General features: G+C 36.9%; 10 protein-coding genes, 2 long non-coding RNA genes and 2 pseudogenes across 19 annotated transcripts; 7 read left to right on the forward strand and 7 right to left on the reverse strand.

Annotated features, from left to right (window-relative positions):
* Positions 1-9,886: 9,886 nt before the first annotated feature.
* On the forward strand, positions 9,887-12,295 carry LOC106422222 (TLC domain-containing protein 4-like). Of its 4 annotated transcripts, none has more exons than XM_048773978.1 (8): positions 9,887-10,088; positions 10,178-10,374; positions 10,462-10,550; positions 10,703-10,760; positions 10,836-10,910; positions 10,982-11,179; positions 11,294-11,353; positions 11,472-12,294. In XM_048773978.1, exons 2-8 carry the CDS (start codon positions 10,261-10,263, stop codon positions 11,607-11,609), a joined length of 732 nt encoding a protein of 243 aa, XP_048629935.1. In that variant the 5' UTR covers positions 9,887-10,088; positions 10,178-10,260; the 3' UTR covers positions 11,610-12,294. The 4 variants fall into 4 exon arrangements, with proteins under 4 accessions (XP_048629935.1, XP_048629936.1, XP_048629934.1 ...); XM_048773977.1 differs by having other exon boundaries at positions 9,892-10,088; positions 10,619-10,760; positions 11,472-12,284; XM_048773979.1 differs by having other exon boundaries at positions 9,887-10,374; positions 10,706-10,760; positions 11,472-12,295.
* Positions 12,296-26,029: 13,734 nt separating this feature from the next.
* On the forward strand, positions 26,030-26,834 carry LOC125602205. The gene is made up of 2 exons (XR_007334689.1): positions 26,030-26,426; positions 26,485-26,834. It is a non-coding gene; the product is annotated as an uncharacterized LOC125602205 (long non-coding RNA).
* Positions 26,835-39,469: 12,635 nt separating this feature from the next.
* On the forward strand, positions 39,470-60,347 carry LOC106422211 (annotated as a pseudogene).
* On the forward strand, positions 45,485-49,492 carry LOC125602203. Its single transcript, XR_007334688.1, has 2 exons — positions 45,485-46,229; positions 46,855-49,492. It is a non-coding gene; the product is annotated as an uncharacterized LOC125602203 (long non-coding RNA).
* On the reverse strand, positions 60,163-63,881 carry LOC106422264 (cyclin-T1-4-like). 2 transcript variants are annotated; one of them, XM_013863076.3, is made up of 8 exons: positions 63,756-63,881; positions 63,415-63,474; positions 63,058-63,308; positions 62,532-62,613; positions 62,046-62,180; positions 61,628-61,803; positions 61,397-61,548; positions 60,163-61,295 (listed from the first exon to the last, which is right to left on the reverse strand). In XM_013863076.3, the coding sequence occupies exons 3-8, from the start codon at positions 63,282-63,284 to the stop codon at positions 60,472-60,474; spliced, it is 1,596 nt and encodes a 531-aa protein (XP_013718530.1). In that variant the 5' UTR covers positions 63,285-63,308; positions 63,415-63,474; positions 63,756-63,881; the 3' UTR covers positions 60,163-60,471. The 2 variants fall into 2 exon arrangements, with proteins under 2 accessions (XP_013718530.1, XP_013718533.1); XM_013863079.3 differs by lacking the exon at positions 63,415-63,474 and having other exon boundaries at positions 63,756-63,875.
* Positions 63,882-65,488: 1,607 nt separating this feature from the next.
* On the reverse strand, positions 65,489-66,277 carry LOC106422210 (dnaJ homolog subfamily B member 14). Its single transcript, XM_013863028.1, has 2 exons — positions 65,658-66,277; positions 65,489-65,576 (listed from the first exon to the last, which is right to left on the reverse strand). Exons 1-2 carry the CDS (start codon positions 66,275-66,277, stop codon positions 65,489-65,491), a joined length of 708 nt encoding a protein of 235 aa, XP_013718482.1.
* A 369-nt stretch (positions 66,278-66,646) lies between these two features.
* Positions 66,647-68,491, reverse strand: LOC106422209 (dnaJ-related protein rsp1-like). Its single transcript, XM_022697920.2, has one exon. The coding sequence runs from the start codon at positions 68,105-68,107 to the stop codon at positions 67,157-67,159; it is 951 nt and encodes a 316-aa protein (XP_022553641.2). The 5' UTR covers positions 68,108-68,491; the 3' UTR covers positions 66,647-67,156.
* A 3,884-nt stretch (positions 68,492-72,375) lies between these two features.
* Positions 72,376-73,596, reverse strand: LOC111204111 (dnaJ homolog subfamily B member 12). The gene is made up of 2 exons (XM_022698309.2): positions 73,220-73,596; positions 72,376-73,063 (listed from the first exon to the last, which is right to left on the reverse strand). Exon 2 carries the CDS (start codon positions 73,035-73,037, stop codon positions 72,417-72,419), a length of 621 nt encoding a protein of 206 aa, XP_022554030.2. The 5' UTR covers positions 73,038-73,063; positions 73,220-73,596; the 3' UTR covers positions 72,376-72,416.
* A 16,538-nt stretch (positions 73,597-90,134) lies between these two features.
* Positions 90,135-90,608, reverse strand: LOC106422207 (curved DNA-binding protein-like). The gene has a single exon (XM_013863026.1). It carries the CDS (start codon positions 90,606-90,608, stop codon positions 90,135-90,137), a length of 474 nt encoding a protein of 157 aa, XP_013718480.1.
* Positions 90,609-91,379: 771 nt separating this feature from the next.
* Positions 91,380-93,782, forward strand: LOC106422206 (annotated as a pseudogene).
* Positions 93,107-93,688, forward strand: LOC106422205 (probable galacturonosyltransferase 10). The gene is made up of 2 exons (XM_013863025.2): positions 93,107-93,187; positions 93,230-93,688. Exons 1-2 carry the CDS (start codon positions 93,107-93,109, stop codon positions 93,686-93,688), a joined length of 540 nt encoding a protein of 179 aa, XP_013718479.1.
* A 6,140-nt stretch (positions 93,783-99,922) lies between the features above and the next one.
* Positions 99,923-101,789, forward strand: LOC125602204. Of its 2 annotated transcripts, XM_048773982.1 has the most exons (7): positions 99,923-100,180; positions 100,373-100,492; positions 100,624-100,687; positions 100,860-100,940; positions 101,038-101,160; positions 101,276-101,326; positions 101,421-101,789. In XM_048773982.1, exons 2-7 carry the CDS (start codon positions 100,482-100,484, stop codon positions 101,670-101,672), a joined length of 582 nt encoding a protein of 193 aa, XP_048629939.1. In that variant the 5' UTR covers positions 99,923-100,180; positions 100,373-100,481; the 3' UTR covers positions 101,673-101,789. The 2 variants fall into 2 exon arrangements, with proteins under 2 accessions (XP_048629939.1, XP_048629938.1); XM_048773981.1 differs by lacking the exon at positions 100,624-100,687 and having other exon boundaries at positions 99,937-100,180.
* LOC106422165 (iron-sulfur protein NUBPL-like) lies at positions 101,692-103,996 on the reverse strand. 3 transcript variants are annotated; one of them, XM_013862993.3, is made up of 9 exons: positions 103,653-103,994; positions 103,393-103,569; positions 103,187-103,295; positions 102,984-103,106; positions 102,815-102,912; positions 102,605-102,731; positions 102,426-102,511; positions 102,220-102,345; positions 101,692-102,144 (listed from the first exon to the last, which is right to left on the reverse strand). In XM_013862993.3, exons 2-9 carry the CDS (start codon positions 103,462-103,464, stop codon positions 101,956-101,958), a joined length of 930 nt encoding a protein of 309 aa, XP_013718447.1. In that variant the 5' UTR covers positions 103,465-103,569; positions 103,653-103,994; the 3' UTR covers positions 101,692-101,955. The 3 variants fall into 3 exon arrangements, with proteins under 3 accessions (XP_013718447.1, XP_048629937.1, XP_013718445.2); XM_048773980.1 differs by having other exon boundaries at positions 102,225-102,345; positions 103,393-103,996; XM_013862991.3 differs by having other exon boundaries at positions 103,393-103,994.
* Positions 103,997-109,611: 5,615 nt separating this feature from the next.
* On the reverse strand, positions 109,612-110,997 carry LOC125602202. The gene has a single exon (XM_048773976.1). It carries the CDS (start codon positions 110,995-110,997, stop codon positions 109,612-109,614), a length of 1,386 nt encoding a protein of 461 aa, XP_048629933.1.
* Positions 110,998-119,383: the final 8,386 nt, after the last annotated feature.

Consider the following 119,383-nt stretch of genomic DNA (forward strand, 5'->3'; position numbering starts at 1 on the left):
TTTTGAATGGTTCGTGGCGTATCACGGTGGCCCTGATGTTATGGCCGCTGAAATTGATGTCTCATTGAGCGTTCGTGTCTTCGAGGAGTTGACGTCCGTCAGCTCGTTAGACGACGGGCTTCTGTTCATAAAGATGCATCCCAGCTACAATGTGATAGGAAGGCATCCTAACAAGACGCCGGATTGGCAGAGATCTTATTTCTTCGTTAAATGTGATGACTCTGCCTTCGAAGACCCGCCAGATGACGCTACCGTATCTTGTGGAACACTTTGCTTGGTAGAAGAACATCTTCGTTAACTCGTACCATTTCTTCGTATACTACTGCTTTCTGCCTTTGTTGTTTTTTTATGCAGCCGCCATCCGACTTCTCGTGACTATCCAGAGACTTTCTTACAAGCACTCGGGCTGTTGAGGGACTTGCTCGAAGCATTGGGGGAATATTTCTTGGGAGAGGGTTCACCGTTCGATCGATCGTATTTCCAGGAGTAAGTCCCTACTTTTCTTTTATTTCAATACGACTCTTTGACTTTGCGTAATGGTCGGGATTCTGGACTCGTGTTCTTCGCAGAAGATTGGAATTCGAGTTATCCTCTTTCTGCCAACAAGACTAAGAGGCGGATCTCGCTATTCACAAAGGAAGAGCAGAAGAGAATCAACGAGGCAAGGAAAATGAGAGGGCTTCCAGATCTGAGTGCGATGATGACGGTCGAACTTAATCTGCCGAGTGTCGAACTACTGCACCTTCTAACGAGATGGCGATTGCCGACACCACCGACGCGAGCCCTCATATCAAGATTCCTCGGCTGGTACCATTACCTTGGCTCCTAAGAAGAAAAAGGGGGAGACGAGACCCCTTGACGACCTTCCTGTCAACGTAGGCTCAGAAGCAGCTCCTGTTGAAGCTGAGATTCCTAGTCAGGAGGAGACGGCTGAACCGTCATCAAAAAAGAGGAAGAAAGGCAATCAGCAGCCTCAAGCTGCGGGGATCGTGAGGCCACGAGAGACTGATGTCGCCAATCCCGTGCATCGGAGTGAATCAGCTGGTGAGCCGTCTCTCAACTTAGCCTCATTGGATGATCTTGAAGACGCCTCTCCCGAAGTTACGCTGCGGAAGAAGAAGAAATCCAAAAAGACGGGTGATCGAGAGATTGTCGCTAGTGCCCTAGTTTCGTCGATCCCTGGAACATCAGCCGTCGGTGCTTCATCTCGGAAGAAGACTCCAAGGGTCGAGTTTCCTGATCACATTGTTCGAGTACGGTGGTCCCACCCCGCTTATTTATGCTCCTTATAAATGTGCTGCTCGCACTAAATTACTGGTAAGTACTTCCTTTGACTGTCTTCCATTTATGTGAAAAAAAGAAACTTAATTATTATGTTTTCATGTTAGGGCGACGGGAGCATGAATTTCGTTGTTGAGAAATACGACACAGCCTTGAAGAAGACTCGCGAAGCCTTGAGAAAGTCGGAGAAAGTAGTGGCGGCCAAGGGTAACCTTCTCCGCCGGAAGAGAGCGGAATGGAGGGATGAGTTCGTGAGGATGGCCGAGAAGAGAGAACGAGCGATTGCTTGGAAGAAGATTCAGCGGGAGCGAGCTGACGCGGCCGAGGCCGAACTCTCCGTCGCTAATGTGACCATTGCGACTTTGGAGTCTCGGAAGGCCAGTCTGATGGAAGAGATGGGGGTCAAAGCCGAAGAACATAAGAAAGAGTTGGGTCGGCTTAGGGATTCGCGTGTCTATGAGGTTACGAAGGAGAGGATGAGGGTTGAGACCGAGATGATCGCGAAATCCAACAGGCACTTCAGAAATCTTCGCAAATGGTGGACTCGCCGCGGCCCTTTCGACACAGCACGGTTGCTTCAGAGCCAGGCGTTTGGAACTAAGAGATGCCTTGAGGCTTTAAAGGCTGGTGGTCGTGATATCCCTCAAGATGTCATTGATACGTTCACGGCCCGCGAGAAGCAGTTCGAGGAAGAAGCCTCGAAACTTGATCCCGGCGAGATCCCGGAGATTGACTTGACTCTTTCTCCACTTCACCTTGATTCTCAGTTCGTTGATATGCGGACTTTTGTGGGCCTTGACCCATATGGATCTAACGCAGAGCTGGTTGATCCGAGGACTGCTGTAGTTCTCTGAAGCCCCGCTAATCTTCCCGGAGCCTCGATCTCTCCATCTCGTTCCGCAGGAGAGGGATCGTCGAAAGCCGATGCGCCAGCCCTCGCTTCTGAAGCTCTTAATGAGGGAACGAAGTCCGTCGGGAAGGATGTCTTTGAGATCTCTGACTCCTCTGTTTCGAACCCAGAGGGTAATCAGGGTGAAGGGTTGGATAAAGATGATGGTGGTGAGGCGGTTAATAAGGAGCATAGTGGGGAGACGACTGGTTCCGAAGCTCACCCTCCCGAAAGTCAGCCGGAGGTTCGTGAAGGCGAGGCGACGATTCGTGTTGAGAGCGTCGATGCGGAGTGTTCGGTGCGTGCTGATCCTTCGGAGCCGTCCCTTGGTGGTGGAACCGTTGCGCAGGAGCGGGCTGAAGACCCCGAGAAGTAATCTTTGTCGCTTTGTTTCTTTTATCTTTTCACGGCACTTTTGCTCTTAATGTTTTCCTTTGCCCTTTTTGTTAAGACTCTATTTATTTCTTCTCTTTACGAATCCTGCATCACTCGTCTTGCTTTTCTTTTGAGTGTTCGGTACTGATCTCGTCGCGAGAGAAGATCGGGGAGTTGCAAGAAAATAGGAAAATGATTATAGAGTGTGTGACTTCGCGCCGTATCGAGATAGCGATATAGTACGGGCTGTGAATTTCAATAACTCTTGTTCGAGTTTTGTTTGGTCGTTTTGTCAAGTTCCCTTGTTTGCTTGACGTACATCGACTAGGTATGAGTCAATATAGGATTGCTTTAGACCGGGAAAAACATCTTTTAAACGACCACGGTTCCTAACTCGATCTCTAAGTAATTTCCAAGCGTTCGGTCGGCCAAACCTTACTTAGCAAACCATGAGATGGTTAGGAATCAACGTCTCGGTCATATTAGTTAATACTACGATTATGACCGGATTCCCGTGAGTATGTGTCTGATCAGGACATACTCGGCCGTGGGGTGCGAGTACTGGTACGTTTGTTTCGAGATGCCGGGGCGAACTCACGTAGGTATCACATGGGTTGTACGACTTCTCGGGAAGTATATTTTTTTTGTTTTGATTATAGCTGGACCCGTTAAGGCTGCCAACGTACCTCCTTTCCGAGTAAAAGTGGCTGAGAGCGCATTTACTCGGGTTTTTTTTTTTAGAGTGAACGTGACCGTTGGTCGTTCACCTGTCTTTGCTACTTTTAGTTGTGGAAGAGGCGAAGGTGCTTCGAGTTCCAGGCTCGTGGTACCGTTTCGCCGGTTGAAGTTTCGAGGTGGTAGACTCCAGGTTTCACGACCTCGATGATCTTGTAGGGTCCTTCCCAGCTGGCTCCGAGTTTTCTGGCTTTCCATTCCCTAGTGTTTTCAAACACCTTCCGGAGGACCAGATTTCCCAATTCGAGGGGCGGGACTTGACCTTCTTGTTGTAGTAGCTTTCGATCTGGTGCTGATAGTTTTGGATTCGAAGCAATGCTTGGTCGCGTCTTTCTTCTATATCATCCAGTGCGTCGAGGAGCATACCTTGGTTAATTTCGATGTTCTGCGGCATTTTGGAATGTCGTAAACTCGTCACATTTACCTCAGCAGGTGCCATTGCTTCGACCCCATAGGCCATCGAGAAGGGGGTGGCTTTCGTCGCTCCGCGAGGTGTTGTTCTATAGGACCAGAGGACCCCATCCAGTTCGTCGGCCCAACAACCCTTCTTCAAGTCGAGTCATTTCTTGAATCTGTCGATGATTATCTTGTTAGTGGACTCGGCTTGACCGTTGCTCTGCAGGTTTCTCGGTGTGGACATGTTGAGCCGAATTCTCCATCTGTCGCAGAACTCTTTGAAGTTGTGGGAGATAAATTGGGATTCGTTGTCTGTGACTATCTCATATGGGAGCCCGTGCCTGCAGATGATGTTTTTCCAGACGAACTTCTGCACCTCCTTGTTGGTAATGCTGGCGTAGGCTTTTGCTTCCACCCATTTGGTGAAGTAATCTGTTAAGACTAGGATGAATCTCTTCTGTCGAGAGCTCGACATTGGCCCGATGATATCCATTCCCCATCGCATGAAGGGGTATGGCGCCGTCAAGGTATGGAGCAATTCCGTCGGGCTGTGTATGGTTGAAGCGTGTCGCTGGCACTTATCGCATTTCTTGACATAGGATTCGCAATCTGCGTTCATTGTTGGCCAATAGAAACCGAGGCTTTTCACTTTTAGTGCGAGAGCTCGTCCTCCTGAATGATTGCCTGCTGCTCCTTCATGTGTTTCGGCCATGACCAGCCTTGTTTCGTCTCCAAAGATACACCTAAGGAGTACTTTAGTTGCAGTCCATCGATGGAGTGTTCCATCCATGACGACGTAATGCGCACTACGTCTTTTGAGCCATCTTGCTTCCCATTTCTCTGTAGGTAATATCCCGTCAGATAGGTAAGCGATGAATTATGTTCGCCAATCTTCGAGTTGCCCTTCCGTTGTGCGAGGTTCCCCTTCGTCGATGTCCATGGCGTCGGTGATAGATGCTGCAATGGCAGGTTGTTCCGTCGGTGGGCTGATGCTTGGCTTTTCAATCCTATGTATTGGGATTGTCCTTTTCACCTGATCGTGTAGCTTACTCCCAAGGGCTGCGAGTGCATCTGCACATACGTTCTCTCCGCGAGGGACTTTCATTAGCTCGAAGAATTCAAAATCTTGTGTAAGATATTTGACGAGTTTCAAGTAAGCATCCATTCTGTCGTTCCTGACGTCGTAGTCTCCGAGAAATTGGCTCACCACGAGTTGGGAGTCACAGTTTACGTTGACTCGTTTAGCTTTTACTGCTTTTGCGAGACAAAGACCTGCGATGAGAGACTCGTATCGGCTTCGTTGTTGGACGCCGGAAAATCAAAACTGAACGACTGTCGGATTAGTTCGCCTGTCGGTGACTGGAGTTGTACGCCTGCCCCTGAACCTTTGTTCGTAGATGAACCATCTACGTGCAGTATCCAGTTCAGACTTGGCAGCACAAGATCTTGTTCTAGCTCCGGCGTTAGCTCGATCAGGAAATCAGCAAGAACTTGCGACTTAGCTGCTGTGCGGTTCTTGTACACGATGTCGTGTTCGCTAAGCTCAACTGCCCACTTTGTTAGCCTTCCTGATTGGTTGGCATTTTGCATTACCGTCCTAAGGGGCTGGTTGGAGAGCACCTCGATAGTGTGTGATTGGAAATAAGGTCTGAGTTTTCTTGCCGAAGTGATGATAGTGAGGGCCATCTTTTCCAAGGTTGGGTATCTCGTTTCCGGTTCCGTCATCCGCTTCCTGGTGTAGAAAATAGGTTTCTGTTCGCCACGGTCTTCTCGTATTAGGACGCTGCTAACGGCCGAGGAGGTGACGGCAATGTATAAGGATAGAGTGTCCCCGACTTCGGGCTTCGACAGAACTGGAGGTGTCATTAGGTAATGCTTGAGTTGATTGAAGGCTTCCTAGAATTTCTCATCCCAGACGAATCTCTTATTTCCTCGCGGGAGTTCATAGAAGGGGAGGCACTTGTCTGTGGATCTTGAGATGAACCTGTTTAGTGCCACAATCCTTCCGGTTAAACTCTGAACCTCGCGGGTGTTCTTCGGGCTAGGGAGATCGAGGATTGCCGTTATTTGTTTTGGGTTTGCTTCGATGCCTCGCTGGGTGACAATGTAACCTAGGAACTCTCCAGACGTGACGCCGAAGGTGCATTTCGCCGGGTTGAGCTTCATCCCGTACTCGTTCAGCGTTTTGAAGCAGTCTCGTAAATGGTTGAGATGGTCCTTGGCGCGAAGTGATTTGACCAGCATATCATCAATGTAAACTTCCATAGTGTTGCCAAGTTTGCCGGCAAACATTCTATTGACCAGACGCTGGTAAGTCGCTCCTGCGTTCTTTAGGCCGAAAGGCATGACATTGTAGCAATACGTCCCTCTGCCGTTATGAACGCCGTTTTCTCGCGATCGTCCGTATGCATCATGATTTGATTGTATCCGGAAAAAGCATCCATAAATGTTAGGAGCTCGTTGCCGGCAGTCGACTCCACCAGACGGTCGATATGCGGGAGAGGGTAACTGTCTTTTGGACATGCTTTGTTCAAATCCGTGATGTCAACACAAATGCGCCATTTCCCGTTTTTATTTTTAACGACGACGGGGTTTGCTAGCCACTCCGGGTATCGTACTTGGGCGATGAAACCTGCGTCGAGCAACCTGTCAATTTCCTCATATACTGCTTTGGACCGTTCGGGTCCGAGCTTCCGCCTCTTCTGTCGAATAGGCTTGAACGTCGGATCGACGTTTAATTCGTGAGATGTTATTGCGGGGTCTATACCCTTCATATCAGAAGTTACCCATGCAAAGGTTGAGGCATTCTCTTTGAGGAAGGAAATGATTAATGACTGCAGATCGTCGGAGAGATAAGCGCCAATGCGCACGACCTTCGATGGGTCAGCTCCATCGATGGGAACCTCGTGGATTTCTTCCTTCTGAGGGTAGATCTTATGTATTGGTTTGGTGACTACATTGACGAGAGAAGGTGATTGTTGTAGCTTGACCATGGCGATAAGTAGCTCTCTCGCGGCCCGTTGGTCCCCGCGAATCGTCTGCGTCGTTCCATCTTTCCCAGGGAACTTAACGCATTGGTGATAGGTGGAGGGAATGGCTTTCATGGAGTGTAACCAAGGCGTTCTGAGGATTGCGTTGTAGGGCGCCCTAGCCCGGATAACAGAGAACTTAACAGTGCGGGTCACATCACATGCGTAAACTGGGAGACGAATTGCCCAATCATCTGTTCTGAGGAGCCATTGAATCCCGTGAGAGTGCGTGAGGAGGGCTTTATGTCGCGCAGGTCGACTCCCATCTTATCGAGCGTGTCCCGAAAGATAAGGTAGACTGAGCTGCCTGTGTTGACGAGAACCTTCGTGACCTGGCATTCGCCAATTCTGATATCGATTAGGAGTGGGTCGTTATGCGGCATGCTGATGCCGTGTGTGTCGGCCGCCGAGAAAGAGATTTGATGGTCTGCTTCGACTTGCGAAGGCCACTTTTGGGCGGTGATGGCTTGTCGCCTGTAATCTTTAACTGCTCTTACCGAGTCCCCGCAAGGAGGTGAACCCCCCATTATGACGTTGAGGTGCGGGGTGTTCGTAACTTTCATCAATTCCTGTTGCGCTTGTTGTTTCGCTTCGAGGCACGGTCGAAAATCATGTTGCTTGGGCTGACTAAGCTTGGCACGCAAGTCTTCGGCTTTGGAGTTGATCTGCTCACGTAAATTTGCGGGCTGAGGTTGAAGGTTTAGAGCAGCTCCGGTGCGGGTAGTCTTTCTTGCTTTAGACTCGTCGAGGGACGTCCTGAGGTCTGCCTCGTTCTTTTGTACCATTTCGGCCTTCCGCTTCAGAAATGTGCGTAAGTCCTTGGAATCTATTTTTCTGCCCAATTTTACGCGCAAGTCCGTTGGTACCGGCGGAATTTCGTCATCCGAGGAATCAGCCTGTCGGGGGAGTATCACTTCCACTCGTCACCGGTTCTTAGGTGGTTCTTCATCAGTTGATTCGCCTTCGAGGTTGAGATTGTGTACTGTGGCTTTCTCTGGATTAGTTTGCTCTTCTCTTTGAGAGGCTTTTGGTTGAGACTTCTGAATCTTCTTCTCTTTGTTTTTGCTCCAACTCTTATTGTTTTTCGGCTTATGCGGAGATTCAATCTCGATTTTCCCGCTTTCGATGGATTTGAGGAAGTGTCCATATAAGACTTTGCAATCCTTCGTATCATGTGATTTGACCTCATGATAGGAACACCATTTACTCAGCTCGACGGCGTTCGAGTTTGCTGGTTCGGGGGAGCTAGACTTTGGCTGGCTGGTATCTTGATCCCAATGATTCCATCCCTTCTCTCGCGCCATTGCGGCGGAACCCGATGGTTCTCCGTCGTCTATAGCATTCATGTAGCCCTTCTTCTGGTTAGGCTTGCCACTTGTGGAATGTTGGCGCGGTTCTTGACGAGCGTCGTTCGTCTGGGCGGGAGTCTGTTTTCCTGCCGCTTCTTGGGCCGCCTTGGCCCTAGTATCCTCCTCCATTCGAATGAAGTTATTGGATCGAGCGATGGCATCTGGTACTGATCTCGTCGGGTGTCGGTAAAGGTCAGCCCAAAATGGTGACTTAATGTGGAGGGTGTTCATCAACGACTCCACGGCTATATGATCTGGTACGTCGACTTTTGAGACAATGGATTTGAACTTCTCCATAAAATCTCTCAATCTCTGCCCGTTTGCGTGGTTGAGATTCCAAAGATCCGTGGTGGTGGCTTCTTGTCGAGTGAACATGATGTAATTTTTGAGGAAAACCGTCGAGAGGTCGTGAAAACTATCAACGGAGTTCTCCTGAAGACCGGTGAACCATTTAAGAGCGATACCTTCTAGGGTTTCGACGAAAAGTTGACAAAAGCCGGCGTCTTTTTCCTCATCAGAGAGGTTCGCGCGTCGCATCGCGATATTGAAGGATGTGACGTGAGCAGAAGGGTCGGATACACCGTCGAAGGTTGGAAGACGGAGCTTTTCCATCTTTCGGAGGCGGACCTTCGTTATCTTTTCGGTGAACGGTGTCCGGAGAGATTCTTCTAGGACTCGCTCGAACTGAGGGGTGGACGTGGTGACATGATGAATCTTGGAGTTTATATCCAGCACCGATTGTTTCAGCGCGGCGAGCTCATTTATCGTCTGCGCTTCAAGACCAACCGGGGTTTGGGCCACGTCATCATCGGCGACATCTTGGTTGGCAGTCTGCGTCGGTGCTGCACCAGTCGCTCTCTCTGTGTTAAACAGATGTCTTTGGTACTGCATCGTCGAAGCTTCCACGTTCGCAGTGAGGGGGGCTAAGATCTTTGCGAGCGCTGCGATTTGGTCGGTCGCCGCTTTATGGGCTGCATCTTGCTGCGCAAGGCGCGCCATGATAGTTTCTATTGAAGCGGGTTGGAGTGGTGTCAGAGTCATGGGGAAAGACGCCAGCGTTACTTCAGCGGCTTCACGATCTTCTCCAGAGGAAGAGCCGTCGTTACTCGTCGCCATCTTGTCGACGTTACTTTGCTAAAATCCCCACGGTGGGTGCCAACTGTTTGATCGGAAAACGGTATAGAACGAGAGAACGTTCGGTTTTAGAAGTGGGTTTAAGCAAAGACGTCTTATTAATGGTCGGAAGAACGTTTCGTCGGTTACAAGGAAAGGAAATGCGTGAAAGGAAAGGTACCGGAGCCTCGAAGGCTTTACCGGAGAGATACAACAAGGCAAGATAACAAAGGTAAAACCCTAATCTAGCCGTCCAGTGGGTATCAGTGATTTCGGATCCCCCCTACATTGCCTTTCCTCCCCCTTTTATAGCTGACCTCACGCTCTTCAGTGACCTAGTTTGTGTCGTCTCTGTGGGCTTTAACTCGCTGGGCCGAGAAGCCTACGTTGTCTCGTGGAGTCGTTTCCTCGGGTGTTTAGTCGAGAAGCCCATCGAAAGCTCTCTCACATTACGCCGAGAGATCGACCCTTCCAGCCGCCGCGTCGAGCCGATGCTCCGCTTCATGTGGGCCGGGCCGTCTGTTCTTCGGGCTTTGAGGGATGGTCGAATTTACCATCTACAATTTTTCTTTGTTGATTAATTATTGGAGTAAATAATTGAGAAGCGGATATTCTCTCTCTGATTATTAATCAATCTTTTGATCAAAAAAAAAATCTATTTATTATTATTATTTATTTCTCTCTCGATTATTCTTAAGAGAACTACTTGTGAGTTTCAGTTACTTGGATGAGTTCTTGAAGTTTCGGAAGAAAGACCATCTTTTTCGCATCGTCTCTGTAACACCAATTCTACTTCATCTTCTTGGCGTTTCTTCTGCAGCTTTTTGCGGTTCACGTGTTATTTGCTTTTGGTTCTATCTTTTTTTTTTGGTTCTGATGTATTTCTCACAAAACCATTCCTATAAGCTATATTGCTATAAGGTTAGATTTTCTTGTAATTTTTTATTTAATATGTTAGGGAGAATGACTTTGATTGATTCTCTTTCTCTGTTCTTGTTTATGTATTTTAGTAATGAAATGAATCTTTAAAGACGTTAAATTTGAGAGCAAGAGAAAACCATTCACCACAAAAGATCAAGAACTAGAGACAGTCATGGACATCAAGTCTTACCAGAGTCATGCAGAGGGTTTTATTAAACACTATCTATTAGCAGATCCGTTTCTTCCATACACTTCTGTTCTTGCTGGAATCTTTCTCTGCAAGATGGTAATCATGCTTCTGTTCACATGCAACTGCAAACTCCACTATTTTCATTCTGTTTTAAACAGTGTGCTTATGCTATTCCGATAATAGGCCTATGATATTACCCAGTCATTCAGCTCAATTCATATCAAATCATACTCAGCTCTCACAAAAGTGAAGAGAACTGAATGGAACAACAGGTGAGTATCCACACATATATGTTGTGGTTTGTTTCTTATCACTTTGGCTTATAATACAACTTTGACAGGGGAATTTCTACACTCCATGCGATCTTTATCTCATTGATGGCACTCTACTTTGTGTTCTTCTCTGATTTGTTTTCTGACCAAAGAAGTCTTCAAGGCCTTATAGTGTTTCGCAGCTCGTCTATTTCTAGCTTTGGTTTAGGGGTAAGTTTTCATCTTATTCATGTCTCATCTTTCTTCATAAAAACTGTCCTTATGATCATTCATCTGTTTGAATAGGTATCCGTTGGTTACTTTCTTGCTGATCTTGGAATGATCATTTGGTTATACCCTACTTTAGGAGGATCAGAATATGTAAGTAGTAGGTACAAGAATTAATTCCTCAAAATCTTGATTTGGCTAATAATTACCGTTTTCCTTTCTAGATTTTCCATCACTGCTTATCTGGAGTAGCAGTAGCTTATTCTCTGTTCTCCGGAGAAGCTCAGCTTTACACATATATGGTTTTACTCTCTGAGGTGACTACACCCGAGATCAATCTTAGGTGGTACCTTGACATTTCTTGTTTGAAGCGATCTAAGGCTTATCTTATTAATGGAGTTGCTATTTTCTTGGCTTGGTTGGTGAGTTTCTGTAGAGTATTAAACATTTTTCTTTCGTTTTGAATATGCAAAATGTTTTAGAACTTAATTGGATTCAAATTCTCTTTTTATGAAAATTCATGTTTTTGTTTGCAGACAGCAAGAATCCTTCTCTTCGTCAACATGTTTTACCATGTCTATGTACACTATGATCAGGTAACCAAACCCGGTTTATAGACCAAACGGTCTAGCCTCTATGACAAAATTGAAGAAATTACTCTGTTTCTGTTGTTGTAATTGTTAATTATAAAGATGATTTTTGGATTTTTGGCAGGTGGCAATGATGCATCCATTCGGTTATCTACTGGTTTTTGTCGTACCGGTTGCATTGAGTGTAATGAACTTGATGTGGTTTGGTAAGATAGTGAAGGGACTGATGAAAACTCTTGAGAAAAAAGACAATAAGGAATGAGCTTTTTTCCTGAATGTAGAGTTAGGATTAGAGGGGGTGCTTAGCATAAAAATAATATAATAGCGGGTGGGATCCACACAAAAACTAAGCACCTGTGCTTATTCTGCTTAATTAAGCACCGGTGCTAGCACTGTTTCTTGGGCCCCACTGATACGTGGCGGTCCGCGATTGGTTCGTTTTTAATTTTTTTTTTTTTAATCAGAAAAAAAAAAAAAAAAAAAAAAAATTAAGCACCTCATTTGGGGTGCTAGGGGTTAATGGTGGTAAAGTTCTTATGAAGAATCTTACAGGTTAGAGCTCATAATCAATAGACCACGCTACAATTTTCGGTGCGGTTACCGTTTCAATTTTCTTAAAACAACTCTTTGTTTTGACGTATTTAACTAAAACATACTCCCATTCATTAACTTAATATTTGAGAACATACAATGAGTTTGTCCTTTTCTGTTTGCACAATACTAAGCAAAGCACATGGGGAAAGAAAGCATTTTCGTTAAAAGATTTGTGCCATGGTTCTTCTTTGGAATGTAAACAGATGAGTTCAAAGCTTTTCTTCTTCCAAGAATCTCCCTAGCGTAGCTCTTTAGCTTCGGTCAAGCTTGGGAAATACTTTAGACTAGCTTGGAAAAGAATCCAAAAATCATTTAAAACACAAAATAAACTATGATGATTCTATGTAGGTTTCTTTCTTTTTGGTTAATTGATTTCGGACTAAAATTCCACCAATTTTAAACAGTATATCTGGATCTGAAAATATATTTTCATATCCTTATATATTAATTGAGAAATATTACAACATTTTCTTGTAGCCACGTGTCATCATTAAAATGATTTTAGAATCCTTTGAGAAATAGGTTGGTACATCTAAATATATAATAATATTTTTATTAAACTAACCATAAATTCATTATTAATGTTTTTCATTATTTCTTTAAAAAAATAAGAATTGCCTAAAGTGGCTAAAATATATATGACAATTAATGATTTTGAATAATAAAGATTTGATAAATATAAGTGTATCTTCTATCATATTTGTTTAATTTTAAACTAACTAAATAAATTAAACAATCATATTAACCATATAATAAAAATTTAGATTTTTTCTGTTTATGTTACATTTTGAATTTTTTAAAACGGCTATAGATTATTAAAACTGTCAAAAATCTCACATTCAAATTTTGTGATCCATGGTTTAAAATTTTTGTCATAACTAGATACAAATGATTACAAAATCATATAAGTAGAAAGTCTCATTTAATAAGTATTAAGATTAAAAGATATATCGTTTTAAATTAAACTATATGTCATATAAAAATATATAAATATTTGAATTTAAAAATTTACTTTGAACATTTTTTTTGATAAAATCTTTGAACACATATTGGCAAATTATTTTTAAAACATTATAAGTACCAAAACCATTAATCCCACAATAAAATTTTTATCATCAGTAATTTAAAGTTTTTGCTATAAAAGCTACAAATGATCAAAAGAACCATATAAGTAGAAATCATCATTTAATAGATATTATATAAAATATACTATATATATGTTAATATCGTTTATATTTAATTATATACCATATCAAAATAGAAAAAAAAATATTTTGGATTAGTAAAATTTATTTATATGTTCGCACCAATTTAATTATATATATAATAGTTACTGACTTTTTATTTATTCAATATATTCCTTATATACTAATCATGGAGCATTGGTTACATGACAATCTTGAGAAGCATGCTTATGTATCAAGCTGAGAAAGCTCTTCACCCCTTTTTTTTAATCGACCGACTTTACGAGGATAGAAAAGGCGAAACATTTAATGGATGACTAAAAACTGTGATATATCAAACCTTATTCGAATATGTAAATAACTAACCTTATAAATCTTTCCTTACATGTTTTACCACTTTTAATGTATTAAAAAATTTTGATGATTGTGTATTCAAATGTGTGAAATTAATAGTGGAAATCAATAGTATATTTGTATTCTGGGGGGGGGGGGGGGGGGGGGGTAATAACTTGGTGAAGTAGAGTGCATATATTTGAATTTATTATATTGTATTTTTGACCTATAATAACTACGTAAATGTTTATATATTACTTGGGCGAGTTGGGCTTAATATGGTCACATCTATACTATTAAAAGAGAAGTCATGACTTTTTTCATGTGTGATATTTTAAATTGATCATTCTTAAAAAATTGCTTACATTATTTTTTTTTTGTATTTTCATAACAATACCCTAACAAGATATTTAATTCTCTTTTAATTCCATCAAAATATTATTAGATATGGATAATTTCGAAAATATATTTATTCCATCAATATATAATTATAGTTGCATATAACCATTTATAATATACTTAATAATAATAACATTTAATTATTCTAGAGTTAATACCTGCATATGATATAATTAGTAATAATAATAATTAATATTATTATGCAAATAAAATGATGTTAGAATTTCACCATGCAAATAATAAAATCGAATCAAATATTAAAATCCTAACATTATTGTATTTGCATAATAAGTGTTATTATTATTAATTATGTTATGCATTATATGTATCAATATTTGTTAAGTTATTGTGTTAACAGACATGTATTGATAAATATATAATATTTTAAAATACATTTCTATGGATTCAACCATATACTGGTTTTGTAATAAATTGCTTTTAATATATATATATATACTGTAGTAATGAATTTTTCATGTGTGATTTTTTAATTTGGCCCATTCTCTAAAATTTTATCAAATTTTACATGAAGTAATTATTAATATTATAGTATTTATCTTTTTAATTGAATACAAATAACTGTTTTTTAAGAAAGTTCTAAACAAAATCTTTTAAAAACATTTTCAGAATCAATTTAAATTTTATATACAAAAGTAATTAATTTTAATTTATTTATCATAAACTATAATTAGAAATTAAAATTTATTTTATTTTTGATTTATATATGAAAATTTAAAATTATACAGAGTATTATAATTATATATTCAATGATAATAATACTTTCAACTGATTAATTTTCAAAAATAAAATTTACAAAGATTTGTTAGAAAGATTCATTTCTATTTCAAATTAAAAGAAGATATTTTATCCAACTTAGTATATTTCTCAATATGATATTTACTACAAACTTATTTTGAAGTACAATGTATTATAGTTTTTCTTCAAAAGAAATTCTTTACAGTATCTCAAAAAATTTCTTCTCTACTATATATATCTAATTTAATTTGCTTTAATATAAATTTTAAATTTTAAATAAAAAGTATGTAAAGTAATATTGTTACATAATAAAGTTTCCAAAATAAGTTTTGTTACAAAATACAAAATTTATAGTAATAATATATATAAACCACGTAAACATAGCTATTATAGAATTACATAATATATAACACTTAATTATATTAAGTTATTGGTAAATTTTGTTATATAAACTAAAATATTTTAGTATAGAAATAAGAAACCCGCACGGTTGTGCGGGTCAAGATCTAGTTAATTCTTATAAATTAACTATTCTTTGCAATTGCGTCCTTTAAACCAAAACCCCTATGTTTGCTAAGGATTTTAATGGTTATTTTGTTAGCTGGTCAATCTAACAATTTTTCAAAACTTTCACTTATGTTTAAAGACTTTTGTGGATCAGTTATTTCAACCCATCGTTTTCCTTAAATTGGCCAAGAACAATTTTTAATGATTAACTAAATAGACCGCGTACATAGTAGAATGTGTTTGGTTTAAAATTGTTACATACCCAAAATCAATATAAGCCACCATCATTTTCGTTTAAAACTTTGTTACAATCAAATATAGGGATGGAAAAAAAAAATCCAAATCCAGAAAATTAAATCAAATCTGATCCAAAAACTTATTACTGAATCTGAATAAAATTGTTTAGATATTCAAACGGATTCATAGTTTTGGTATCTAGAGAACCGAAACTGAAACCAAACCCGGCCCAAACCAAAATATTTCAGGTATTCGAATCGATATGAATCAGATTTATATACTTAAATATATTATTTATTTTTAGATTTAATATCTAAAATTTTCTAAAATATATAAGATGTTTTTAAACTATTCAAAATACTTTGAAATATATACAAATACTTTAAAATACATGTCTAAATAGCTAAAAGATATTCAAAATACCAAAGTACTTGAAAATATCTATTGATTTCCTATCCAAATATTTAAGCTGAACCAATTTTTATGTTAAGTTTAAGTATTCTAGCATACATTATTCAAATTTGTATGGTATATATTATTTTAGTTTTAGATTTTCAGAAATTTAAAGTACATATAAATTATAATTAAAAATAATAATTTAAATGTGTTATCCAAACCCGAACCGAACTCGCAAGAATCCGAACCAAACCCAAAACAAAATTTATAAATACAAGAATATGGCTAAAATATTTAATCCCAAAAATCTGATACCCGAATAGACCCAAACCGAATCCGAATGGTACCCAAATGCCCACCCCTAATCAAATGTAAGAAAAGGGTATAGATAACAAAATGTGTATTGTTCATAATAATGAAATACAAAATATTTTAAAAGGGTCATCCAGCGCAGGGCGCGGGTTCATCTAGTTACCATATCTTTTTTTTTTTGTTTGGAACACAACTTTCATTCATCTAACTTTCTTCGGTACAAACATAAGAGGGAATTATCCATCCTCTTAAATCAAAAGCAAAAACTACAATAAAAAACCAAATTAAGAAAGATAGGTCTTCAAAGGAATATGACTGCGAATTCAAGACAAAGCTTGGATGCGTCGATAGAGCATTCCCGACAAAATCGGGCAGCTGAAACTTAGTCACATAATGTGACGTTGAAGGCCAACCCTCACCTTCGAGACAACACATAGTAATCTCGGTGGTTGCATCTTCTGGCCCCGTACAGACCGCTAAGCAAGATAACAAACCGGTGGTAAAGTTGAAACCAATGCTCAGGAACGCCGAGGAAACATCTTCTTTCACAAGAAGAATGTATGGTAGAAAAGTACTCTCCTCCAGAGAAAAAAAAGAACGAAATAAATCCCGTCTCAATGAGTCCACAGATAATATCTTCTTAAAAAGATGATATGCCATTATACGCAAGTTAAAGGCCCCGATGAATCCACCAGAAATCCTTATCAAAAAAGCCAATACCAATACCGCATTTGTATTTAAAAACAATAGCGTAGGTTTCAGGTTTGGGTGGCTGGTTTGTGGGCTAGCAAATATTGTAGACTTTGTAGTCCAGGCCCAACTAAAAGACACTCTCGGCCCAACCCTAGACAAACGCTTGAGTGGGTATGGCGGAAGTGAGAGCAGACACACGCCGGAGATGGATCTGCCGCCGCCAAAGGGAAGACGGTGCATTTCAGAGCGTGGTGAGGTGGGAGCTCCGGAGTAAACGGGTTCTTCAGCAAGATGCACTGGAAGATCGGTACGTCGGGTCTCCTCGGAATCCCAGAGAAGAGGACCGTTAAAACATGTGTTTGTCGAGCTGGATCTGGTGAGATTGGTCCGGGAGGAGCTCGTCTTTAGCAAGAAGTGTGCTATCGGAACTGAAATCCTGCAGCACGGTGGAGTCCCAGCTACACATGGTGAAAGAGTATCACGAACAACTTGATGCGGAAGAGACGGCGAAGCTGGTGGAAGACCATGTCGACGAGACATAGATCTAGAGATTCGAAGATGGTTGAAGCTGACAGGCATGATGGCGAAGTGAGAAGACCCCCAAAAGACGAGTCTGGTGGTCAAAACACTAAATTGAAAACTCCAAAGACGGAGCAGAGTAGAACACGATGAGGAACAAGCAGAAGAGGGTGACGAGCACTGGACGGAGCAGAGGGCCCGACGCCGGCGGCCGGAGGCCTCACCGGCGTCGAGGAAAATGGAGGCTGACGGCTCCTCGGTAATAGTGCCTGAGAGAGTTTGAAATTAAATCAATATTCAAACCCAAATACCCAAATACCCCATCTAGTTACCATATCTAATCTATTAAAACAAGAGTACAAAATTGAATTTGCCCTACCTTTTCTCCAATATTTACATTTTCATGCCATTGAAGTATTAAATAACCCTAACATAAGTAATCATTGTCTTTTCCCATTTTATTAAATTATTCCCTAAATCAAGTTTAGAAATTTTTTGGTATTCAACATATTTTCTAAAATGATTTAGCTAAATTTTAAGAAAATTCAAGTTTAAAAACAATTTTTAATAATATTATGTAATATTTATCAAGAATCATATAATCATTCTCATATTTAGCTTGTACGGCCTAAAATATATGTATTTTGAATATTCCAAAAATATATGTTTAACTATTAGGGTTATCATTAATTATTTTCAACAATAAAATCGATGGGGTTTTTGCAGAATTGACCTATAACTTAAAGTCAAACACAAAACTAACCTCCTTTTTTTTGAAAATTGGTTTTGCCCTATTCACCCCACAAGTTCATATAATTTACGAAAATGCCATCAATTTTTTTTTTTTTTTTTCGAAAATGACATTTTTACTCTCTCACCCTCATCATCTTCAAGTAATTACAAGATTGCCATTGTCATCAATACCACAACCACCATGAACAACCAATTTGAAGCTCTTAATGCTCCCAAAATCGATTTACCCTTCTTCTTTTTTCATTCTTGTGAACTAAACACAACATATCTCTCACTTTCTCTCCACAATGAGCTAAAAAAACCCAAGATTTTGATTCTAAATTTTTTATGGTTCATAGAGTCATAGAAGCTAACGATTCTGGGTGGGTTACTTTCGTTTGTGATTCTGTGTGCTTGGAGAAGCCTTATGTATGCTAAGGAACTTATCTCACCAATTTAAGGTATGACATCGAGTTTTTTTCCAGATCTGTTCGTCAGACGACTTACTTGGGAAGTCGTCTGGCTGTAGACAACTTACCTGGAAGTCGTCTGGTCAACGCAGAGGTTATTTTTGCAATTGACTTTGAAATCTGTAACCTGAGACGACTGAAAGTTAAGTCGTCTGTTTTTGTTTGGTTTCAAAAAAATTTCCAAAGAACCTAGACGACTTACATTTCAGTCGTCATAGGTTAGTTTTGCATTTGACTGGATAATTTCAGAAGTTTGACTTCCCCAGACGACTTACATTTCAGTCGTCTGGCGAAAATTAAAATAATAATATTTTTTTAAAAGTAGACGACTTACAGTTAAGTCGTCATAGGTTAGTTTTGCAATTGAAAAAAAAACTTCAAAATTTAATTATACACAGACGACTTATACTTCAGTCGTCCACGAGACGACTTACTTGTAAGTCGTCCAGGATTTTTTTCTGAGATTCTGGTCAAACCTCGTAAATCCTGGACGACTTACATTTCAGTCGTCTCGTGGACGACTGAATTATAAGTCGTCTGTATATAATTAAATCTTGAAGTTTTTTTTTTCAATTGCAAAACTAACCTATGACGACTTAACTGTAAGTCGTCTACTTTTAAAAAAATATTATTATTTTAATTTTCGCCAGACGACTGAAATGTAAGTCGTCTGGGGAAGTCAAACTTCTGAAATTATCCAGTCAAATGCAAAACTAACCTATGACGACTGAAATGTAAGTCGTCTAGCTTTTTTGGAGTTTTTTTTTAGCCAAACAATAGTAGACGACTTATTTTTCAGTCGTCCGAAATAACAGATTTCAAAGTCAATTGCAAAAATAACCTCTGTGTTGACCAGACGACGTATAGTTTAGTCGTCTGGACAACTTAGATTGAAGTCGTCCGCGTCTTCTCCGCTAGTTTTTAAGTCTTCTACGTTAGTTTTTGAATAACTTGTATTTTTAAGAGTGATAAGTAACTTCAAGATATGTAAAACTCATATTTACAAAATATGTTCTCTCCCTTAGTTTTACTAAATTTGACTAAGTTTTTCAACGCAAACTTATAATAAAATATGATATGCTTTGACTAGTTACTATTGTTTGTTTCCATCTCTTAAGTATTATTGTTATAGACAATAATGATGACTATTGTTATGAGTTGGAAGAAGGGTTAAAATACTTCTTAAAATGTTGTATCAATATAAAGCTACCAACATTCTTGTTTATTAAGATGAGAAAAAGGCCATTGGAGTTTATTATTGCATATGAGAGATCCAAAGATAAGAAAAAGGCTACTGAAGTCTATTATTTCATTGATTTGTAAATGTGTAAACACATTGTTAGCACATTAAATACATCTTGGAAAACATTATTACTGATTTTACAAAAAAATTCACAACTAAAAGAGTAGACATGCAATTCACAAAACAGACCACAAACAAAACTATTATAGATCATTCCTCTACAAAGACAAGCTTGGATTCCACTTGAGTAGACAAGACCACACGACTTTTAAGAAGTCCAGACGACTTCTAAGAAGTCCAGACGACTTCCAAGAAGTTTAGACGACTTTGTCAGAAGACTTTTAGGAAGTTCAGACGACTTCCAGACGACTTTACAGGAAGTTCAGACGACTTTACAGGAGGTCCAGACGACTTTACAGGAAGTCCAGACGACTTTACAGGAAGTCCAGACGACTTTGTCAGAAGACTTCCAAGAAGTCCAGACGACTTCCAGACGACTTCCAGACGACTAACAGGTAAGTCGTCCCAGAAGTCTTCCAGATCTGAAAAACCTGCATATTAAATCCAGATCTGAAAAACCTGCATATCCAAAAACGTTCAAATGGCTTAAAAACAGAAAAAATGAGTGAAAGATTAGATAAATCTACCTTTACAGAACACACAAAAATACATATCTAAAAATAATAGATCTACCTTTAAATTAGTGGAAGATGAGTACCATCTAATTAAAAACCTGCAAAAAAGATAGATTAGTAAGAAAGACATGAGACAAAACTGGAAAATTCATATAAAGTTTGGTGTTTTCAAGTCAAAGAGATTAGAGTGGGTTTGGAGAGTTTTAGTTTGGGAAAAAAGTAAGAACTTTATACAACAAGAAGTTCCAAATGAAGAAAAATCAGACATAAGAACTTACCAAAACGCTCAGATCTATTATGAAAGGGAGACTTCGTCAGAAGACTTCCATGAAGTTCAGACGACTTCCTGGAAGTCCAGACGACTTCCTGGAAGTCCAGACGACTTCCTGGAAGTCCAGACGACTTCCTGGAAGTCCAGACGACTTCCTGGAAGTCCAGACGACTTCCTGGAAGTCCAGACGACTTCCTGGAAGTCCAGACGACTTTGTCAGAAGACTTCCAAGAAGTCCAGACGACTTCCAGACGACTAACAGGTAAGTCGTCCAAGAAGTCTTCCAGATCTGAAAAACCTGCATATCAAATCCAGATCTGAAAAACCTGCATATCCAAAAACGTTCAAATGACTTAAAAATAGAGAAAATGAGTGGAAGATTAGATAAATCTACATTTATAGAACACACAAAAATACATATCTAAAATTAATAGATTTACCTTTAAATTAATGGAAGATGAGTACCATTTGATTAAAAACCTGTAAAAGAGATAAATTAGTAAGAAATACATGAGACAAAACTGAAAAATTCATATAAAGTTTGATGTTTTCAAGTCAAAGAGATTAGAGAGAGGTTGGAGAGTCTTAGAATGATGAACATTATATTTTTGTTGCAGCCATTTGAGAGGAGAAGAGAGAATGTGTAAATTTTTCTTTATATAGGGAGACAAAAAATCCAATTAGATTAAATATTTTTAACTCAGACGACTTCCTGGACGACTTACATTTCAGTCGTCTGGTGAAGAAATTAAAACAGACGACTTACATGTAAGTCGTCCAGAAGAGTTTAATATTTTTAGCGGGAAATTAAATATTTTTAGCGGGAAACTAAAATAGAAGACTTTCCAGACGAAAATTATTTAAGCGGGAAAATAATTTTTTTAAAAAATTTTAGGCGGGAATATTTGGACGACTTACATGTAAGTCATCTGTTTTAATTTCTTCACCAGACGACTGAAATGTAAGTCGTCCGAGTAAATTATTCAACAGACGACTAAAATATACGTCGTCCGAGTAAATTATTCAACAGACGACTGAAATATAAGTCGTCCACACCCTAAACATAACCCCTAAACTTAATTATCTAATTAAAGACTTCATAAAATCAAATCAAACTTGAAAAGTGTTTACTATACACATAAATAAACACATATAGGTGAAAACTAATTTTTGAAAAAAATATTTTAGTTTTCCAAAATCTAACCCTAACAATACATACAATACTACAACATATGTTTGCCAAACTCCTAAACCAAAGTATTTCATGATTCACTACTTCCACTCATCTATCTTCAAAACAAATCAATTTTATCGTATCTTAATTTATATCACTTAAAACTGTTTATAATTACTTGATTTTTATTTTTCACGCATCAAAATATTTTTTTACAAGATTTATAAATTATTTTTAAAATAAACCGGTACAAGACGACTTACACTTCAGTCGTCCAGACGACTTACACTTCAGTCGTCCAGATGACTTCCAACATCTCAGACGACTCAGACGATTTACTAGGGCTATATTCGTAAAAATGGCTTCTGTTTTTTTGTTTGGTCACAAGGGGCTGAGCTGTAATTTCACTAGGCTTTTAGGTTAGTTTTGCATTTGATTCAAGTTTGGGTATAAGTTTGGAGTTAAAATCAAGTTGTGGGTTAGTTTTGGCAAAAACCCCAAAATCAATCTATGCTAAGATTAAATATTTTGAATTATTTGTAGAATAATATGGATTGTTTATAACCAAATATTCATTTTTAATCTATCTAAATCTCGCTTTATATATATATATATATATATATTATCCAATATTTTTAAAATATATTTTAACCTTTTCAGTTACTATTAATTATTTTCAATGATAAAATATATCTTTATTAAGATTTAAATATCATTGAATTATTTGTAGAATAACATTTAATGTTTATAACAATATTCATTTTCTGATGTATATAAATCTCGCCATATAACATATATTTAATCAAAATATTTAAATATTATTACATTTGGGAAACAATTTCGTGTTAAGATAAAAATTACTCAAACATTTTAATGGGTCAATATTTGTCAAAGATTTAGTATAGCGCACAAATCATATTTTATACAACATGTAAAATATTTAAATATTATTTTTATAAATATTTTAAGATATGATAAATACTTAATATATTAATTAATAAACATTTAAATAATATTCATGTATGAAAGAGAAAATAAGTACCCACACGGACATGCGGCTCAAGCTCTAGTTATAAAGTTATTAATAGTAACAATTTTTTACAGCATGTGAAATATTTAATATTATTTTTACAAATATTTTAAGATACGATAAATATTTAATATATTAACTAATAAACATTCAAATAATATTCATATATATAAAAGATAAAATAAATAACCGCACAATATAATAAGCTTTTTATTAAACTCACCATAAATTTTTTTTTATTATTTTCTTAAATAAAAATTTCGGAATTGCCTAATGTGGCTAAAGTATATATGATAATTAATGATTTTGAATAATAAAGATTTCATAAAAAATAGTGTATCTTTTATCATATTTTTTTAATTTTAAACTATTAAAATAAATTATACAACCACATTAACCATATAATAAAATTTAGAATTTTTCTGTATATGTTATATTTTGATTTTTTTTTAAACAACTATAAAATACTAAAACGATTAAAAGTCTCACATTCAAATTTTGTGATCCATGGTCAAGAACTTTTGTTATGACAAAATACAAATGATTATAAAATCATATAAGTAAAAAGTCTAATTTAATTATTTATTAAGATTAAAAGAGATATATATATATATATCGTTTTAAAATAAACTATATACCATATAAAATACATACATATTTTAATTTTTAAATTTACGTTGAACAAATTTTTTTGATAAGAGCTTTGAACAAACATTAACAACTAACTGTTTTAAAAAATATAAATTGCTAAAACTATTAATCAAAAATGAAAATTTTGTTATCAGTAATTTAAATTGTTTTGCTATAAATTATACAAATAATCACAAAAATTATGAATAGAGAGCATCATTTAATACATAAAAATTAAAAACTATATTATGTATGTTAATATCATTTAAATTTAATTATATCCTATCAAAAAGAAAAAAAAATTGTTTGGATTAATAAAATTGATTTATAACCAATTTAATTATATATGTAGTTACTGATTTTTATTTATTTAATATATATTTATTATTTGATAATATGTAAAAACATTTAATACATAAAATAATTTATATATATAATGCGGGTCTTAATCTAGTTAGTTATTATTTGAAAAGTATATATAGCTAAGATTTCGTGTGATACTAACTTGCCGTGTAATATTTTTTCTAGTTCTTTTTATAAGAATCTCTATCCTTTCTTCATAGTCCAATGGCGAGTTTAGTTGGTTTTTGAGGGGGTCGGTGAAGCAGAGGAGCATTGGAGGCACAATCTACAGCAACGGTTGTCCATAAACTATCAGGCCGGTTTCGTTCTCTCTATGGCTGGGCTTGAGTCTCGTCTAGGGTGTTTAGTCGTTCGTTTTTTTTTCTCTTGTCTCTGTTCATGTGGTCTATGCTTGTTAGTTTAAGTGTTTCGTAATGTGTTTTGATCTCTAACTATGAACTCAAAGATCTCAATAAGAACAACTCAACTTCTTATTAATAGCTTAAGAAAATTTTCTCAAAAACTCAAGCTCTCACAAAGATTTCTCATAACTCATAAGTTATGTCACACAATTGACATCTCCTTATATAGATCTTATAAACTCCTAAACTCAATAGATAAAGCATATTTCATTTTCTCCTAATCTTAACTTAAATAAGACTAGTATTACTTGGTCTCCAAGTTAACTTTAAGTTTACTTCCAACATTCTCCCCTTTAATCTTAAAGTTCACTTCTTGTACTCCGATCAACTCTCTCATCTCTTTGAACTTAATCTTCCAAGTGTTTTGGTTAGTATGTCAGCTTTCTGCTCGTTTCCAGGAACATGTTGAACCTCGATTTCCTCGTTCTCGACACATTCACGAATGAAGTGATATCGCTTATGTATGTGCTTGCTTCGACCATGAAAGACTGGGTTCTTTGTAAGCGCAATTGCTGATTTGTTATCAATGTAGATAGCAGTCTTCTTGCATGTCTGGTCTGTAATCTCTTCACTCAAATCCTACAACCATATCGCTTGTTTAGCTGCTTCGGTAGCCGCCATAAACTCTGCTTCACAGGACGAGAGAGCTACTGTTCTCTGCTTCTGAGAACACCACGAAATTGGACAGTTATTGAGGTAGAAGATATGGCCGGTGGTACTTTATCCATCATCTTCATCAATATTATGCCCACTATCGACATAACCATTCAACTCTCTCACACTTCCTTGCGCGAACGTAAGACCATATGACGAAGTTCCCTTTAAGTACCTAAGTACTTGTTTCAGAGCAGCCGCATGTGACACTTTTGGCTCCACTACAAGAAAAAGAGGCTTTAATAGCAATAGAGGGTAGTGTTTTTTACCTTTCTGCTATGGTTGACATACCCGTTAGTTTTAGATAGCGTTTGTAAATTCGGAAACACTATAATAGAATTATATATTTAAAAACGCTATGATAGCGTATTTTTAATAACACATTATTAAAAACACTATCTTTGAATTTTAAATCTCTAAACCCTAAACAAGTTTTTAAACCCTAAACTCTAACACATAACTTCAAAATCTAACTATTTTAATATCAAATCTTAAATTTAACCTCAAATATTAAATATAAACTCAAAGCTATTTCTTTTTCGATAATTAATTTTAAATCCCAATACCCTAAAACTTTAACCCTCAAACCCTATACTCAAACCTTTATTTTAAACTCATAACTTTAAATCTAAAATCTAAATTAAAAAAAAAAATCAAACTTAAATCTAATTGTTTAAATAAATTCAAATTTATTTTCGAATTTTAACTTAAAATCTTAACCTTGAACTCTAAACCTTATATACTCAAATCCTATATCATAATAAACCTTGAACCTTCAATTTACACATTTAAATATTAACCTAAATCATTAACCACAAATCTAATATTCTCAAAGTTAAACACAAATATTTAAGCATACATTTTAAAATTTTAATTTATTCAAATTTTAAACCTTTAAACTAATTTCATTTACTATACTCTTCTGTTTTAAACCTTTAAACTAATTTTATTTTACATTTAAAGTAAATCATAACTTATAAATAATTTTAAAATTTTCAATCTATTATTTGGAACATTGACACCAAACTATAATTAATTATATATAATTTTTTGGTCGAAATTATATATACATATTTTAACTAATTATTATATTAAATGCAAAACAGTTTTCTAATGGATTAAATTTGGCCTTTGATTGATTTCAATCCAAAGGCCATAAATTAATGTTTTGTTTATCTTTTTCCTTCTTTCTCATTGGTCTATATCTCAAACACAAGGATAGCAATTTTGACCACTGAGTAGTTTTGATACTGTGGCTAGAAATCACACATCTCTGTCTCTTCCTTTCTTCGTTGTCTCAAGATATCTCTCTCTCTTTTTTTTTGGTTACAGATCTAAATCTAATCTCATCTAAATCTTTTTTAATCCTTTGGATCTGTATCTTCCTTCATCACCATCACCACCACACGACCTCCGTTTGTTCGCCGTCCCAGCATCACAACCACCACCATACGAGCTCCTTTTGTTCGCTGTCCCAGCATCACAACCACCACCACACGACCTCCGTTCGTTCGCCGCCCCAGCATCACTACCACCACCAACCACGGTTAGAACTCTCTCTCTCTCTCTCTCCCTCTGTTTTGAACTGGTATTATTTGTTTTAGGGATGGAGGAAGCAAGGCAAGGCAGGCATGGCGGCTGGAGGAGGCAAGCCCAAAATTTTGATAAAGATGAGAGACTGATGAAGATGACGGCTTCGGATTCAAGAGGTGGAAGCCGACGGCGAGCTGGTCATGAGGCGACGAGATTAGGTTTAGATGGATGCGACGACCAGTGCGGCGGGGTTTAGTTAGTAATTAGGTTAAAGCCTGGTTTAGTTTTTGGTTTTTGGTTTAGTTTTTGGTTTATTTGGTTTGTTGGTTTATTATTTAATTAGATTTATTTTTGTATTTTTGTAAACCAATTTAACTATAGATAAATTTAAGTAATAAAGAAAATTTGATTTTATGAATAATTTTAAATTTTAATTTTAATTATGTTTTTATTTTTAAATAATTAACTAAAAATAATTCTAAAATAAATAATTTTAATGTAAATAATAACAAAAAAATACATGCTATTAAATACTGTTTAATTGCATACTAAAAACGTTATAAATTGCATACTAAAAACGTTATAATATATGACAATAAGATAATAGCGCAAAAAACCGTTATCTAAAGTGATTGACCTATTATGACAGACGATGATACAACGCTTCATAAACCGTTATCGTATCGATAGATAACGTTTTTCGTTCGCTAATAAAAACCATTTTTCTTGCAGTGTTCGTGCATATACCGACTTAACACTCCCACAGAATATGATAAGTCTGGTTGTGTATGAAGTAGATATCGTAAGCAGCCTATCTGTCTCCTATATTTCTTCTCGCCAACGCTTTGTTCTTCTTGAGCTAGAGAGAGTTTCAGACCCGGTTCCATAGGAGCATGAACCGCATTGCAATCACTCAAAACTGCTTCGTGATACCAATCAAATTACCCTAAGGAGTGATTTATACTCTCTCAAATAAGAGGTCGAGTTTTAGTACTTAAAGATCGAATTTACAGGGAGCTAGGGAACCTAAGAAATCTAATATGATTTGTTAAGCTAGATGGTTTTAGAGATTTAAATGTAAATTGCAGTTTTATATTGAGCAAGTGTTTGTTCAATATATTGGTTGAGGATTTGATGCTTAAAAAGGAAATAGTTATACTTAGGGTTTTTATTCAGAAAACTTGAGATTATAATCTTACAGATGTCTAATGAGTTGCATGCATGATAATGTAAAGCTCAACTACTTAGTCAACAAGTCTATCGGCTTTCGCATGTTTGGTCTTGTCTATTAACTAGATCTAATGATCTCAACTATCGTATGTCGACCAATTAGAAAGTGTCGATCGATGATCCTATAGGGATATCGATCGATACACCTTTCGCTTTGTCGATCGATTATTCAATAATGATATCGATCGACGCGCTTCTAGTAAAGCTTTATGCGCGGGTTGAATGATAGCTTACTAAGCTCACTAGATCACTCATAGCAAGAAACTTAGCTCAGTTAGAATGTTTTCAGGATGAGAGTGAAGTTCTCGCTTTTATCTATCTATCCTAGGGCAAGTTCTAAGTAGCTAATCTAGAGACATACATTAATGAACAATCCTAATGACAATTACCACAACTCAGCAATCTATAGTTGGGGCTAATTCCTTCTAACCTATTTAAACCCTAAAATCTAACAATGAAACTACTCAGATATGGCTAAGCAATTCATAACAGCAGTTAGGTAAGAAAACTTCATTAAAATAGTAAATAGATATTAATGGAGTTCCAATCACAAATTATAACTTTGGAACCTCTCTCCAATCTATCAAAATCCTAGAAAACCTTGCTGTGAAAATAATAAAACAAGAAAAGCACACTCTGCCTCTAACATGGTGACAAATCTTATATAATTAGGTTAAAACTCGGCATGGGTAATCTTGTAAATTGGTGAAGACTTGGGCTTCAAGTCGGCTGTGACCAAATGGGCTTTCTTCGCGTTTCGTTGTCGATCGATGTCAAGATATGAATATCGATCGATTATTCCTCTCCAATATCGACCGATGGTCGAGCTCGATGGTCATCTCGGGTGTCTGCTCCAAATATATCCAGAATGCTCCAAAATCATCACTTATCTCCAAACCACTCATGATCTTATAAATATAATAAATAGACTCTATAATATAATAATTATTAGTAAAAACACCTATAAACCATGGATGAAAATGGGTCAAATCCATAGTCTATCACTTCGTCTAATATCTTCTTTGCATATCTTTATTGTACAAGCTTAATTCCTCCCTTATATTGGATCACTTCGATACCCAAGTAATAGGTTAACAAACCAAGATCACTCATATCAAACTTCGTTGACATACCTTTATTGAACTCCACTATAATATCTATGCTTGATCCGGTGATGAGAAGATCATCGACATAGACTGCCACTAGAAGTAAATGTTCCTTCTCACGTTTTCGATAAAGTGATGCCTCCTTCGTACATCGTATGAAGTTTAACTCTCCAAGCACTTTATTTAACTTCTCATTCCAAGCTTTTGGAGCTTGCTTCAACCCATATAACGCCTTGTTTAGCTTATAAACTTTGCTTTCACTCTCTTTGATTATGAATCCTTCAGGTTGTGTGACATACACGTCCTCTTTTAACTCGCCATTGAGGAAAGCTGTTTTGATGTCTAAGTGGTAAATCTCCCAACCACAAGATGCGGCTAAGGCAATGATGAGCCTGACTTTCTCGATGCGCGCCACTGGAGCAAACTCCTCTTAAAAGTCAATCCCATATATTTGTATGTATCCTTTAGCAACAAGTCTCGACCTGTGTTTATTTATGCTTCCATTAGAGTTTATTTTTATCCTGAAGATCCAGTTAGGTCCAATTGCTTTAGCTCCATCTGGTAAGTCTACTAGATCCCATGTTTTATTTTTGATAATTGATGATATCTCATCATCAACACGCATCTCTCCAGACCTTCTCTTTGATAGCATCTTCAAAGTCATAGCGCTCTTCATTGATCAAGAGAAGTAAACACTCTCCTTCAGCTTCTACTAAACAAACATAGTCCTCAAGATACCCAGGCTTCTTACTCACTCTCGTCGATCTTCTTAGAGCATTGCCTTCAGCTCCGTCTTCTCCTTCATCATCGTTTGAGACCGATTGCTCTGTTTCTTCTTCGATGGCGTCAGAAACATCGTTACTGCTTTGCTCTGTTTCTTCTCCATCGTTGTCATCATCTCTTATGCCCTGATTCCCGTGATCTCCAAGAAACATGATTTTAAATGTTCCTGGTTGCTCAAGAAGTGTTTCGTTGGTGGAAGTCCATTGCCATGTCTTCTTTTCATCGAACGTAACATCTCTACTTACTACCACCTTTCGGTGAGTGGGGTGGTATAATCTCTAAGCTTTTGATCCCTGTTCAGTCCCTAGATGTACTAGAGGTCTTGATCTATCTTCAAGCTTCTTGGTAAACTGACTATCAATCTTAGCGTATCCGATGCAACCGAACATGCGTAAGTGAGCTATGTTGGGTTTTTTGTCCTTTCATGACCTCGTATGGCATTCGATCATTCAATGCTCGTGTAGAGACACGATTTATAAGATATGTAGCATGCCTTACCGCCTCGCCCCAAAGGTGATTCGGTATTGACATGTGTTTCAAAAGACTTCTGGTCATCTTCATGAGCGTCATGTTCCTTTTCTCGAGTACTCCATTTTGTTGTGGAGAATAGAGAGCTGTCAAGTGTCTCAATATTCCACGTTCCTCACAGAAGTTATTAAACTCCGTAGATGTAAACTCACCACCCCTATCGGTTCTGAAGCACTTGATCCTCGTCTTTGTCTCTAGCTCAACAATGGTTCTGAATCGTTTGAATTTCTCAAATGCTTCTCCCTTTTCTTTTAAGAGAATGGACCACATGTATCTGGAATGGTCGTCTATGATAAAAAAAAAATATTTGTTTCTTGCTGCCGTAGACGGTATAATTGGTCCACAGAGATCACCATGTATGAGCTCTAATAGCTTTGATGCTCGATACGTTGTGGCTTGTGGAAACGGTCTCCTAGCTTGCTTGCCAAGTAAACATGACGCACATGTGTCTTTGTTGATTGTAATCTTTGGTAACCCGACGGCAAGTTCTTTTCTGATCATCGTCTTTATTGATACATCTCCAATGTGTCCGAGCCTCTGCCAAGTTGTAGCTTCGTTTGAACCGACCAATTGTAAACACTTTGTATCGACTATCTCCATAATGACCTTGTATAAATGATTCCTTGTAATCGTCTCTCATTCTTATATCACAACCCGACTCAGTGGCTTGTCTGAGGCTTATGATGTTACTTTTCAAATCAGGAATGTAATATACATCTCCCAAGGTCTTTGTTTGCCATTTTTGCAGCAGAACAAGATCGAGCCTTTCCCTTTGATGTCAATATGCTAGTCGTCTCCAAATCTTACTTTCCCTCTGATTACTTCGTTGAGACAATTGAAGTAACTCTGATTCCCCGTCATATGATTGCTTGCACCATTGTCTAAATACCATATATTGTCTCCATTCGAGCTGGCTTCAAATTCCTTCAGTTTAACGTTGTTTTCGTTGAGATACACAATCATGCATCATCAATGCATCTGCCTCTCGTGTATCCTCCTTCTTGTTCTCATAAGTCTCTTGTAGCTTCAACAATCTCTCTGGATAACTTGATGCAAAGTGTCCCAGCTTATCACAACGAAAGCAAATCATCTTCGACATGTCAATGTCTCTATATGATCTACCACGTCCTCGTCCTCCTCTTTTATAGAAACGTCCTCCTCGGCCTCTGTTTCTATAGTCTCCTTGTTGATCTCGATACTCTCGACTCGACTGTGATTGTGGCGTCTCCATATTAGCATACATCAGCTTGCTCTGATTGTCTTGAACATCTTCTTCGTCTTCGCGTACTCGTTCTTCATAGGCTTTGAGTCGACCAATGATGTCTTTGAATCTCGTTGTCTTGAGATCCAAGACTTGTTCAAGTGAAGCAACAATGTGGATGTATTTTTTCCGTGGGAGAGAAGACAAGAATTTTTAACCAACTTTGATTCTTCGATGTTTTCCCCCAACGCGCTTGATTTTGATGCAATCTCCGACAATTTTTCTACAAACGTATCGATTGTATCATTGTCTTTCATCTTTAAACGTTCGAACTCAGCCATTAGAGTTTGAAGCCTAGCTTCCTTGACTCTGTCCGCTCCCATATGTCTTGCTTTGATTGCTTCCCACACCTTCTTTGCATTCTCCAGATCGCCAACTTGCAAGATAAGGGCCTCCGGTACTGGTTGAATGATCAAGGCGATGGCCATATCATTCTTCTCCGCTTCATATGTTCCTTGTTCAGTCACATCTCATGCTTTGTGTCGTTTGAGAGTATGTAACGCTAGTATGGTCGTGGCCCTTGCGGGAAACAAATCTGATTTATTAGATGCAAGGAAAGTGACTTCAGAGGTATGAAAAATCATATTCTTTCCTGGCTGATTTCTCTCATTGTGAGGTTTGAATTTTGCTGTCAAGTTTAAATTTGAGCTATCATGTCAAACTTGTTGAGCTGCATTTGGGTTCTCATGAGTCATGTTTTACAGGACCAAACCATGAGCTTGCATCTATTTGTTGAAAATTACAATGTACCATCCATATTAATTAACCTGACAACCCTAGCCACCTTACAGGACCCCACACACTCAACAAAACATAGTATAGCTTCTTTTATAGATGGTTAGGCTGTCATCAGGCATTAATAGTATCTAGTCATCTGTGGAGAATGATTTAGATGTTTCCATATGAGTTGAGTACTTATCCTGCTACCATGTGTCTCGTTTCTCGAGACTGTCCCTTTGAAGTTTCAGGTCGAACCATTTACGTTTATGAGTTATACATGCATCCTTAGTCAAGTAGGTATTATTTTAGGTTTAGAATAGCTCACTGCTCAAATTGGGGTGTTCAACCACATTAAAGACAACTTCTAACACTTCTGGTATCTATCGAGTTTAGTGTAACTTCCAAAATATTTTCCTAAAGTTTCGACAGCCTTATTCTTAGCTTCTGAATTTTACTGCTAAACCTAATTCTTGATACCTGGCATTAATGGTCTTCCTTGTAGGAGGTATTGAATATGGAAGATAATTTATTCACAAGACCAAAGGTCTATACTTATACAAAGTCTGTAGATACAAGGATGGAAGTAAATATATACGGGGCTTGATTAGAGGAATCAGCCCGTTAGTGATATCAATCATAATAATAAGAGTACATGAGGTGTCTATATCTAATATGCCCCCTCAAGATGGACCGCCTTTGGCGAGACCAATCTTGATCGATAATGTCTGAAATCGTGAGCGGTGAAGAGGTTTCGTAAGTGCGTCTGCGAGTTGATCTTGAGAGGCGACATGAGATACCCTGACATTGCCTTGCTGAACCTGATGTCGAACAAAATGATAGTCTAGTGCAATGTGTTTCATTCTAGAATGAAATACCGGGTTTGCAGCAAGGTAAGTGGCTCCAATGTTGTCACAATATATTGCTGGTGTTCCTGTGGTTTTGATTCCAAGCTCGGATATGAGAGAGTTGATCCAACATATTTCAGCTGTAATTGAAGCTATTGATCGGTATTCATATTCTGTGGATGATCGAGCGACTCCGGTTTGTTTCTTTGAAGACCAAGCTATTGGATGACGCCCAAAGTAAACAATATAAGCTCCGGTGGATGTATAATCATCCTTGTTTCCTGCCCAGTCAGTGTCCGTATATGCATGAAGTGAAGGCGTGTTGGTTGTAGGGAAGTAGATGCCTTGGTTCTGCGTCCCAGAGAGATAGCGCAATAGTCTTTTAACAGCTTGCCAATGCTCAGTCGTTGGTTGATGCATGTATTGTGAAAGGCGATTGACAGCAAAGGATATATCTGGTCGGGTTAGAGAAAGGTATTGTAAGCTTCCTACTGCAGCACGGTATTGAGTTGGGTTTGTCATCTGTTCACCACTACGAAACGTGAGAGGCGTGTTGGGACACATGGGTGTTGCTAGTGGTTTAGCTCCAGTCATCTTCGTAGGCACGAGTAAATCTGCAATATAATGTTTCTAAGTTAGTAATAGACCCTGCGAATTGCGATGAGCTTCCATACCTACGAAGTAAGAAATATTTCCCAAGTCTTTAAGAGAGAAACGAGAGGAAAGCAAGGTGACGAACTTCTGGAGATGTTCATTGTTGTTGCCGGTAAGAATAATATCGTCTACATAAACGAGCATGTAGAGGAGAACACCATTGTGGTTGTAGATAAATAAGCTTGCATCAGCTAATGAATCTTGAAACCAGATTGCAGGAGGAATATTTGCAGCTCGTTGTACCACGCCCTAGGGGTCTGCTTCAAGCCATAAACTGCTTTCCGAAGCTTACAAACACCTGCTGGATTGTCTTGATCTGTAAATTAGGGGGTTGCATCATATAAACTTCATCATCTAGTTGACCTTGAAGGAACGCATGATTGACGTCAAATTGCCGTATCGGCTAATTGCTGGAAACAGAGACACTTAGGACCAGCCTGATTGTTGTAGGCTTGACCACAGGGCTGTATGTTTCTGTATAGTCGAGGCCTGGTCTTTGATTGTAACCTTTCGCAACTAGAGGCGCCTTGTATCTAGCAACAGAGCCATCAGCATTACGTTTTATGGTAAATACCCACTTGCAGCCGACCAAATTGATGTGTTTGTTTGGCGTGACTATGTCCCATGTGTGGTTTCGTATTTGTGCTTCAATTTCCTCATACATCGCACGACGCCATCTTGGATCTTTGAGAGCTTGAAGTACTGTTGTGGGAATTTCATCTATGGTCGGTGTCAATGGCGACGTATACTTTGCCTTCACTTCCTTGAACCTCAAACCCCTCTGGTTGTGTAACATATACTGTCTCTTTTAGTTCACCATGAAGAAACGCTGTTTTTACGTCTAAATGATGCACTTCCCAACCATTGGACGCAGCCAGTGCTATGATGAATCTCACCGTTTCTATCCTTGCTACAGGTGCAAAGACTTTTTCGAAATCAATTTCATACCTTTGAATGTATCCTTTAGCTACGATTCTTGACTTGTGTTTGTTTATGGTTCCATCGGCATTGCGTTTGATTTTAAAAATCCACTTTAATCTGATTGCCTTTGCTCCTGCAGGAAGATCTACTAGCGTCCAGGTATTGTTTTTGATAATTGATGTGATTTCATCCTCACATGCATCCCTCCATATCTTATTTTTTAACGCTTCGTTAATATCCCATGGTTCTTCATCTACTAAGAGTAAGAGATACTCGTATTCTTTTTCGACAATTTGTACATAATCGTCTAAGTAGCTCGGACGCTTTGTGATGCTCTCAGACCTTCTTGGTGCAACGTCATGATCGTTGCTCTGCTCGGTAATTGGAAGATCATGACCGGGTTCTTCATCATGCTCCTCGTTGACGTTGCCATGTTTTTCTTCTATCTCTGTATCTTCTTCTCTTATTCCATTGTTCCCATAATCTCCAAGGTTACTTTGAACATTCCAGGTTGCTCTTCTACCGTCTCGACACTCTGATGGTTCCACTCCCAGCTCCTTTTCTCGTCGAAGTTTACATCTCTGCTCACGACTATTCTTCGATGTGTAGGATCAAGGAGTCTGTACGCCTTTGAACCTGGTTCGGTTCCAAGGTGCACTAGTGATCTTGACCGGTCATCAAGCTTCTGGATATGTGGTGTATCTACTTTTCCGTAACAGACGCACCCGAAGACCCGTAGATGAGAAATACTTGGCTTCCGCTTCTTGAATACTTCGTATGGTGTCTGTGACGTGAGTACACAAGTCGATACACGGTTAATAAGATATGGGGCGTGTCTCACCGCTTCTCCCCATAGGTAGTTAGGCATCTTCATGTGTTTTATCAAGCTTCTTGTCATCTCCATAAGTGTTCTGTTCCGTCTTTCTACTACGCCGTTTTGTTGAAGTGTATATGGAGCGGTTATATGTCTAACTATGCCTGCTGTCTCGCAGAACCTGTTGAATTCTGTAGATGTGAATTCCCCTCCTCTATCGGTTCTGAAAGTTTTGATTGATGCTCTAGTCTCACTTTCGACTTTTGTCTTGAATTTCTTAAATTTCTCGAATGCTTCTCCTTTGTTTTTTAAGAGTATAGACCACATGTATCGAGAATGATCGTCAATCAAGACAAAAATATATCGATAATGAGTTGCAGTGGGTGGTGAGATAGGACCACATAGGTCTCCATGTACGAGGCCTAGTATCTCTTCGGCTCCATATGCACTTGCCTGCGGGAATGGTCTTCTCGTTTGTTTGCCATACATACATGATACACACGTCTCTTTCTCAACCGAGATCCTTGGCATGCCGATCACAAGATCCTTTCTTACCATTGCCTTTAGCGTTTCTGCTCCTATGTGACCAAGTCTCGCGTGCCATAACGTTAAATCGCCACCAGTAATTAATTGTAGACACTTATTATCCACGATCTCAATAGTTTCTTTGTATATTCGATTTCTTGCTCTTTTGGCTTTGGTGATTAGAACCCCATCTTTGTCATGTAAGGTGAGATAATCTTCTCTCATCCGGACTCAGTTGCTTGTCCAAGACTGATGATGTTGCTTTGCAGTTCCGGGATAAAGTATACATCAGCTAATGTCTTCCGATCTCCATCATTGCCTACAAAAATAATTGAACCCTTTCCCTTAATATCAATACGAGAATCGTCGCCAAATCGCACCTTTCCTGTGATAGTTTCATCAAGCGTTTTAAAGTAGCTGTGATTCCCAGTCATATGGTTGTTGGGTCCATTGTCTAGATACCATATATTTTCTCCATTGCGGCTTACTTCAAACTCTTCAGGCTTGATGTTAATTCTTCTCATTTAAGTAGACTACTTCATGCATCAATAAGCCCTCGGCTTCATGAGTCTCATCTTCTTTACGGTTCTCGTATGTCTCTTGTAGTTTTAGGAGACGATCCGGACAGCTTGCTGCGAAGTGACCGTTCTTATCGCACCTGAAGCAAGTAATCTTCGACATATCCATATCTCTGTATGACCGTCCTCGACCACGTCCTCTGCCATAGGATCTCCCTCCTCTCCCCCTGTTTCGATAGTCACCATATCCTTCTCGGTATGAATTTTGTTGCAAAGATTCCATGTTGGCATACATTAATTTGTTTTGATCGTCGGTGCTTTCATCCTCTTCGGTGTTTACTCTTTCTTCATAAGCTTTTAGACGTCCAATTATGTCTTCGAAGCTTGTTGTTTTAAGATCCAATACCTGTTCCAGCGAAGCTACTATGTGTATAAACTTCTTTCGAGGAAGACTTTTGAGAAAATTTTTAACCAACTTTGTTTTTTCAATATTCTCTCCTAATGCAGCTGATTTTGATGCGATCTCTGATAATTTTCCCACGAAGTTATCAATTGTATCTGATTCCTTCATCTTTAATCGTTCAAATTCAGCCATTAGAGTTTGTAACCGAGCTTCTTTAACTCTGTCGGCCCCCATGTGCCTTGACTTGATAGCTTCCCACACTTTCTTCGCATTATCCAAGTCGCCAACCTGCAGTATGAGTGCTTCAGGGATCGATTGGAAGATCAGTGCTACCGCCATATCATTCTTGTCCGTCTCATCTGTTTCTTTCTAGATCACATCCCACGCCTTATGTATTTTGAGGAGGGTTTTCATCCGGATTGCCCACACGGTATAGTTTCTCGAGGTGAGCATCGGACAATTGATGGATGATGAGCCTCCATCCTTCTTTGCGATCATACTTGAACTGGTTATTAGGTCTCCCATGGTTTTGCTCTGATACCAAATATTGTTATAACCTCAATGTATGAACTCAATAAGATCAATAAGAATACTCAACTCTTATTAGCTTAAGAAACTTTCTCAAAACTTAAGCTCTCACAATGATCTATCTCAAACTCATAAGTTATGCTACACATTAGCATCTCCTTATATAGATCCTTAAATTTCCTAAACACATTAGTAAAACCTAATTTATCCTAATCCTAACTCAACTAGGATAAATATAACTTGAGCTGCAAGTTAACTCTCAAGTTTACTTCCTACACTCCTTGTCTTTAGGCCGGTTTGATACACTTTGAATATCTTTAGTCTGCTCTTTACTTGTTTTATCCTCTTTCGAGGAAACTACATCATCCTGAGTCTGCGTTTCCGCTGGTTCTGTCACATCTACTGAATTATCTAGCTCCTTTGATTCATATCCAAGCTGTGATCCCATGCCACAACAATTTTCATCTGAACTTTTGTATCAACCTCTTGCGTGTGAGGGGTTTCCTCCCTTTTCTTCACTTGGCAAGCTTTTGATGAGTGACCCCACTTGGCACAGGTCGTGCACTTCGTAGGTAACCAAGGATATGTGTATTCCACCTTTGTTTCCTTCCCTTGGAAGGTGAAAAGCATCGTAAGAGGCAACTGTTTTTTTAGATCAGCTTTCATGGTGATTTTTGTGTCCTTTAAGTCCAAACACTGAGCATTTGTTTCCTTAATGTTGAGAATGAGGGTGATTAACAATTATTCGAGAATTATATATAGCTTAAGATTTCGTGTGATACTGACTTGCTGTGTAGCATTTGTTTCCTTTCATTTAATGTTTTCAAGTTTTCTTTTAATAGCTTTATTGTTCTGTGCTTCTGGATACAGAGCATCAGTTTTTGTTGACAACCTCGTTTCGAAACCTTTTCTGTTTCATCCGTCTTTGCTCTCCAATCTCGTCCTCATCCACGACCTCTCTTTCACTGAAGATTCTCAAGCTGCGAGCATCTCGGTTCGAGTCCGAGTAGCGGCATAACACTTCTGGTATCTATGGAGTTTAGTGTCACTCCAAAAATATTTTCCTAAAGTTTCAACAGCCTTATTCTTAGCGTCTGAATTTTGCTGCTAAGCCTAATTCTTGATACCTGGCATTAATGGTCTTCCTTGTAGGAGGCACAAACATATGCTCAGGAGAACGGTCTTCTCTTCATGGAAACTTCAGCGAAAACCGCAACTAATTTCAAAGAGATATTCTATGAGATCGGTGAGCTTTCGTGAGAATCAATTTTTTTTTATTTTTGCTTCTAGTACTAAATTCCGTTATACCTTATTTTTCTTTTGGCCGGTTACAGCAAGAAGGTTACCGCGGTAACTATGGAGATATAGTGTGTTTGTATATCCTTGCTTTGTTTTGCTTGTGGATTTTTAATTAATCATTGAAAAAATGTTGTAGATGAAGAAAGTTCATATTGCGATATGATTTCTACGTCATTTGGGACTATGGATCCAATTGTCTAAACATAAGTATTTTTAAGTTCTTGGGACTCCAGAATATTCCTTTTTTTAATGATACCTGCTAATCTACTCAAGTTTTAGTAAGGGTTTATCTGTGAGAAATTTCTTTTGGAGAGAGAGGATAGAGAGAAATAGGAAGAGAAAGAGGAGAAAGTGCGTGATTTTGTTAGATAATGAATTTGGGTTTTTTTTTATGACAAAAAAAAAATGAATTTGGTTTTTTTTTTGTGTACATAGAGGCAAGATTCTCTTTCTGGGAACTCTTAAAATAAATTTTTAACTAATGTTTTTAAAACCGGAGCGGAAGCTGAACCATATAGTTTTTGGATACGGTTTACTCTGGTTTGACCGGATCAAACATGGTTCACTATTTTTTAAATATTGAAATTTAAAGTAAAGTTGATAAATATGATACACAAGTTAAAATATAAATAAATATCAATTACAAAACATTATATATAAAAACTATTTTTGTTAATATATTTAGTTAATATATTTTTGATAGTTCTTATGATTTTTATAAAGTTCATCTAATCCAACTATTTGACCGGTACATGGTCGAACTAGTTATTTGATCCACCCGGAAATGTGACCGGTTCATGGTCAAATCTGGTTCGACAAACAATATGTGTATCCTAAAACTCCAATAGTCTAGTGATGTAACTGGGGATTTATTAAACATGTTGTTGAATAAAATATTTGTCTACAAATACATTGTAAAGGTGAACACTGTCAATAAGAAAGCAGTCAATAGCTTCTCTCCTTACATATCCATATTATTGCAGGAAAAATGGAAACTATAGCAGTTTTTGGTTCAAAACTTGGATTTCATCTTTCTCTTCCTTCTCGGAACCATTTATTTCTGCCTCCGATATTCAAATTCCATGGCTTTCCCCTGGCGGCATTTCCAGATAAGCCTAGATAGCATGTTTGTTTGAAGACCACTACTAGTGCTAGTCCGACCTCTGATGGTCAATTAAGTAATCGCAAGTTCAAGAAGTTGCCACCCTCTGAATGGACTGATCACTTTCACTCGGTTCCCCTCGATGTCTCTGTGAGCTTCTAGCATATATGTCTACATATATATATATATATATATATATTAGTTTTCTGTAGGTAGATGTGAATAAGGTTAATATGTGTGATTTTCTACTTCTTAAGGAAATGGATGCGCTCAAGAGAGAGATTGAGACACTAAAGCCGAAAATGAAGAACATGTTCATGTCTTCCCAAGGCACTGAGAGAATCCTTATGATATATTTGCTGGTGAGCCTTGGTCTTGCATACCACTTCGAGGACGAGATCTATGATACATTAAAAGAGAGTTTCACAAAGATAGAGGAGATGATGGATAACGAAGAAGATTTGTACACAGTTTCCATCCATTTTTGGGTTTTCAGGACATACAGTCACCACATATCTTCTGGTAAGGGAATTACTAGCATGGCTTGTCATCCGAATCAAAGTTCATACTGATGTGTCTAATTCATATGTATAATAAGTTGCTCCGTTTTTGTAAATAGATGTCTTTACAAGATTCAAAGAGAGCAACGGAGACTTCAAAGAAACTCTTAAAGAGGATCCCAGGGGTATATTGAGCTTATAGGAAGCTGCGCACTTGCGGACGACAAAAGATTATATACTGAACGAAGCATTGAGCTTCACATCGAGCCATTTGGAATCATTAGTTGCAGGTGGAACATGCCCGCCTCATCTTTCAATGCATATACAAAATGCTCTCTATCTGTCTCAGCGTTGGAATATGGAGATGTTAGTCGGTGTGAAATATATCTCATTCTACGAACAAGAAGAAGATCATGACAAGATGCTACTCAGGTTTGCTAAGATCAGTTTCAAGTTACTGCAGCTCCAGTACATTCAAGATCTCAAAATCCTTACAAAGTATGTAACATATCTCCTCATTTAGTTACTAGTATTTATATGACTTGGCTTTAACGGTGGAATTGTCCGACATCCAGATCTGATCTGACACTCAAAGAACCCGGATATCCGGGGAGGCTAGATCAAGATCCGAATATTAAAATCTACATGTTAAAACTGAATCTGGATATTTTATTTTTAAAGTCAGAATATCATAATACAGACATCAATTTTAAATTTTATCACCAATTATTTTAAGAAAAAAAATCATAAGATGGTCCAAATTTTTTTTTTTATCGCAAATATCTCTTTCAAGGGATAGAATGAAGAAAATGTTTAATTAAAGAAATAAATATATACGTCTAACCCTATGGTTATATCTAATATAGATTTGAAATTTAGATTGGAGGGGTTTGATTTTGAAGGAGGAGGGGGGAGGGGGAATGGTTTAAGATTTATATTTATATATCTATAAGGTAAGTGTAAAAGGATCTTTTGACTCTTTAATGGAACTTCTTTTGGTCATTTTATGGTCACTAGAGCTTATTCCGCGGAACGCGCGGATTGTCGGCTTATATTTTTATGCTATATATAGTTTTGATCAGTAAACTATTTTATTATATTATTTTATTTACTCTCCAAGTATAATTTGTCAAAACCTTTTTAAAAAAATTCCCCTCTAAATTGTCATCCAGTGTTATAAAATATTACAAAATATTTTAAAAAGTGAAGGAAAAAAATAAACAAAACTTCAGTAGGTTTGATATGCGATAACTTTCTTAGTCAATATATCAACACAAATATGAATTTACCTTTACTTATGAAAAAAAAATTGAACCAAAGTGAAAATAGTTTTCCAACATGTAATAGATTTCATCATAAGTATTTGTTGGGTTCGATTATGATGTATACACATACATATATATATATATATATATATATATATATATTAAAAAATATTTTTTTCTTTATATAATTGAAGAAAATTTAATTAAAATGCATATTATGGTGTCAAATTAAACCATTTAACTAAATAAATTATAATATATCATAGTTTTTAAAAACAATAATATATCTTACTTTTTCTTGTATATAATTTTTCACATAAATGACCATTAGGTAGATGAAACAATTAGAAGTCGGATTTGCTTTAATTTCCACATTTGTAGAGAGAATAGGATACAATGACCATTGAGCTTCCGCATGTGTAAATGATCTTACAAAGTTTTATGTATTAAAGATACTTTATTTTACTTTTTAATACTGATATATAGTCAAACAGATTCATAATCTGAAATTTCTCTATTATATTATTAATATTGGGTAGTTGAAACTATATATTATATTTAGTTAAATATTTTTTATTTCAAACGAATAATAGTATTCTTCTCACTAACTTGAATTAGTCAACGATTATGATTAAAGTCAAGAAATAATTTTGGTAGATGATGGAAGCAAACATGATGGTCCAAAAGCGGCCAGCGAAGGAGTTGGCAACAGAGGATCTGAGGAGAGAGGAGTGGGGAGTGAGACTCGAAGTGAACTATTAGTTAGAGAGCTATAAGTTCAAAACGAACTGATACCGAGGATGAACGGCATAGTAATCAAATCCTCCCTTTGGTCGACTTCGTTTCCCATGAAGCTGTTTCTGTTCTTCACTGATCTACTTCTCTGCACCTTAAGTTGTCGAATATTTGAGCAAAGTCAAAGCTCATTTTTGACTTCCTTGAATAAGTGGTGACATCAAGCTTCAACGTGGCAGGATAGTGTCCGTCCGGAACCCCTTCAGCAGCCTGCAAGAAATATGGAATATGTATTACAAATTAATAAGGCCAGAAAATGGAGAATCCCAATATATAAAGACGGATGAGGGCCATGAGGCTACCTCAAAATATTTGATGAGTTTTTTTGACTGATGCCCTAGACTTCCAGCATATATAACTTACCCTCCTCGTTTCATCAACAGAAGTTGCATACTTGCATTAATTCAAAGATGATTTGTCAAATGTATTCTGGTTTCGAGACTCAAAAGTAGAGTATTCCATGGGCAAACCTCATCGACAGATTTGAAAATGTGATGCCCTAAGAATAACAATCGCGGCAGCCCTTGCATACCAGATGTAGGCTCGTCCATGAAGATTAAAGAAAGCGCTACTAATTCAACTGAAATAGTAAGCCTTTTCCTCTGTTATGGCAAACGACCATTAACTCGAGGAAGGCCAAGTATAGAGTTTTTAAGAGGTTTAATTTCCACTAACTGCATTACTTCTTCAACAAACATCTATCATTCACACAAAATGGCAAAAGAGGTTACAACTTTTATAACTCGCGAGTAGTTATGAGAACATAATTAATTTTTCAGCTTAGTAATAGTACTTACCTCTCGTTTTTGGCATCTATATCAACATCTTTTCCACCTGTTATAATGGCATTCAAGGAACAACTCACAAAAAGAAAATTCGCTCCGGTCTTGATCAGCCTCGGGATCAAGATTAAATTTGGTTTCTTCACCAGCCATCTTCATCACAACAATGTCCCCTCTCTCTATCACTCCCCTTCAGCCAGTCTGCTATATTAAACCCTTGAATCAGATTCTCCTCTCAAGCTATTCTTCATATTTCCCTAGCCATTGCTTTAGCATCCACTTCCTTTCATGGACGTGATTTATCTCAGATGACAATATATCTTCCCTTACCCATGCTGCATACGGCAATAGCTGCCTCTTCTTCTTGACCTTATACTCCTCATGAAAGGCTTTGTCAGCTTCCATGGCAAAAGCATGGAAAGTTTTATTCTGCTTTCGGTACCCTTTCTTGTACCAACATCATGTATATGTATCTTTAGAGGCTCCTATTTAATCAGAGGCTCAGCATCCCGGATCAAGTTTCTTTTGTAACATGGGATCCAAAACTTGCCACGGAATCAACACCATAATTCTTGGGGACATTCAACCTCCAACGTACCTCTGAATTAAAAATTATCTCATATGAGGCATCGACGAATCAAAACCATCTTTATCACGCATATTCACCAATCTGCAAGAATTAAAAAAAAAATCAAAAATGAACTGAACTGTATGTAATATCGGTAGTAGATGAAAGGTTGAGTGGAAATACAGAGTAACAGAATTTTTGAGACCAAAACTCAGATCATGATAACCATTTGAGCATATGAAATGGAAAATGGAGAATGAAAAAACTGGTTCTAGTTACTGAACTCTCAAAGGATCAAAATCTCAACATTAAATGAAATATGTAAGTCAAATTAAGCCATGTAATCTTGTGCATGCCCAATTTTTTGTTCAACTAATTTGGTATGCGTAAATTTAACTATGTGAAGACTTACCGTGAAATTATGCGTTTAAGTAGACATTAAACTTGGTAATGACATAACTATACTCATCACAATTAATAGGAGAAGAGCAAGTGCTTTCTCTGAAAATAAAAATAATCAGAACAATAGTTAGAGAGAAGAACATTGCATAGGCATATATTCAGACCAGAACCATTGTGCTAAATATGGGGCTATTTCTCACATTAATGTTCGGTTCTGTTCATTGAGATACTTCCTTTCACCTGTGACTTTCCATATCCCAGGTCCAGTAGTCGCATATAGTGGATCTGTTTTGAACAATTCAAAATTCACAACCAGACATAAAACATATTTCATATAAAGCACTACTAAAATGATAAGCAATACCTTTGGCTTGACAACACTCTCAAACTGTCGAGCACGTAACCACTGGGTGTTATGGCCAACATCTCAACATTAAACGAAGAAAACTATAGCGGTGGATACGACGGGGGGAGTCGTGTCTCTGACGAAGTATCTTGGATCAAACATGCAAGCACACGGAAGTCTCTCAGATTAAGGATATGTATGTTATGAATCTGAGTAGTAGAATAGTATTTATTGAAGTAAAGGGAAGTACAAAGTGCAATTACAAATATCTAGACCTCATCTCGATCAACGCTGATCTTCTAACTGCTTATCTTCCAACTGCCTATCAAACTGCTTATCACTCAACTCTTCTCCAGCTGATCTCTTCTTCTTCCTATAATAAGCTCTCCACGGCCTATCAATACCCCCCCCCCCCAAACGAAGATTCAGCTTGTCCTCAAGCTTAGCAGTTGGAAACCACATAACAGCTTCACTCATGCGTACCCACTCTGATTCATGATCAGGTAGCCCTCTCTGTTGAAATGAAGAGAAGATGGAGCTTGTTTATAAATAGGGCAAGCTCCAGAAGATCTCCAGAAGAGTTCTATTAAGCTTCGGAAGTGTTTAGAAGCTAATGCAAAGAAGAGACAAGATCTAAGAAGTGTCTTGAAGGTTTTTACAAGACATTGGAAGAGTTTGGAAGATTATGGTCGATGGTGCAAAGTTAGGGATCGACCTGTGCGGACGGACGTACGAACGGTACAGACCGTACGGACATGATCGACCCGAAACTTATCATTTCGGCCATTTGAGCACATTTGAGGAATGTGCAATCTTAGGGCACAAGGTGTACGGTCCTGACATTCGTACAGCCAAGTCTGATCATGTCTTGGGAGACAAGGCAAGGAGAAGGGCGTGTGAGACTATCCAAGGGAGAAAGATCCATTTGGCATATTCAAAGATGCCTTAGGAAGCAATCAGGAAGGTGCCTTTCTCTCCAGCTCACACAGACCAATCACAGCCAAGTATTCAGTCCACAAGACAGCTCATAACAGCCTGTAAAGGCCAGACACGCCAAAGACTCCCATTGGCCAAGCATGTGATGATTCTGGTCCATAGAATTCAAAATGGGTGCTCCCCTTTATGTTGACTTCACATGCTTTGGTTATCTGATGTATCCAGCCTCCATTTATGTATTTAAGCCTCTTGTAAACAATTGTAAACTCTTTAAGGGAGTAAGGGGGATTTCCCCTCTCCACTTCATGAATCATAAACTTGTTCTTGAATCTAAAACCCTAATCTCTAATCTCTTACTCTCCTAATCTCTCAGTCTCTTAATCTCTGTTCCTAAGTCTCTTATTCTCTCATAAACACTCTTGGACAATCTCTCTTTCTAAATCACCTAGAGCAAGCTCTCATCTTTCTCCATTGGAGTTTATACACACACACATACACCAGAGAAGAGAACTCTACAAATCTCATATGGTATCAGAGCCAGGTTCATCAGAACCTGAGCTAAAGATTCCGCAAGTCCACAGCTCATGCTTCAGCTCAAAACCAAACCATTGAGGCTTTCCCATCCGGTTCAGTCCCTTGTGAAGAAGAAGGCTGAAGCTTGGCGATTTCCCTTGGTTCCTCATCATGTTCTCTACTTGCTCAGATGGAGATTATCCTTGGAGGCAAAAGTGTATGGAGAGGCCTAACTAACTTGACTCCAAAGCTTCTTGTCCAAGAGAAGTTTCACATCCGGCTACAAGAGTATGGTGTCAAGAGTTTGGCGCCCAGATTTTATGAAGAAAGGAGGGGTCTTTTGAGTTGATGGTACAAGATGGTGGCCATGAACTGAAGGAGAAGGAGGTGGGTGATGATCCAGACTCTCAGATCCAACAAAAGTCATGGCCGGTTTCACAAAATGCAAAAGGAATCAACCTGGTTCCTTGTTGTAAGCGATTCTATAAACCATCTTGATAATGAGCTTGTGTTGTTGACTGGTTGTGATGATGTGATGTGATTGAAAACCTGAGGATTGTTTAAAAGATTACTAAATGAAATAAAATGAATTTAGAATCTGTCACAGGATACTTAAAGAGCTTGGTTTCCTAGTAATCCGAAAATCTTACTAGTTATACTAGGCTTACTAGCAGCAGTAAGCGCATTTAAAAATGTCTAGTAACTTATAAGTATTACTAGGATTACTAGATATGTTAATATGCTTAGCTCCAGTTCATAATGATGCTTGTTGTGATTGATTGAATCTACTTGCATACATGGATTGAAACCGAATTGAAAGCTGTTGCATATAGTCTTGTGGCTATCTTACATTGAAGCATTAGATTCATGTCTAAATGCTGAGTAAAGAAGCTTTAAAAATGCCTAAGTAGCTTGCATAAATCTGAAAAGAAAGTGCTTGTGCTTAGAGAGATTGCTTGCAAAGATAGAACTTGAAAATGACTTATTTTAATCTGTTGCAATGCTTGTGAGATTGGGAATCAAACTTGATGATTAATCAATGATTGATCCCAATACTCTTGTGTCTTATCCTTGCTGGAGTTTGAGTGGTGTTTCAGGTTCACAAGAAGTGTTCTTTGCTCACCACCTATCCAAGACAAGAGAAAGACTTGAACCATTGTGTGGAGCAATGGGAAGATACTTGTGTGTAGAAGCTAGTTTAAGAAGCGCAGGCCACGAGGTTGTTGAGCTCCTGGTTCAAGACATACAAGCGGAAGACTTGACCATTGTGTGGAGCAATGGGAAGGTTCTTGTGTGTAGAAGCCGGTTTAAGAAGCGCAGGCCACGAGGTTGTTGAGCTCCTGGTTCAAGACACATAAGAAGAAGAAGGTCACCACCTAAGCCATGAGGAAGGCCGGTGATCTGAGGGTACTTGAAGCTGAAGGCAAAAGGGTGGATCAGTGATTTAAGCGCAGCTGTTAGGGTGATGTGCTCCTGGTCTTGAAGTTCATAGAGGCTCATTTCAAGCTTGGATCTCCCCTATACTCGGTCTCAAGCTTGCGGTGGGGATTCAAATGAGCAACCTGAAGAGCCAAAGTTCAAGACCTGTTTCCTCCTTATCATTACAAGGGAATGATAAGATGAAGCATGTTGCCAACATTCTGTGGGAAGTCCACAGCCTGCTCCAAAGAGGGTAGAGAGGATGTTGTGGCAATGGTGGTTTAAGTGGGGCTAGAACAGTTACCTTCTGGTTGGGAAGCTATGGATCAGCTACTATATAGAGTTAGAGCAGTTACCTTCAGTTGGAACAATACCTTCTGGTTGGAAAGCTATGGATCAGCTACTATATGGAGTTAGAACAGATACCTTCAGTTGGGAAGCTTTGAATCAGCTCATAGCTACTCAAGACCATTGCAAGCTGATCATGGAGTGATCCAGCCGAAGTAGAGGGAAGAACAAAGCTACTCAATAAGCTTCTGGTGTGAGATGCTTGGAGAGTGAGGTGAGGTATCTCCTCAGTGCAATGCGTGGAGAGTGAGCTGAGGTATCTCCTCAGTGCAATGGTGGTTAAGTGGAGCTGTAAGCATCAAGTCTGAAGAAGATGGAGGTGTTCCCACAAGAGTGATCATGGATCTTAGTATGCGCTCACCTTCAAGCTTGGATCTTCCCTATACTCGGTCTCAAGCTTGAGGGGGAGCGTTGGTGAGCTTTCATGGTAAGAGAGCAGCCACTCCTCACCAAAGCAAAATGGAGCTAGGCATGTCTTACCTGATGGAGATGGCAAGAAGCCACGAGAGAAGGGAAGACTCAGGCCGGTCCAAAGGAGAGTTCCAAGAAGAGTTGGTGTTGCCATGAGGATGGTGAAATAACATAGTATGAGGAATTCAAGTGACGAGCCAATCTAGTCACTCCTCACCAAAACAAAAGGGAAGTTTCCCCGTACTCAATTTCAATTCATCATTTTCAATCATATCTAGTAATTCGTTAGGAATACTAGTTTTCCTAGACGGCAACATATCTAGTAATCTATGAGGAATACTAGTCTTACTAAGACGGTCTATAAGCATGAATTGATTGAGTTATGTTACTTGATAAGTACTGATACACTTGTGGAATGATGTATCAGGTACCTTACTTGGAGACTCAATGGAGAGGATCAGGTCGTTCCTAGCCTTTCAAGATGGCATGAAGTCATATGAAAGGGGGAGACACTAAGCCGGTTCTATAGAAGAGTCCAAGAAAGTGTGGTGAAGTGTGCGCAAGCCTTGAAGTGTTGCTGCACCTGTTTAGGCCGTGATCCAGAGCTTCTTATGTCCAACCACACTGGTTCTAAGGCACAAGAGCTCACTGGCCAATCCCTAGGCCTTGGAGATCTCTACTCTTTTTCCCTTGCAAGGTTTTGTCCCAATGGGTTTTCCTTGTAAGGTTTTTAATGAGGGAGACTCTTCAGGGTTCCAAGCTTGACTTAGGATCTCCTAAAGTCAAGCTTGAGGGAGAGTGTTGAACTGAAGAGAAGATGGAGCTTGTTTATAAATAGGGCAAGCTCCAGAAGATCTCCAGAAGAGTTCTATTAAGCTTCGGAAGTGTTTAGAAGCTGATGCAAAGAAGAGACAAGATCTAAGAAGTGTCTTGATGGTGTTTACAAGACATTGGAAGAGTTTGGAAGATTATGGTCGATGGTGCAAAGTTAGGGATCGACCTGTACGGACGGACGTACGAACGGTACAGACCGTACGGACATGATCGACCCGAAACTTATCATTTCGGCCATTTGAGCACATTTGAGGAATGTGCAATCTTAGGGCACAAGGTATACGGTCCTGACATTCGTACAGCCAAGTCTGATCATGTCTTGGGAGACAAGGCAAGGAGAAGGGCGTGTGAGACTATCCAAGGGAGAAAGATCCATTTGGCATATTCAAAGATGCCTTAGGAAGCAACCAGGAAGGTGCCTTTCTCTCCAGCTCACACAGACCAATCACAGCCAAGTATTCAGTCCACAAGACAGCTCATAACAGCCTGTAAAGGCCAGACACACCAAAGACTCCCATTGGCCAAGCATGTGATGATTCTGGTCCATAGAATTCAAAATGGGTGCTCCCCTTTATGTTGACTTCACATGCTTAGGTTATCTGATGTATCCAGCCTCCATTTATGTATTTAAGCCTCTTGTAAACAATTGTAAACTCTTTAAGGGAGTAAGGGAGATTTCCCCTCTCCACTTCATGAATCATAAACTTGTTCTTGAATCTAAAACTCTAATCTCTAATCTCTTATTCTCCTAATCTCTCAGTCTCTTAATCTCTGTTCCTAAGTCTCTTATTCTCTCATAAACACTCTTGGACAATCTCTCTTTCTAAATCACCTAGAGCAAGCTCTCATCTTTCTCCATTGGAGTTTATACACACACACATACACCAGAGAAGAGAACTCTACAAACCTCATACTCTCCACTTAATCAATATCCCCAAACGCCCTTCAGCATCGTAACGAGAATCCAACACATCCTCAGGTTCAATCACCAACTCATCTTCAACAGATAACACCGACGGTAACGGAATCACCTCGTGCTCACGACCCAACACCTGCTTTAGTTGTGACACATTGAACACAGGATGAACCCTTGATTCCACAGGTAATTCCAAACGATATGCAGCATTGCCCACTTTAGCCAAAACCCGAAACGGACCATAATACCGTGCCGCCAACTTCTTGCACAGGCGTTTTGTCAGTGAGTTTTGTCTATAAGGCCGAAGCTTCAGAAATACCAAATCACCCTCCTGAAACTGTAAATCTCTTCTATGCTTATCCGCATTATTTTTCATAAGCTGTCGAGCATGAATCAGATGAGAATTTATATCCTTCAATAGTATATCTCTCCTGTAACGACCTCTCCAACTCAAAATTCCCCGTAGATCCTCGTTCATAATAGAGCAACTGAGGAGGATCCCTTCCATATAGCACCTTAAAAGGAGAACATTGAATAGCCGTGTGAAATCTTTTGTTATACAAATACTCAGCCCATGCTAAATAAGAACCCAACTTCTTCGGATGAGCTGATGAGAAACACCGAAGATAAGTCTCCAACCTACGATTGAGTACCTCTGTTTGACTATCAGTCTGTGGGTGATACGCAGTACTATACTTCAGTTTCGTACCCGCCAATCGAAAGCACTCCCGCCAAAAATAACTCAAAAACACACGGTCCCTATCAGATACAATGGACTGAGGAAATCCACGTAACTTAACAATCCCCTTTATGAACAGCTGAGCCACATCAGATGCAGAAAACGGATGTCGCAACGCCAAAAAATGTCCATATTTACTCAAACAATCAACAACCACCAAAATGACTTTATGCCCTGAATATAAAGGAAGTCCTTCCACAAAGTCAAGAGAGATATTCTCCCAAACCCTCTCTGGAATTGGTAAGGGCCGAATTAATCAAGCAGGACATAGGGTTGTATACTTATGAGTCTGACAAATCATACACTCGCCCACAAACTTATGTATATCTTTCGACATTTGCTCCCAATAAAACGTCTCCTGAATCCGTTTCTTGGTACGCGACACGCCACCGTGACCACCAATAACACTCGAATGAAACTCTTGCAGTATTAAAGGTATGAATGCTGAAGATTTGGGAATCAACAATCTTCCTTTATAATGCAAGCAATCATTCTTGATGCTGTAAACCGCTCTCTTCAACTCACCCTTTAAAAACTGACTACGCAATATCTGAATATGCGTATCAGCTTCAATCTCTGTATATAAATCCTGCAGCTGGAGAGACACTAGTGCTGTTAATGCCAAAAGATCCTGAGATTGTAACACAGTAGACTTAAAAGCCATTCTTGAAAGACCATCTGCTGCTGCATTCTCAACTCCAGGTTTATACATAATGTCAAAATCATACCCCAATAGTTTCGATAACAAGCGTTGATAATCCATAGACACCTCACGCTGCTCTAATAAGTACTTCAAGCTCTTCTGATCAGTCCTTACCACAAAGCGACGACCCATCAAATAGTGCTTCCATTTCACCACAGCCTGCACTATAGCCATTAGTTCACGCTCGTAGACAGGTTTTAATTGTTCATGAGCCGTCAGACCACGACTAAAGTAGGCCACCGGTCTGTCATTCTGCATCAACACAGCACATATGCCAAACCCTGAGGCATCAGACTCCACCACAAACAATTCTTTAAAATCTGGCAATACCAACACCGGCGCTGAATTCATTTCTGTCTTCAAGGTTTCGAACGCCGACTGTGCCCGTGTAGACCACTCAAATAGATCCTTTTTTAACAATCCAATGAGAGGTTGAGCAATTGTCCCATAATCCTTAACGAATCGTCTGTAGTACCCCGTTAGGCCTAAGAAGCCACAAAGCTCCTTGATAGATTTCGGAAATGGCCACTCCACCACTGCTTTAGTCTTATTTGGATCAGTAGACACGCCATTCGCAGTGATGATATGGCCTACGTACTCGATCGACTGTTGACCGAAAGAACACTTCTTTTTATTCGCAAAAAGCTTCTGTTTATGAAAGACATCCAAGACTTGCTGGAGATGATCAACATGTTCCTCCAACGTCGCGCTATATATTAGTATATCATCGAAGAATACTAATACATAACGCCGCAAGAAAGGTCGAAAGATATCATTCATAAGAGCCTGGAATGTTGTTGGCGCATTCATGAAATGGACTTTTCTCGGGTCCAATATTTCAAATCAAAGTAGTACTTAAGATGTCAATCCATTTCTAAGCATTTTGAATCAAAGAGAATACAAGTTCATACTCAATCTAAGTGCAATCAAGTGATAAGATGTTTTTGTACTAAAATACTACCAAAATGCAAATAAGAACAAAGCCTTCTTTTGTTTTATGAGATGGGAGAATCCATGGGCTAAGGGCATTGACCTTGGGTGATCAAGTTTCAATCTAAAGGTGGTACCTTTCAATCAATCTATCAACCTTAGGCTTAGACACAATCCTAAACAAACTCTATCTCTAGATGGATGTTCATTCACTAAGATAACTCAAGCATCAAATCTCTTTGGTTGAATATTATCAAAGCAATCATTAAAATCAAGTCTATTAGCCATCTTAACACCTTTAACAACAAATCTCTTTGGTAAAGAGTGTTAAAAGCTTAGGAGAGTTGGTTCAGACATTTCATCAACACTTTTCAGGTATGAAATGTCTAGAGCTCAACCTTAGAGAGGCCAACTCTAAAATGGCATTTAGATCACTCTACTAGCAAGGAATAAGAAGGATCTACAACAAAACACCCTAGATCTACACTTAATCACCTTAATCTACCTTAACCCATGAATCCAAAGGTAACTACTCACTACTCTTCATGATAAACCCAAGAATCAAAGATGATTTGGTGTTAATCATGATTAGTAATCAAGATAGGCAAGCAAATTCAAGAGAATAAGAAGAAAAGAAACTAAAGATTCAAGTTTTCTCTCTAAAGAGTTCTTGTGTTCTTCATACAAAACAAGATAATCCCCAAATTTTGGTCTAAAAAGTAGTTATAGAAAACTAAAACTCGAGCTGGGTTAACCCAACAAGTCTGGGTTGACCCATAAAAACATAGATATTTTTCTCCGTAGCGACCAGAAAAGGTCGCTACCAGAGGTCGGTACGCCTGTAGCGACTTGCCATGCCTGCTACGTGTGGCCGCTAGGATACTTAAGAGATTTTTCGAAGTCTTGAATGCATAGCGACCTCGTGAGGTCGCTACGGCTGGCCGCTGCAGAAGGCACTTGCACTGTAGCGACTTTCCATGCCGCTACGTGTGGCCGCTAGGAGTCTTGAACGCATAGCGACCTCGTGAGGTCGCTACGGCTGGCCGCTGTAGAAGGCGCCTCAACTATAGCGGTCTCTATAACCCGCTACACACTCCCGCTACGGTACTTTTAGGCGCCTCAGCTCTATCTTATGTAGCGACCAGCTTTTGCCGCTACGCCTGGCCGCTAGGAGCCTTCAACGACTCATTTTCATTCTTTTGGCATCAAAACACTCCTTGGAACACAGAGTTCATCATGAAACTCACTCCAGCACCTGATAAGGACTAATGCATGGAAATGCAACCTAAACATGCCTCAATGCTATTCCGAAAGACCAATATGCACAAGAAAAGATAATTAAAACAATGTAATTATGCAAGATGTCAATTCATCAGCCCAAAAGGCATAACAAGGAACTCGTAGTGTCCATCCATAGTTCGGAACACCGTCTTATCAATATCCTCAGGTTGCATTCGGATTTGATGATAACCAGAGCGAAGATCCAACTTATAAAAGAAATTTGTGCGATACAACTCGTCCAACAGTTGATCAATGAGAGGAATAGGGAATTTATCAGGTATCGTTGCTCTATTCAGCGCTCTACAGTCCACACAAAACCTGAACGACTTGTCCTTCTTCTTCACAAGTAGAACGGGGCTTGAAAATGGACTACGACTCGGTCTGATAATCCCTGAAGCCAGCATCTCCTTGACCATCTTCTCCATGACTTCCTTCTGAGAGTGAGGATACCGGTAGGGTCGCACACTGACTGGTCCACAATTGAGCAGTAATACAATAGCATGCTCGTGGCCTCGTTCAGGTGGTAACCCTTGTGGTATATCAAAGATGTGTTCATTCCTCTGAAGCACCCCCCCCCCATTAGCTCTATAGGAACTGTCTCCTCCGACTGCACTTCTACATTTTGTAATACTCCCATTGGTGACTGTAGTTCTTGTGAGCGACAATATTGCAACATCTTCAGCGTGGGTGTATCATGTAAAGAGCGATCTCCCTTTATTGTCACCCACGAACCCTCGTACATGAAAGAGAACTCTTGATCTTCCCAATCTACAATACATTTCCCAAATATTCTCAACCATTGAACTCCCAACACTAGATCAGTGTTTCCTTACTCCAAAGCTATGACGTTGGAATTGAATTTTGACTCGTCAATAGAAAATTGCAAGTATTGAAACATGCCCATTCCTTTCACTGAAACTCCAGTCCCTAACGTTATATCCAACTTCGGTGTTGCCACTGGTAAAATATGCAGCTTCGCCATTAACGACGGTGATGCAAAATTATGAGTTGCACCACTATCCAATAACATCACCACTTCAACCTTCCCAATCCTTCCTCTCACCTTGGTTGTAGTTGGTGATGAAATTCCCATAAAGGCATTGTAAGACAATGTCATCAAGCCCGGCTGCGTCTCTTGAATTATTTCCTCCGAAGACTCCAACGTTTCTACCATACTCTCCTCAAGAACTTCCAACGCCAATCCATTCACAACCATCATAATCTGCAGTTCCGGACTGCTACACGGGTGACCCTTATACCACTTTGACTTACATTTGAAACAAATTCCATCTCTCCTAACTCTGTCCAACTCCTCATCAGTGTGGTATTGTCGAGGTCGTAAGGGAGGTTTATCTTGACGTGCCCTTCCCGCATAATTATCTTGTTGTCTGACAGGCCCAGTCTTATCTGGAATCAACACAGTGCGCTTCTGAAATCCCGTAGTTTGGTTAGAGGAATTGTAGCGGTAACCTGATTGTTTATCCGAACCCATAACCTTGCAGAAATTTGTACTCTGCATCTTCAAAACCGCTAGTTTGTGATTCGTTAAACCTCTAGGCTCCTTTATACGAATTACCTCTTTCATCTCAGGTTTGAGACCATTGTAGAAAACCTTGATCAAGTTCTTCTCATCAATCCCAGTGACTTGGTTCCTCAATGCCTCAAATTCATTCACATAATCTATAATCTCTCCCGTTTGCTGCAGACAGAATAGACGTGCTGATGGTTCATCATCGAGAGATCCTGCAAATCTATCCAAAAGACGATCCGTAAACTGCTGCCAACTCACAAACGGATCCTCAATCAACTCCCCATTAAACCAATTCAACACTGCTCCTTCCAAACTCAATGAAACCAAGTGAAGCTTCTCCTCCTCATTGTAATTCCCAATCTGAAAGAATCTCTCAACTCTCGAAATCCAATCAAACGGCAATTTACCAGAAAACACAGGCATATCGACTTTCTTTAACATTGAATCTCGATTCGCTAAAGAACTACCAATTCCTCGATAACCTAGCTGATCTGGAGCTTGATCCGGCATAGAGTGAGTAATCGGTACCTGATTATCCAGATCTGTTGGCGTCGATGCAATCTCCTTACCGCTTCGTTGTGGAACGAACGCGTGAGCCTCGATTCGAGCGAGGGTTCCACTGATCAGGATCATCTGTCGTTCTAGAGCTCTGATCTTCGAATTCGACTCCGTTCCGATGTTGATGATCTGCTTCTCCAAGGAATTGAATCTCTCCGTCGAATCTCGACTTGCTCGAGCTAATTTGTCGCATCCAATACGCAAAATGTCGACATCATCTTGTAATCTCGCCACCGAAGGATCGATCGGTATCTCTTGATCCGCCATGATTGAAGCTCAACGTGAAGTTTCGATCCAGTATCACAAGCGCACCATTTGTTATGAATCTGAGTAGTAGAATAGTATTTATTGAAGTAAAGGGAAGTACAAAGTGCAATTACAAATATCTAGACCTCATCAAGGTCAACGCTGACTCATAACGTCAAGCTAATATCTGTATTACAAATTGCATAAAGTGTAAACTAATTACTCTCTTAGTATTTATACTCTCATAAGCTTCCCTTCACATTAATCCACGTCAGCTCAGTCGAGCTTCTCTAACTCCAACCGCATCCCTTCTAACTGCTTATCTTCCAACTGCCTATCATTGAACTGCTTATCACTCAACTCTTCTCCAGCTGATCTCTTCTTCTTCTTCCTATAATAAGCTCTCCACGGCCTATCAATGTACCCTTGGTGGCAGACGACGTCACCGGATCCAAGCGTGTGAGCTTCTCCGTTACGTCAGTGTAACGATGGAGAACCGGAGGCAAGTATTTTGTCCAGTGGTAGAAGCTGGAAAGATCTACAGACTCGAATGAATTTATATCGGAGGAGAAACAAAGGGAATTGGAACGATCTCTCGTGAATAGAGGAGTAAAAACGTAATTAAATGAAAAGTGGGGGTCGACATTAATACACCTTAGCAGCAAATTGCTGAGAAATGAATTTTCTGATGGGAGTGCAAGAGGCGTCGTTGAAAGATCTATGGTTGGAGTGAGAGACGTGGCATATTGGAGTCTTCTAATTGGTTGATTTAATTTGTTGAGTTGGATAGGCTGAGAGGGCTTCATATTCTCCTTTTAGTATTGTAAGATTTGAGAGAATTTCTATTATTTTAATATATTAATATTTTTACATAAAAACAATTTTTTTATAGAAAAATTCTCTAGGATAGCATTAAAAGGTTTTTTATCATAAATATAGTACACATTTCAAAATGATCAAAATATTTCATTAAATAAATTAAAAAAACACTCGCACCCTAAGATTAACTAATCTAGCTTAGGGTTTAAATTTGAAGAGTGTTTTTTCGTTGAAGAGTGGAGTTTTAGGGATGGAATTTAGGATTTAAAAAAAATAATTAAATTTTAAAATAATAATTTGAAATAGTTTTACAAATAATTTTCGATTTTAAAATAAAATTTTGGAAAAAAAAAGTTTTGAAAAAAGTTCGCGGAAAATCAGAAAAAGTTGAAAGTGAAAGCTGTAACTTTCGAAATAATAGAAATTTTCTTTACCTTTTTAATTATTTGTATATTTTATAAAGTAAGGGTAAACCTATCTTTTTCTTCTTTAATGAAAACTTTTTTGATCATTTTCTTTCTTGTATAGTGTTTTGGTAAAAATAAAACCATTTTAGGGTCACTGAGGAGATCTGCCCATTTTGATATTAGATTTTTATTTTCTTAATATCATATATTTTTTGTTTATAAAATATTGTATACATTTTTTTTTCTTTTTGTACGGATTTGAATATCTAGATATCTATACGGATATCCAGAGGTTGAATATCTTACCGGATCCGGACATTCTAAAATTTATGACATTTGTATCCGTCTCATCAGCTTATACTCGTTTAAAGAAAATATTTTTACATGTTTGGATTCAAGATGGTACAAGGAGGTAGACATTGCATCAAAGTTGCCACCTTACTTCAGACACATAATCATCGAAAGTCATTTCTTGATACAAGCGGTGTTCTCCGATCCACAACTCTTACGTGCAAGGATTATGTTGACTCAGTATTACACCATTTTAACGATTATAGATGACACATTCGACAGATATGCGTCTCTTCCTGAGGCTGAAAATCCTCGCCAATAGCTTGGAAAGGTATCAAAATTTCATATAAGCAATGAACATTACGTAAACCAAAAAAAAACAATCATTATGATGGTGGTGGTGGTGGTGATGATGATGTACAGGTGTACTCCCGATCATGCCATGGATAACGAACCTGAATATATGAAAGCCGTACTAAACTTTATATTGGATACTTTAGAAGATTTTGAAAAAGAACTTTGGTCGGAAGGAAAAACCAATCAATCAAGGATAATATATATATATATATATATATTGTTTCGTAGGATTGATATTCAAAAGAAAAGAAAAAAAAATAACGAGAATTTCGTAGCTGTAACGGTTTTGTTATACTTTTTTTTTGCTAAATTGTAAATATCATTAATCATAATGAAGGTTTGGTTACAAATTGAATCGCAACCAGATTTTGCTCGAGAGCCATTCTGAATCTTAGGGACCAGAAAAAGTTTAAAAAAACTCCCAAGACACAAAGAGATTAACTCAAAGCTTGCCAACAATGGTGGACTTTGAAGTTAATAAACATTTTAGGACAAGACACATCAAATTAAACTCCCCACCCAAGCGCCTCTTGACTACTAGAGTAACCAGGTCATCAAGAGAATAGCTAGAGGCAAGTTCAGTCAAGCACTCACCGAAGTGGCTCAAGCAGGCATCGACAGAGGCGGCTGGCTTCCGCTCCGGAGCTCCACTAGAGGAGGAAAAAGCTGACAAACGAGCCTAAGCTGACGCAGCAGACGACGAAAATGTAGACTCGAGTCAACGCCACTGGAAGTGAAAGCACAAGTTACGGTCAAGCGCAACCGGTAAATAAAGCTCCCCATCCGGCTACACGACACAAAGGATGCGGAGGCGACAGCAAGTGAACGAAGAAGTTATCTGCCGGAGCTTGGGAGAAGGGGAATGAAGTACTGAAGGAATAAATAAAACTCCTTGAAAAACAAGCGACCGAACAGAGTAGAGAAAGCTCATCCTTGAGAGCAGGTGACGCCATCACAGGGGTTGTCCTCTAAACCTCAGGAGTCGGCATCGAAAGCATCAAGGAGAGCCAATTGAAATCTGAAAGGCACGCTATGGTTGACGTGTCTCATGACCTAAGGAACAGAGGTCCTCTGAGCGGTGAGCCTTAGCACCGCTGTTACTCCTAAGCGGAGAGGAGAAGCTCTGACGAGAACTTGAAAAACGAGTCCTGCTAGACGCACGGGTACAGGCCGACGACGAGAGCAGAGGCAGAGGCAGCGACGCTTCACCATCTTTCCGGCGAAGGCAAGATCAGATCTGACCCAGATCTGCTCCGATTGAAAGCAGAAACCGAAGATCGAAGGCTCCTTAAGCTCCCTGAGAACTCCTGTCCTCGCTGGTGCTCCAGAGAGGTCACACACTCATGCGACACTCGATTAGATCTACCGAGATTCCGGTAAAAATCCAGCAACACCACACAAGAAGGAGAAGGGTAAGACAAAGAGCCTAAGGGAGAAGGCTATAACGCATGACGGACTGGGGTGGCGACCGGAGCAGTAGAGCCACCGGTCACCGGAAGAAGAAGATACGGCAGCTGATTTAGGGTTTGTGGAGACTGAGGGGAGAGACTAGAGAGAAAAAAGTTTCGCTCTCTCTCTCTCTCTTGTCAAAGCTCTTATGAATGTTTTGTTATACTTTTGAGCTTGCAGTTCAAGGCAGCTGTGAAAGCCTACTTTGAACATGCAAAATGGGCACATGCCGCTCACCTGCCTAGCTTTGAGGAGTACATGGAGGTAGCTGAGGTGGAGATCGGAGTGTACGTAATTTTGGCTTGTTATTTCATCTGGCTGGGAAAGATGGCTACCAAGGAAGCTTACGATTAGCTTAAATCTAGACCAAGACTGGTCAAATCTATATCTGTTAGAGGTCGTCTTATGAATGATATAACCGGTTTTGAGGTAAGAATCTGAACAATTTCTCTCTTCACGCTTTGTTGTCTTGCAATATTTCTTAAACTTTGATTAGGATGACATGAGTAGAGGACAGATCACGAATGCAGTCAACTGTTATATGAAGCAATATGGAGTTACCAAACAAGACGCTTTAAGAGAGCTACATAAAATGGTTGCAGATACCGATAACATAACAAATGAGGAGCTCTTGACGACAGCTGGTGTGTCAAGTTTGGTTCTCAAGACAGTAATGGGTCTTGCACAATCGATCACCGTCTGCTACAATGGATGTGAAGGATACACTCGCCCCGAAGGAAAAATCAAGGAGTACATGACTTCTATGTATGTTGATCAGATTCGTCTTTAACCACTTTGGAATGTCTAAAAGCGTGTTGCCTATGTTCTTGGTTTCTTTTACAAGGCCATGTCTTTGGTTTCTGCGGACTGATAGTTAGGTTGGTCACTCTTTAAATTAAAAAAAAAAAAAAGCATTTTCATTGCGACTATTGTCCGCTATAGTTGTTAGTTCACACACCTCTAATCAATGAATGTTTAACAAATATTCATTGCTTCCTGCTTGGAACCAGCATAATCATTCTTATTCCAGAAACGATTCACTTTCCACACGTCACATGACTTAACTATGGCTCTTACAAATATTCACATACCCAACCAAGAATACTACATTGACAAATCAATTGACCATTCTGTTTCCTATTTTATCAAAACATTCTCAAGTCAAAAACTAACAATGGCTCTTGCATAAATCGGCAAAACAAAATCATCAAGAGGTTTTCTCTTGCCTATAAAATACAAATGGAATGCAAAACTATAGTCCCTAACCCAAGGGAGGTTTCTGATGGATGGAAACCTGGTTTAGTTTCTCAACCGTTGGATTGTATAGTACAAGTGCCAAAAAGAAAAGTTTGATAAATACACCGAGTTCGTTTGCACCATGGCTGGGTATCAAAGTTTGCCAAATGTCTCTTAGAGACTCATGAGATGGTGAAAACAAAGTTCATTTACCTCTCTTGGGAGTGTCGTTTTAGCTCTCAGTCACCATGACTATTATGACTACTACTTCCTCCTCCGCTTGTCTTCTGACTTTCTTCAACATTCTCACTGTTGTCGTTGTGTTGCCTCTTTCCTTCTCCTAACTGCTTTTCACAAGGGCTTTCCATTTTCCTCTTCCGACTAGGCACTGTTAAAGAAACATCATCTACCATTTCACCTTCTTCGGCATTGCACACCAAGTTGTTTCCAACAAGAAAATCGCCCTGTTCTGTACCCATATGATTGGTTTTGGAGTTCTTCTTCTGGTTATCTTTGTCATCGTCAACAGCTAATTCCACATCTTCAAGTTCTCTCTCGATCAAATCATCTTCATCTATCAGATCCTTTTTCCTCGTCCTTTCACCTTGCAACTTCTTAGCCTCTAGTTTAGCCTTCACCTTATCCCTAAGCAGTTTTAAGTCTTTCGGCGACTGGCTGACCGGAACATCACTTGTATTAACATTTCTAGATTTATCATGAGCGGCGCTATCATCTGGAAGATGTGCAACTGTTCTCTCTGTTTTGTCCTTCGCCGGTTCCTCAACTCCCGGTCTAGACTTATCGGCTGGCTGATTTTCTGTATGCTCCGTAATGACACTACCTGCCTCACCACTCCCATTTTCATTCCTGTGGTTTTCTGTAGCTTTTGACGAGCCTCCATGACTATCAGATTTTGAATGTTCATGACTTGCGCGTTGTGCTGATATTGGTTTAGAACCAACGTGATGACCTGATCCTCCACCTACACTACTTTCGACTTCGCTTCCTTGAGATGCAGGAACACGGTTTTGCTCATAGAGCTCAAGCATTTGGTTGCTAACATCTGAGGCATACAAAAGGCAGTAGCTCTTAGCAATTAGCATCATATCCAGATAATGAAAACAGTCTCATAAATCATAATAAAAGAGGTGGTACTACTCTTACCCTCCAGTTGTCGAGGTGTGACATCAAATTCTTGCCACCATACCTTCTCTCCATCCGATGGCAATTTCACTTTAAGGAACTTTGCAGCAAGAAAAATTGCACCCGCCGCAATGTGGTGAGGCTTAAATTGCAGGCAGAGTGACGTCCGCAGACTGCAAGCATCTTTTCATTGTATGAAGACGAAAATACAAGGGCAGATAGCTTTTGAAGGAAACAGACTTATTAACGTACCCATCATTAACAAAATTCCATGCAACTTGGGCCAGAGCATTCTGTGCCACCTTAAATTTCTTTATTGCTTCAACAAGAGGTTTATAAGGATGATAAACATTGAAGTCAAATCCTAATGTAGAAAGTACAATCTTTTCTCCGCTTAGTATAAGCTCTTTTTGTTGCTCATATACTTCCTGCAAAAGTGAAATATAAATTCAGTGCACCAGAATAGACGTAACAGATAAGGTGACCAACTAGATCTGACGAAAGGGCAGTGACAGAAGAGGATTGTTCACAAACGACGAAAACTAGAATCCTAAGGTTACTACAACATCAATGCCGTCGGAAATAGAATATACAGGACCAAGGCCCATTCACTTATAAGTTATAACTGACTAAGCATGAAGCAACGGAGATGAGAAGGTTTTAGTAGTACCTTTTGCTTGATTTTCTGTGCAGTAGCAGGATCCTTCTTGTGTATTATCTCATACGAGACCACAATAACATCTTTTAACGGCCTTGGAGTTTCTTCAACTTTTCCAGCAAGGAACATGCAGACAGTAGCAATCGTCTGGGTGTGGAACATGGACAAAAGGGCTCAGTAACAATCGTAAATCGTAATATATAATACTGTTCTGCTCTAGAAGGATCATCAGTAGAAAGAACTGTATGCATTATTACCAAGTATACTTAATAGTGTGCATCAAAACAGAAATCTTTGCAAGAAACCAGTGTAAATTCACCTATCGTATCAGCTAGTTTGCTCTCTATATACACAAAGGTAACTGAGACAGTGAATATTATGGAAGACCAAGGAGCCATTTCTGTGCTAAAAATTCATGCAACAAACCTCCAGCAGAGCAGACTACTCAAACAACAAGAATAGACACTAATCATGGGCAAAAAATAAAAATAGACTCACCCTTCTGTCATTCCTAGCATGTGACTGGCGAATGAAGAACCGATGGCAGAAGATTATTGATGTAGCTATTGTAATCTGAGGACTATAAGAAAAGAAAAACTAAATTAGTTGGATTCACTGAGAGAGCCAAAAGTGAAAGCTGACAGTGCAGATGAAACCACGTCTACATGAAGAACGATTCACGCTTGAGTGTATTTTTCACCATTATAAGCTAATTTTGCAAAGCAAAGACTACTGAGATATGTAACACAAGGAGAATTCACCAGTTTCACCTTTTGTTTGCCAATAACTCCGACTATATAAATCATGTCCTAAAATGAAATCTACCAAATCAAAATTCTATAAATTTCAGAGCATAGATCCTACACAAGCTACAAGTAAAGGAATCACTACAATATATAAGCAAAATAGATGCATAATGCTTGGAAGAACTATCACATCATAAAACAAGCTAGCAACGCACCAAAATCTTAGGGAGAACGCCCATCTTACAGTAAAAAAAAAGGATGAGAAAAAATATACTTACACTTTCAATCTCATACCCAAGTCCTGCAAAAAGGTACAGTAAGACTTGCGGAGGTACGTTTCCTTCTTCAAGTCGATACCATCCAACCTGGAAGGTGAGTTTTCTTCTATTTCTTTCCTTCCAAAATACCAGCGGGAACCCTCTTCCTGATTTTCATTGGAGTTCCTGGAGTAGGAGGAAACGCCACTCTCATTGTATGAACATTCCCCACCCAATACTCCAGCCATTGCTTATCTTTCTCAAAACCCAATCTACCAAAATCAAAACCAATTCCAAAAAAAGCGTGTCACTTTCATAATCTGACCTCAAAAGGGTACAAATCTGAGATTGCTTATCCATGAGCTGAGAGATTTATACCTTCTCAAAGTTAACTTGTGAGCAATTGAAGTATGATTCTAGCTTAGAGGGTTTTAATCTCTGCGTGAAAGATTTGTAATTGAATAAGAAAGGTAAGATCTTCAAGGAATCGAAAGAAGAGCTATTGACAAAATTGCCCAGCTAGTATTGGATTATAATCAAGCAATTCACCATGTAAAAGTTTCAAATTCTTCCCTATGGGATTCGACCTAAACACTAAATTACGAAACTAGATCGAGAAAAAAAACGAACGGTAGATCTGATAGATGCAAATCGTCCGTGAATACCGATGGAAAACAAAAACCCTAATCAAAAGAAGAAAAATTGAAGTTAATACTTACGTATCAGTTTTGATCGGTTCTTCGGTTCGCGAATTGAAGAGGGAGATAACGCGTAGAGCAGCTGCGTTCGTCAAGCCGTAACCCTAGAGAGTCGAAAGAATCAGGAATAAAGGACCTTCTTTTTTTTTGATATATGACTCTTTTAGTTAAGGAAAACATTTTGGGGGAAACTGTGAGAACTTTTGAGAATTAAGGGACGACAGAAGAAATAAAAATGGAAGTTAGTTTTATCTTAAACAACAAAAATATTAATATTTAAGTATAACTTAGTTGATTTTTATTTATTTTTTGAAATTCTCGGGATTTTTTCAAAAAGAAAAACAATTTGAGACTACAGTTCGTTTCTTTCTGTTATGAGATTTTTTCTAAGATTTCTTTTTTTATTATTTTCTTATTTTGTTATCGTAAATTATCCTTAGATAGTTTTTATTTTTGTTTCTTTTTTAATTGAAAACGTGATTTACGTGGACCACTTTGATTAATTGGCTCAAGTTGATAAGTACTCAATTCGAATAAACTATAATCCGACTAGAATCAAAATAACCCCACAACAAACCTAAAACATGGATTAAACAAATCCAAATTTTCCCTTTTGAACAGATGAAAATATAAAATATGTATCTTCTTGAAATAAAAGTTTTCTCTAGAATATGTATATTTTAGGAACGGATGGAGCACAATTCAAGAGTCCCTAAATGTCATATTTCTTATTCCACACCTTGATTCCACTACTTACCTTTGTACAGCAATCATTTTTCCTCAGCTTCTTAAAAAAGCTTCTTCTAGTTTGAAATCAGAGTATACAATTAATCCTCTGGCAGTCCTAGCTGTGCCATTTATAATCAAACCAACGGCAAGGTTACGGGTTAGTCAAGTTATGTACAAGCAGGTCAACATCGTTTTCGGTTCAATACAATCAGCCCCACGATTAGCAACTCTTCCAATAATCAACGGTTCATAAAAGCTTTTTCATAATCAGTCCCATTGGCCTTTTAACCTCGCTGCATTGTTTGACTTGGTTTTGTTTCATGCGTGATTTCACAACACTCAGATAGTCAAATTTGTCAAGCACTTGATGTGCTACGGAAATTTCAGTTGTTTTTTGTCATAGTTCATTAGGTCTTTGTCTGGCCAATACCTAATGTTGTGTGAACATAACAAAAAAGATTAATTATTATACGTAAACAAATATGATCTTATCGAACCTTAGCAACTGCGCATGGTAAGTGGAAGTGGCTTCCTATCATCAGAAAGCTTCACCATCACAATTTTCGTCTGCTTTTCAAGAAACATAAAAAATAAAGTTTAGTCAAAGATTTAAAAAGAGAAAGAATAAGGTATTTGATACCAGTCGCAGTATCATTGGTGGTTTGCAACATAGGAAAGATGGAGTTTTTGAAGATTTTCAGATCTTATGTCGAGTTAATGTTCTGTGTGTTTGATCCCACATTCTCTCATCAACCTTTGGAACACCAAGAATCATGCAAAAAGACAGATCAGAGAGAAGACAACAACATATTGAAGATTAAAAAGCTATTATTGGACCAATCTGTTATTATACTAAAGGAAAGAGAAACAGTATTAGCTAATCATACCTCTAAAGAAAGTGTCCAGATGCATGAAAACAACCAAAAGAACGATAGATAATAAACTTGTAAATCATCATGTCCACACCTTTCAGATGAAGAATCAGGCTCATGCATAGGCTCAAACCATCTTTTCATTCTTTCTTCTTAAGTATCAGTTCTGCTTTTATTGAACCTGATGACTCGCCTCCCTCCGATCTCCTCGAGTTCTATCTCGGTTACAACAAAATCCTGTCTGCAATTTGGACAAGATAACGTCTCATTAAGATAAGCACTGTCACTTTCAAATTGACAATATGTGTTGCATCTATCGCACTTTGTCCAAAAGGTACTGGCTTTCACATAATTCCATGAAAAATCTGGCTCACGCTTATATTGAGCCTTATTCCATGTAAAACCAGGCTCAGGCTCAGTCTCAGTCTCAGTCTCAGGGTCAGACTCAGACTCATGATACTCATGTTTCGGCTTATTCCCTGAAAAGTCTGGCTTGTGTCGCTTTGGTTCTTTCTGGTACATTCCACTCTCCATATCTGTTGATTTCCTCTTCAGATCATAAGAAAATCTCTGAGCCTTATCAGACAACAGACACCAACCTTCTGAGATCAGCTTAAACGCCTCGGTTGCGCCAGTAAACTTGTTCTTGTCAGGATGAAGCAAAAGAGCTAACTTCTTGTACTGTCTTTTCAAATCTTCATCAGTAACCGAAGGATCAACACCAAGAACACCATACCAATCAGCTTCTCCTTTTCTGTTGATCTTGTTTGATGCAGAGATGTAGACATCGATCATCATCGACACTTGTTTCAATCCATCGAGCTTTGGATACAAATTCTCAGCCTTGTTGACGAATTTCTTGGCACCTACGTAATCGTTCTCTGAGATTTTCTTCTCGGCAACACCTATTGATTTTATAGCTTTGTCCTTGTTACTTTCCATGTAACTTGATGATCCCAATACTACCAATGTTTCTTACAGATCACGGAACCGTGCAATCGTTAGCCCTAAATCTTGTTTTGATTGATCCCCAAATAACTAGCCTTAAACCCCTAGAGACGAGCTGCGAGGGGGTGAAGAAGAGAGGGGAGTAATAGGGACACAACAATTATTTATCTCTTTATATAATTGATTTTCTGTTTTTTCTTTTGTTTTCCTTCTACAAAAAGGAAAATTATAATTTAGTGAAATCTATTTTTGTAAACCCTTTGTTTTGGTTAAACAGAGTAAGGAAGTTGTATTTCTATGTCTATAGTTCTCTTATACCAGATTAAATTGTGGACCAACCACCATAGAAAAGTAGTAAAGTAACTAATCCTAAACCCCTCATGTAATCCCTGCTCTGCACGTTACAAGTTGGGGATGTTCTCTTTACTCTTATTGGATCCATCTCGTAACCTCTTCTGTGAGAGTACATGTGGAGCTTTACCAACTGGCTCTTCTCTCATATTGTGATCACAAACCGCAATTCATGTGAAACATTAAATATATATCATCTCTTGTGTCCGATATGGGTTTATCAGATACATACAAGTCATCTCACCGTCGGAGTATTTAATAAAAAGGTAGATGAACTAATATTTATCTAAACTACTGACTGATTAGCTCTGCTAAGATCTACCACCTTCTTAGCAGAACCATATACAGATTCCAGACAACTTTTCAAGATTAAGTAAAAGCTATCTAGGATTGAGAGAATGGAGAAAGATATGTATCGGTTAGTATTAGTAAGATTATTCATTCTTGTTTCAACTTTGAAACGTGAGACAACTAGTGAAAATTACTGTAGCATAACTTCTTTAACTTCTGATCTCTTACTTCTTATTTCACACCTGTCCGTCCGCTTCTTGAAAAAAGCCTCTGTGCTTCATGAGTAGAGTTTAGATCTTCAAATCTAGAGTGTGGATGTCCTGTTGCCATCGGCTTCTTGAAATGCATGTCTGCCTCATGAGTAGAGTTTGGAGTATCACTTGTGCTTCCGCTTGTTGCTTGAGGCTTGGGGGTAGGAGGAGCAAATCTTATGAATGGGTTCCCATTGACCATCTCTGGAAAGCTCTCTGTAGCAACGAAAAGTCCATGGCAGAATAGACAAGGCAAGGTCTTGTCAAGATGACCAGCCCTCACATGCTCAGAGTATGTGGAGCAATGAGTGCACATTGTCCAAAAGGTAACTTGTTGGCGAGGAGGAGCGAATCTGATGAATGGCTTCCCATTGACCATCTCTGGAAACTTCTCCGTCGCGACGAAAATCCCATGGCAGAATGGACAAAGCGAGGTCTTGTCAAGACTATGAGCTCTCACATGTTCGGAGTACGTCAAGCAATGAGTGCACATTGTCCAAAAGGTACTACTAACTTTCTTCTTTTTCGATGAGGCTTCTTTCGCCTTGCCATCCACGTTACAAGCACCTGGCTCCTGCCGTGCTCTCTTTTCCGTTTTTTTGAAAGCCCTCTTTGGATTTTCTCTAGCAGCAGCAGGAGGAGGAGGCTTTGGTTCACTCTTTTTCTCTTTAGCTTCTTTCCTTTTCCTCTTCTGATCATAGACAGCTCTCTTAGCCTTGTCAGATAACAGAGACCAAGCGTCTAAAACCAGCTTAAACGCGCCTTCCGCTCCATTAAACCTGTTCTTGTCCGGATGAAGCAAAAGTGCTAACTTCTTGTACTGTTTTTTGACGGCTTCTTCATCGGCCAAAGGATCAACATCGAGAATCCCATACCAATCCGATTCACTTCCGTTTGTCTTGTTCGATGCAGAGATGTAAACATCGACCATCGTTGAGATCTGTTCCAAACCATCGAGGGTTGGATACAAAGTCTTAGCTTTTCCAGCGAATCTCTTCGCTCCGTTGTAGTCGTTCTCTGAAAGTTTTCTCTCTGCAATTTTAATTGCTTTTGTAGCTTCTTCCTTATTACATTCCGTGTCGTTGTCGTCGAGAGAGATATTAGGGTTTTAATCAGGTCTCGATGTTCTGTTTCTTGTATACAGAATCAAACCGTTAATATGTGTCTAAACTTTGCAGAGAATCTCTGCTAATCAGAGTAACCGGGAGATGAAGAAGAAGATAAGATCGAGAACACTGTAATACGAGTTACAAATAGAAGAAGCAAGAGTCTAATATTTATAGAATGTGATTTTTTCGATTAGCGTGTTCTTGACGCACCTAACTTCTCTCCTAAACAAAAAAAAAAGGAAATTATTAATTAGTAGTGGCAATTAGGTCTGGGACGGATCGGGTATCCGGGCAATTTTAAAGTATCCGGATCCGGATCCTTATCCGGCGGATCCGTAATTTTACTATCTTTATCCGGATTCGGGGTTCTCGGATATCCGAGTGTCGGATATCCTCCTAAAAATTGTAATATCCGGCGGATATCCGGATCCGGATTTGAATCCTTAAAATAAATAAAAAATAATATTAATATATACATATATAATATTAACAATAATTTAAAAGATATATATATAATGTCTTTAATTATTTCTATGTATAATATTACAAAATTTACATAAATTTTATATATATTATTATAAAAATGAAAATATATTAAATAAAATTAATTTTATTATATATAGATATTACTATTTTTGAAATATTTATTAATAAAACTTACGGATCCGGATATCCGGACTTAAAAATTAAGATATCCGGATCCGGATCCGGCTTTGACGGATCCAACATTTTACTATCCGGATCCGGATTCGGCCCTTCCGTATATCCGGATTTTCGAATCGGATCCGGATCGAATCTCGGATCGAATCCGGATCTCGGATAAAAGTCTCAGGCCTAGTGTCATTAGTAAAAAGGAAATCATAGATCAATTTTTTGAATTTTTTTTACGGTTTTTGTAAAATTTAGTAGATTAGAAACATGTGAGTTAATCGTAGTAAAAAATATTTGAAAGTCAACCTTTTTGTATCACTCTACATCAGTTTTGTATTTTTGCATATTTTGTATACTAAGTGTTTTGCCCGGTGCAGACTTAATCGTTTTACAAATAGTTATTACTTAATATTTTATTATTCAAAAACCATCATAATAACTTATTATTCATATTTTCAAAAAATTAAATCAAACATCAAATTATATATATATATATGACAAAAAAATTTATTAAAATATATATGTTTATTACTGTGTTGAAATTTTAAAGCAAACATTCCCACGTTAGAAATATTTTAGAAAATATCTTTAAGAAAAATGTTTTTAGTTGATTAATATTTAATTATAAATTGTTTATATGTTATTTTTAACTTTTATAATTGAAAAAAAAATAAATTTTAAGATAACAACACAATATACAAAAATTATTTTATTTAAAAAATTCTTATATCTTATTTTTAACTTTTAAAACTGAAAAATATGTTATAAGATAACAACACAATATATAAGAATTATTTTTTTTTTATAAAAGTTAAATATTATTGATAAAAATTTGTTTTTGATTATATAATTAGTTATATATAAACTTCATTAAGAATATCATCACCTTTGACCACTCTAATTTTTAACGTGAAACCTCGATTGCGAAAACTTACTTCGCAAATAATAGTATAGATTTTGTATTTGTTTTTACGGATTTTCATAAGAGCAATTTTTTCTCAATGCACACTCTCCTCCTTAAGTATACATTCACCAACTTGTGTGTCAATATCTATATATTTATTCAAAATATAATATAAATTAATTTGCATATAATTCACCAATTATTTGTGTTCAGTGAGAAAGAAGAAAATCAACATTTAATTTTCATATAATTATACTTGCCAATTAATTAATTTAATTTAAATTTATACTGATAAAATTTTAAAATAAATTATCAGTAAAATTAGCTTAATTTACTTATTGTAAAATTTTCATATTTTGTTAGTAATATAATTTTATTTTATTAAAAATTATTGTACGTTTTTAGTAATTTTATCTTTTAAATAATAACTTGTAAGTAAATTGTTTAAAAATATTTGACAAACTAAAATATTTAATATTTATTAATCAAATTTAGCAACTTTAATATTTATTTTAGCAATTATTTTGTTTTATAAATGCGGACCAAAAGAAATGGCCACAACATAAATATGATAAAGTGGAATTAAAAATTGCTAAAATATTTTTATTTAATACTAAAATATGTCTAAATAATTGCTAAAATAAATACTAAAATATAAATAAGTTATTAATCAAATTTAGAAAGCTGAAAATCTAAAAAAATAAAAATTTAAAATTGAAATCAAAAATCAAAAATCAAAACCTAAAATCTAAATTATCATTCGCGTTTTTCAAAAATCTAAAAGCTAATGCAAAAAATTAAAATGAAAATCTAAAATCTAAAATCTAAAAGCCAAAAACCAAAATCTAAAAACATTTCTTATGACTTTCCCAAAAAATCAGTGAATAACAATTATTTTAATGAAAATAATGTTTTCCATTTTGTTAAAACATCTAAATACACATATACAGTAGAAATCAATTTATATTTTATAAACTAATAAAGTGATTAATCAATGCAATTTAATATAGCAATAAAATCATAATTCTTTTTGGACATTAAATATAAATATATGGTCCCACTAATATAATAAAATAATAAATGATAATATTCCATCCATTTTATAATAAGAAATACTTGTGAGAACACTGTTTTAACTATATTATATTTCCAGTAAAAAATCATTTTTTTTCTTCTGATCATTTTGAGATAATATATGGGCTCCTGAATTTGTAATTTTTTTTTACTACTTCCAGTAAAAAAGTAGGTTTATGCAATATGGGTCCGATGAAGTTTCCCCGGTTACACCAACAGATGGCAAAGTATTCTCCCCGAAGAAGAAGCTTTGTTTGTGTTATGTTTCTTCTTTTATTTTGAGCATTCCGATCCATTGCCAATCGTACAATTTTACAAAGAACACGAAGTATGCGAATGAAGTATGTATATCGGGTTTTGATCTGAAAATAGGAAAAACATGCATATCCAAAACTTTACAAATAGTTGCAAACCTGAAAAAAAAAAATCGATACTAAACATTTTCTGCTTAAATACTATCGAAAACAGATTTTAGGTCAAGGACTAAATCTTTTTAGTTCGGTTCAGATATGAAACAAAGCTTGTTGCATTTGTGAGTGCACACTTCGTTGGCAATCACCATTCCAAACTACAAAAGAAGTTTGCGAAGGAGTCTGCTGATGAAGTTTGTTGTATTAGATTCATATACAGTGGCTGATGTAGGTGAGCCAAGTTGCCGCCTAATACAACAAACTTCATCAGCAGACTCCTTCGCAAACTTCTTTTGTAGTTTGGAATGGTGATTGCCAACGAAGTGTGCACTCACAAATGCAACAAGCTTTGTTTCATATCTGAACCGAACTAAAAAGATTTAGTCCTTGACCTAAAATCTGTTTTCGATAGTATTTAAGCAGAAAATGTTTAGTATCGATTTTTTTTTTTCAGGTTTGCAACTATTTGTAAAGTTTTGGATATGCATGTTTTTCCTATTTTCAGATCAAAACCCGATATACATACTTCATTCGCATACTTCGTGTTCTTTGTAAAATTGTACGATTGGCAATGGATCGGAATGCTCAAAATAAAAGAAGAAACATAACACAAACAAAGCTTCTTCTTCGGGGAGAATACTTTGCCATCTGTTGGTGTAACCGGGGAAACTTCATCATATATGAAAATTTTGAAGATATGAAAATTGTGTTTGTAGCTAGAACTTCTTAGATAACATAATAACAAAAACAAAATTCACCTTTCAGTTTGAAATTATTAAACACAAAAGCACATCTAAATACACATTTTACCTTTTTGGGAGGAGAAGACTAAAAATATGAAAAACATAAATATGACAAAACAATATAAAATATCATAAATACATGAGAAAAAAATGAAGAATTGATCTTAAGTTTGATATCTTCAAGTTGAGTCTGGAGAGTTTAACAAAAAAAAAAACAACTTTAAATTCTGTTAACTTGTTTTTAAAAGAAAATATGCAAATTTTAATTTATATAACGAGAAAAAATCAAATTAGGTTAAAATATTCGACATCTTAGACTTCTTAAAAAAAGTCAAACAGTTAAGATTCATCATCTACAATATCCAAACAATACATTGTAGGTCTTGCTGGTTTTCTTAACTGCCCGTGGAATTTGCTCGGTTGCAATGAAAGTCTTACCACACATTGGACATAGTACGGTCTTGTTAAGATAAGAATCCCTCCAATATTCGCATCGTGTCTTACACTCACTGCACATTGTCCAAAACTGATTTGAAGGCGCATCCTTAGCCTTTGCACTTGGTGGTGGTTTCTTCTGCAGCCTCCTTTCATCATAGAGGAATCTCTCAGCCCTGTCAGATAACAGAGACCAAGCATGTAAAACCAGCTTAAACGCGCCTTCCGCTCCATTAAATCTGTTCTTGTCCGGATGAAGCAAAAGGGCTAAGTTCTTGTACTGCCTCTTCACTATTTCATCATCAGCCTTATAATCAACACCAAGAACTCCGTACCAATCAGTTTCTATTCCTCCACTAATCTTGATTTCTGCAGAGGTATAAACATCGATCATCATCAACACTTGGTTCAAGCCATCAAGATCCGGGTATAAACTCTGAGCCTTGTAAACAAATTTCTTGGCTCCAACGTAATCATTCTCTGAAAGTTTCTTCTCAGCAATATCCAATGCCCTTTTCGCTTCATCCTTATCCATGTTGTTGAGAGTTTATACTTAGTTCCCTGGAAACGTTTCCGAACCAAAAAAAAATAGCATCAGGGATTGTTTACATATATTAAACAAAATCACTAGCAAATTAAACAGATTTTCTACGGACGAATTTGATTAGGGTTTTGTTTTGTGATATCTAAGAATGAATTTAAAACCCAAAGCTTTACCTTGTAACAAAGAATAGCTAGATAACAAAAATAAGAACTAAAGCAACAAACACTCTATTCTTATTTGCTTGATCTCTATCTCTTGTTCGGATGATTCAATCAATAGATGGATTGCTTCTCCTTTATATAATAAAAGCTACGTGCTCCTGATATTATAAGGTTTGTGATTTTATTCTCCTAATCCCGTCAGTCTTCGTACACTCTTTTGCCGACTTGATAAAGGAAATATCAAGAAGAAGAAAAAGTAAAAAGGAAATATCAAGGCACAGCTTCTTCGGTAATGTAGGACACATATTTTGGGCCAAGACTTTTAATTGAGGCCCACAAGCCACTTCATACATTTGAGTTACTCACCGCTAGACCTGCGAATTCCCGGTATTTGGATCGGTTCCGTTTCGAGTATATCAATTATAAACGATAAACCCAAATAGAACTTGGAAAATTTCTGGTTCAGATTTCATTTCAGATATAATATTTCACTAGGTGTGGGCCCGCATTTCTGCAGGCTAATATATGTTCTTACTAATTTTCTATTAATGTTAATTTGTATATTTATACTAATTTATTTAATTAGATATAAATATTAAAAAAAATTCTGTATGTTTTTGAGGGTTTTAGAGGTTGATTGTTTGTAGTTTTTGTTTTTGTTTTAGTTTTTAGTTTTTGCTTTTGTAAAAACCATTTTTTATCCAATCAAGGTTTAGCTTTTAGTTTTTGTTTTTGTAAAAACCATTTCACTTGCCTATCAAGTTTTTTAACAAATAGAATCCCTAAAATTTAGGGAAACTAGTTTTTCAAAATTTCAACCATTTGTGAAGAAAAGCCAAAACCAAAAGCTGAAAATCAAAAACCAAAATCTAAAAGTTAAAAACCAAAAACCAAAATCTAAAACCAAAATCTAAAACCAAAATCTAAAAACCAAAAACTAAAACCAAAAACTAATGGAAACAATCATCACATTAACCAAATCTTAATTGTTTATTATATGGATTTATTTTTCTTTTTTATACACGATTCTTCTATATCGAAGTTGAATGATTTGCTTGATTGAATCCAAATTTAACAGTATTTTAAATATTGAAGAGCTATTACATTTGTCTAATTTTAACATTTTTGGCTCAAGTACCATAGTTTTAGAGTTTTTTTTGTTTATTTAGTGTCCTAAATAAAAGTAGATGCGAAATATTTAAAAAAAAAAATCTAGAGTTTATTTTGGACGGTTCAAGTGAAATCATACTCATCTCATGTTTTTAAAAATACGAAGAAATACATATTTTTGGACACATATAACTATGTAGAGAATTCAGATAAAAAATTCAATAATGCATATCACCGGTGATTTTTAAGACTGACTAAAAGAAATATGATACTTGATTTGCATATCCAAACCACAATGTGCATGTTAAACATGTATCATTACATATTAAATATTCAAATCATTATGTTATAAAAATTAAATGATATAAAATTAAATTAAATGCCTCCTAAAATCTACATTGTGTCACGAATAGTTAATTTTAATTTAATCGAAGATCTTCTAAAAGTCAAACATTCAAAACTTCACCAATAATGTCTAAAACTCAAAACATTAGAAGTAGAACGAAGAACTGATGAACATACATAACATAAACATGACACATCAATAAAAACAAAAAAATGATATAGAAAACTCACGGACTAAAACTTTCTTTTCATATTGACGTTATAATATTTTTTTTTTTAAATTCCTTGAAATAACTATTTGCCAATTTTTTTGGGAGATCGTCACAAGAAGGGATTTTGGTTGTTCTATACACTACAAGAAAACAGCGGCATACTGAAGGAAAAAATCGTCGGTACCGACGACATACCGACGAAAAAAGTCCTCGGAAATAACTCCTCGGAAATTCATCTTTCCTCGGAAATCCCTCGGAAATTTCCGACGGAATTCCGAGGAAATTCATTTCCTCGGAATATTCCGAGGATTTTTTTCGCCGGAAATTCCTCGGAATATTCCGAGGAATATGTCATCGGAATATTCCGAGGGATACACTTCCTCGGAATATTTCCAAAATTCAAAAAAAAAAATTATAAATTTATTTTTTTAAATTGAAATTCAAAAATATAAAATTAAAATTAAAATAGAAAACAAATTTAAAATACAAAAAATAATAAAATAGTTTTTATAAATAAAAAAATGTTTTATAAATACAAAATTAGTTTTAATAAATATAAATATTTTTATAAATATGAAATCATCTTTTTATAAATACAAAATAGTTTTTATAAATACAAAAAATAATAAAATAGTGTTTATAAATAAAAAAATGTTTTATAAATACAAAATTAGTTTAAATAAAAATAAATATTTTTATAGATATGAAATCATCTTTTTATAAATACAAAATAGTTTTTATAAATACAAAAAATAATAAAATAGTGCTTATAAATCAAAAAATGTTTTATAAATACAAAATTAATTTTAAAATATGAAATCATCTTTTATAAATCCAAAAATCGAATTTATATACAAAGAACGTTTTGTATATTTAAAAATAGTTTTTATAAATACAAAAATAAAAAAATAGTGTTTATAAATCAAAAAAATGTTTTATAAATACAAAATTAATTTTAATAAATATAAATATTTTTATAAATATGAAATCATCTTTTATAAATCCAAAAATAGAATTTATATACAAAAACGTTTTGTAAAATCGAATTTATATAAACGTTTTGTAAATACAAAAATAATAAACAATTTATAAAAAAAGTTCTAAATCAATTCAACACAACCAAATCACAATTCTAAACCTATTACACAACAAATCACAATCCTACCCAATCACCCTAACAAAAATCTATCAAAAAACTTCTAAAATCATCAAATCTACTTAAAAACCTAACAAATAAGACCTAAGAGAGTGAGATAAGGTCCTTACATGATTTGTAAAGGAATGGAAAGGATTCGCCGGAGAGATCGTCGCGAGAGAAGGTGGAGAACGCCGGAAGGAGAGAGAGATCGCCGGAGAGGAAGAAGAGAGAAATGGGGAAGAAGAGAGAAATGGGGAAGAAGATGCGGTTTGAGTTTATAAAACCTTGGGTCTGACGGATATTTTCCGTCGGAATTCCCTCAGTATTTTCAATTTTAATTTTCGCGAAATATTTGGCGGCTTGTTTGCCCGGTTAAATGAAAATATTCCGAGGAAATTCCGACATCCACTTAAATATCCGTCGGAATTTCCTCGGAATATTTTCATTAATTCGAGGAAAAAGAATATCCTGTGCATGTATTTCTATTAATTTATATTGTTCCTCGGAATTTCCTCGGAATATTCCGAGGAAATACCGAGGAACTAGTGTTTGGGGTTTCAAAACATCAATTTTTTTTGCCGTATTTCATTTCTTATACAATTGTAATGCATACCATTGAGGATTCTTTGTATAGATGAGCATAAACCATGAAATAACAAATTTCAAAACGAATTGTAAGTATTCCCTTTACAGTTCATTAAAGTGTATAAGTGTTTCTCTTATGTTGTGGGGATATCGTTCATACAATCGGAAAAGTGTTTATTATAGGGTAAGAAACAAATTTTTGACTTCATAATGAACGTAAGACACTTAATAAGGGTTATATAGGTGTTATTCAAACCGCAAAACGTTGTTTTCGGTTTAAAAACCCTATTTCCTCGGAATTTCCTCGGAATATTCCGAGGGAATTCCGAGGAATCCCTTTTCTTCCTCAGAATTCCGTCGAAATATTCCGAGGAAATTCCGAGGAACTAGTGTTTGGGGTTTCAAAACGTCAATTTTTTTTTTAAACGGATCGATCGATGGATATATGTCCAAAAACGCATCGATCGATCACTAAGATGGACCAAAGCGTAACAATGTGATCGATCGATGAGATTATCCCATCGATCGATCGAGGATATCAAGTGTTCCTCGGAATTTCCTCGGAATATTCCGAGGAAATTCCGAGGAACTAGTGTTTGGGGTTTCAAAATCTCGAATGTTTTTTTATAAACGGATCGATCGATGTATTTATGTCCAAAAACGCATCGATCGATCACTAAGATGGACCAAAGCGTAACAATGTGATCGATCGATGGGTATGTCCAAAAACGCATCGATCGATCACTAGTTCGTCGGAATTTCCTCGGAATATTCCGACGGATTGATGTTTCCTCGGAATTCCGTCGGTATATTCCGAGGAAACCCAAATTTTGGGTTTCCTTGGAATTTCCTCGGAAATTCCTCGGGAAATTCCGAGGATTTCATTTTCCGTCGGAATGTCCGTCAGAATACCGATGTTTTCTTGTAGTGATAGAGTTTTTATCTTAAAAGGTAAATGATTCATTCTATATTATGTGGTATAGTCACCGATAGTGAAACTACTTATTAAAAAAATCCCTTTGATCAAAATTCCTTCAAGAAAAATTACCTAAAATTATGGAGAATATTATCGATCAATATCTGAATTTATAGTCACAAAATAAAACGAAATCATCTATCATGATGTTTCTTCAAATTATGTAATTTATATACATGATTAGAACCATTGTTTTGAGAATGTTTACGTGATCTTTTATGTTTCAAAATATTCATCTTTTTCTTCTTTGCAAGTTTGCCATTAGTATGTTTCTTATCACGATTTGTATTCGAGCATTAAGCTTGTATCGCTGGAGTATAAGCATAAAAAGTTTTTATTGTGATAACTAAAAATATAAAATTACATACACCAGTTATAACCTCCTGAGATTTTTTTCTTTTTAACTACTCACCTATAAACTAAAAGTAATAAATTACATACACCTATAAAAGGCTGGGACTTGTTGTTCTATCGTAACTATTAAAAATGTTATCTTTTTGGGACTGATGAGCAAAAGTTAACAAAATACAAAACAATATATAACTAACAAAACATGAACAATATAACTCTTTTTAACATATAAAAGCGGATAATTTTTTGTAAAATAATAAATAAGATAATATCAAATATTTATGTAGATCATACATCGTAGTTATCATAAATGTTTTTCTTTTGTAAAATATTATATATTTCATTATTAAAAGAAAATTAGTTACATTTAAAGTTTTAAGAGAATATTTTAATCTCTGTTTATTAACATATTAAGATAATCACTAAAATTATTCATTAAAACTAATAGTTCTATAATTTATTTATTAAAATTAATGACAAATCCTAAAATTATGGAAAATGTGACAAATCAACAAAATTATTTCTTAAACAATAGTATAGATTTGTAAAATATTATATATTTCATTATTAAAAGAAAATTAGTTACATTTAAAGTTTTGATAGAATTTTTAATCTCTGTTAATTAATAAATTAAGATAATCACTAAAATTGTTCATTAAAACTAATAGTTCTATAATTTATTTATTAAAATTAATGATACATCCTAAAATTATGGAGAATGTGACAAATAATTTCGGATCGGTTCCACTTGATTTCAGATATAATATTTCATAGGGAAAATTACATGTTTACCATTTTCATGCTACAACTTTTCATTTTTTCCACCACTAAATAGACATTTTCTAAAATACATTTTTCACTAAGTGGCAAAAGACTCTTACGCCATTGTTTTTTATATATATAATAAATAAATATATAAATAAATAAAAATCTAAAAAACTAAAAAAATAATAATTTTTTTTCTTTTCGAATTATGCTATTTCGAAATTCAAACCCTAAACCCTAAAACTCAACTCTAAACCCTAAACCATCAATCATAAACCCTATTTTTTTTAAATACGAACCATAAACCCTGAAACATCAACTCTAAACCCTAAACTCCGAAACATCAACTCTAAACCCTAAACCCTAAACCATGAACTCTAAACCCAAAACATCAACCCTAAACCCTGAACTTCAACTCTAAACCCTAAACCCTAAACCATCAACACTAAAGTCTAAACTACCAACACTAATCCCTAAAACCTAAAACGTAAACTCTAAACCCTAAACCCTAAAAAATTTACCCTAAACCCTAAAACATCAACTCTAAACCCTAAACCTTCAACTCTAAGCCGTAAACTATAAACCCTAAACCTTAAACCCTAAACTCTAAGCGCTAAATCCTAAACCCTAAACCCTAAACTCTAAACCCAAAAACCGTAGAGTTGATGTTTTAGGGTTTAGATTTGAATGTTTAGGGTTTTAGGGTTTAGGGTTTACGTTTAGGGTTTAAAGTTGATGTTTTAGAGTTTAGATTTGAAGGTTTAGGGTTTTAGGTTTTATGGTTTACGTTTAGGGTTTAGAGTTGATGTTTTAGGGTTTAGATTTGAAGGTTTAGAGTTTAGGATTTAGAGTTGATGTTTCGAGGTTTAGGGTTTAGAGTTGATGTTTCATAGTTTAGGGTTTAGAATTGATGATTTAGAGTTTAAAGTTGATGTGCGACCACCAAGCCATTCGGTCGGTCGCTAACGCGGGTCGCTACGTAGCGACCGACCAAGCCACTCGGTCGGTCGCTACGTAGTGACCTAGGGTTTAGGTTTACGTTTAGGATTTATAGTTGATGTTTTAGAGTTTAGATTTGAATGTTTAGGGTTTAGGATTTAGAGTTGATGTTTCGGGGTTTAGGGTTTAGAGTTGATGTTTCATGGTTTAGGGTTTAGAGTTGATGATTTAGGGTTTAGAGTTGATGTTTTAAGTTTAGATTAGTTAACCATATTTTTTTTTTGTCAAAGTTAATCAAAAAGTTATAAATGTCTTTTACCCTTCATTAAAGATGAGGGTAAAAATGGTTAGTGTAAACATAAAAAGTGATACTTTGAAAATGGTATTTTTGGCAATTTCCCTATATCATATTTTCACAGCTCGTGGTTTTGAATTAGAGTAAGGAGGGCGGAGATTATCGACAAATAAATTTTCATCGACTTTAGAATTTTTGAGATTCCATTGTTATTAGTTTATTGATTTTAATAATCTACTAAAAAAATTTTGTTTGAAAATTTTCAAAATCCATTAAAATTTCTTTGTTACTGGTTTCAAAATTTTTAAAATCCAACAAAAAAATACAATAGAAATATCTTATTATAAAAAAAAGCTAATGTGTGCACTGCACACCGTACTTCGAAAAGCTTATAACCACACAAACTAGAAAACATGCCAAATCAAATTCAATATTCAAAAAAGATATATATAAAAGGAATTAAAGCCACCTTCTCCAATGTCGGTCTCGTACATCATAAACACTTTTCACCGAGGTTTCTGATTTATAAACCCTAATTCTCTCCGCCGATCCAATCTCGCCACATTGGTTCCGTGGAGAATGGTAAGTCACTCCCCTCCTACTCCAGTGTTTGATCTGATTCTAGATCCAATTCTCGCGATCTTGATCGCTTAGACACACGAGACTGATTCAAAAAAAAACAAAACTTTTTATTTACCGGTCTATTTCCTGAGTCACCGGGTTTTTGGGTCGACTGCGGGCAACCGTAGATTAATAAATTAATTAATTTTGTTACATAATAAAATACTAGCTATTGAAAAAACAAATATTTTATGTTTTAAAAAAACATTTAGAAAATTACTTAACTTTATTGTTCTTTATTTTTATATTCGTTTCACATTTAAAATATCAAAAATAAAATTTAGACTATTTTAAAAATATTTATAACACATTAAGAGTTATGACATATAATAATATATCAAGACTTAAAATACTTAAATATTTAAATGTCTAATGTAAATAATAAAATTAAACCTTAAAACCAAAATAAGCCGAAGGTAAAAAATAAAATAATAATAGATTATCAATAACAAAAATAAACTAATACCAATTCACATCAACTTGTTTTGTTAATAAATATGCTTATTTGTTAAAAAATAAAAGCCTAACTTCTTAATTAGAATACAAAACAAATTCTAATAATGTAACTAAAATAATTTAAGAAAAAATAAATAAGAGTTATGTATAGGTTCAATCAGTAGCCGGTTTCTGGGTTTTAACAGTTTTTTTGTGTGGATTTTATCAGGTTTTTAAATAGTGGTTTTTTCTAAACCGAATTATATACGGGTCACTGGATTTACCGGTTCGACCGAGGGTCCTAATCGGGTTTCAAAACATTGATAGGGACACAACAATAAAGAGCGACCCTCGTATCTCTTTATACCATTGATTTTCTGTTTTTTTTTTCTTTCTTTTACACAAAGGATAATAGAAAACTTATTTTGTAACCTTAGAAAATAAATAATTTAGTTATCGTATGAACTGATCACAAGGTTGTATTTTGTGTGTGTTTAATATTATATTTTGGATCATAACTCCCTTTCTCCTCCCGCTGTGTTGTTGGCCTTGTTGATGCTGTCAGGGGCTCTACTTCTATTACCTTATATTAATGTTGCCAGGTCACAGTGATTCATACATAAACACAAGCTTCTGTGTATTTTAATGTGGTTAACAATTTTGTTTTAAAAATGGGTTAACAAGACTACACACACTGGGAGGTGAAGAGAAAACCATGAACAGTCACGAAAATATATATATGCTGCTCCTATGGACCGTTTAGCCAAGGACTATAGGTATCTTATACAATAAAGTAGGGTATGTTCTCTCTTCCTTGTGCCACGTCATCATGGAGTGAGGGGCAAATCCCAACACGTGGCAGTCAATCAACAAACTTCCGTATTTGTGCTATCGATAATGAATGCAATTTAACTTTCAAAGCATGGTAGCAATGTACTTTTTATTTTATTGGGCCTTTAATTATTTCAACCTGGTCTGAGATTGTCTAGGTTTTTTTTGCAAGCATATGTTGCATCTCCTAGAATGAGGCGCCGTGACCCTTTGGATATCTATGGAATCCGATCAAACTCTGTGTAACGGAATCGTTTTTTTTTGGTTTAACTCCTCCATTAATCCATTTATTAAACTACGCTCGCTCCACCTCCCCTCCCACTCAGCTTCATTATCGTTGAAGGTGACCACTACAACCCCGAGCTATAAATTAGTCCGTTCTGATGTGATGAATATCTCCGCGGTCTGATATGATTAAACTCTGTCACGCATCACCTCCATCTATGTCGACTTCATACGTTATGCTCGCCTGTTTGTAAGCTGGCGGATGATTAAACACCACCGAGGTCTCTGTTTTTTTTTTTTGGTCTAAATGTTAAGCCGAGGTCTCTGTTGAGATTCTGGGAGGCTAAGAATGTCAAGAAAGGTGGAGAGCTTATGAGTTATGAGTGTGGACATGCTCCTCCTCTGTTTCTTATTATTACATACGTTTCTCACAGACTCGGTTGTGTATTCCGACATGTCCAATCTCGGCGTTGTCTCCTTCAATATCGCTGTTAGTTCAGCTTCGATCTCCCCCGGCGCAACCCATGGTGAGGACCAAGATAGTTGTGTCGGTTGTTTTCCATGTTTTCTAGAATACTGAGATTGGAATATGTTCATCAGATGCACATAACATACCTCAAAGTTGCTTAAAGTTGCGAATTTTTTTTTTTTAAAAAGGAGACTTTGTGCCAGAAAGAGAATGAAGTGTTGTAACCATATTTAGATTTGTAGCATTTGTTATGATAGCTAACTCTTCTAAAATGTCAGTTGAAATTTTCAGAATAATTTTAACGTATAGACCTTCAAATCGATGTGTTTCCTCCTGTTATTCAATGAGTCTTTCTAAGGTATGCAGGGACGTGGGGTCCAAAGGGAGCCAATTGAGGAAGAAGAAGATGAAGAACCGTTTGAGGATTCGAAAGAAGAATATGATATTGATATCAATAAAGGAAAAAAAAAAAAAAAGAAGGGAGTGATGTTGGCATTCATCGTGACGGTGACAAACCCCACAAGTCGAGATGGTGATTCTTCAAACAACGAGGAGGCTTTGGCGGTCAGACAATATGATGAAAGATATGGTTCTGATGATGAGATGAGGACTGAAGAGCTATTTATAAAAAAAACACCCGTGAGCTCAAAGAAACCAAGGATGTTTCTGTAGGAAAAGGCAAGAGCCATTGAAATCAAATTGTCTTCCTGGAGGTTATGATCCTCATCGTAGACAGTTGAGATTTTCAAAATAATTTTAATATATAGACCTTAAAAAATGCTAGGAAATGCATTAATTTGTGTACGTACAGAACTTTTAGTTCCTCAAGATATATATATTACTGTCTGCATTCTTCCAGTATCAAATATTGAATTGCCATAGCCAAATATGTTTGTATCACAAATTTACAATGATTATATCTATAAATATGTTTGACTTTTCCTCATCTATGAAGTTAACATAAGAAAACAGATCGTCTAATTGAATATGTTTTCACCGAATAAGTCAAACCATATTATATAAGTTAGTCTAAACTTTTTTTTTGTTAAAAAGTTAGTCTAGTCTAAATATACCTAATTCCAGTATAAGTTTAAATAAAATCTTTATGAACTTTAAATAAGATAACCTAAAACTCAAAAACAATTACGCATACAAAAATTCTTCACCTTTTCACGCAAAATAGTGTATACAAATATACAAAAATATACTTTTTAATTATCACAGTGAAGTTCCTAAAATACTGATTAAGAGAAAGAAATTTTGTTTTACTTCATATGTATAAATGAGCGTCATGTATTTGAAACAAATATATGAAAATAAACCGACAACACCTGTTCTAATAATAAAAACCAAGTTTTTTTAGAAAGAGTTGAGAATGCTGAGAACAAAACATCATAAACATAAATCGCAGATATAAATTTACAACTTACAATATATACATATATGAAATTATTTTTAAATATACTAAAACTCTTATTGATGCATATATCAAATTTTAAAAGAATACTGTGTTTAAAAACTAAAGAAAAGTGCCAACAAATTCAAGAAACAAATGAATAAGACCAAAATCCATGATTCATGTTCAAATATATAATTTTATAACAAAAAAAAAGTGAAATTTTTTTTTGTAACATAAAACTATAGAAAAAAAGAAAAAATAATAAAATAAGTTGAATCAAATTGAACTATTATATACGATCACTGGTCAGATGCATGCAAGCTGGACATTTTATTTGATATCCGAAATTGAACCTGAACCTTATCCGACAAATCCAAACTCGAACCTGACCCGATCTATAAAAATATCCAAAGGGTATTGAGCAAAAAAAGATTGGATACCGAACATGATCGGATAATACCATATACCTGAATGGATATCCGAAATATCCAAAAACTTATTTAGTAATCCTAAATCCCTAAATGTTTAGATTCATTCATTTCCACTTCATAATTCACATTAAATCTAACCACTTCTATTTCGTAGAATTAATGGTTTTATTTTTAATTTCTTCACAACTTTCGATTTTATTAGAGGAAACACTTTTCCAAAGGTTGATTTGGTGATGTATTTATCTTCATCTTTGAGTAATTGATGCCCCGCTCATTGGTTTATAACCTATTTTATGGTTTTTTGCTTAATACTATATTGTTATATCTTCCAACGTAAACATTATTATTTGATTCATATTTTATTTTTGATTCATGAGCTATGTTCATCCCGATCGTTTTTCTAAGTAACTTTAATTAACCAAACCCGAATTGTACGAACCCAAACTGCAAATACCGAACCCAGTCCAAAGTATAAAATTATCCAAACAAATTCTATATCCATATACCGAAATACCCAAAAGTCTAAAATATCCAATCCGAATCCGAACGGATATCTGAATACCCACCTCTACATGCAATAACTAAAATAGTATAATTCTATGAAGTATGTGACAATAAATAAAAAGAAAAACAGACCAATATATAATAAAATGTCAATATTTAAACTAAATAAATAGAATAATTCCGCGCGAAGCGCGGACACACCATTAGTATAATATACAGCCACAGTCCTTGCCAATCCAGTGTCTCATATTTGAGTTTCGGAAATTTTCATGCTTTAACTAGGTCGTGTCTTGCACCCACCAATACACATTGTCCGAAAGGTACAATATTTCCCCTGTTTAGGTTTATTCAGAGGCGCAGGAGCAGGCATGCACATGCTTAGTATTTCTAGTTTCAGCACTTGGAACCACACCATCTCTAGCATTTTGATTCGAATTAGATGAAGCTGGCTTGTGTGCATACGGTGGTTTCTTCTGTTGGAGTAAGCTTGAAGAAAGCTTGAGAAAGAAGCTATCCTAATCCTAAGAGAAGTTGGAGAATAAGAAGATAAGGTTATCTTAGTTTAGAAGTTATCTAAATATGTGTTTACTAATAGGATTAGGATAAATATAGAGATATATAAAGAGAGATCATGAGGTGATCCAAAAGTGTGAGTTTATGAGTTTTGAGAGCTTGTGGTTTTGAGAGAGTTTCCACAAGATATTAATAAGAAATAGTTCTTACTTTGCGAGTTTATACTTTCATACGTTTGAGACCTGTTTTCTAGAGTTGGTATCAGAGCCAAACAGAGAACATGAGTGAAATAGTTCCAGCGATCGGTAAGCTAAAGGAAGGAGGGGGTTCTTTTTCAATCAAGTGTCCTATGCTCATCTCAACGAACTATACGGTGTGGGCATTAAGGATGAAAGTAACACTACGGGTGCGTAAGGCTTGGGAAGCAATAGAAGATGAAACCGCGAGTGTTGACAAAAACGATCTAGCGCTTGCTTTATTGTTTCAGTCAATACCTGAATCCCTTATATTGCAAGTAGGGGAGCGTAACCAAGCCAAGCAGGTATGGGATGCCATCAAAGCCAGATACGTAGGATCTGAGCGAGTAAGAGAAGCCAGATTACAGACATTAACGAATGAATTCGACAGACTGAAGATGAAGGAGACAGAGACCATCGACGATTTCGGAGGAACGCTGTCCGAGCTTGATGCAAAATCATCTGCGTTAGGCGTAACCATTGAAGATAAGAAACTTGTGAAGAAATTTCTCTCGAGTCTACCTCAAAAGAAATACATTCATATGGTCGCCTCGCTTGAACAGATGTTGGATCTTAATACAACAAACTTTGAGGAGATCATTGGATGTTTAAAAGCATATGAAGAGAGGATTCTTGATGACGAGGATGGTGAAGAATATCAATCAAAGAGTTTAATGTATGTAAACGATGGACAAAGTAGCCAAGCAAACCAGACATCTCAAGATCAATCACAAGATAACCAATACTACTATGGAGATTCTTATCAAGGAAGAGGTAGGGGTGGACGTTCTTTTTACAGAGGACGAGGACGCGGTAGGTTTAATGGAGGAAGAGGATATAGCGGAGGAAGATGATTCAATGGAGGAAGAGCCTATACTGAGACAGATGCATCCAAGATAACATGTTTTAGATGTGATAAGGTTGGTCACTTTGTGGCCCAATGTCCGGAGCTTCTTCTCAAGCTACAGGAAACTCAGGAATCCGATAACACAGATACACAAGAAGCTGACGAGCTTATGATGCATGAGGTTGTATTCCTAAATGAGAAGAACGTCCTACCTGAGAAGTACGAAACAGGCACCGAAGGAGAAAACATATGGTATCTTGATAACGGCGCGAGCAACCATATGACTGGAGATCGAAGATATTTCTCAAAGATCGACAATACTATCACCGGAAAGGTAAGGTTTGGGGATGACTCGAGGATAGACATTAAAGGCAAGGGAACAATTGCATTCATAGATATGAACCGAGATGCAAGGAAGATGACGGATGTATATTTTATTCCTGACCTTAAGAGTAATATTATAAGTCTAGGTCAGGCTACAGAGGCGTGTTGTGACATAAGGCTGAGAGGAGAAGAGTTAACAATGCATGATCAGCATGGAAAACTACTTGTGAAAGCAAAACGTTCAAAGAACAGACTGTATAAGGTTCACATGGGCATAAGGAGTAATGCACGTCTGTACCTATCTTCAAGCATTGAGACAAACAGCTGGCACTCTCGTCTAGGTCACATAAATCTTGAGTCTTTAAAAGGCATGATACAGAAGGAGCTGGTGCTCGAACTTCCAAATATAACTATCGAGAAAGAAGTGTGCGGCTCATGTTTGCTTGGTAAGCAAGCAAGATATCCCTTTCCAAAAGCCACCACATACAGAGCAGCAGATGTATTAGAATTGCTTCATGGAGACTTATGTGGACCTATATCACCAAGAACATCTACTGGAAACAGATATATATTTGTGGTTATTGATGATAAAGCATCATTGACTTGGTCAGCCTTTACCTAACCAACTCACAAACACAAGGTACATGTGGACAATACTATTAAAGGAAAAGGGTGAAGCATTCGAAAAGTTTAAGAAACTCAAGGAGGTGATAGAGAAAGAAACAGGAAAGAAGATAGGAACTTTCAGAACCGACAGAGGAGGAGAATTTATCTCGAAAGAGTTCAATAGTTTCTGTGACCTCTCAGGCATCAGACGTCACTTGACAGCACCATATACACCACAACAGAACGGAGTGGTAGAGCGTAGAAACAGAACCATGATGGAGATGGCAAGAAGTATTTTTAAGCATATGCATATGCCAAACTATCTCTGGGGCGAAGCCATACGACATTCAATGTATCTTCTGAACCGTGCAGCTACTCGAGCCTTGAAAGAAAAGACGCCATACGAGGGTTTCAGAGGAAAGAAGCCGAGTGTTGATCATCTACGTGTGTTCGGGTGCATAGCTTATGCAAAGATAGATGGAAAGCTTCTGAAGAAACTAGATGATCGAGCACGTATGTTGGTACATCTAGGGACGGAGCCAGGATCAAAAGCTTACCGTCTACTTGATCCTCAAACTCGGAAGATAGTAGTTAGCAGAGACGTTGTTTTCGACGAGTCAAGGGGATGGAACTGGAGCACAGACAGTGCGGAAGAACAGAGCATTGGAGAGTTTGTGGTGACGATTGGGAGCTTTGGAAATCATGGAATCGATGATCATATTGAGAAAACAGAACAGCTACGTCTGGAACAAGGTAGTAGCGAGGAACCCTTGACACAACCACTCGTTGATACAGTAGATAATGAAGAGATGATAGAAGAAGAGACACAAGTGTTAAGGAGATCAGAGAGGCAACATACAAGGCCTAAGTACCTCGACGATTACATACTACATGCTGAAGAACTCGGAGAAGAAATACTAATGTACCTGAACAATGAGCCACGAAGTTTCAGTGAAGCCAAGGATTCAAAGGAATGGATGCGAGCGTGTGAGGAAGAGATACATTCCATAGAGAAGAATAACACTTGGATCCTAGTAGACCTACCATACGGAGCAAAACCAATCGGGTTGAAGTGAATTTTTAAGATCAAGCGCAACTCAGATGGAAGCATTAACAAATACAAATCAAGATTAGTTGCTAAAGGTTACGTTCAACGTCATGGGATTGATTTTGAAGAAGTCTTTGCACCTGTGGCAAGACATGATACGATAAGACTTCTCATCAACCTAGCAGCAACAAACGGATGAGAGGTGCACCACTTAGACGTTAAAACAGCGTTCTTGCACGGAGAACTTAAGGAAACCGTTTATGTCATGCAACCTGAGGGGTACGAAAGGAAAGGAGAAGAACAAAAGGTGTACAAGCTTAATAAGGCACTTTATGGTTTGAGGCAAGCGCCATGGGCATGGAACAACAAGTTGAACCAGATACTTTGCGAGCTTCAGTTTAGGAAGTGTTCTAAAGAACCCTCAGTCTATTGCAAGGAGTTAAATGGCGACTTACTAATAGTTGCAGTCTACGTGGACGATCTGTTTGTGACCGGCACCAACGATATGATCATAAAAGAGTTTAAAGAGAACATGTCAAGCAAGTTCGATATGAGCGATTTAGGCAAACTCACCTACTACCTTGGCATAGAAGTATGTCAACATGAGAATGGAATTACATTAGTGCAGAGGAGCTATGCGACGAAGATACTAGAAGAAGATGGGATGGATAAATGCAACTCTGTTCAAACGCCAATGGAGGTTGGTTTGAAGTTATCAAAAGCAGAGCATGAGAGAGAGATCAACGCAACAAGGTTCAGAAGAAACATAGGCTGCCTACGCTACCTTCTCCACACGAGACCTGATCTATCCTATAGCGTTGGAGTCTTGTCACGATACATGCAGAGCCCGAGGGAATCACACGGTAATGCGATGAAACAAGTTTTGAAGTATTTGCGCGGAAATGTCTCTTATGGACTAGTGTTTGAGCGATCAACACAGAAGGTTCCGAGGCTCATAGGCTATAGTGACAGCAGCTTTGAGTCTGATCTAGATGATGGGAAGAGTACAACAGGCCACATCTTCTATCTTGGAGACAGTCCGATCACGTGGTGCTCACAAAAACAGGACACAGTCGCATTGTCGTCCTGCGAGGCTGAATTCATGGCGGCAACAGAAGCTGCAAGACAAGCTATCTGGTTACAAGACCTATTGAGTGAGATCACGGATCAGTCATGTGAAAGAGTTACCATTCGAATCGACAATCAGTCCGCAATCGCGCTAACAAGAAAGCCTGTTTTCCACGGGAGGAGAAAACATATACACAAGAGATACCATTTCATTCGAGAGTGTGTGGAAAACGAGCAAGTAGGAGTTGAGCATGTATCATGAGATAAACAGAAAGCAGACATCTTGACAAAGGCTTTAGGAAGAACCAAATTTAAAGAGATGAGAGACTTCATTGGCACGAAAGATTTAGAGACTGAGAGCTTCAAACGTAGGAGGGAGAATGTTGGAGTAAGCTTGAAGAAAGCTTGAGAAAGAAGATATCCTAATCCTAAGAGAAGTTGGAGAATAAGAAGATAAGGGTTATTTTAGTTTAGAAGTTATCTAAATATGTGTTTACTAATAGGATTAGGATAAATATAGAGATATATAAAGAGAGATCATGAGGTGATCCAAAAGTGTGAGTTTATGAGTTTTGAGAGAGTTTCCACAAGATATTAATAAGAAAGAGTTCTTACTTTGCGAGTTTATACTTTCATACGTTTGAGACCTGTTTTCTAGATCTGCGCCCCACTAGCATACTTCTTTCTTCCAATCCAAGCACTCACATCCACTCTGTCTTTAGCATTTTGATTCCCGTTAGAAGAATCTGGCTTGTGTTGGTATGGTCGTGGTTTCTGCATCCCGGCGTTAAACTTCCTCCTTTGATCATAAGCGGTTTTACTAACCTTGTCAGATAACAGACGCCTAGCTTCTAAAACCAAATTAAACGCACCTTCCGCGCCTTTATACTTTTTCCTGTCCCGATGAACCAAAAGAGCTAACTTCCTGTACTGCTTCTTCAGAGTTTCATCATCAGCCAAAGGATCAACACCAAGAACTCTGTACCAGTCAGCTTCTCTTCCTCCAGTGATCATCACCGACACTTGTCTCAGTCCATCAAGATTCGGATACAAATTCTGAGCCTTGTCGACGAATTTCTTGGCTCCTACGTAATCACTCTCTGAAATTTTCTTCTCGGCAATATCCATTGCCCTTTTCGCTTCATCCTTATTACACACTCCATGTCGTTTTGCTCAGTTCCCACTTCCCAGTATCTTGTTCGCTCAAAGTTTCCGCACCTATAACAAAAACAGAGGAGAGAACGAAATAGGCAGCAATGAAGTCGGTCAACGAAAATTATCTATCGACTTGGATGTCTAACTTAAACAGACTCATACCTTTGCAACTTAACATAGAAAATTTAAGCAAAAAAAAAAAAAAAAACTTAACATAAAGATGGCGACTTAGAGAGGAAAAGCCAGAGACAGGATCAAGTACGATAAAGATGGCGACTATAAATAGTTTCCTATTTATAGTTGAACCTGTAGATTTAGGATAATTATTCTTTTATTTGTATTTTATTTATCTATTTTCTATACTTTTATTTGATAAGTCATTTTGTTGATTTGTCATATTATTCATAATTTTAGGATGAATCATTCATTTGAATAAATAAATTATAGAATTGTTAGTTTTTATAAATGATTTTAGTGATTATCTTAATATATTATTTACAGAGATTAACAAATTTTTATCAAAATTTTAAAATTTATGTATTATATTATATAAAATATTCTGCTTGAACCAATTTTTTTTTTTGAACTTAAAAGGGTTAAACCCAGATCTATTAAAGACACACACCTAATCCCCGGGTGGGAGGTGCAGCCCACGGATAGATCCTCTCCCGGGTATTCAAATGGGCTGAAATGCAGTAGCTCATATCCGTGTAGGGTGAATAGGAAAATGTGACTTAGTTTCGCATGGTAGGTGGATCGAACCTGAAATGTGGTGACATCCCAAATTCTTTCCCTTACCACTTGACCACAAGCTGCCGGTCAGCTTGAACCAATTTTAAAAATAATTTTTACAGGATATGTAAGGTAATGTTTTAAAATGTACTATTTTATTGAATATATAAACATATAAATATATACTCTTTTTGTTCCTCGAAGATTGTAGTTTTAGAATTTTTACACATTTTAATAATAGATTTACAATACCAAAAATAGCTCTACTTTAATACATAAGTTATACAAAAAATTATTATCTGTATAATTGTTATCGAATTATTTTATGTTATTTAATGTTTTTATCTTTCATGCTTACATATATTTTTAATATTTTAGTTAATTTATATTTAGTCTTTAATATGTTATTTATTATTTTGGTTTTAAATTTATTATTTTATAATATTTGTGATTTTAAAGATTAAATATAATTTGATTTTCATCGTGTAAAATACAAATTAATTTATGGGGAATTACCAAAAATAGCACTTTGAAGATACCACTTTTCACTTCTACCTTAATCAACTTTGTCATTAAAACTTTAATTGGCAAATGACTATTATATCCCTAATTAAATTAAACCTAAACTAATCAATTAGATAGGTTATATCTTCTTCCTCGATGTGAGATCCGGCGAGCACACGCAAAGGACGATGATTGGAGATTGCTTCCAGTTCATACACAGACTGGAACCGCAGAAGGGATTGCTTTGAGAATCTGCTTGGCACACATACTTTCGTGGATATAAGAAACGGACGGCTCAGATGCGTGGAGACTGGTCACGAAGTTGTAGCCAGGGACGAAGAAGCATACGCTCGTAACAAATAGTGTCGTCTGGGACTCATCGATCACGCTCTATCTCATGGGAAATCTCCTCTCACCATATTCTTGCAGTGCCTAATTTCTCGGTTAGCCAAAAATTGAAACCTTTGTAGTTGATTGTGTTAGCTTAAGTTATCGATGGCTAAAGTATTTACCTTTCTTCTAGTTTTTTGGCTATGTTCTTAGTTCGAAGCTCGTGTGCAAGCTTTTGGGGATATTGTGAACAAGAACGATGAACATATCTGGAAATACGTAAAATGGGAAGAGATTTCTACACAGATTAGGTTAATGAACATGATATCAGATTCATTGACATCTTGTACTGATTCCAATTTTGTCTCGTGCTTGTTATTCTTGGCTTTTAATGTTTTGGTGTTGATGTATCTGATAGAGCAAGTGGAAAGAGGAGCTGGAACAAGCGGAAAGACCGAGAAAATACAAGTAACCAACAAACACAAACGCTTTAAGGAAGAAACTGACTCCAATGATTCAGAGTTTTGGATGCTTAAGTCAAGTTCTGGTTCAGAGTCAGAGCAGGAGAGTGATGAAGAAAACTGCAAAGGTACCTCTCTTTTTTTTGTTGGTTCTACTTTCATCTTTCTATCGAAACTTAAACTAGATTTGTGTCTGATCTTGATACAGGTTCTCATTGTGATGCCAAAGAATATGAGGATCTCTCAGAAAGGTAAATGTATACATTTACTCTTATTTCTGTGTATTTTTCAAAAAATTGCGGATTGGTTTTGATGTTCACCTCTAGTTGTTTTGTCTCTTCTACAGAACAAAGAGGATGTCAATAGAGATTAGACCAAGTATGATCATTACGGCAGCACCACTATGATAAGCTCAAGGCTACTATTCAGTCTTTGGAAGGGCAGATGAGTTCTGTTACTGATAAGAGTGCTAAGTATGCTCAGATTGCTGCTGAGGAAGTGCCCAAGAGTCTTTACTGCCTTGGTGTTCGTCTCACTACTGAGTGATTTCAGAACTCTGAGTTACAGGGGAAGCTCGCGGAGAGAATCTATGATGTGGCTTCTAAGCTCACTGATAACAGTCTTTACCATGTCTGTGTGTTTTCTGATAACATTGTTGCTACTTCAGTTGTGGTTAACTCCACTGCTCTCAACTCCAAGACCCCTGAGAAAGTCGTCTTTCATCTTGTCACTAATGCGATGAAGTCATGGTTTGCTATGAACATGGACAACCTCAGAGGAGTGACTGTTGAGGTTCAGAAGTTTGAGGATTTCAAATGGCTTAATGCTTCTTATGTCCCCGTCCTCAAGCAGGTCCAAGACTCTAATATGCAAAGCAATTATTTCTCTGGACACAACGACGATGGACGCACACAGATCAAGTTCAGAAACCCCAACTATCTCTCAACGCTCAATCATCTCAATGCTCAATTATATCTTTTTATAAGGCCTTCTAAATTGTGTTATGAAGATATTAAATTCTTATAATCTTTTGAATAAACTCTTATAAATAGATCTATAAACTCTTATAAATAGGTTTAAACCTTGTAAATAAATGTATAAACACTTATAAATAAATGTATAAACTCTTATAAATAGCTTGTAAGTTCTTGTAAATAGTTTTATAAACCTTAATAAATAGTTATATAAATATTTGTATGTGTTTTATAAATTTTATAGATGGTTGATACAAGATTTTATAAGCTCTTATAAAATTTATATATGGTTCATAAATGGTTTTATAAGCTCTTTAAATGAAAAATGTCAAGAACAATGAAGGCGAAGAACAATCAAATGGGGGGGGGGGGGGTGTTGGGTCAAATTTAGGGTTATGGTTTGGAGTTGCAAGAACATTATAAGCAGCAAAAGAGAGCACACTGGCAACAATTCTCTAGGTAAGTGCTATCCATTGGAATGTGATTAGCAACTATGTACAAATACCATTCAAACAAAATCAATGATGTTCTTTGCTGTACTTTTATTCTGAAATGACAAGGAGAACATTATAAGCAGCAGCATAAGGCATATACTTGGATGTTTCCTTCAATAATCAAGAACCAGCAATCTATAGCAACCTAAAGGCATCATACTGATTTTATAAATGATTTATAAGCCTTTATAAAATGTTTTAAGAGCCTTCATATATGAATTACCTTTTGAAATTCTTCAAATCCTTGTAACTGATTTTATAAACGCTTATAAATAATTTTAAATATTCTTTTTTTCTTTCAACAATTTTAAATATTCTTATAAATAATTTATAGACCCTTATAAAAAGTTTTAATATATTCTCATAAATGAATTATAAACCCTTAAAAACTAGTTAATAATTTAGGTAAATGTTTTCTACAAATCCTTATACATATTTTATAAAACCTTATAAATATTTTTATATATTCTTATAACTGATTTATAAAGCTTTATAAATAGTTTATATATATATATATATTCTTAGAAATGATTTATAAACCCTTATAAATATTTTATAAGTATTTATAAAGATTTATAAATCTTCATAAATGATTTATAAACATTTATAAATTATTTATATAATCCTTATAAAGCCTTGTAGAAAACTAAGTTCAAGTTTTTTATACATATCCTTATAGACTGTTTTTATAAACTCTTATAAATGAATTATACTTTAATAAGAAATTTAGAAATCTTTCCAGATATACTGGTTCTCTTTTTGACAAACCAAATTTTATAAATAAAACTCAAGCTCCATCAATGGAGACATTGTTTAGCAAACATAATAACACAACCAAAATGACGAAGGAAACTGCTGCATCAAAGGCTAAGCAGATATCATAAACACAAACAAAGGCAAACAAAACACTTAAGCAACTAAAATTGAAACATCATAAGTGCTAATTGGTGAGATGAAGCCACAGGAATCAGAGGAGACACTTGGTGAACTGCTACCCGAACATGCTGCAGTAATAAAGGCATAAAGAGCAGCAAGAAACTTGGCTACAAAGGGGATCATACACCATTTTGATGAGCCTTGAAATTGTGAGGAAATCCTCAGCCACAAAGGGGTGTGGAGTTGCAAGAACATTATAAGCAGCAGAAGAGAGCACACTGGCAACAATTATCTAGGCAAGTGCTATCCATTGGAATGTGATTAGCAACTATGTACAGATACCATTCAAACAAAATCAATGATGTTCTTTGCTGTACTTTTATTCCGAAATGGCAAGGAAAACATTATAAGCAGCAGCATAAGGCATATACTTGGATGTTTCCTTCAATAATCAAGAACCAACAATCTATAGCAACCTAAAGGCATCATACTAAACCATATGTCCAAGCACTACAAAATATTATCCAGTCTACCATTTCCATCGCTATCCTCTATCCTTCAACATGATCAAAAGGAAACTCATCAACTAAACGATCCCAATTCATATACTAACACCAATAAAATCAACCAAATCTCCCTAAGGTACCTGAATCTTATCAGAGAGGTAAGAAGGATCCGGAAATTCAGAATCGCTATCGCTGCTACACCACGAATCACCACCACCACCACCTCTCGTCTCGAGAAAATCCGTAACCATAAGGCCTAGGTCACGTTCATCATCAAGGCTAGAATATCTCCCTCGTTCTTCCCACCACTCCTCTGGCAGAACAACCCTCAAGTCAATCCCCATCGTAACCTAAAGCAAATCAAGCCCATACATAGAAGATGAAAGATCATACTCAAAGGAGACTGTCACAAGATTTGATTCCACCATGACAGATCCCAAATCCAGCGGATCTGGTGGTTCAGGAGGGTCTGGAGACATCAACCCAAGAGCAATACCACGTGCAACTGAGGGATTCTTCAAACTTAGGTAAACGCCATGTTTGAGCTGAGTTGTCTGAGTCGTCGGTGCAGAGGAAGAAAGCAGGAAGGACACCATCAGAGGATTTGCTGAAGACGCGTCATTGGCGGGAGCTGGAGGGAGGATTCACCGGAGCTGAGAGATAAGAGGAGGGAGAACACTGTTCAGGAGGAAGGAGCAGCAACGTCGCCGATTGAACACCGGAGGGATGCGCTCATTTCTGAGATGTGCAGCTACCTATATATATGACTTGTTCAATCGCCTCTTGAATACGGCAACGGCGAGGCTCGATGAAGATGACACCGAAGCTTGAAGAAGAAGACGACAACGCGATTTTAATATTGAGAAAATCAGAGATAGATTAAAAAGGTTAGTTTAGTCATTTGGCCATTAATGATTTAGGCATTTATGAAAATGTCTCTAAATTGATGGTAAAGTTGAATTATGGTATCAAACAAAGTGTAAAAGTAAAATTTCCCCTTAATTTATTTCAGTTAGAAATATGATTGTTTAATATTTAATTAAAAAAGATATTTAGCTTACATTTTATTACATATATTTTCAATAAACTTTAATCTTAGCTTTAATTTTTAATAATGTTGATATGGATCAATATTTGAAAAAAAAAATAGAGAATGTGGCTGTAATATAACTGATTAAATCATAACCTAAATATAAGATAAACCTAATTATGATATTACTAATAGAATTTGTTTATGTCTATTGTTAACATCAGTTTATTAATTATTTATCCTAAATATGATTATAATATATTGATAAATATATATATTTAATAAAATTTTAAACAATAATATTACTTAAACTAATTATTTATCTAAAATAAATAAAAATCAGAGAACGTGGATATAATATAACCGATTAAAATTATAAACAATAAGATAAAATTAATTATGACATTATTGGTAGAATTAGTTAATATCTATTGTTAATGTCAATTTATTAATTAATTATCCCAAATATTACAATAAATATAGATATTAAATAAAAATTATGATATTATTGGTAGAATTCACTATTTTCATTCTTGTAGACAGAAAATCAATCAAATTTGTAACTCAACTTCAAAAATATGGGATTTTTGTTGATGTAGGTTTAAATTTTGAGTTAACAATTTTATAAAAGATCTAAGTCAAAGTTGTAACTTAATTACAACACATCTTAAATCAAACCTAAAATTAAATAAAATAAAATTTAATGCATGATTGGTAACATTTTGAGTTACAAGCCTAACTCAAAATTAATCAAATGTAACTCATGTCACCGATCAAAGCCATCTTCTCCAAGGATATTGTGTTGTCTCTTGGTTTAAGATTGGGTAAATCTATTCCAACTACATTATGTATTTTACCATATTTTCGGGCTTCAAATGTTTATATACGCATCGTACCCGCACCGTAGTTAATTAAAAACAAAAAATTCTACATATACTCATATGTTTTTGTTATTATTAGTATCGCACCGCAATTGTTGCAGTTGTTATGCATGTTGTCATTCGAACCAGCGATATTCACTCGAGAAAAAAATAACATTTTTCTGGTCAAATAAAGAAATACTTTTATCACCAGATGACTATCTCGTGTTTATACACATATTTATAAATATTTATAAAATAATCAAATTGTTAATTTATTTTTTTCAGCAACTATTCTTGCGATCTTTGGAATGTACGGGTGTCCTAACATTACTTGTCCAACTTCTATCTGGAACAAGTCTCATGCACCATGTGTCAATAGGGATCTTAATATGGGCTTTTCCCAATAGGGTTAGTCCGGACCGCATCTATTTTCTTAACCCAAAACCTGTTTTGTTTTGTGTGGGTTAAAATAGGGCCGGCTATAATGAAACTCGGCCTAACCCAAAACCCGTTTTGTTTTTATGACGACGCCGTTTCCATTTTTCTTCTCACTATCTCAGGAACAAGAAACGAGAGAAACCAGTCAACGAATCGATTCTCGACTGCTTCTCCGCGGATTCCGATTCGAGCTCTTGATCATGATCTCGTACGTCCTCATCAAGCTCTGCTGCTCCTGGGTCGATTTCAACAAACCCATGGATCGATTTCGAAGAGCGTCGCCGGGGATGTATCCGTCTTCTCCAATAAGCACTCTGTGAGGTACGTTCTTCTAGTTTTGTTCTGGGTTTGTTGAAATCGATCTCTAGAGTCATCATAATTCATAAGTCGTGTGACCTTTCCGTTTATTGCAGGCTGCTTAGGAGGACCAATCCGTTTTTAGAAAAGCTATTTAACTGCTTTTCATGACTGCCACCTCTCTTGTTTTTGCAGAGTGGAGCTTGGAGCCTGAATGATTGTGACTAGCTTGTTTCTGTTTTGAGAACTTGTAAGTTGGAACTTTAACTTGAAACAGTCATGTTTCTGTTCTGTAGCTTGCTTGTGCTCTGTTACTTCCATAGGATCATGAACCCCCGTACTTCCACATAAGCTTTGAATTTTAATTATTCTAAAAATAATAAATATTTTATTCCTAAATAATTGTAAGTAAAAACCCCTAAATATTATAAATAGTTTAATTTATTATTTATTTATATATAATTGATTATATTTATAGGTATATATTTTTTAAATGCGCAATATTTATAAAGTAACTATTTTAAAACTAATTCTTATCTATATACTATTATTTGAGAAGTAAATTTGCTTACTTGTCATGTTTTCCATGATTTTACTTAATTTGTGTACTTGTCATCTTTTTCCTGATTTTAGGATAAGTCATTAGTTTAATTAATATTATTATTTTAATTTTAATTTTAATTTTAATATTTATATATTATTAAGATATTAAGATAATTAATAAACATTAACATATTCCATTGTTATATATATATCTATATATATATTATTATTATTTAAAAAATATTTAAATATATAATTATCATGATATTTAAGATTTTAATTAATAAATTGATATTAACAATATCTACCGATAATATCATCGTTACTTTTATTTTATATTTAGTTGATGATTGACTAATATTATAGCGAGTTTCTCTGATTTTTATTAGAAATATTGATCAAATAGATATTATTAAAAAAAAATTATATATAAGTATACTAATATATCTGAATTAATCGTTTTTTTGGTTTATTCGGTTTGATCGCTTAATATGCTGAACCATATCTATATATTACGATTTTTTAACAATAACATCCATTCAATTTATTCGATACTACCAAATCCAGACTATTTTCTCTATTTCGAGTTGGTTCAGTTTTACCAGATTGAACATTCCTACGCTATCATTATTTTTTTTTGATTTTGTATAGTTGTGATTTTATAAAATCCTTTCAGTGTCACATGATTTTTTTTTCATTCCAAATACAATATATATATATATATATATATATATATATGTTTAATTTCAAATACAAATTTCGTAATTTAATTATTACTATAGAAAATATTTTGATCCGAAATCTACATCACATAAATAAAACTGTGAAACAAAAGAATATAATTTAATACATTGATTACCAATATTAATATTGAAGTTTTATGATCTATAATAATATAAAATTTCTATCAAAATTAATTATTATTTTTCATAAAAATAAACATTAGAACTAAAAATGTGTTAGGTATATAGATATATTAATCCACACAAGATGCGGGGCATCAACTAGTTAATCAAGTATACTAATCTTACTTTTGAAAAATCAACTTAAAGAATTTCAGATTTGTAGATAATTTTTGTTATTTTAGAAAAATAAAACAAAAATTAATAATAAAAATTTAAAAATATTAATAATGACATTACATAATTAATTTAATTTATTGATGATTATCAATGTTAGCGTAATCTTAACCCATAAAAACTGATTTATTAAACAATATTACAAAGTTGACAAAAAAAAACAATATTACAGAGATTTAAATTGTATGTACATGATACTTGACAAACCTTATAATCAACCACTCATATTAAGACACATGTGACTTCAAACATTCAAAATAAAAAAAAAAAACATAGAAAAAGGAAAATTATTTAAAATCACCTTCTCTCCGATGTCGGTCTGGTTAATCATAAACACGTCTCAACGAGAATTTCTGATTTTGTAAACCCTAATTCTCTCCGCCGATTCAATCTCGCCACATTTGTTCCGTGAAGAATGGTAAGTCACTTTCCTCCTTTTTCGTTGCCTGATCCGATTCTAGAGTCAATTTCACGGCTTAGATCCGAATCTGGATGACCTTGACACACGAGACGATTCAAAAAAAACAAAACTCGAACATATGTTTCTTTGTGGAGCATTTGTCTATACAAACAATTACATATTTGAATATTCTTCTCTAATCGTTTACAGGTGGAGAATTCAGTAAAACCATCCTCAAAAGACACATTGGCATCTTCTAGACCAATGGCTAGAAACCTAAGAGGTGTTGGTGATCTTGCAGAGGACTTATCTCGTATTAATGATGCTGAGGTAAAAATAAATAGTAGATACCTTATAAGTTTAATCGTTACATTCTCTCAACCTTTTTTTAAGCAGGGTGTATAGTTTGTTTTATGTGGAAGTTTTATCTGAATTTGAATCATATCTATTGGTTTTCTTAGTCTCTGTAAACAAACACAACAATTGGTTCCTGGAATGTGGCAAACCACGCCTATTTTTACACATGTATGTCCCATCACGCGTTGGTTCCGACCATATATAACCTAGTCAAAAGTGATTCTCTTGTGTTTTGTCTTCTGCTTTCTGCTGTGTCTATTGTTCGGTTTTATGTATGATAAAACCTAGTTTTATGTACTTGTTGTTCTGATTTTTTATGGTGTTTATTGCTGCTCATCAGGTTGCTGGTTATCTAAATACTACAAAAGAATCTCTCCTGATGAAGATAGCATGGGAGATGATGAACCCTGAGTACAAAAAAGTATTTTCCATCATCCTGTCTTCCATCTTCTTGATTTCTGCTAACTGTTAAGTTGACGTTCTTGTTAATGATACTTACATTTTCTATCGATTATCAGGGAACGCAGAGGAAACCTACTACTACAGTGAAAAAGAAAGATCCTATTAGTAAGACTGCTGCTCCTAGTAAGAAAACTTCTGCAACCACAACCCAAAGCAATGCAGAAAGTGAAAAGAAAAAGGTCAGTGGTACTATTCCTCCAGCTCGTTTCCTGTTATACATATATATGTAGTTAAAGATATCTTTGGATCTTCCTTATTTTTCATCTGCAGTTTTTATTGTCTTCTTGTGTACAGAGACTTAGTGCATATATCAATTTGGACGTCTTGGATAAGCTATTTGATGATGTAAGTTTACCCCTGTCTCTCTAGCGTTATCTGTCACATTATTTAGCCTCTTGTTTCTTTGTGTAGTCTCTTATGTGCATTCACATCTGTGTAGGAGAACTCTCCAAAGAGGACTAAGTTGGAGAAACCAGTTGGTGTTGGTGACCAAGTGAAAAATTCACAGCAAAGAAGCGAAGAAAAATGCCTTTTGGAACCTGAGGATTTTGAAGAAGAAGATAAACCGGTCTGGAACAAGGATTACAGTACTGAAGAAGCTAATGGAGGAGAGGACGAATTCTATGGCGGTGCTGATCTTGAATATGAAGATCAAGATGAAGCAGAATATAATGAAGATATTATTTGGTGATTTCATCATACATTGTGAATTGATCTCAACAACATTGATTATTATTACTTTTTGGACAAAATCTCTAAAATTACATTCATCATCTTTCCCTATCTAATAAATGAAAAGCCTTCCACACTGTTCAAAAGAGTGCGTTTCTATTTTGTTGTCCTCTGCAGATAGATTCTTCTCTCAGGATTTTGCAAAAATTATCTATATTTTGGTACTGTAATCTGAGAAGGTGAAGTAGCAAAAGACAAAACATGGTTTTACAATGCCTCTTGTTCTCATGGCTTGGCTTGGTCTATGGTGAGTGTGGAACGTTAAGTTTCATCTGAATCTCATTCTTAGGATTATCACGTAGCTCCTTGAGCCCATTCACCACGTTTTGAGCTAGATCTTCATAAGCTTTTGATACTACAGAACCAGGTGAAGAAACAACCACAGGAACACCTTCATCAGACCCTTCTCTAATCTTCATTTCCAGTGGAATCTACACAAACTATATCTAGTAAGGCCACTAAGTGAATCTACAACACTATAACGCCAATGTTTTAGATTCATTTACCTCACCAATGAGTTTCAAGCCCTTCTTCGCAGCCATCTGGCGTGCTCCTTCTTTCCCAAAAATGAAAGAAGCCTCGTTACAGTGGGGACAAATGAAGCAACTCATGTTCTCCACAAGTCCCAAGATCTAAGTACAAAAGTGCAGAAACGTTAAGAAGAAGCGAAGACAAAACTAGTAGTAAGGGACAATATAGATGGCTACCGTACAGGTACTCTAACTTTGTCGAACATGGAAATTCCTCGATTAGCATCAGCAAGCGCTACATCTTGTGGAGTGGACACAATCACGGCACCTGTAAACATAAACACACTCTGAGTAAACTAAACTACACACACGACTTGTCTAATCTAAAAACAACTCAGATATGTATTATATACACACACACCTGAGAGTTTAAGGTTTTGAGATATGGTAATCTGAGCATCACCGGTTCCAGGTGGCATATCTACAACAAGAACATCAAGATCTCCCCAATCAACTCCTCTCGTCATCTTAGCAAGAGCACTCATTACCTATAACAGTAACCACAAGCTTTGATTACTGAGCGAAAAGTCTTTTAAGGCTTCATGAGTGATCTTAAAAAAGAAACACAGACCATAGGAGCTCTCCACACAATAGGTGCATCTTTCTCTACAAGGAGTCCCATTGACATGCATTTAACTCCATAGTTCTCTACCGGAATCATCTTCATATCTTCAAAAAAAAAAAAAACAGAGATTACAAACTGATGTGAAATGCTAGATGTACCTCTTTTAATATCTTACCTTGGTTAACTTGAGGCTTTTGATTGATACTCATCATGATTGGAACAGATGGTCCATACACATCAGCATCAAGCAACCCAATCTTGAGTTTAAATTTGTTGGCTAACGCAACAGCTAAGTTAACTACATTTATTAACCGTAAAGTTACAGTTCAAATCTCTCACACAAAATATTTTGAAGGAAGATTCTGTGATGGATGTTACCAGCAGTGGAAGACTTTCCAACTCCGCCTTTACCAGACGCAACGGCGATTATATCTTTGACTCCGTCTAACCGGAGCTCCGTCTTCCTCCCGCCGGCGCTTGCAGAGCTCTGCCAAAAACACGAAAAGGTGAGACTTTTGGCAATCTGCAATCCCCAAACACCTCAAAATCTCTAGATAACCACGAGAGTAAGGAGAAATGTATACGAATTTGTACGCGGAGACTGCGTGGGTTTCACGGCGGCGAAGAGACCGAAGAAGAAGTGTGACGGAGGCCATGAGAGAGAGAGAGAGAGTTTGTGTCGTGATGAGAGCAATTTATGCTGAATTTTCCTAAAATCTCAGCTTTCCCAGGTTTTGACGGCGAAAGGCGACGGCGTGGATCTGTTAGAGCGATTAGAAAGACGGAGGTGGTTTTTTTTTGCGTGAAATACATGAATCGACAAGGGTAAAATAGTAAATTTCACAAGCTTCGCAGAGTCTGGTCTGTAACTCGACCAGTTCCTGTCCTGACAACTCCAAAGAGTGGATGATATCTCGTTCAGTTCAACAACTTTTGAGTCCCCTTGTTGCCATCTAAATCGTGCTTTAACCTGAAGATACGTAGATAAATAGGAAATGGAGACTAGTACACACAGAGACTCTGAAGCTTTTATTTGAACTGCCAATTCCATATATTATGGGTTGAATTATGATGATTCTCAACCCTTCTTGAAGTTTATGCATCATCTCCGACACTACTTCTTGTTTGTCTTTGTTAGTTTCTTTATCTTATTGGGGTTCTTTAGATGCACATACATACCAATGCTAAGTTGAACTTGAACACCCGACTGTAACTTTTTCTCATCTCTCACACTCACACCAACTAATGACATGTTCTGATGCCTTCTTGTCTAAAGCTAGTTTGATTTCCAACGTTTAACCATCCAAGGCCATCCGCAAATCTTTACTTTCTTGGTTAAATATTCATGTAATCTACAGTTACAAAAAGTGGAAACTACAAAGCTTACATGAATAAGTCAACTAGACATAGTTGAACATAAATTAATCCTAAAATTAATTAATTATTTCTGTTTTGCCAGCCAAAACATATGAATCAATCATACAATATAATCCCAATAAAAAAATACAACAGTACAAAACTCAACAAACTTTTAAAGTATGACTTGACTTGACTTGTTATTATATGACACACTTGAGTATTTTTTTCACAAATTTAGAATACATCATTTCAGGATTTAATTTAACTCCTGCATACCGCAAATAATGGTTTAAAAATAGTTATATCAAATTCATACAATAGACTTAACCCCTAAAGTTTTTTTATAGTCGACCAAACGAACAAATGTACAAGCTTCAAAAATTCTAAGACTCCATGATTAAAATGCTAATGATTAAGTCATAACAATGAAACCAAATTCATCGGTAAATTCAGATCAGTATGTTAATTTTCATGTGAGCATCTGACTTTTCATACACAAATTCCCTATATACTCTGTACTATCCTTACTAATAAAGACACTTGCCCGTCAATACTATTTTCTGTTTCTTGCATAACCTTAAAAAGTCAATACCTTCCACTTTGTAGCAATATCAACAACATTCCCTTATAAATACATAGAACTCTCTTCCTTTGTTTCTGCACTACCCTGTTCTTCATCTAGTACTCTTTTGCTTACCTATTTCAATTAAATTCCTGTAAGCGATGGTCGTTGTGTATTTCTCGCTACCATTGTTCATATTCATGGTGTTTCTAGCCATTAGTGGTTGTGCAGGATGCTTCTACATGGGTCGACATCAAGGGATAACTAAAGTCGGTGGACCCGCAATGCCAACCGTTTATCCGACGACACCACAACCCAATCAAGGTTACAATGCTGGAGCTCAACCTTGCACTCCCAACTATGCTGTCTAGTCACTAATTGTGTACCGTGTGCGATTAAGGAATTATCATATACCGAAACTATCTTTATTTCTTGTCTTTTAGTTGTGCTATTGTTTACTTTTATTTGGATCATTAAAGTTTAGTTTCATATTTGTCAACCTCTGTTTTTTTTTTTTTTTAACACTGAATATATCATAATATTGAGGTCCAAAAAGACAAGTTTGGGAGCACCCCTGAGTTATAACACGAAGAAATAGAGAAGACAGAGGTACTAAAAAAAAGAAGACGACATAAGAAGAAAAAGGGAGGAGGTACCAGTAGGTACTTATAAGAGCTTAATGCTCAATACTATCAGAAAAGGTTATGAAGGACTTGAGGCAGAAGCCAGTAACCTTAGATCCCTTTATCTTTACCGCACCAGAAGACATGTGTTTGACGCATCCTCTTGTAACATCTGATGGAGCCAACGGGGACCTCCTGAGGCGACATACGATTGTGTACGTATACCGACCACGACGCTCTCTGCTATAGACTTAGCAACTCTGTTTTTAAGGTCGGAAACATGAGAGATCGTCCATTTTTCAAAGCGATGTAGAAGCTCCAGTATCTTCAGAATCAGAGGTGAGAGCTCAGGAAACCTGAGAGGATTAAACAAAGCTTGGCGTACTTCAACAGATGAGGCTTCAAACAGTATTTACTTGTAACGCAAGTCACCTATTGCTTGAACAGCCCATAGTAAAGATTTCAAATCTGACTCCATTTTGGAGGAGGAGCCGGTAAGGGCTTCACGACTATGCTGTAGGGGTTGGCCGTGATCATCTCTTAAGATCCAACTGGATCCATTCACCGGACCAGCGTCAACCCAAGCCATTCCCACATTGCACTTGACCATCTCGGAAGGAGGTTTTTCCCATGCATCTACAGAAGAGTTTGTAGATTCCAGTGCCATGTGTGTAGCTTGGTCTGGTTGTTGAGCCTGAGTCCAAATCTCTGCCTCTTCTAAAGCTTTAGCTAAGATAGAATGTGGCGTAAACCTGCTTTTTTCAAACACTAGGGAATTTCTCCCTTTCCAGAGATGCCACAGGATCCAGGGAAAGGCTTTTAGGTTAACTTGATCATTCCGCTGTTTCTTAGTTCCTGCTACCAAGTAATGAAGGTTCAGAAAAACAGAAGATTGGGAGAAACCTGCTGGCGGGGAATGAATTCCTGCCAAACGCCAAGCTTCTACTGCAGTGGGACAAGTAAACAGGACATGGCATATCGTCCGATGCTTGACCACATGCAAGGCAGGTTGTATTATTGTGTAAGCCTCTTGACTGAAGTCGTTCAGCTACAGCCAACGCACTTGATAATGCTATCCACAAAAAAGTGTCTGATCTTAGGAGTTGTCTTGAGTTTCCAAATGCTCTTCCATAACTGTTTTTCCACTGGTGGGAGGGGACGATACGCTGGTGACTTCGTCTCATGGAGAGTAGACAACATTCTATAGGCACTCTGAGTTGTATAACAGCCGGTCTTAGTGAAACCCCATATATCCGAATCATGGCCGGTTTGAGACGGCTTGATCTTCAGGATTTGTAAGGCGTCTTCCTCAGTGAAAGTATCGAACAGTTTTTGAGCATTCCAAACCCTTGAGTTTGGGAACCAGAGGTCGCTAACTTTGAGTGTGAGGTCAACAACACTGTCCTGTTTATACATAGGGGGCCGAGCTTCCTTCTCCAACAACCAATTCGATGTCCAGACATTAGTCTGATCACCATTGCCAACAACCCGGAGCAGTCCTGAGTTCAAGGCCTCTCTTCCATGAAGGATACTACGCCAAATGAAAGAAGGCCGTGAGCCTAGACTAGCTTCAAGGAAAGACGAATTTTTAAAGTAACGACTCTTCAAAATTCTAGCCATTAGGGAGTTAGGTTGCGAAAACACTCGCCATGCTTGTTTTCCAAGAAGCGCTTGGTTAAAACGACCGATATCATGAAAGCCAAGACCCCCATCTTCTTTACTTTTGCAGAGAGTGTCCCACGCTACCCAAGTCATTTTCCTCCTAGAACCTCCATTGCTCCACCAGAAATCTCTCATTGCAGATGTGAGTTTAGCACAGAGATCCTTAGGGAGCTGATACACTGACATTGCATAGACTGGTAAGGCTAGCCCAATAGATTTTAATAAAATTTCTTTTCCTCCCTGAGAAAGAGTTCGCGCAAACCAGCCTTGCAGTCGAAGTTGAAGTTTTTCACGGATGTAGTTCAAAATGAGTTTCTTCGATCCTTTGAACACTTCAGGGAGGCCAAGATAGGTCCCTTCTCCTCCTTCCTTGTCGATCCGAAGAATAAGTTTGATGTCAGCTTTCATTCCTTCATCTACTCTGTCACCAAAGATTATCGATGACTTGGAAAGGTTGATCTGTTGTCCTGAAGCATCTCCATATAGCTTCAACCACCGCATAATCTCAATGCTCTCCATCAGATCCGCTTTGCACATCAATAAGCTATCATCAGCAAATAAAAGGTGATGTACTGCCGGTCCATGTTTATCAAGTTTGATGCCGTGCAGACGCCCTTTTTCTTCAGCTTTATTTAAAACACTAACAAGTGCTTCCGCAGCCATAATGAAGATGAATGGCGACATAGGGTCACCCTGTCGTATCCCCCTCTCTGGTCTGAAAAAACAATGTGTCCTTCCATTCAGTAGGATTGTATAAGACACTGTAGAAATACATGTCATCACCCAACAAACCCATTTACGGTCGAATCCCATTTTTTCCATCAGGGTTTCCAAGAAATTCCACTCCACACGATCGTACGCTTTCGACATGTCTGTCTTGACAGCCATGAACTGCTCACTAATAGTTTTCTTGGTACGCAAGCCATGGATCGTCTCGTGAGCCACCACGATGTTATCCGAGATCAAGCGGCCAGCAACAAAAGCTCCCTGTGTATCTGATATGATGTAGTCCATGATTGGTTTCAGTCTTGAAGATAAGAGTTTAGAAACAATTTTGTATTGGACAGAGCAGAGACTTATGGGTCTCATATCCTTCATTGACTCAGGTTTGGTGATCTTAGGGAGGAGACATAATTGCGTATGGTTCCAACCAGCCGGCAGTGTCGACGTCTGGAAGAAGCTGCGAACCTCCTCTATGACCTTAGGACCCACAATATGCCAGTACGTCTTATAAAAGACACCAGTAATACCATCCTCGCCGGGAGCGCTACTTCCTTTGACTGCGAAGGCAGCTGCTTTGATCTCATCATCCGAAATCTCTTTTATCAGAGATTCATTCATAGCAGGAGTTACACGACTTTGGAAACCTTCGAGGAGACTTTCTAGGTCCACTGGATTGGAGCTCATAAATAAATCTCTGAAATATTCAACCGCCAAGTGTCCTTTTGCACCTTCTGAGAAGTGCTGTACTCCCATCTCATCTTTCAGCATAAGGATATTGTTCCTGATCTTCTTGCCTTTGACAATATTATGAAAATAAGAGGTATTTTGATCACCTTCCCTAAGCCATTGCTCTCTACTCCGCTGCCTCCAGAACTTTTCTTCCTCCTTATGAGCCACTGCTAGTTCCAATCTCAGGCGCTTCATGGACCTGACACTAGGCCACATCTTCGCAATTTCCTTCTCCAGTTCCTTATGAAGCCTTTGAATCTTAGATTGGGAGTTGAAATGGGCTTTTTTCTTCCAATGAGAGAGTTCTCTTCTACATCTTGAAAGTCGATCCATAACTGAAGAAGGAGTGTTTGACGGGTCTCCCTCCCAGCCTCTAGCAATGGCCTCTTCAATCCCAGCCTTACCAATCATTCTCTTATCAAAATAGAATCGACCATGACCTCTATCTTCAGGCTCAAGGGAGAAAGATAAAACAATGGGCCTGTGATCAGATGGCCACATGTCAAGGTATTCCAAGTTAGAGCGTGGGAACACTCGGAACCAACTATCATTCCCAAAACTCCGATCTAGGCGACACTGGACCCAAATATTGTTCCTCCATCCCGCCCAAGACAGAACATTACCAATTGTTCTCACTTCTTTTATTTTACAGTTTTCCACCAAATTTCTGAAGTCCCAAAACGTTGACTCTTCTCGAATAGAGCCCCCAAGCTTTTCTGAATTATCAAGGAGTTCGTTGAAGTCTCCAATCAAAATCCACACCTCATTTCTAGCAACACCAATACTTTCAAGTTTTTCCCAAACGTGATGTCTATATTCTCGAACCGGATCGCCGTAGACACACTTCAAGAAAAAGGTAGTAGAACCAAGTTCCACTTTTAGGTCAATGATCCTTTTATCTGAAAAAAGGATCTCAACCGTGTAACAATCTTTCCAAAAAACTGCCAAACCACCACTCAACCCAACTGGAGCAACTGTGAACATTTTATTATAACCCAAAGAATTCTGTAAACCAAGCATGTAAGAGTCTTTTTGCTTAGTTTCAGAGAGAAACAAGAAATCTGGAAAATACTTTTTACGCATCTCCGTTAAGCGACGAACTGTCTCGGTGTTTCCCGCCCCGCGACAGTTCCAACTCAGTATGCTCATTGGGGAGACAGCAGCCTCAAATCGGAGGCCACCGTATCTTCGTTGGTTTTTGTGGATTTGTTGCCTTGTGGAGTCTCAGTCTCCTCTGCTTTCCTCTTCGATGTACCAGACTCACTTACTGGTTCATCAGTTACGCTTAGGTTCACGCATGTTGAGCTTCGCGCTGGTCTGACATGTCTAACCCAAGCAGGAGGGCGTTGCCTAGATTTCTTTTTCTTATTCCGAAAGGTCCCGGTTGAGGTGGAGCAAAATATTCCAGCCTGAAACACCGTTGGTCCTTTTGGAACAGATCGAGAATTGGCGCTTTCACCTGATGAAGAACCTTCGTTAAAACCTCTGTTGCGATCACCACTAGGAGCTGACAGCGTAGGATGAGCCCTCTTGCAGACTAGGGGTAGCGCTTCTGAAGCAGGTTTGTCATGCTGAAACACATGCCCTTTCTCCTTGTCCACTTCGTGAGATATCTTGGTCAGCACGGCAGGGGGATTATCCTTGTCAGCTTCAATAGATTGCTGCACCCGCATTATGCGTGCACGGCGCTCAGTTTCATCAGCATGAGAGATATATTGGAGGGCCATAGTTCTCTCTTCTCCTTGCAGTTCAGGAAACAAAGGGGGAAACCCTGGTGGAGCTTCCAGGCGCCGAGCCTCACTTGCAGGCTTTGTAGAGTCCCTTGGGGGTCTCTCCTCTGCGCTCGGTAGAGTTCTATGCAGGCGAGGCTTGGTATAAGGGCACATAGACTTTTCATGAGTTAGTCTATCGCATTGGAAGCATCTTTTATGGATCTTTTCATACTCGTATTCAATGACCACTATCTCATCAGAGGGGAGAGTTAAATTCTTTGCCGCAAATGCTGGATTCGTAGCTGAAAACAAGACCTTAGCTCGGATGTACTCTGTTTTCTGAGAGCTTTTAGGATCGTACGCTATCTCCTTCACAAAACCAACTTTAGAGGCTAGTAGATGCATAGTTCCGATGGTGTAGTGATTTATAGGGATGTTCCGAATGCGGATCCACACTTCAAACTTGGACAGAAAGTCTCTTGGTGGAGAAGGAACCCAGCGTTCCAAGACCATAGTCCAGTGGTTGTAGGACCATGGACGATCCTTTAAAACTGTTTCCAAATCTTCTTCTCTCTTGAACACAAACTGAAAGCGGTCACGTGTTAGAGCGATACCTCTCACCCTATCGTAGAGACGCCACGCTAGAGGCATGTAGTCTATCATTCTCGCCATGTTCTGAGCCTCGGGATTCAGTAAACGCCCAAGGATACTAAGCGCGTTATCATCAAAAACGTGAAACTTCGGGTCATCAGGGAGGACCATTGGCTCATCATCTTCTAAGGACATAGAACGGATTGCCTTATGGAGGTTGTCCGCCATTGAACAACTCAGTTGAGAATCTCGGAGGAGCAGCGGAGGGATTTTTGGGAGTAGGTCAGAGGAGAAAGGGGAGGTGGTGCAATTAAACGCACAATATTCGGAGAAGATTTTGTAGGAAAGCATCAATTATTGACCAGGAATGATGATATAAGAGAGAAGAGGAAATATCCAAGTAAGATAAAGGAAAGTAAATAAGAGAAAATCGGTAAGGAAAAGAAGGTATAATAGAAAATATAAGAGGAGGGAAACTCGAGTATCAGAATAACACTGAAAAGGAAACTTTCCTAAAAGATACCGTAACTTTGATAGCCGATGAATGACGTCTACTCACGGTGAGAGACAGAGGAGGGAAATAATTGGCGATTTCCGATGGAGAGCCAAAAAGAAATTCTTTAATTCCAAAGAATTGCTATTTCCATTTTTTTGTTTCATATACCTTAAAAAGTCTTCGGCTGATTTTTGTTTGTTTTCTTTCTCCAATTACAATGTACAGTTCGACTGTTTCTTTTTTTTTGGATCAAACTACTGATATCATAAGATAGAAAGGCTTAAACTCCAAGAATATAGTGAATATTTATGTTAGAGTAAAGTGATTTAGCCACTAATATAGTGAGATATTATAATATTAGAAGGTATGGAAATTGTTCTCTGTTGTCCTACGCTGGACATAATTAAGTTGCTGCCAATTGATTCTATATTTTTGATAACTGGAAATACATCTTTATGTCTTCCTTACATCATCCTTAATTGGTTTACGGTTCAACCATTTCTCATATATTGAGAGTAACATAATATTAGATGTTGATTATCTCCTTCCAATTAGGAATGCAAAGTATGAGAGAAATTCAAGGTGTGGTCACTTTACAATTTTGTCTTCATATCCATATAGAGTTAGTTTATAGATTACTCTATCTGTTTCAAAATGTAGTCAATTTTAATTAAAATCTGTAATATTTAAAAGTTATTACTTTAGAAAACTGTCATTTAATATATATAATTTAATCAATTACACAGTCATTTACATAATTTAATTGGCCACACAATATCCAATAAGTATAAAGTTACATTGAAATATAAAACATTTATATAGTGAAACAAAAAATACTTTTAAACCATTATATTATAAATCAAACGAAATATTCAAATTATATTGAAACATTAGATTAGTAAGAATCAGAAAAGTTGAAATCTCAACGTCGATCATTTACGTCGGTCATGCCTTAGACCATCTCCAATGTATTCCTCTATTTTTTCTCTAAAATAGAGGAATTTCATAATAGAGATGGATTTGTCTCCGATGTATCTTTCTATTTTCTCTCCTGAAAAAGAATATTTTTGATATATTCTTTTCTAAGTTTAAAAATAATATTTTTTATTTGTGAAAGTTGAAAACCAACCCAATTTATTTTAGTATTTTATAAAATTATGATATTATTTACACTAAATATTTCTCTACAAACTATTATGTAAATAAAAAATATAATTATATTTATATAAACAATATATTTCACTAAAAAAATATTTTCGGTTATAATTGTTTAAGTAAAGAGTTAAAGGATCATTTTGTAAAAAATAAATAGAGGAGGTGGCATGGCAAAAATAAAGTTTCTCGTTAGCATATTATTTTCGCCTACGTGGATACTCTATCTAAGGCTTATATCCTCATTTTATTACTTGTTTGATATGTGAATGCCACTGAAACTAATGAATCTGTTTTAAATAGAGTGTTTAGAGACTGAATATTTCTGTGTTCTTATTAATGATCAAGGGGGTTCCTTTATATAAGGATTACAAGATGAAGATAAATGGAAAGTATCCAAAACCTAAACTCACTAGGATTAGGAAAACTACTAATACATGATAATGGAAAGATTACATCTACTAGGAAAAGGAAAGGGTTTCCTTTTCTCCAAGCTTTGTGGCCGCCTTTCTCTCTCCTAAAGTCGGCTCTCTCTCTCCTCTCTCTAGGCTTCGGCCATCTCTCCATCTTCTAGGTATTGGGCCGGTCTCAGTCCGGGCCTGGTTAATGGCAATCCACTTCATGATTTATAACACTCCCCCTTGGATGCCATAACCATACATGATTTGTAGTACGCTTCATGTTGCCTCATTAAAACCTTATCAGGAAAACCCAGTGGGACAAAACCATGATGAAGGAAAAAGAGTACAACACGCACTACTCCCCCTGATGTGAACCTCACTGTAGGTTTCAACATTCTACGCATCTGATGCGTGATCTTTCATGTATATGTAGGAAGGGAGTAATCGGCCAAGTTCATTACTAAGCCGTATCTAGACCACTTTGATCTCTTAGGTCGTTTCTCATGTCTCTTGACATCGAGTGTCCCGGTAAAGCATGTGTGCTAAATAATGTGAACCATATTGTTCTCGGGAATCACTATTGGGTCTTTGCAAATCGTGTTTGCATGTGTCCATAGCCTAGACGTGATCGTCTACTGTTAACTCTTTACTTTGATCGGAAAAAATAAGTACTTATGGACAATGTACTAGACATGGTTATCATGAACCTATGCCTCGATCTGTCCGATCCATGTCTGGGTCATAGACCTCGTCTATACATGTCCACTACTTGTGTCATGAGTGTTCAAGATCAATGATCATTGCTGTGAGTTTATAACTCTCATTATGGCTCTGCGGCCGAACACTCATGGATGTGGACATCGATTTCTTTGCCTTAGGTAATGTCGTATTCATTTTACATTCCTATTATGGCGTCTCATGACCTTAGTTGATGTGGATCATATCACACGCTAAGTATATATTATTAGGTCATGAATCTTGGCTTTCACAAGCTTATGGACTACAATACATTTGTATCTGGTTGATCCTTTGTCTCTACTAGCCCGTGATCAAGAAGAAGGGCTAGACGTCTTTTAGTCCTAAAAGCCGGACGCGTCTAGTAGAAGAGCCAGACGTTCTTTGCTGAAGAGCCGGACGCCCTTAGACGGACATAGTCGGACATCTTTAGTTTGAAGGGCCGGATGCTTTTGGTCGGACACCCACATAGATTTATTCTATGCCTACTAACCTCTTTTAGGTTTATTATAATCACAAGGAATTTCAAATATATGGACTGTATTGGATTGTCTTTTATACAACTCCAAGATCAATGATCATGCGTGATCAATTTCTTTTACATACTATATGAAGCTGCTTTATGTTTCAGTCCATGAATCAGCTTAGGAACGAAGCTGTTCTTTCATCTTATCCAGTAATCCATATGCTGCTTACTACATCATTTGTATCTAATTTCATTCTTATGACCAGACCATTTTCAATTTCAAAATCTGTAGCAGCAACCACTACATAGGAGTTCATCTCCTTATAATATGTTCCTTTGATCTCTGTGAGTACCTTGTGTAACAAGCTATAATCGAATGCTGTTAGTAGGAAAACATGAACACCTTTACATCATGTACATCTCTCACGGTTTCTTTACTTCTCACAAGATCCATATATTTTACTGGTTTATCAGATGGCGTTTCTGTATATGTTATGGCCAATACGTCCACCTCTCTTTTAGATACTTTGAACCTCCACGTTTTATCTTTTCTAATCTCTATGATCTTTTATGATTGTATGAGTACTCATTCGTGGGTTCATGATCCTCGCTTATCTCTTTATGTTCAAGTGCTATAACTTTATGTATCTTTATACAAATGTGTGTGTGTGTCGACACTTTCATGTGGTTCCATATGTTCCAGACATGATCTATAGATTTGAGATCTTATTATCCAAGACCTTTATTACCTAGTAGCTTGGCGTCCCAAGCACATGGTTTGGTACCTTAGATGTGTAGTTGCGCAGCCTTTTCTCAATGTTTGGCATTGTTTCTCTTATAATCTCGGATCTGTATTCTATGCACCATTTTTCTATTCGAGATTCCTTTATCTTATGGAACACTTGGTCTATCTTGTATAGACTGTATAGCAACTTGATTATGTCTCCTCTAGGACATTCATTTGGTGCTAAGCTGGTTAGTCATTTCTCGGGTCAGTGTCTGGCATTTCGATTAGCTTCTCAATTAGCTAGCTTTATATAATCTTTCTTTGGACGTCTTAAATCATAATCTCTAGTCCGAGGATCTTTGCCAAGACAATGATGGTTAAAACCATTCGTACTTTTAACATTCTTTATCCAGCTTATAATCTTTCTCCTTTAATATTCAGATTCATTTGTTTTATGCAATCCATACCTGGCCACTATTTGATCACACCATGTTTTGGCTCTCGGTCCTTTTTATTTCGTGGAGAAGATCTTATTCTTATATATTCCCAATCTTCTTCTGAGGTTCCATCTTAGACGGCACATGTATGTATGTGGTGGTTTATTCAAAATCTCTTAAGATGGTGTATGTCTGGTTTTATGATCCGTATTCAATCTGAGATGGGTATATCTATGCTCACTTATATGGCCTGATGCATATTATCATTCTACATGTAAAACATAAGTCTCCAAGCTTATAGACTTTAGAATCTTAGTCTTATAGATACTGGCCTATTTGGCCGATAACTTATAGGTAATAGCTTACTTGGCCGAACCTTTATAGGTAATGGAACGTGTACGGCCAAGCCTGCACTATGCGGCCAAGTCACGACCAAGTCACGGCCGAGCCGTTTATTCTCATGGTCTCTTCAGCTGGGTAATGGCCTCTTTGGTTTGGACGTTTGTATCATGGCCTCTACGGCCGAGGAATGGCCTTTATGGCCGAGTAATGACCGAGCCATATAACATAACATGGTCTTAGACCATAGTGGTACACGAACTTGTAGTATTGATCATGGGTTATCCTCTCTCCCCCTCATGACCATACTATAAGGTCGTGGTGCTTGGGACAATTAAGCCTAATGAGTTTCCCTTTGTGTATATGTTTCACAACGTGAGATCTTTTACGGGATAACTCTGTGCCTTTTCAATCTTTGCATCAAGTTTAGACTTTAGGATGACTAATCCTATCATGCCATACATGTAAAATTTCGTGGTGTTATCTCAATATGGTTACCACATCTCTTGCCTCTTTATCATACTGATCTGTAGCATAGTTTTGATCAGTAGAGATCATCGGTATAGTCTCGACCACTTTCTTTCAATGTCTTAGGCGTTTTTCTTCTTAAAATCTAAAGGAACTTGTTTCCTTCCGTACCCATTGTTTCTACTTGGAAACCATACATTATAACTTCAATGGGCACATATTCTTTTGGGTGTGTATAATGCCTTTTAAGGCAATGCCTTAGTCATATTTCTTTACTATGATTTCTTACTTGGTTTTATGCCCTTTAGGCAACTCTTTAAAATTATTTATATGTTCAAGTAAGATCAGGCAAGATAATGAATTCAAAATCAATTTATTATAATATATTATATATATTATATATAATATATAAATCGTGAACCATCAAGTAGGTTAAAAGCAAATCACAAAACAAGGACTTTAAAATAAAATGTCGAGATCCCTCTTAGTCAATAGACATGCCGGCCACTCCTTGAGTTTATTGGAAACGGCTCCCTTAGATTCATCCTGATCTATATCGGTCTTATTTGTATCAGGGTATCTCATCTCACTGCTCCTCTTTAGTACCTTGTCATTCTCAATCACCGTTAGGCAAGAGATCGGGTCATTATAAGTGGTAGAACCTCTTTCTATAGATATGTTTTGACAACAAATCTTCTGGATGGAATGTGGAGTATGTCTTGAATAGACAATCATTATCTGTTACCTCTTTCTCCACATAATCTCAGTTGGTACACGACCCTGGACAAGGCAAAGTGAAACTCGGCCACTATCTCAAAGTCTTGGAATCTGAGATCATCCATTCATGTTTGACCTTTGTAATAATACCCATAGTGTATCTGGACTTTAATTCTGTCCAAAGGTCACGAGGATTCTCAATATGTTGATACTGATTTCTCAGTTCCTCAGTGAGATGATGGCACATGATTGTAATGGCTCTTAACTTCTCACTTCTAGTTTCATAATCACCCTGAATGATACTCCTTCCGAGTCCTCTTGATTTCAGGGTAACTGAAGTGTTCATTGCCCATTCTAGATAATTATTTCCAGAGAGATTAGAATGGCATAATCCATGGGATCAAATCGGGCATCTGAAATCATCTAATCAATTTATGATTTAGAACTCTTGCAACCAATTCAAATAATCAGTGCATATGATTTCATAAGTATATCTATAATACTTAGGCCATACGGCTTTGCATTGTGATGCGTATACCTCACGACCATTATAAGATACAATGATCTTAAGGATCGGATCATGATGCAATCTGGTTTATATAACCATCTGGATACTAGACCACACGGTCACTTTGATATTTACTAAGCCACACGGCTTTTAATCAATCAAGGGCACAAGGCCGCAAGTGTGAGCAATGTATTAGGCCATACGGCCATATACAAAACGGGATCTAGATGCATTCAATTCTATTTCTTAGTTGCATATCTATTAAGTTTTAGAATTAAATAATCTAGCAACCTAACTCTCATTCAATATGTAAAATTCTTTAAATCAATCTTTCAAGCTTTAAGTAATGAGAGATTTAAGGTTTCAAGGCCTTTAGAATATCAATCAAGATTAAGGGTTTCAAGGCCATTAGGAATTTAAAATTCGAGATTAGGGTTTCAGTTTTAAACAAGATTTAGATTCAAGTTTTAAAACAATCCTAAATATAGCTCTAGGCGATCAATCAAACACTCAAGTTTCAAATCAAAATTAAAAACCGATTTTCCAAAATTAGGGTTTTAGGGGATTTCGAAAACTTTGATCTTTGATCAAGGGATTTGATTTGAGATTCAAAAACCTTTAAGGTTCTGATTTTAATTGATCAATGGATCAATCTCGTTTTTAGGTTTAGATCGAACTTATAGAGCTTCGATTTACTCATAGGGGATTGATCTATTTAACCTATGGCTTTTAGTTTTAGAGATTATCTTTTAGGGTTTCAATCTTTACAAAACACCAAATTCGATTCTTGTTTTTCAGATTTCGAATTACCTTTATTTTGTAGTGGTTGAACCGGACCACCAAAGTCAGATGAACCTCTAGTTGCAAATGGACGCGAGCTGGCTCTTTATCTGGTGCAAGAAGGGACGGGCGCGAGCTGTCTGGAACGGTCCTGCGTCTGGTCACAGATCACTACAAGAAAACATCGGTATTCTGACGGACATTCCGACGGAAATGAAATCCTCGGATTTCCGAGGAATTTCCGAGGAAATTCCGAGGAAACCCAAAATTTGGGTTTCCTCGGAATTTCCTCGGAATTATACCGACGGAATTCCGAGGAAACATCAATCGTCGGAATATTCCGAGGAAATCCGACGAACTAGTGATCGATCGATGCGTTTTTGGACATATACCCATCGATCGATCACATTGTTACCTTTGGTCCATCTTAGTGATCGATCGTTGTGTTTTGGACTAAATACATCGATCGATCCGTTTATAAAAAAACATTCGAGATTGAAAAAACCCCAAACACTAGTTCCTCAGAATTTCCTCGGAATATCGCGAGGAAATTCCGAGGAACACTTGATATCCTTGATCGATCGATGGGATAATCTCACGATCGATCGATACATTGTTACGCTTTGGTCCATCTTAGTGATCGATCGATGCGTTTTTGGACATAAATACATCGATCGATCGCCTTTAAAAAAACATTCGAGATTTGAAAATCCCAAACACTAGTTCCTCAGAATTTCCTCGGAATATTCCGACGAGGAAATTCTGAGGAACACTTGATAATTGATCTATCGATCGATCGATGGATGGTATTCATCGATGATCACATTGTTACGCTTTGGTCCATCTTAGTGATCGATCGATGCGTTTTTGGACATAAATACATCGATCGATCCGTTTATAAAAAAACATTCGAGATTTTTGAAACCCCAACACTAGTTCCTCAGAATTTCCTCGAAATATTCCGATGGAATTCTGAGGAAGAAAAGGGTTTCCTCGAAATTTCCTCGGATATATTCCGAGGAAATTCCGAGGAGGAATAGGGTTTTTAAACCGAAAACCAACGTTTTGCGGTTTGAATAACAACCTATATAACCCTTATTAAGTGTCTTACATTCATTATGAAGTCAAAAATTTGTTCATTACCCTATAATAAACACTTTTCCGATTGTATGAACGAAATCCCACAACCATAAGAGAAACACTTCACACTTTAATGAACGGTAAGGGGCTTATATTTACAATTCGTTTTGAAATTTGTTATTTCATGGTTTATGCTCATCTATACAAAGAATCCTCAATGGTATGCATCATACAATGTTAAGAAATAAAATCCGGAAAAAAAATTGATGTTTTGAAACCCCAAATCCACGCGCGTTTCCTCCGGTATT

This window comes from Brassica napus, unplaced genomic scaffold (genome assembly GCF_020379485.1).
Source record: "Brassica napus cultivar Da-Ae unplaced genomic scaffold, Da-Ae ScsIHWf_2770;HRSCAF=3541, whole genome shotgun sequence".
In the NCBI taxonomy this organism is placed as follows: Eukaryota; Viridiplantae; Streptophyta; class Magnoliopsida; order Brassicales; family Brassicaceae; genus Brassica; species Brassica napus.

Coding starts and splice junctions, on each gene's coding strand:
- LOC125602204 (XM_048773981.1), top strand. Junction 100,493..100,859: donor CTCGTATTAATGATGCTGAG/GTAAAAATAAAT, acceptor GCTGCTCATCAG/GTTGCTGGTTATCTAAATAC. Junction 101,161..101,275: donor CAGAAAGTGAAAAGAAAAAG/GTCAGTGGTACT, acceptor TCTTGTGTACAG/AGACTTAGTGCATATATCAA.
- LOC106422264 (XM_013863076.3), bottom strand. CDS start 63,284: ATGGCTGGAGTATTGGGTGGGGAATGTTCATACAATGAGAGTGGCGTT. Junction 61,549..61,627: donor TGGAATTTTGTTAATGATGG/GTACGTTAATAA, acceptor AGATGCTTGCAG/TCTGCGGACGTCACTCTGCC. Junction 61,296..61,396: donor CACACCTCGACAACTGGAGG/GTAAGAGTAGTA, acceptor TGTATGCCTCAG/ATGTTAGCAACCAAATGCTT.
- LOC106422210 (XM_013863028.1), bottom strand. CDS start 66,277: ATGGAAAGTAACAAGGACAAAGCTATAAAATCAATAGGTGTTGCCGAG. Junction 65,577..65,657: donor GCCAGTACCTTTTGGACAAA/GTGCGATAGATG, acceptor TCCAAATTGCAG/ACAGGATTTTGTTGTAACCG.
- LOC106422207 (XM_013863026.1), bottom strand. CDS start 90,608: ATGGATATTGCCGAGAAGAAAATTTCAGAGAGTGATTACGTAGGAGCC.
- LOC106422165 (XM_013862993.3), bottom strand. CDS start 103,464: ATGGCCTCCGTCACACTTCTTCTTCGGTCTCTTCGCCGCCGTGAAACC. Junction 102,913..102,983: donor AAAGCCTCAAGTTAACCAAG/GTAAGATATTAA, acceptor TTTTTTTTGAAG/ATATGAAGATGATTCCGGTA. Junction 102,732..102,814: donor TTGTGTGGAGAGCTCCTATG/GTCTGTGTTTCT, acceptor TTACTGTTATAG/GTAATGAGTGCTCTTGCTAA.
- LOC106422209 (XM_022697920.2), bottom strand. CDS start 68,107: ATGGTCGATGTTTACATCTCTGCATCGAACAAGACAAACGGAAGTGAA.
- LOC111204111 (XM_022698309.2), bottom strand. CDS start 73,037: ATGGATAAGGATGAAGCGAAAAGGGCATTGGATATTGCTGAGAAGAAA.
- LOC125602202 (XM_048773976.1), bottom strand. CDS start 110,997: ATGGCGGACAACCTCCATAAGGCAATCCGTTCTATGTCCTTAGAAGAT.
- LOC106422222 (XM_048773977.1), top strand. CDS start 10,261: ATGGACATCAAGTCTTACCAGAGTCATGCAGAGGGTTTTATTAAACAC. Junction 10,375..10,461: donor GAATCTTTCTCTGCAAGATG/GTAATCATGCTT, acceptor TTCCGATAATAG/GCCTATGATATTACCCAGTC. Junction 11,354..11,471: donor TCTATGTACACTATGATCAG/GTAACCAAACCC, acceptor GATTTTTGGCAG/GTGGCAATGATGCATCCATT.
- LOC106422205 (XM_013863025.2), top strand. CDS start 93,107: ATGAGTTCTGTTACTGATAAGAGTGCTAAGTATGCTCAGATTGCTGCT. Junction 93,188..93,229: donor AGAGTCTTTACTGCCTTGGT/GTTCGTCTCACT, acceptor TCTGAGTTACAG/GGGAAGCTCGCGGAGAGAAT.